This window comes from Pseudophryne corroboree, chromosome 9, assembly GCF_028390025.1.
Source record: "Pseudophryne corroboree isolate aPseCor3 chromosome 9, aPseCor3.hap2, whole genome shotgun sequence".
Taxonomy (NCBI): Eukaryota; Metazoa; Chordata; class Amphibia; order Anura; family Myobatrachidae; genus Pseudophryne; species Pseudophryne corroboree.
This window is the reverse complement of record NC_086452.1, coordinates 23,933,198-24,047,968: the sequence shown is the minus strand read 5'-3', so window position 1 is coordinate 24,047,968 and position 114,771 is coordinate 23,933,198. Positions and strand designations below refer to the sequence as shown.

The 114,771-nt window shown below is 47.4% G+C and overlaps 2 protein-coding genes across 3 annotated transcripts; one reads left to right on the top strand and one right to left on the bottom strand.

Moving 5' to 3' along the window:
- Positions 1-15,573: 15,573 nt before the first annotated feature.
- On the bottom strand, positions 15,574-55,614 carry LOC134957295 (quinone oxidoreductase-like). The gene is made up of 9 exons (XM_063939075.1): positions 55,524-55,614; positions 51,163-51,283; positions 50,034-50,186; positions 36,070-36,233; positions 34,795-34,846; positions 32,853-33,002; positions 29,045-29,146; positions 28,763-28,858; positions 15,574-15,916 (listed from the first exon to the last, which is right to left on the bottom strand). The coding sequence occupies exons 2-9, from the start codon at positions 51,271-51,273 to the stop codon at positions 15,755-15,757; spliced, it is 990 nt and encodes a 329-aa protein (XP_063795145.1). The 5' UTR covers positions 51,274-51,283; positions 55,524-55,614; the 3' UTR covers positions 15,574-15,754.
- A 21-nt stretch (positions 55,615-55,635) lies between these two features.
- TYW3 (tRNA-yW synthesizing protein 3 homolog) lies at positions 55,636-65,766 on the top strand. Of its 2 annotated transcripts, none has more exons than XM_063939077.1 (7): positions 55,636-55,813; positions 57,103-57,456; positions 60,969-61,049; positions 61,711-61,809; positions 62,147-62,218; positions 63,531-63,664; positions 64,309-64,438. In XM_063939077.1, exons 2-7 carry the CDS (start codon positions 57,160-57,162, stop codon positions 64,343-64,345), a joined length of 720 nt encoding a protein of 239 aa, XP_063795147.1. In that variant the 5' UTR covers positions 55,636-55,813; positions 57,103-57,159; the 3' UTR covers positions 64,346-64,438. The 2 variants fall into 2 exon arrangements, with proteins under 2 accessions (XP_063795147.1, XP_063795146.1); XM_063939076.1 differs by having other exon boundaries at positions 55,639-55,813; positions 64,290-65,766.
- The last annotated feature ends 49,005 nt before the right edge of the window (positions 65,767-114,771 follow it).

Genomic DNA, 114,771 nt, shown 5'->3' with positions numbered 1-114,771 from the left:
CTGTGTGCTCAGGGGGACATCGCCGGAACGGGGAGTTTTAACGCATCTTGTTGATGTCCCTTCCTGCTTCGCTTCGTTAATGAAGCAAAGCAGGAAGTGTTATAGAGGCACGAGGCATTCTGCTATAATACATTTACTTAAATAAGTCATCAGACGGCCTGGTGCCCATTCCAGAGACCCCTCAGGCCCGTGCACCCTCAGATCCAGGACACCCCACTACAGATACTCAGAAATCCAGTGTACCAGTATCGGCATCATTCAGGGAGAATCCACTCTAAACCGGGTGTACCCACAGACCCAGGGAACCCTCCCTCAGCCGGGTATAACCAGGGAGCCCTCCCTCAGCCGGGTGTAACCACAGACCCAGGGAACCCTCCCTCAGCCGGGTGCAACCACAGACCCAGGGAACCCTCCCACAGCCGGGTGCAACCACAGACCCAGGGAACCCTCCCTCAGCCGGGTGCAACCACAGACCCAGGGAACCCTCCCACAGCCGGGTGCAACCACAGACCCAGGGAACCCTCCTCAGCCGGGTATAACCAGGGAACCCTCCCTCAGCCGGGTATAACCAGGGAACCCTCCCTCCGCCGGGTGCAACCACAGACCCAGGGAACCCTCCCACAGCCGGGTGCAACCACAGACCCAGGGAACCCTCCCACAGCCGGGTGCAACCACAGACCCAGGGAACCCTCCCTCAGCCGGGTGCAACCACAGACCCAGGGAACCCTCCCTCAGCCGGGTGCAACCACAGACCCAGGGAACCCTCCCTCAGCCGGGTGCAACCACAGACCCAGGGAACCCTCCCTCAGCCGGGTGCAACCACAGACCCAGGGAACCCTCCCTCAGCCGGGTGCAACCACAGACCCAGGGAACCCTCCCTCAGCCGGGTGCAACCACAGACCCAGGGAACCCTCCCTCAGCCGGGTGCAACCACAGACCCAGGGAACCCTCCCTCAGCCGGGTGCAACCACAGACCCAGGGAACCCTCCCTCAGCCGGGTGCAACCACAGACCCAGGGAACCCTCCCTCAGCCGGGTGCAACCACAGACCCAGGGAACCCTCCCTCAGCCGGGTGCAACCACAGACCCAGGGAACCCTCCCTCAGCCGGGTGCAACCACAGACCCAGGGAACCTTCCCTCAGCCGGGTGCAACCACAGACCCAGGGAACCCTCCCTCAGCCGGGTGCAACCACAGACCCAGGGAACCCTCCCTCAGCCGGGTGCAACCACAGACCCAGGGAACCCTCCCTCAGCCGGGTGCAACCACAGACCCAGGGAACCCTCCCTCAGCCAGGTGCAACCACAGACCCAGAGAACCCTCCCTCAGCCAGGTGTACCCACAGACGGTAGGGGCTCCAGTGCATTGCTTTATCCAGGGCCTACAATGCTGTTAAAGACAGAAGTACTTGACCTGTGCTTTAACATGGACTGTAATGGCAGAGTTTAGGAAACAGCATACAGTTATATACAATCTTTTATGTCATACAGCGCCAAACCCCTGTATGACACTTTTACCTTACAGCAGAGTATTATCATTTTCTTGATGTCTCAACTTACAGTATTTATCCCCGGAGTGCCCCTTTTCCATCCGTGGCCCTGCTGAATATAGTGTAACTATAACCCACAGGCGGAAAGTAACATTGCTCGAGTTACTATACTTAGTGTCACATGATTTTGCCTTATTTCTATGGTGTAATCCTTATAAAACAATGCACAATTTACAGTATGCCTGCATTACAATGAAAGATGATGTATCTTGAACTGTATATAAAGAATTGTTATAAATAAATGTGAAACAATAAATTGTAAGAGAGGGAGCCTAACTCGTAGCCAATGGGATGTCCAGGAGGTGTAACTAGACTTCATGAAATTTAGGACAGGCTAATACCCCTTTTAAATTGGAATGCCGAATTGCACCTGGGATTTTTCATGTTGGTACAACCTGGGTGCGACACGGCTGAGACACCTTTCAGAGTGGCGGCAGGACACGGCTTATTGGCAGCTCAGTAACATCACGCACACGGGACCAGTGCCGGCACTTGAATAGACTATCTCCTAGTGCTGGCTCTCTGTACTGGTAATAGGTGCTGGGTCACATCGACCCGGATTACTCGTTTACACTGCAACGTAACCCAGGTCCTTCCCGGACCAACCCTGCAAGCTAGCCGGGTTGGATTCCCAGGGCACTGGACCCAGGTTAACCCTTTTCCACTGTGAGCTGGGTATAAGCTCAATCAGTGGAGACTCAGAGCCACACAGACAGTGGGCAGGCCCTGATGCTCTGGGTGGGGTGAAAGGAGAGGGGGGGCAGCTGTGGTACTCCAGGGGAGCCTTGATCACAGCAATGCATGGTTACACCTCCCCTGCACTCCTGGGCCCCTATACAGGCCCGGGCCATCTGTATCCGTTCCCCACCCTCTCAACACTTATGGGGAGGATTCAAGTTGCAGGAGCTGGTGCAGGTATGACAACAAAGAGTGAGCAACCCACAGGTGGAAGGATAGCAGTAACAATATAATACCCTACAAGGGCCGAGTCAGCGTTCTGAGTAAAGTCTGTCCATTGAGGGTTATTCAAATTTGTTAGCAAACCAAAAAAAAAAAGTACACAAATGGCCAAAGCCATGTGCACTGCAGGTGGGGCAGATGTAACATGTGCAGAGAGTTAGATTTGGGTGGGTTATATTTTTCTGTGCATGGTAAATATATACGTTATGGTAAGAACTTACCGTTGATAACGGTATTTCTCCTAAATCCACAGGATAACAATGGGATATGATGAAGCGACAGCGGATTTGCACCAATCGGCCAAAGCTTTTCCGGCCTCCCAGGATGCAACGGGCCTGTCCATATATCCCCGCCTCCTTGCTCAGGCAAATCAGTTGTATTCCAAAGCTCAAGGCATGAGCATCATAGATAGCCCCAATCACGCGATAAGAACAGACATGCACACCCTTCCATACAAAAAGGAAGAGGTTAATGAGTAAAAGGATCCTCAAATCAGGTGCGTCAGGGTGGGATCCCTGTGGACTTAGGAGAAATACCGTTATCAACGGTAAGTTCTTACCATAACGTATATTTCTCTGGCATGGTCCACAGGTTATCCACAGGATAACAATGGGATTTCCCAAAGCAATTTAGTGGTGGGAACGTTCCTGATTGGACAGGAGAATCCTTTGCCCGGATACAGCTTCATGAGAGGCAAAGGTATCCAAGGCATACTGTCTAAGGAATGGGTTAATGGAAGACCATGTGGCTGCCTTACATATCTGTTCTGCTGAAGCACGATGTTGTGCTGCCCATGAAGGACCTACCTTACGAGTAGAGTGAGCAGACATTAGCCGGAACAGGGAGATCAGCCTGAAAAATGCGCTTCTGAAATAGTCATCCGAAGCCATCTTGCCAGTGTCTGCTTATCAGCAGGCCATCCTCTTGTGAAATCCATAGAGAATGAAGAGAGAATCTGTCTTTCTGATGGCACTGGTACGATCCACGTTGATCCTTAATGCACGGACCACGTCCAGCGATACATCTCCCGCAGAAAGGTCCGGTACCTGGAAAGCCGGGACTACAATTTCTTCTTTAAGGTGGAATTTAGACATCACCTTCGGAAGATACCCAGACCTAGTTCTGAGAACCGCTCTATCTGGATAAAAAAAAAATCAGAAATGGAAAACGACACGATAATGCCCCTAAATCCGATACTCTTCTAGCCGACGCCATAGCCAGTAGAAAGAACTTTAGCTGTCAACCATTTAAGATCCACTTTATTAAGTAGTTCAAACGGAGCAACTTGAAGGGCTTTCAGGAATAGACTTAAGTCCCAAGGCACTGTAGGAGGAACAAAAGGAGGTTAAATGCGCAGCATTCCCTGGAAAAAAAGTACACATCCTGTAAATTGCCAATTTTCTTTTGGAACCATACAGTCAATGCCGACACTTGCACTCTCAAGGAAGCCACCTTCAAACCTTTATTCATTCCTGCCTGAAGGAATGCTAAGACCCTGGAAACTCTGAAAGCCTTAGGGTCCATTTTCCATTCACTGCACCAATGAATATAGGTTTGCCATATTCGGTGATAAATGCGAGCTGAGGAAGGTTTCCTTGCTCTGAGCATAGTTTGAATTACATGTTGAGAATCCTCTTGACTTCAGGATAGAGGTTTCAAGAGCCACGCCGTCAAAGACGGTCGATCCAGATGTCTGTGATAACAAGGACCCTGCATCAGTAGATCTGGATGTTGAGGGAGCAGAAGTGGAACATCCATCGACATCCTCTGCAGATCTGTGTACCAATGTCTTCTGGGCCAAGCCAGAGCTATTAGTATCAAGGCACCTTTCCCTTGCTTTATCTTTCTCACCACCCTGGGTAATAGGGTGATTGGAGGAATCACATAAGCCAGATGAAAGTCCCATCTCACCGACAGGGCATCCACAAAGATCACTCTGGGATCCTTTGTTCTTGCCCCATATATGAGAACTTTGTTGTTCAGACGGGACACCATGAGCTCTCTCTCTGGCAAACCCCACTAGTCTACTACAGTCTGGAAGACCTCCGGGTGTAGAGACCATTCGCTTGCCTGAATGGCGTGTCGACTGAGAAAGTCCGCTTCCCAGTTTAGAACTCCCGGAACGAACACTCCGGACAAGGCTGGATGATGAAGTTCTGCCCGCTTTAGTATGTGACTTACCTCCTTCATCGCTTTTTGGCTGCGAGTTCCTCCCTGATGGTTGAGGTATGCTACTGCCGTCGCATTGTCCGAGCGGATCTGGACTTGTTTTCCCCGAAGAATGTCCTTTGCCTGAATCAGTGCCATGTATATGGCCCGAAGTTCTAATATGTTTATTGGCAGGCAACTTTCTTCCCTGGTCCATTGCCCCTGAAAACACAACCTTCCCGACTCTGATCCCCAGCCCTGCAGACTGGCATCTGTCATCAGAATTTCCCAATCTGATATCCAAAGGGGTCTCCCCTTGTCCAGATGGGATGTCTGTAGCCACCAAACTAATGACCTTCTTACTTCTATCATAAGAGACATGGTCTGTGTTTTTATCGTCTGATGCAACCCATTCCATTTGGCAAGAACTAGACGCTGTAGAGGCCTCGAGTGGAATTGTGCATACTCCACCATGTCGAACGTTGATACCATCAAACCCATAACCCGTATTGCAGCGTGAATGGATACCTTTTGACTGTGTAGCAAGTCCCGAATCCTTGACTGGACCTAGGATCTCTTGTTCAGAGGTAAACTTACTCTCTGAAGACCTGAATCCAGCACAGCCCCCAAGTGAGTCATCCGTTGTGACGGAACCAGAGACTATTTTGCCCAGTTTATGAGCCACCCGTGGTTCTGCAGACACGTGATTGTCTGTTGCAGATGACATAAGAGCAAATCCTGCATCTGTGCCAGGATTAAAAGATCGTTGAGGTATGGAAAAATTCTTATCCTCTGCTGGTGGAGATAAGCTGCCATTACCACCATAATCTTGGTAAATACTCTGGGAGCTGTGGCTAACCCAAAAAGGTAGGGCCTGGAACTGAAAATGCTGTTGGAGGATAGCGAACCTGAGATAGCACTGATGGGACAGTGCTATAGGAACATGTAGGTAAGCATCCTGTATATCCAGGGATACCATATAATCCCCTGGTTCCATGGCCAAAATGATGGAACGTAACGTCTCCATGTGAAACAGAGGTACCCAAATGTATTTGTTCAGTACTTTGAGATTAAGAATGGGCGGAAAAGACCCATTTGGCTTCTGAACTAAAAACAGGTTGGAGTAAAAACCCTGTCCCTGTTGTACAGGAGGAACTGGAATGACTACTCCTGAGTGAAGCAACTTCTGAACTGCCTCTAACAAAGCCCTGGCCTTAGTCTCTACCCAAGATGGGCTGGTACAAAAAAACCTTTGAGGAGTGTACTGTACTTCTTGAAGGCAAAAGCATAACCTAGAGATACCGCTTCCTGCACCCAGACATCTGTTGTAGACTGCTGCCAGATCTGTGCAAACTGAAGAAGTCAGCCCCCCACCCTGGGGTCCCCCAGGTGGAGGCCTGCACCATCAGGCTGATTGTTTATTATCTGTCTTCCCAACCGGTCCTCTGGTAGCCCAATGCATTTTAGTCTTACCAGACTTGTTGTATTGGGCCTGCTTACCATCACTTTTTCCTTTAGCTTTTCCTTGAGACCGAAAAGCCGGAACTTTAGGTTTGAAATTGTATGTGGAAGGGAACTTGACCTTCTTGGAGTCTGCTTCTGACTCCAGAATATCTGTCAATTCTTTACCAAAAAGAATATCTCCAGAAAAAGGTAACGATTCCAAAACCTTCTTAGATTCTGAATCAGCTTTCCACGTACGTAGCCAAACTGCTCTGCGAGCAGCTATTGTTGAAGCTCATGCCCTGGATGCAATAGTACCCATATACAATGCTGCTTTTTCCAGGAACACGGCAGCCTGTTTTATGAGCTATATGGGATTTTTGCTCTCTAGAAGCTATAGAAAAATCCCACTCCAATGCATCAGCCCAGGCAGCCACTGCCTTTGCCATCCAAGCTGAAGCCATGGCTGGTCTTATGACTGCTCCAGACAGGGAAAAAAATAAGAATTTACTTACCGATAATTCTATTTCTCATATTCCGTAGTGGATGCTGGGAACTCCGTAAGGACCATGGGGAATAGCGGCTCCGCAGGAGACTGGGCACAAAAGTAAAAGCTTTATGACTAGCTGGTGTGCACTGGCTCCTCCCCCTATGACCCTCCTCCAAGCCTCAGTTAGGATACTGTGCCCGGACGAGCGTACATAATAAGGAAGGATCTTGAATCCCGGGTAAGACTCATACCAGCCACACCAATCACACCGTACAACTTGTGATCTGAACCCAGTTAACAGTATGATAAACGTAGGAGCCTCTGAAAAGATGGCTCACAACAATAAACAACCCGATTTTTGTAACAATAACTATATACAAGTATTGCAGACAATCCGCACTTGGGATGGGCGCCCAGCATCCACTACAGACTATGAGAAATAGAATTATCGGTAAGTAAATTCTTATTTTCTCTGACGTCCTAGTGGATGCTGGGAACTCCGTAAGGACCATGGGGATTATACCAAAGCTCCCAAACGGGCGGGAGAGTGCGGATGACTCTGCAGCACCGAATGAGAGAACTCCAGGTCCTCCTCAGCCAGGGTATCGAATTTGTAAAATTTAGCAAACGTGTTTGCCCCTGACCAAGTAGCTGCTCGACAAAGTTGTAAAGCCGAGACCCCTCGGGCAGCCGCCCAAGATGAGCCCACCTTCCTTGTGGAATGGGCTTTTACAGATTTTGGCTGTGGCAGGCCTGCCACAGAATGTGCAAGCTGAATCGTACTACAAATCCAACGAGCAATCGTCTGCTTAGAAGCAGGAGCACCCAGCTTGTTGGGTGCATACAGGATAAACAGCAAGTCAGATTTTCTGACTCCAGCCGTCCTGGAAACATATTTTCAGGGCCCTGACTACGTCCAGCAACTTGGAGTCCTCCAAGTCCCTAGTAGCCGCAGGCACCACAATAGGCTGGTTCATGTGAAACGCTGAAACCACCTTAGGGAGAAATTGAGGGCGAGTCCTCAGTTCTGCCCTGTCTGAATGAAAAATTAGGTAAGGGCTTTTATATGATAAAGCCGCCAATTCTGAGACACGCCTGGCTGAAGCCAGAGCTAACAGCATGACCACTTTCCATGTGAGATATTTCAATTCCACAGTGGTGAGTGGTTCAAACCAATGTGACTTCAGGAGACTCAACACTACATTGAGATCCCAAGGTGCCACTGGAGGCACAAAAGGAGGCTGTATATGCAGTACCCCTTTGACAAACGTCTGAACTTCAGGCACTGAAGCCAGTTCTTTTTGGAAGAATATTGACAGGGCCGAAATTTGAACCTTAATGGACCCTAATTTTAGGCCCATAGATAGTCCTGTTTGCAGGAAATGCAGGAAACGACCCAGTTGAAATTCCTCTGTAGGGGCCTTCTTGGCCTCACACCACGCAACATATTTTCGCCAAATGCGGTGATAATGTTTCGCGGTTACATCCTTCCTGGCCTTGATCAGGGTAGGGATGACTTCATCTGGAATGCCTTTTTCCTTCAGGATCCGGCGTTCAACCTCCATGCCGTCAAACGCAGCCGCGGTAAGTCTTGGAACAGACAAGGTCCCTGCTGGAGCAGGTCCTTTCTTAGAGGTAGAGGCCACGGGTCCTCCGTGAGCATCTCTTGAAGTTCCGGGTACCAAGTCCTCCTTGGCCAATCAGGAGCCACGAGTATAGTTCTTACTCCTCTCCTTCTTATGATTCTCAATACTTTTGGTATGAGAGGCAGAGGAGGGAACACATACACTGACTGGTACACCCACGGTGTTACCAGAGCGTCCACCGCTATCGCCTGAGGGTCCCTTGACCTGGCGCAATATCTGTCTAGTTTCTTGTTGAGACGAGACGCCATCATGTCCACCTTTGGTTTTTCCCAATGGTTTACAATCACGTGGAAGACTTCTGGGTGAAGTCCCCACTCCCCCAGGTGGAGGTCGTGTCTGCTGAGGAAGTCTGCTTCCCAGTTGTCCACTCCCGGAATGAACACCGCTGACAGTGCTGTCACATAATTTTCCGCCCAGCGAAGAATTCTTGCAGCTTCTGCCATTGCCCTCCTGCTTCTTGTGCCGCCCTGTCTGTTTACGTGGGCGACTGCCGTGATGTTGTCCGATTGGATCAATACCGACTGACCCTGAAGCAGAGGCCTTGCTTGACTTAGGGCATTGTAAATTGCCCTTAGTTCCAGGATATTTATGTGAAGAGACGTTTCCATGCTTGACCACAAGCCCTGGAAATTTCTTCCCTGTGTGACTGCTCCCCAGCCTCTCAGGCTGGCATCCGTGGTCACCAGAATCCAGTCCTGAATGCCGAATCTGCAGCCCTCTAGAAGATGAGCACTCTGCAACCACCACAGGAGAGACACCCTTGTCCTTTGAGATAGGGTTATCCGCTGATGCATCTGAAGATGCGATCCGGACCATTTGTCCAGCAGATCCCACTGAAAAGTTCTTGCATGGAATCTTCCGAATGGAATCGCTTCGTAAGAAGCCACCATCTTTCCCAGGACCCTTGTGCATTGATGCACTGACACTTGTCCTGGTTTCAGGAGGTTCCTGACTAGCTCGGATAACTCCCTGGCCTTCTCCTCCGGGAGAAACACCTTTTTCTGGACTGTGTCCAGAATCATCCCTAGGAACAGTAGACGTGTTGTTGGAATCAGCTGCGATTTTGGAATATTTAGAATCCACCCGTGCTGACGTAGCACTACCTGAGATAGTGCTACTCCGACCTCTAACTGTTCCCTGGACCTTGCCCTTATCAGGAGATCGTCCAAGTAAGGGATAATTAAGACGCCTTTTCTTCGAAGAAGAATCATCATTTCGGCCATTACCTTGGTAAAGACCCGTGGTGCCGTGGACAATCCAAACGGCAGCGTCTGAAACTGATAATGACAGTTTTGTACCACAAACCTGAGGTACCTTTGGTGAGAAGGGTAGATTGGGACATGGAGATAAGCATCTTTGATGTCCAGAGACACCATATAGTCCCCTTCTTCCAGGTTCGCTATCACTGCTCTGAGTGACTCCATCTTGAATTTGAACCTTTTTATGTAAGTGTTCAAGGATTTTAGATTTAAAATTGGTCTCACCGAGCCGTCCGGCTTCGGTACCACAAACAGCGTGGAGTAATACCCCTTTCCCTGTTGTAGGAGGGGTACCTTGATTATCACCTGCTGGGAATACAGCTTGTGAATAGCTTCCAATACTGCCTCCCTGTCGGAGGGAGACGTTGGTAGAGCAGACTTCAGGAACCGGCGAGGGGGAGAAGTCTCGAATTCCAATTTGTACCCCTGTGATACTACCTGCAGGATCCAGGGGTCCACTTGCGAGTGAGCCCACTGCGCATTTAAATTTTTGAGACGGGCCCCCACCGTGCCTGAGTCCGCTTGTAAAGCCCCAGCGTCATGCTGAAGACTTGGCAGAAGCGGGGGAGGGCTTCTGATCCTGGGAAGAGGCTGCCTGCTGCAGTCTTTTTCCCCTTCCTCTGCCCCGGGGCAGAAATGAGTGGCCTTTTGCCCGCTTGCCCTTATGGGGACAAAAGGACTGAGTTTGAAAAGACGGTGTCTTTTTCTGCTGAGAGGTGACCTGGGGTAAAAAGGTGGATTTCCCAGCCGTCGCCGTGGCCACCAGGTCCGATAGACCGACCCCAAATAACTCCTCCCCTTTATACGGCAAAACTTCCATATGCCGTTTGGAATCCGCATCACCTGACCACTGTCGTGTCCATAAACTTCTTCTGGCAGAAATGGACAGCGCACTTACTCTTGATGCCAGGGTGCAAATATCCCTCTGTGCATCTCGCATATATAGTAATGCATCCTTTAAATGCTCTATAGTCAATAATATACTGTCCCTATCCAGGGTATCAATATTTTCAGTCAGGGAATCCGACCAAGCCACTCCAGCGCTGCACATCCAGGCTGAGGCGATTGCTGGTCGTAGTATAACACCAGTATGTGTGTATATACCCTTTAGGATATTTTCCAGCTTTCTATCAGCTGGTTCCTTGAGGGCGGCCGTATCAGGAGACGGCAACGCCACTTGTTTTGATAAGCGTGTGAGCGCCTTATCTACCCTAGGGGGTGTTTCCCAACGCGCCCTAACCTCTGGCGGGAAAGGGTATAATGCCAATAATTTATTAGAAATCAGCAGTTTTTTATCGGGGGAAACCCACGCTTTGTCACACACCTCATTTAATTCATCTGATTCAGGAAAAACTATGGGTAGTTTTTTCACACCCCACATACTACAAGTACCACAAAAAGGGGTATTATCAGAAATGTTCAAAGCCTCCTTCATTGCCGTGATCATGTAACGTGTGGCCCTACTGGACATTACATTTGTCTCGTCACCGTCGACGCTGGAGTCAGTATCCGTGTCTGGGTCTGTGTCGACCATCTGAGGTAACGGGCGCTTTAGAGCCCCTGACGGTGTTTGAGACGCCTGGACAGGCACTAACTGATTTGCCGGCTGTCTCATGTCGTCAACAGTTTTTTGCAAAGTGCTGACACTGTCACGTAATTCCTTCCATACGACCATCCAGTCAGGTGTCGACTCCCTAGGGGGTGACATCACTATTACAGGCAATTGCTCCGCCTCCACATCATTTTCCTCCTCATACATGTCGACACACTCATACCGACACACAGCACACACACAGGGACAGGACAGGACCCCACGAGCCCTTTGGGGAGACAGAGGGAGAGTTTGCCAGCACACACCAGAGCGCGCTAGCGCTATATTATTATATATATATACACACACACACACATACACACACATACATACATACACACATATATATATATATATACACACACACACACACACACACGGATAACCTTATATAAGTGTTTCTCCCTTCTATAGCTGCTGTATTTGTATTATCTGCCAATTAGTGCCCCCCCTCTCTTGTTTTACCCTGATTCTGTAGCAGGACTGCAGGGGAGAGTCAGGGAGCCGTCCTTCCAGCGGAGCTTGAGGGAAAATGGCGCTTGTGTGCTGAGGAGATAGGCTCCGCCCCCTTTTCGGCAGCCTTTTCTCCCGCTTTTTTTAGGAAAACTGGCAGGGGTTAAATGCATCCATATAGCCCAGGAGCTATATGTGATGCATTTCTTTAGCCATATAAGGTTTAAAACGTGTTTTATTGCGTCTCAGGGCGCTCCCCCCCAGCGCCCTGCACCCTCAGTGACCGGAGTGTGAAGTGTGCTGAGAGCAATGGCGCACAGCTGCAGTGCTGTGCGCTACCTTATTGAAGACAGGAACGTCTTCTGCCGCCGATTTTTCCAGACCTCTTCGCTCTTCTGGCTCTGTAAGGGGGCCGGCGGCGCGGCTCCGGGACCCATCCAAGCTGAGCCTGTGATCGTCCCTCTGGAGCTAATGTCCAGTAGCCAAGAAGCCCAATCCACTCTGCATGCAGGTGAGTTCGCTTCTTCTCTCCTTAGTCCCACGATGCAGTGAGCCTGTTGCCAGCAGGTCTCACTGAAAATAAAAAAACCTATTTAAACTTTTACTCTAAGCAGCTCAGGAGAGCTACCTAGCATGCACCCTTCTCGGCCGGGCACAAAAATCTAACTGAGGCTTGGAGGAGGGTCATAGGGGGAGGAGCCAGTGCACACCAGCTAGTCAAAGCTTTTACTTTTGTGCCCAGTCTCCTGCGGAGCCGCTATTCCCCATGGTCCTTACGGAGTTCCCAGCATCCACTAGGACGTCAGAGAAAATGGTTTTTAGAAAACCATCCATTCTCCTATCCGTGACATCATTTAATGATGTTGAAGGCAAAGGTAATGTATATTTTCGCACTAATCGAATTACATGCTTATCTACTTTAGGAGCCACCTCCCTTTTTAAACAATCCCCAGCTGGAAGAGGATAATTGGAATTCCATTTCTTAGAAATTCTAAACTTCTTATTGGGCGTAGCCCAAGCCTCTTCCATAATTTCCATCAGCTGATCTGACCCTGGAAACTCAGTTTTAACTGTTTTGGGACGTTTAAACACAGGTGCCTTGGTTTTTAACACAGGCTCTGCTGAATCCTCTAAGGATAGAATGGCTATCATTGCTTTAATTAACTCCGCTATATCCACTGAGCTGAGACGTTTCTCCTCCTCTTTGTATGCCGAAGTAGAATTAATTGAGCTTTCATCTTCCGATGAATCCTCATCTGAATCATGTGTGGCCTGTGAAGGTGAAAATTTACTTACCACCCATTTATCAGCTTGTTACTTTTGAGAAGCTGTTGCTGGAAGTAATACACCATAGGTGGGGAGCTGCATGTAAAGGTTAATAGTGTAACCTATTCCTGGTACAGGAGTTGGAGGAATTATCCGTTCAGCTATACTGGATAAAGTTTGCGCAAACATAGCCCAAGGTGGATCCATCTGTACCTGAATCTGCCTTGTATTTTTCATCAACCCCTCATGAAAGCTAAAACAATTTGCACACAAACCATCCTGAACCAGATCCTGAGAGGAGAACACATTTTTGCAAGACAAACACGATATGAGTGTTGGTGTTGCTGTGAGTGTACCTTCCTCACCTTTGCCGCTCTTAGACATGATAAATAATCAACAATTCCACAGTGTACTACACAATTTGTGACTGTAATCACTTTAAATTTCTTAAAGTGACATACAATCCAACCCTATCCATGCACCGGCATTGAGGATCGGAACAAACAAGCTGACAGAAACATAGTAAAGTCAGCAATCACACTAGCAGTCAATTGTTATACATTAGTATATTAAGCAATATGAGCACATCATCAACTACGACATTTTAAGTATGTAGGAGAACATATTACTGCATCATGTTTAAACAGATCTAATGTATTCAGAAGCAAATGCGAAAGAAACAGTAAATGTATACAGACTCATATGCAATGGGCACTTATCTAACTATTCGTACTCAAAAGGTAGATACTTAGTGCTGTAGAACCCGTACTCAGAGTGGGATACAGGGAGACTCCCCTCGCTTCCAGGACCGATCAATACGTTAGCGAATGCCGAGTGGATCCAGACACTACTAGTGGACACTGCCGCTCCATGAACCTATAGTTAACACAGGCGCTCAGTGAACATGGACGCACCACTAACACAGCCACCTATGCTGCGACTGGGTCACCTACGTATACAGCGTCTGAGACGGAAGCTGGGAAAACAGTTCATGGCGGGAGACTCGGAGGAAACTGGTCATGAACTGGGGAGAGGGGCGACTAGGAGAGTGTCTGACTCCCCACTGCCGATATCAACCCTAGGGATCGCGGCCTCATACTAATCCTGGAGCCTATGATCCCCAAAGCCTAGCGCTGGTGCACCCAAGGTGGCAGCCGTGTCAGCGACTGTTTGGTGGATTCCTTCCCAAAACCGTGCGGCTGTGTCCGTATTTCCCTACTAAGCGGAACAGATGCCTTACCTTCTCACCGTGCTCCGGCAATAGCCTGGTAACATCTGCTGGACCTGCTAGTATATCCGACACAGACGCCCGCCGAAACAGTACTGTACTCGTGGGTAAGCATTGTCGCGACCCGGTGGAGAGAGTTGTTGGAGCGACTCTTTCTAAGGTACGTATAAGACGCTGTTTAGAAAGATCACTCAAAAAAATAGTAAGACTATAAAAATAAAAGAAGAAAGCTTAGGGCTGCTAAAAAACCAGCAGCTCTGTGACCATGGTCGGCTCCTGCCGCACCAAACAAAAAACGATTTGCCTGAGCAAGGAGGCGGGGATATATGGACGAGCCCATTGCATGCTGGTAGTCCAGAAAAGCTTTGACCGATTAGTGCAAATCCGCTGTCGCTTCATCATATCCCATTGTTATCCTGTGGATAACCTGTGGACCCTGCCGGAGAAAGTGGCGGCTTTATTTTTACACTGCAATTTAGATTTCAGTTTGAACACACCCCACCCAAATCTAACTCTCTCTGCACGTTACATCTGACCCACCTGCAGTGCACATGGTTTTGACCATTAATGTGCTTCTTTGGTTTGCTAACAAACCTGAATAAGGCCCATAGTTCCGATACACCAACAGGCAGCACATTAGGTCATAGCAGCGATTGGTACACTGACCAGCAGGAGGAGCAGGTAGTCTACCACAAGTACTGGGCACCCTTACCAGCGCCTGGATGGGCTACATCAGTGGTTCCCACACTGGGTGCCTTGGGGAACTTACAGGGGTGCCCTGGGTTGGTGGTCCGGGACAAATTCTAATTATTTACGGTCAATGTAATAGGAAAAACCAGTGCTGGTGGCCGCCAATCAGTACATATGTGGACAAACAGATTGCAAATCTTATCCCTCATCACATACCTGACCCTAAAGATGACATATAGACACAATTTACTTAATGTGATGTTTTTCTGAATTTGCCCAATAAAAAAAAAAAAAAAAAAAAAAATTGTTCAAGGAGGTGCTGTGAAAAAAAAAAAAAAAAAAATTCTGATACTTTAGGGCGCCACGATTCAGAAAGAGCTTGGGAACTGCTGGCTACATAGCAGAATGCGGAGGGTACATGGAATGTAGATTGGGTCTGTCTGGAGCTGTGACAGGACTATTTGGTGACATGACGTAGTCACAGTATGGCATTACACTATACATCATAGGTCTGCAAACTCTGTCCTCATTACCCCACACAGGGCGTGTTTTGCAGGTCTCCTCACAGAATCACAAGTGAAAGAATTAACTCCACCTGCAGACTTTTTAAAATGTGTCTGAGTAATTCATACACCTGTGCACCTGCTGGGTTACCTGCAAAACATGCACTGTGTGGGGTAATGAGGACAGAGTTTGCAGACCTATGCTACACACCGTCACGGCAGAGCAACACAGAGGCATTATGGCACCATCGCAGGAGGCGGAGCACAGCCATGACCTCACAACGCAGCAGCCAGTGATGTATACCAGTTACATTGTCGCTATGGAGAATTCATTAACAAAAATACAAAATTAGAAATGGATTCAAGTTTATTTTTCACATTTAAGGGATTACAGAATTTTGAGGTTATCAAACATTTTAAGAGATACAAGCACCAGGTTCTTTCCTACAGGTCCAGTGTCAATGGATCATAAGTGCTCGGTTTTGTTTCATATTAAACGCCCCCATTGCAGCCCTCAGCCTGTGATCCGCTTAGAGCACAAAGACCATCTTGCCGGTGGCTCCGCTATTCTCTATGATGTCCTCATGGGCCTGAGGAGCTTTCTCCAGGGGATACTCAGGGCCAATCAGTGGATTCAGCCAGCCAGCCTCCATGCCCACAAACAGCGCTGCCCCAGCCTCCTTCCAGTCCTCCTAAAGACAGAAAAAATATATATACATATACACAAGAAACCATACAAATTAAATGTAAAAACAGGAGGAGAGAGAGAGATATATATATCTATATCTATATCTATATCTATATCTATATACATACATACACACACATACACACACACACACACACACACACTATGAATTCATAAGAACAATCACTAAATTCTCTACACATCGGCAGATGGTCATGCAGACCTACATTGCTGTTCTCAAATGGTCTCATAGCCCCGCTCCCGTGGCCACCCGTCTACCCTCCAGGAAATGAAGGTACAGGAGCCAGCTGACTGATCTACACTCATACTGCAGACTGCAATGCGTCATTATACCCACATTAGCGACAGAAAAATGCAGAATATTTTTTGGTAGGAGGAGTTGCCTGCGTCTATGACGTTTCCTTAAATAAATAAATACTACAATTAAATTTGGGGTGCAGAAGCAACAAAAATGTTTATTTTAGGGCAATCTGAGGCCATTTCTTAAACCCAATAAATTACATCATTATTGGATTAAATAAGCCAAGTGGAAACTTCCAATTATCTAATTAGTCATTAAGGGGGGAGGGGGTGTCCAGGTAGTTCGGCACAGTGTCCCTACATTTTTACCTTTTATGGTAAGAACTTACCTTTGTTAAAACTTTCTGCGAGGTACACTTGGCTCCACAAGGAATGGACAATGGGGTGTAGAGTAGGATCTTGATCCGAGGCACCAACAGGCTCAAAGCTTTGACTGTTCCCAGAATGCATAGCGCCACCTCCTATATCACCCCGCCTCCCTGCATAGGATCTCAGTTTTTAGTTAACCAGTCCAATGCGGTAGCAGGAAAAGAGACAACGGTTAGTAGCCACAACACCGCATTCTCACGACAGGAGATGTGTCAGCGGCTAATGCCATACCAACCCAAAGAAACTAAGTGCGTCAGGGTGGGTGCCTTGCGGAGCCCAGTGTGCCTCACACAAAGTTTTAACAAAGGTAAGTTTTTACCATAAAACTCGTTTCCTGCTGCGGGGTACACTGGGTACCACAAGGAATGGACAATGGGGATGTCCTAAAGCAGTTCCTTATGGGAGGGGACGCACTGTAGCGGGCACAAGAACCCGGCGTCCAAAGGAAGCATCCTGGGAAGCGGCAGTATCGAAGGCATAGAACCTTATGAACGTGTTCACAGAGGACCACGTAGCCACCTTGCACAATTGTTCAAGGGTCGCACCACGTTGGGCCGCCCAAGAAGGTCCAACAGACCGAGTAGAATGGGCCTTAATGTGATCAGGAGCAGAGAGACCAGCCTTCACATAAGCATGTGCAATCACCATTCTAATCCATCTGGCCAGAGTTTGCTTGTGAGCAGGCCAGCCACGTTTGTGAAACCCAAACACAACAAAAAGAGAATCAGATTTCCTAATAGGAGCAGTTCTCCTCACATAGATACGGAGAGCCCGTACCACATCCAAAGACCGCTCTTTGGGAGACCGATCAGGAGAAACAAGTGCCGGAACTACAATCTCCTGGTTAAGGTGGAACGAAGAAACCTTAGGTAGATAGCCAGGACGAGTTCTAAGACCCGCCCGGTCACGGTGAAAAATCAGATATGGGGAGCTACAGGACAAAGCACCCAAATCAGACACACGTCTAGCTGAAGCAATAGCCAGCATAAACACCACCTTAAGGGAAAGCCACTTAAGGTCAGCTGAACCAAGAGGTTCAAACGGGGAGACTTGCAACGCCTCCAAAACCACCGACAAGTCCCAAGGAGCCACAGGCGGGACATAGGGAAGTTGGATACGCAACACACCCTGAGTAAAGGTATGCACATCAGGTAAGGTCGCAATTTCTCTGAAACCACACCGACAAGGCAGATATTTGAACCTTGAGGGAGGCCAGACGCAGGCCTAATTCCAGGCCCTGTTGAAGAAAGGCCAACAATTTACACGGAGGGAACACGTACGGCAGCCGAAACCTCCACGGTACCGCCAGCGCATCCACGAATGCTGCTTGAGGATCCCTTGTCCTTGCTCCGAAGATCGGAACCTTGTGATTGTGTCGAGACGCCATCAGATCTACGTCTGGAAGGCCCCACCTTTCCACTAGGAGTCGAAACACTTCTGGATGGAGGCCCCACTCGCCAGCATGTACGTCCTGACGACTGAGAAATCCGCCTCCCAATTCAGGACTCCCGGAATGAATATTGCCGATAGATGGCGTTCTGCCCACTGTAGAATCTGTGAGACTTCCTTCATTGCTAGGCGGCTTCGAGTGCCGCCTTGATGATTTATGTAAGCCACTGTGGTGGCGTTGTCCAACTGTACTTGAACAGGATGGTTCTGAATTAAATGCTGGGCTAGGTTCAATGCATTGAAGACCGCCTGCAACTCCAGAATATTGATCGCCCCAACCTCTTAGACTGGCATCTGTCGTCAACAGGACCCAGTTGGATATCCAGAACGGACGGCCCCTGCACAGTTGTTGGTCCCGGAGCCACCAGAGCAGCGACAGACGGACCTCCGGAGTCAATGAGATCATTTCAGACCTGATCCGGTGAGGCAGGCCGTCCCATTTGGCTAGAATCAGCCTCTGGAGAGGGCGAGCGTGAAATTGAGCGTACTCCACCATGTTGAATGCCGACACCATGAGGCCCAGCACCTGCATCGCCGAACGTATCGACACTTGCGGACGAGATAGGAAGCAACGAATCCTGTCCTGAAGTTTCAGGACTTTCTCCTGAGAAAGTAACAACCACTGGTTGAGAGTGTCCAATAGTGCTCCCAGATACACCATGCTCTGAGCAGGGATGACTTCTTCCAGTTGATGAGCCACCCGTGGGCTTGCAGAAACCGGACCGTCACATCTAGATGACGCAGGAGAAGTTCTGGGGAATTTGCCAGGATTAACAAGTCGTCCAAATACGGCAGTATCCTGACCCCTTGACGGCGGAGTACCACCGTCATCACCGCCATGACTTTTGTAAAGACTCGCGGAGCAGTTGTTAAACCAAAAGGTAACACCCGAAACTGGTAATGGCAGTTGGCAATCGCAAATCTCAGGTATTGCTGATGAGACACTGCTATAGGAATATGCAGGTAAGCATCCTGTATATCCAGGGAGACCATGAAGTCCCCAGGTTCCAAGGCCAGAACTATAGAGCGAAGGGTTTCCATCCGGAACTTGGAAACCTTCACAAACCTGTTCAATGCCTTGAGGTTGAGAATGGGCCGGGAGGACCCATTCGGTTTTGGGACAAGAAACAGCGGAGAATAGTACCCCCGGCCCCTCTGAGCAAGGGGCACCTGTACTACGACTCCTGTATCCAGGAGGGTCTGTACCACCGAATGTAGAGTGTTTGCCTTTGTCTTGTCCAACGGGACATCTGTCTGGCAAAATCGATAAGGGGGTCGGTTTTTGAAGGCTATGGCGTAACCTCGAGTGACTGCTTCCCGTACCCAGGCATCTGAAGTGGTCTTCAACCATTCTTGGGTATACCCTAGAAGCCGGCCCCCCACCCTGGGATCCCGCCCAGTCATGCGGCCGGCTTATCTGTCTTGGAAGCTGGCTGACGGGCCGCCCAGGCTCTTTTGGGCTTAGGCTTACCAGGTTTGGAAGTGCGGGCCTGCTTGTTGTACGCCTGACCTTTTGCTTTGCCTGAAAGACGAAAGGGGCGAAAGAAAGTACCTTTAGCCTTCGACACAGAAGGAGCAGTACTTGGCAGACAGGCAGTTTTGGCAGTAGCCAAGTCAGCCACAATCTTATTTAAATCCTCCCCAAACAGAATATCTCCCTTAAAAGGGAGTACCTCCAGGGTTTTTCTAGAGTCCAGATCCACAGACCAGGATCTCAGCCACAATATCCGACGAGCCAGGACTGACGTAGTAGAGGCCTTGGCTGCCAGGATACCGGCATCAGAAGCAGCCTCTTTAATATAGCGAGAAGCTGTGACAATATAAGACAAGCATTGTCTAGTATGGTCAGAGGAGATTTCAGCATCCAACTCCAAGGCCCATGCGTCAATGGCCTCTGCAGCCAAAGTAGCTGCAATAGTGGGCCTTTGTACAGCACCCGTGAGGGTGTAAATCGCTTTAAGACAACCCTCACACTTTATCCGTAGGCTCTTTTAGAGACGCGACGGTAGTGACCGGTAGAGCTGAGGAAACCACCATCCTAGCCACATGTGAGTCCACTGGAGGAGGCGTTTCCCAATTCTTAGACAGCTCCGGCGCGAGGGGATAGCGAGCCAGCATCTTCTTTTGAGGCACAAACTTCGTACCCGGGTTTTCCCAGGGTTCCTGACTTATATCAATTAGGTGGTCAGAGTGAGGTAAAACTTGTTTAATCACCTTCTGATGCTTGAACCTATCTGGTTTCTTAGGAGGAACGGATGGCTCGGGATCATCCGTAATCTGTAAAAATAAGATTTTACTCACCGGTAAATCTATTTCTCGTAGTCCGTAGTGGATGCTGGGGACTCCGTAAGGACCATGGGGAATAGACGGGCTCCGCAGGAGACAGGGCACTCTAAGAAAGAATTAGGACTACTGGTGTGCACTGGCTCCTCCCTCTATGTCCCTCCTCCAGACCTCAGTTAAGGAAACTGCCCGGAAGAGCTGACAGTACAAGGAAAGGATTTTGGAATCCAGGGTAAGACTCATACCAGCCACACCAATCACACCGTATAACTTGTGATAACATACCCAGTTAACAGTATGAACAACAGAGCATCAGACAACCTGATGCAAATATAACATAACCCTTATTTAAGCAATAACTATACAAGTATTGCAGAAGAAGTCCGCACTTGGGACGGGCGCCCAGCATCCACTACGGACTACGAGAAATAGATTTACCGGTGAGTAAAATCTTATTTTCTCTAACGTCCTAGTGGATGCTGGGGACTCCGTAAGGACCATGGGGATTATACCAAAGCTCCCAAACGGGCGGGAGAGTGCGGATGACTCTGCAGCACCGAATGAGCAAACACAAGGTCCTCCTCAGCCAGGGTATCAAACTTGTAGAATTTTGCAAACGTGTTTGAACCAGACCAAGTAGCTGCTCGGCAAAGCTGTAATGCCGAGACCCCTCGGGCAGCCGCCCAAGAAGAGCCCACCTTCCTTGTGGAATCGGCTTTTACAGATTTTGGATGCAGCAATCCAGCCGCAGAATGAGCCTGCTGAATCGTGTTACAGATCCAGCGAGCAATAGTTTGCTTTGAAGCAGGAGCACCCAGCTTGTTGGATGCATACAGGATAAACAGCGAGTCAGTTTTCCTGACTCCAGCCGTTCTGGCTACATAAATCTTCAAAGCCCTGACTACATCTAGTAACTTGGAATCCTCCAAGTCATGAGTAGCCGCAGGCACCACAATAGGTTGGTTCAAATGAAAAGATGACACCACCTTTGGCAGAAATTGCGGACGAGTCCGTAATTCTGCCCTGTCCATATGGAAAACCAGATAGGGGCTTTTACATGACAAAGCCGCCAATTCTGACACACGCCTAGCCGAAGCTAAGGCCAATAGCATGACCACTTTCCACGTGAGATATTTTAACTCCATGGTCTTAAGTGGCTCAAACCAGTGAAATTTCAGGAAACTCAACACCACGTTAAGATCCCAAGGTGCCACTGGTGGCACAAAAGGGGGCTGAATATGCAGCACTCCCTTTACAAACGTCTGAACCTCAGGAAGAGAAGCCAGTTCCTTTTGAAAGAAAATGGATAGGGCTGAAATCTGGACCTTCATGGACCCTAATTTTAAGCCCATAGTCACTCCCGACTGTAGTAAGTGAAGGAAACGGCCCAGCTGGAATTCCTCTGTAGGGGCCTTCCTGGCCTCACACCAAGCAACATATTTTCGCCATATACGGCGATAATGTTTTGCCGTCACGTCCTTCCTAGCCTTTATCAGCGTAGGAATAACTTCATCCGGAATGCCTTTCTCCGCTAGGATCTGGCGTTCAACCACCAAACGCAGCCGCGGTAAGTCTTGGAACAGACAGGGCCCCTGTTGCAACAGATCCTGTCTGAGAGGCAGAGCCCATGGGTCCTCTGTGAGCCTTTCTTGCAGTTCCGGATACCAAGTCCTTCTTGGCCAATCCGGAACAATGAGTATTGTTCTCACTCTTTCTTACGATTCTCAGCACCTTGGGTATGAGAGGAAGAGGAGGAAACGCATAGACCGACTGGAACACCCACGGTGTCACTAGTGCGTCCACAGCTATCGCCTGAGGGTCTCTTGACCTGGCGCAATACCTTTGTAGCTTTTTGTTGAGGCGGGATGCCATCATGTCCGCCTGTGGCAGTTCCCATCGATTTGTAATCTGTGTGAAGACTTCTTGATGAAGTCCCCACTCTCCCGGGTGGAGGTCGTGCCTGCTGAGGAAGTCTGCTTCCCAGTTGTCCACTCCCGGAATGAACACTGCTGACAGTGCTTGCACGTGATTCTCCGCCCAGCGAAGAATTCTGGTGGCTTCTGCCATCGCCACCCTGCTTCTTGTGCCGCCCTGGCGGTTTACATGAGCCACTGCGGTGATGTTGTCTGACTGAATCAGCATCGGTTGGTTGCGAAGCAGAGGCTCCGCTTGACTCAGGGCGTTGTATATGGCCCTTAGTTCCAGGATATTGATGTGCAGACAAGTCTCCTGACTTGACCACAGCCCCTGGAAGTTTCTTCCCTGAGTGACTGCCCCCCACCCTCGGAGGCTTGCATCCGTGGTCACCAGGACCCAGTCCTGTATGCCGAACCTGCGGCCCTCGAGAAGGTGAGCACTCTGCAGCCACCACAGAAGAGACACCCTGGCCCTGGGGGATAGGGTGATCAGCCGATGCGATCCGGACCACTTCAACAGATCCCACTGAAAGGTTCTCACATGGAACCTGCCGAAGGGAATGGCTTCGTATGACGCCACCATCTTTCCCAGGACTCGCATGCATTGATGCACCGACACCCGTTTTGGTTTTAAGAGGTCTCTGACCAGAGTCCCGAGTTCCTGGGCCTTCTCCTCCGGGAGAAACACCTTCTTCTGGTCTGTGTCCAGAATCATGCCCAGGAAGGGCAGTCTCGTCGTAGGAATCAGCTGCGACTTTCGAATATTCAGAATCCAGCCGAGCTGTTGTAACACCTCCCGAGTGTGCGCTACGCTGATCAGCAACTGCTCTCTGGACCTCGCCTTTATGAGGAGATCGTCCAAGTATGTGATAATTGTGACTCCTTGCTTTCGCAGAAGCACCATCATTTCCGCCATTACCTTGGTAAATATTCTCGGTGCCGTGGACAGACCAAACGGCAACGTCTGGAATTGGTAATGACAGTCTTGTACCACAAATCTGAGGTACTCCTGATGAGGTGAATAATGGGGACATGCAGGTAAGCATCCTTTATGTCCAGAGACACCATAAAATCCCCCTCTTCCAGGCTCGCAATAACTGCCCTGAGCGATTCCATCTTGAACTTGAACCTTTTCAGGTAAATGTTCAGGGATTTTAAATTCAATATGGGTCTGACCGAACCGTCCGGTTTCGGAACCACAAACATTGTGTAATAGTAACCCCTTCCCTGTTGAGGGAGGGGAACCTGTACCACCACCTGCTGGAGATATAATTTGTGAATTGCCGCTAACACTACTTCCCTTTCTATGGGGGAAGCTGGCAGGGCCGATTTGAGGTAACGGTGAGGGGGCATCACTTCGAATTCCAGCTTGTATCCCTGAGACACAATCTGTATAGCCCAGGGATCCACCTGTGAGCGAACCCACTGGTGGCTGAAATTTCGGAGACGCGCCTCCACCGCTCCTGGCTCCACCTGTGGAGCCCCAGCGTCATACGGTGGATTTAGTGGAAGCCGGGGAGGACTTCTGTTCCTGGGAACTAGCTGTATTGTGCAGCTTCTTTCCTCTACCCCTGCCTCTGGCAAGAAAAGACGCACCTCGGACTTTCTTGCCTCTTTGCGATCGAAAGGACTGCATTTGGTAATACGGTGCTTTCTTAGGTTGTGAGGGAATATATGGCAAAAAATTTGACTTCCCAGCCGTAGCTGTGGAAACTAGGTCCGAGAGACCGTCCCCAAACAATTCCTCACCCTTATAAGGTAAAACCTCCATGTGCTTTTGAGTCGGCATCACCTGTCCATTGCAGAGTCCACAGGACCCTTCTGGCAGAAATCAACATTGCGTTTATTCTAGAGCCCAGTAGGCAAATGTCTCTCTGGGCATCTCTCATATATAGGACACCGTCTTTTATATGCCCCAGGGTCAGTAAAATGGTATCCTTGTCTAAGGTATCCAGTTCCTCAGACAGATTATCTGTCCATGCTGCTACAGCACTACACATCCAGGCCAACGCAATAGCCGGCCTCAGTAGAGTACCAGAATGTGTATAAACGGACTTCAGGATACCTTCCTGCTTCCTATCTGCAGGATCTTTTAGGGTGGCCGTATCCTGTGACGGCAGGGCCACCTTTTTAGATAAGCGTGTCAAAGCTTTGTCTACCCTAGGGGAGGATTCCCAGCGTAACCTGTCTGTTGGCGGGAAAGGATACGCCATAAGCATCCATTTGGAAATCTGCAGTTTTCTATCTGGAGATTCCCTATCTTTTTCACATAACTCATTTAACTCATGTGAAGGGGGAAAAGTCACTTCTTGCCTTTTTCCCCCAAACATATAAACCCTCGTCAGGGACAGGGTTTACCTCTGAGATGTGCAATACATCCTTCATTGCTATAATCCTGTAGCGGATGGCTTTAGCCATTTTAGGCTGCAACTTTGCATCATCGCCATCGACACTGGAGTCAGAATCCGTGTCAACAATCTGGGATAGTGGGCGCTTCCGAGACCCTGACGGCCTCTGCGCTGTAGGATCAGGCATGGGTTGAGAGACCCTGACTGTCCCAAGGCTTCAGCTTTATCCAACCTTTTATGCAAGGAGTTTACATCATCATTTAACACCTTCCACATATCCATCCAATCAGGTGTCGGCGCCGTCGGCGGAGACACCACATTCATCTGCACCTGCTCTGCTTCCACATAGCCTTCCTCGTCAAACATGTCGACACAATCGTACCGACACCACACACACACACAGGGGATGCTCTATTTGAGGACAGAACCCCCACAAGGCCTTTTGGCGAGACAGACAGAGAATGCCAGCACACCCCAGCGCTATATAACCCAGGAATTACACAGTAACTTAGTGTTTACCCAGTAGCTGCTGTATATACTGATATTGCGCTAAATTTATGTGCCCCCCCTCTCTTTTCACCCTCTTTCTACCGTGATTCTGCAGGGGAGAGCCTGGGGAGCTTCCTCTCAGCGGAGCTGTGGAGAGAAAATGGCGCTGGTGAGTGCTGAGGAAGAAGCCCCGCCCCCTCAGCGGCGGGCTTCTGTCCCACGATTTTGTGTAAAATAATGGCGGGGGCTCATGTATATATATATATATATATATATATATATATATATATATATATATATATATACATACATACATACATACATACATACATACATACATACATACATACATACATACATACATACATACACAGTGCCCAACTGTATATATGCTCCTTTATGCCAATAGGTACTCAATTGCTGCCCAGGGCACCCCCCCCCTGCGCCCTGCAGTGACCGGAGTGTGCGGGTTTAATGTGGGAGCAATGGCGCACAGCTGCAGTGCTGTGCGCTACCTCATATGAAGACAGGAGTCTTCTGCCGCCGATTTTGAAGTCTTCTTGCTTCTCTCGCCGGCTTCTGTCTTCTGGCTCTGCGAGGGGGACGGCGGCGCGGCTCCAGGATCGGACGACCAAGGGCGAGTTCCTGTGTTCGATCCCTCTGGAGCTAATGGTGTCCAGTAGCCTAAGAAGCATGACCTATCCACAGTTAGTAGGTCTGCTTCTCTTCCCTCAGTCCCACGTAGCAGAGAGTCCGTTGCCAGCAGCTCTCTAAAAATAAAAAAACCTAACAAAATACTTTATTAGCAAGCTCAGGAGAGCTCACTAAAGTGCACCCAGCTCTGTCCGGGCACAGATTCTAACTGAGGTCTGGAGGAGGGACATAGAGGGAGGAGCCAGTGCACACCAGTAGTCCTAATTCTTTCTTAGAGTGCCCTGTCTCCTGCGGAGCCCGTCTATTCCCCATGGTCCTTACGGAGTCCTCAGCATCCACTAGGACGTTAGAGAAATTAAATTAATAGCCTCCAAAAGATCAGAAACATCCACACGTGAACCACCCTCCCCATCAGCCGTATTAGAGTCAGATCCTGTGGGGTCAGTGTAAGTGCCGTCTTCATCCGACGAGGTGTCAGTGACAGCAGTGGATTGTGAGGAGACAAGCGCTCGCTTAGAGGACCCCTTGGACGTAGGCGAGCGACGGTCAGACTTTTTAGTAGTCAGGGAGTGGTTCAACTTCTTTAATTGAGCAGATAAATAGTCCGCCCACTGCAGGTTAGCTGCAGGGACCACAAATGGTTGTACCGGCATTGGGGATCCCATAGGGGGTGTCAGTTTATGAACTAGCGTATGCAGAAGCGTGGAAAAAGCGGCCCACGGCGGGTCATTAGTTGCCCCCGTTGCCACCGTCCCACTGGGGGGCGAGGAGCCCCCAGAACCAGAGCTGCTATATTCACCTCATAAGTATCTGCGGCTTCAGCAACACCAACAGTGTGTTCAGCCCCAGAACCGTTCCCCTCAGAAGCAGACATGATCTAACTTGCAGTATCAGGTAACAGTACAATTTGGCAGCAGCACAATACCTCTAGCCCAAACCCCTGCGCAGTGTAGTCAGCACCAAGCACCAGCAGAGATAAAGGAGAGATATGGTGACTAAATCAGAGAAAAATACGTAATATACAGTATATCTTTGTGAAAATCCTATATCAGATAAAACCTGACGCACCAAGCCCCCTCAGGTTATAGAATATAGGGATAGCAGGTTGAGTGAAAGACACGAAAAGGACACCACTCAGCTATCAAATGCACACACAAATAGTCACAGTTTGTACAATGCAGAGGTTATTACTAACAATAATACTGCACTGGACTAGCTTACACAGCTATATAACAATAGATATAACAGTACACAGTAAGAACTGGATGTATATCACAGGGTAATTGTACTAGAAAACCCTGACTAAATGCACTCTCTGACTAAAAAGGCAGGTAGAATACTTAAGTGTCATGTAAAGTCACAGCACTGACAACCAGGCGGCTTTACATAGGAGGATTTGCCCAAGCATTCCCAGGAACAGGGAGCTGAGGGATAATGGCGCCGCAGACACTGCCAGGGAGTGAGGGAGAGACAGATATGCAGCTCCAGGGCGGGAACATTTGCAGAAAATGGCGCCTTAGGGCTGGGGGAGGGGCTTCAGGTCCAAGCTCTATCCCCCTGCTGGCAAAACCACCGGGTACTGCGGGCTCTAATAAAACGGTTTATAGAGAAAACCTGACCTGTCCCATGCCCTGGTGATCTAGTGGGATCGCCTGTACTGCCACAGTGTCCACCGCCAGTGCGAGCGGCCCGCATCCCACTGACCGTGCCGGATCGCGATAAAGACCGGGTCCCGCAAGCGGGACTTACTTACCACCTCCCGCAGCTCGGCCACGCGATCCCGGAGAGCCCCTGTCGTGTGTGCCTGACAAGAAGAAAACCGGAGCCTCCTGCTGTAGTTACCCGGCAACCAGGGCTCGGGAGTGTACAGCGCCGCTGGGGAGAGCCGGAGCTGCAGCTGTGAATGTCCACTGACATGTAACACTGCTGCTGCCCTTGAAGTCTTCACTTTTTTTTTCCTTAGAAAAAAGTTCTTCTTAGGGCTGCCTGGAGCAGCCCCTCTGTTAAGTGCCTGCTACTGCAGCACCAACTACAAAACTGAGATCCTGTGCAGGGAGGCGGGGTGATATAGGAGGTGGCACAATGCATTCTGGGAACAGTCAAAGCTTTGAGCCTGTTGGTGCCTCAGATCAAGATCCTACTCTACACCCCATTGTCCATTCCTTGTGGAGCCCAGTGTACCCCGCAGCAGAAATAAGGATTTTCCCTACCATCTCTCACCCTGTTTACTCCGCCAGGTTCAGTGCAAGTTTGCTAATTGGATTACAAAATGCGAATCTGCACAGAACACGGAAACGGTGCAGTAGACTAATGGGCCCTGTCGCCAAAGATTTGAGGGGAGTGGAGGGAAATCTGTTCCTCTTGTGAACAGTACAAATGCACCATTGGGGTGAGTATATATATATATATATATATATATAAAAAAAAGCGAAGACGATATTTTAGGGAAAGTATCGGGAGACTCCAGTGTAAAGGTCCATCCTCTCCGCCCCACTCCTCTCCTCACAGTGAAGGGGAGTTTGAAGGATCCTTATCCCATGAAAGGATGTCACAGAAGCTGGTGACCTTAACTGCTAGTTTGTGTCAAAGCCTGGCGACATATACGCCGACACTCACCCCAAGTGGTAAATATATACTACAGACCCGGTGTACAATTGTACATTCAAAGTCTGTATATTCAGTACATGATGAGATATAATATATTATATCTCATCTACTGTATATATTCAGCAAGTCCTGCTGTGTTTCGCTATTTTGTATGGAAGGTGATGATATCCCTTTTTCTCATTCACAGCTATGTGCAGTTGTTATTTGGGCATTTAGTCTACGGTCTGTTTGCCACAGGACGTTGGGAAGCGCCCCCTACTGCCTGTTACTATTTGGCTCTCTTTCCTGCAATGTCAGCTTGTGTTTAATGAAACAAAATATAAGGAAATAAATAAACAAAGACCAGAAAAAAGAAGCATTGGGCCAGACTATGACGTAATCCTACATTCCATATTCCTCGTTACACATCATTACCTTAGTGGAGCTGAACAGGGCAACTCCGATTATACTGGATTCTTTGGCCATTGTGTCTCTTGGGTTTATTTCAATGGAACCTCTGCAGCCAATAATCTGGGGTAAAGGAGATAGCGCAGTCAGTGTGAGCATTATGGGTAAAATCAGCGTCTAGGATGGGTGCTGTCATCAGATGGGGGAAGTCAGGAGGAATGAGTGTAAGCGGGAAGGGGTGCAGGATGACATCAGAGTACCTGTGAGCTCAGGGGGGGGGGGGGGGTGTACATCAGTGCTGCTACTTACTATCACTCTGCCGCCAGTTGACAGAAGTTTCAGGTCATTACTGAGGTTGACGTTGGACAACATCTCTAATACAATATTAATTCCCTCTCCTCCGGCAGCCTCCTACATATAATAGAGCACGATTAGCTGTATTAGCAATTTTTATTACAGAACATCAGTTTATTTTGTTTGTCTAGACTCATTGGCCAACAATTATCAGTTGTTTATATGGCGACACAAGGGGTCCGCAGCGTCTTGCTTCGTGCATAAGCAGAGTAATGAGAACAAGAAAAGAGCACAAGACTTACAGTATAAAGCATTGAAAAACATGGGCTACAAGCTATATGCATATAGTACCTCCCAACTGTCGTGCTTTTGGTGGTACAATCCCATATTTTTGGGGCATTGCCAAGTCATCCCACACAGGTCACAGTCTCCCGCAATGGGGGTGGAGGTTGGGAGGCCCCCTGTCACGGCATCTATTCACAGGAGTGAGGGACTGGGAGTATGGCCAGCTACTCCCAGAGCACTCAGCCTGCCTCCACAAATGCTGAAAGTCAGGGGTGCCCAGCAGTTTGGCGACACTGTTGGCAACGGGGATAAGAGGACGATATAAGTGAGGGAAGGCAAAGCACATGAGGTGTCAAAGTCAGAAAAATGTCTCAATGCACGTTGCCATATTTGCACCGCACACTGGTCCGCGCTGCGCGTGCATGCGCTCTCCCGTGGATTCGCATACCCGCAATAACGTGCACTCGCAGGCGCGGTATGCGTATTTACGGTAGAGTTTATGTAGTCGTAGCGTGCGACTCATTCGTTACAAATGTTCACAATTAATGTAGTTTATAGATCATGGTCCCTTTGATAGATTCTGAAAGTTTGGTTAAAATACAATGTCCCAGAGCTGAGGAATCCCTCTTTATATCGTACAAAGGGTCTAACAGGAATCATACAGCAGTGTTTGGTACCCATCGGAAGAGTATTTAATTAGCAATATTCCGGTGTTGGTTTGGAGCGTATTAATCGCTCGTGCGAATAGTTATGGACATAAGAAGTTTATGTCCATTTCTATTATTTACACATACTCAGGTATGCGGCGGGAAACCCAGTTTCCCACCCACCTGAGCTGTTGGAAATCGTCACAGCCCACCTGTATGAATCACCCTATGACCTTTTGTTATGATACAGGGCCGAATTCCTTCGGCCAATGGACAATGGGATTGTAGGACCAGGAGATTGCATTGTGTGTGGGGCATAAATAGGCAGGCCGACCACATCCAGCTCTCACTCTCTCATCAACGGTTATCTGCTGATAGCCGGGAGCTGGATATCGAGGCGCAGGCGATCATACCCTTTGTGCGTAAGTTTCTCTCCGTTATCATTGTCTTTCTGTGAGCCAATTTCTCTCTCTCTCTCTCTGTTCTGTTCTCTCATATCTCCCCTAGACTAGGCTAAGTATTGTATTGTATTAGATAGTATTGTATTGTATTGCATTTAGGTCAGTGTAGTATTGTCTTTTTGTATTTATTGTTTAGTTCTGTGGTTAGGAAGTCTCTGTTATATTGTAGTGTATCATTTGTACTGTTATCCCCTTTTACAAGTATATTAGAGATAATACAGTTAATAGGCTTTGGAACCTAAACCAGCATCTGTGTATTTCCTATAGTGTTAAGTGTTCACTTGAGCGTCGGTGACGCTCAAGCAGCTTTGTAGTTAGTCAGGTTACACAAGGTTGCACTTACACCCTGTACTCACATTAAGGTATTCAGTGTATTTCATTGGTATAAGGTTTTAACATAAAGGTATAGTGTTGTGAGCGTCTGCATCGCTGGTGACCTCCTCGTGGTCTCGAGCGTAAGCTACGCCATAGCGAATCATTACCCTAGACATAACCAATAACGTGTCCTATGATCGCTGGGCCGTGAGCGAACGTGACGCTTGAGCGTCTCGCCTACGGCTGAGCGATCGTTACGCAACTAGCGTACCATTACGGTACTTCTTAAGTAAACAGCGTACAGTGTTCTTAGCTTCATAAAGGGTTGTTATACGACAAAGGAATTTAGTATTGTCAGAGGATAGAGGGCCCTGCTCGTGAGAGCTTACAGCCTATCATTTAAAGACAGGGTTTTTCCAAGACAGCTGTTACATGGAATATTCTACAAGTATGTGACTTATGGAAATACACTGCTCAAAATAAAGGGAACACTAAAATAACACATCCTAGATCTGAATGAATGAAATATTCTTATTAAATACTTTGTTCTTTACATAGTTGAATGTGCAGACAACAAAATCACACAAAAATTATCAATGGAAATCAAATTTATTAACCCAAGGAGGTCTGGATTTGGAGTCACACTCAAAATTAAAGTGGAAAAACACACTACGGGCTGATCCAACTTTGATGTAATGTCCTTAAAACAAGTCAAAATGAGGCTCAGTAGTGTGTGGCCTCCACGTGCCTGTATGACCTCCCTACAACGCCTGGGCATGCTCCTGATGAGGTGGCGGATGGTCTCCTGAGGGATCTCTCAGACCTGGACTAAAGCATCCGCCATCTCCTGGACAGTCTGTGGTGCAACGTGGCGTTGGTGGATGGAGAGAGACATGTCCTAGATGTGCTCAATTGGATTCAGGTCTGGGGAACGGGCGGGCCAGTCCATAGCATCAATGCCTTCGTCTTGCAAGAACTGCGGACACTCCAGCCACATGAGGTCTAGCATGGTCTTGCATTAAGAGGAACCCAGGGCCAACCGCACCAGCATATGGTCTCACAAGGGGTCTGAGGATCTCATCTCAGTACCTAATGGCAGTCAGGCTACCTCTGGTGAGCACATGGAGGGCTGTGCGGCCCCCCAAAGAAATGCCACCCCACACCATTACTGACCCACAACCGGTTATGCTGGAGGATGTTGCAGGCAGCAGAACGTTCTCCTTGGCGTCTCCAGACTGTCACATGTGCTCAGTGAGAACCTGCTTTCATCTGTGAAGAGCACAGGGCGCCAGTGGCGAATTTGCCAATCTTGGTGTGCTCTGGAAAATGCCAAACGTCCTGCACGGTGTTGGGCTGTAAGCACAACCCCCACCTGTGGACGTCAGGCCCTCATACCACCCTCATGGAGTCCGTTTCTGATCGTTTGAGTAGACATGCACATTTGTGGCTTGCTGGAGGTCATTTTGCAGGGCTCTGGCAGTGCTCCTCCTGTTCCTCCTTGCACAAAGGCGGAGGTAGCAGTCCTGCTGCTGGGTTGTTGCCCTCCTATGGTCTCCTCCACATCTCCTGATGTACTAGCCTGTCTCCTGGTAGCGCCTCCATGCTCTGGACACTACGCTGACAGACACCGCAAACCTTCTTGCCACAGCTCGCATTGATGTGCCATCCTGGATGAGCTGCACTACCTGAGCCACTTGTGTGGGTTGTAGACTCAGTCTCATGCTACCACTAGAGTGAAAGCACCGCCAGCTTTCAAAAGGGACCAAAACATCAGCCAGAAAGCATAGGAGCTGAGAAGTGGTCTGTGGTCACCACCTGCAGAACTCCTCCTTTATTGGGGGTGTCTTGCTAATTGCCACCTGTTGTCTATTCCATTTGCACAACAGCATGTGAAATTGATTGTCAATCAGTGTTGCTTCCTAAGTGGACAGTTTGATTTCACAGAAGTGTGATTGACTTGGAGTTACATTGTGTTAAGTGTAACCTTTATTTTTTTGAGCAGTGTATATACATGACCTAATTATCATAATGCGCCATTATCCAGCATTACAGGACATGAGGGTTTGGGAGGAATTACATGAAGCATAAGACACTAGTAGACGGGAAGGACATTACCTGGATTTTCTCAATGTAATCTTTCTCTCTGTGGTTGAACACTTTGTGGGCCCCATTTTGCAAGACGATATTTAGTCCCTCAGCGCTCCCTGCTGTCCCAAACACTGTGAGGCCATAGGCTCTGGCAATCTGACAAGCCGCGATCCCCACCTATAAGGGAGATAGGACAGGGGGTAAACGTACAAGCTGCCATACTGCAGCCCATTACCTACATTCCATAGATGCCCACAACATGGCTGCCTGAATTAAATAATCACATGAGGGCGCTACTTCTTGGAGAATGAATTCACAGCTATCTCATGCATGCTGGGTGAGCCCCCAAAATGGCTGCCTCCATGCTCAACATTCCCAATTACTAATATTTAGTAGACATTAAAGTCTTTGTGTCAAAGAGACTGAAACTAATTTTTTTCAGAATTATATGTAACCCCTTTGCTGTGTAAAGTAGTGGACAACTAACGCAAGGCGACTAGGATCCTGGAGTCCAGATTCAAGGAGTAATCCAAGTATATAAGGGGTTCTGGGGCACAAAGTCAAAAAGCATGTCAAAAATAGGAGAGGGCTCTAAGTGCACTAACCCCCAATAATGATGCCTGTACATGTAGGGGAACCCAAAAATTTAGAAGAGGAGAGTCCAGATCTCCTAGCAACTTGTGTCAAATAAAAAAAATGGGTCCCAGATAGTGTTTCTGGGTAGTATAGAATTGGAGGACTTGGTGGGCTTCCCTTTTCGGCTAAATTTTATTGGACGTGTTATATGCAGCAAAAAGACTGATGGTGTTATCGGGAAAATTCAATGTGTTCAGAAAAAAAGAAAAGAAAAACAAGGTGTAATTTGTGGATACTGCATCCAGGGCCTTCTTTTCGTATGGGCTCAATGGGCACTTGCCCAAAGGCCCCAGGAGTCTAAGGGCCCTAGGCTGATAACTGAGGGTCCCCTCTTTCCAGTGGCACCAGATTTTTGAAAATCGGCTCTGGGGAACCGGAGATATCCAACTTCTAAGCAGTGGTCTCCATCCGAGCCTGTTAATTGCTCTTCCCAGACGAATATCCCGGGTTCTGTCTGACTTAGAGGTTTTCTGAGTGTATACTCAGAAAGCTGGGACTCTCCCTTTTCGGTGGGCACTGGCAGCTTGTCTCTGCTATGCTCAGAACCAGAGATATCAGCCTTCAAGCAGCTGGACCCTGCGCCAACTTCACACACCTGGTATGCAGTGTTATATTTTCGTTGGTGATTGCTCTGGCTTCTGAACTCTGATCCCCGTGTCCCCAGTACCTCCTGAAAGGTGTGAATCTCTAGTGTTTTATCCCATTGAAAGCCAAGAAATCCATTGCCAGGAACCGGAGATATCTACAGTAAAGCAAGCCGACCTCCCACCGGAAAAATGATGAATATTAAGCCCACTTCACTATCCACCCCTGCCCTGTGTATCAAACCATGCCTTACCACCCTGTAAATAATGTACCGGGGCCCCTTCATTCAGCCCAATGCCCCTCCTACAGTTTAGTGTTCTCCCTTCCATCATCTGTGCAGTAAAGTAGTAATTATCAAAAATTACTGTTCCAGGTCCTACATGCTGAGCAGAAGATAGAACAACCCCTACTGCCAGCGGGACATCAAAGCTGCCGCTGATAGCGCCCCCCACCCCTACCGCTGGAGGATGGGTAGGGGCCCCAGTACACTGCTTTGCCCAGGGGCCTACACTGCTGTTAAGACGGCTCTGACTGCATCCTAAAACTAAGTAAATGCATAACAGTTAGTGAAGGGGTTACAATATAAAGCCTGAGGGTAATTCTGTAAGGCGTGGGAAAGTTTTACTTAACAGTATCCAGTATAATATGGTTATAAAGCAATGACATCCTATGAAAGCGAATAGGATCCATACTATGCTCCAATACCAGGTATCATTACCAATGGCAAAACTGCGGCTGCGTTACTTACTCCCCCGCTGGCACCGTGTACGAGAACCACCTCCCCGGATCTGCCACGCGCTCTGTATAACAGAAGGAGACATAACAGTCAGCAGCATCATGTAGCTCTGTATGGAAGGAAGCTAGAGATTTATTTATAGAATAATTTCCTATTCTACTATATACGCTCTCATCTCTGCAGTTGTTTTTCCCCCATTTAAGGTGGACACTGACATATTGCAGACAGTCAGTTTGAAACTTAATTGGCAATAACTCATGTAGTCTACAGGCCTGATCACAGAAATCTGTCAGATGTTGGCCAAAACAGATCATAAACGCAGTCAGATGGCGCCCACAACTGGCAGCGTATGGATTGCACTACTGGTGCCGTGTCAGACCCGGTAATTGGTGCTGAATTGACAGACATGTCAGATTTGGGGACACATGACCAGATCTAACTGATGATTAGTCAGCTAGGGGCGTTTTACATTTATTATTACAATGAATGCAGTTTTAAATCCCATCGCCAGAGCCGCCAACAAGTAGAGTTTGAGAAAGCGACACTTAGGGGTATATTTACTATCCATTGGTTCGTGAAGGCCACAGATCGGAGTCTTTGACCAATGAATTTTAAGTGGCAGCAAAGAATAAATGCTAAACTGGGTTGGAAAACAGACAGGGGTAGAGTTGCTAAGGGGGGCCATTTATCATAGATTGCATATTCAATGCAATCTGGGCAGGATCTTACAGCCCAGGATCGCATTGCAATATGCGATCTCATTGGGCTGATATATCAATCAGCACCAGAAGGGATAAGGGCTCCGAAAGGAGACCATCCCTGCAATGGCTGCTAGGGAGATGGGGGGGGGGGTTCTATGCATGCCTGATCAGCTAAAACCGCACAAGCACAGAACCCACTTCCGGGGAGGGTTCCGTGTGATTTAAGTAGATGGGACAGGATAAATGTGCATCTCTGCCCCTGTATGCTGTGACTGAGTTGCCCGAGGAAGAATATTCCCTGTGGTTATGTAGGAACCCATAGTTCAGTCACAGATCTGGTGGCTCAGAGATTGGGCCACATTTCTGCCATCAGGCTGAAGGTCTAGATAACATAATGGTCAGATTCCAGCTCACACGCTATGCAGCTATTCACACAAACTGCAGTTATTTCTTCTGCGCATGCGCAGAGTTGCAGATCAAATGTAGGCGCATAGTAGCGGAAATATTAGGCGTCACCCTGGACGGTGGCTGGGAGATAACGGGGGGGGCATGGAAACGACGCAATCAGACATTCCTATAAACTGACTTGGTAAGTAGCGCCCGGTAGGCGGTGAAGTATGGAACAGATATGGCGGCTCCTTGTTTGAAGTTCAGCTTCACGGGCAGAGGGAAAACCGTATCTACAGATGCCAGTGTATACTCCGCGTACCCGCCTGTAATGGTCGTAGAGGTGAACACTCGATCGCCTTTCTGTACAACATAAAATGAATACAAAATATTAACACCGGTTGGCAACTTACAGTAATCGTTCCTCGTTATTCAAAGGTTATTGTTGAAGACACACAGGGATTTGGTTTGGGATTAGGGATAACAGTAAGGGGCTTGGTGGGCTTTTGGCAGATTTGGGTGCTAGGGAATTCTAAGAATTTAGCCAAACACATTCGGATTTCTCGGCCTTAAGCCAAGTACACACTATCAGATATTTTTGGTCGGCCTTACAATCGGACTGTTTTTAGGGAAAATGTAGGCATCAATATCTGAGTGCGACGGGGATGTAACATTTACATGCAGACAGCAATATCAGTACCTAGATCAAACAATATGACTGCTAGCCGGTGTCCTGTAGGTGACCCTATCTATACAGAGACCTGGGAGGAGGAAAATTAATGCCTTTGGAGTCAGGGATTTAGATAACTCTTATCCAGAACCCCGCAATAAAGCCTGGAGGATAAGAAACATTAATTCTCCGGTCAGGAAGGTATAACAAGGTTATGAAAATGTCACCTCCACAGAGAAGTGGAACGTATTGTCCATCTGGGCAAACTCCATCTATTGCAAGACAGCTACGTGGAGGGAGTGTATGATCCCGTAAATGTCCATTGTCCAGCATTTGAGCAGTTAAAAAACAAAAAGGAGGGAGGAGTGCAGCTGTGAAGGTATAATTGCACTTGTCCCTCAATGTTGTGTAAGCATTTCTTGGGATTCAGCCATGAGCTGGGGATGCAACGTTTCAGCTCAATTGTAAAGTCCCCCCACATCCGAATCGCCTAGGCTCTTTGAGTTAGTGCTAGGTTTCGGAAATATTATTTCCCATTTTCTGAGATTTATGTACTGTATTTCCTGTCCATATTTGTAATCTTATTTTCTAAATCATACCTTGGATTATTTTGTTTGGATTAAAAGATAGTTCATTCTAGCGTATTCTGAGTGTGTGTTGGTGAATCTGCAAGCATGCGAGGCCACAGCTATGTACCCAAGTGTAAGCGAGTGTGCAATTAATAATTCTGTATGCAGATAGATAGCGGCAAAGGACTGTCCGGTGCCCATACATTGATATTTTGTGTTCCTTTGCTGGTGACAGTTACCAGATTTTCATTAACCACACATGTCACTGGTGGCGATTTTTAGATTGAGGAATCTGGAGAATTTGCCAGCCAGTTGTGACATTGAGCTACACACCACATCATACTGCATTTGCATATGTCCACCCACAAGGAGGATAACAGTGACAGGAAAAATAAGAATTTACTTACCGATAATTCTATTTCTCATAGTCCGTAGTGGATGCTGGGAACTCCCAAAGGACCATGGGGAATAGCAGCTCCGCAGGAGACTGGGCACAAAAGTAAAAGCTTTAGGACTAGCTGGTGTGCACTGGCTCCTCCCCCTATGACCCTCCTCCAAGCCTCAGTTAGGATACTGTGCCCGGACGAGCGTACACAATAAGGAAGGATTTTGAATCCCGGGTAAGACTCATACCAGCCACACCAATCACACCGTACAACCTGTGATCTGAACCCAGTTAACAGCATGATAACAGAGGAGCCTCTGAAAAGATGGCTCACAACAATAACCCGATTTTTGTAACTATGTACAAGTATTGCAGACAATCCGCACTTGGGATGGGCGCCCAGCATCCACTACGGACTATGAGAAATAGAATTATCGGTAAGTAAATTCTTATTTTCTCTGACATCCTAGTGGATGCTGGGAACTCCGAAAGGACCATGGGGATTATACCAAAGCTCCCAAACGGGCGGGAGAGTGCGGATGACTCTGCAGCACCAAATGAGAGAACTCCAGGTCCTCAGCCAGGGTATCAATTTTGTAGAATTTTACAAACGTATTTGCTCCTGACCAAGTAGCTGCTCGGCAAAGTTGTAAAGCCGAGACCCCCTCGGGCAGCCGCCCAAGATAACCCATCTTCCTTGTGGAGTGGGCATTTACAGATTTTTGGCTGTGGCAGGCCTGCCACAGAATGTGCAAGCTGAATTGTACTACAAATCCAACGAGCAATAGTCTGCTTAGAAGCAGGAGCACCCAGCTTGTTGGGTGCATACAGGATAAACAGCGAGTCAGATTTTCTGACTCCAGCCGTCCTGGAAACATATTTTCAGGGCCCTGACAACGTCTAGCAACTTGGAGTCCTATAAGTCCCTAGTAGCCGCAGGCACCACAATAGGTTGGTTCAGGTGAAACGCTGAAACCACCTTAGGGAGAAACTGAGGACGAGTCCTCAATTCCGCCCTGTCCGAATGGAAAATCAGATAAAGGCTTTTACAGGATAAAGCCGCCAATTCTGACACGCGCCTGGCCCAGGCCAGGGCCAACAGCATGACCACTTTCCATGTGATATATTTTAACTCCACAGATTTAAGTGGTTCAAACCAATGTGACTTTTTGGAACCCAAAAACTACATTGAGATCCCAAGGTGCCACTGGAGGCACAAAAGGAGGCTGTATATGCAGTACCCCTTTTACAACGTCTGAACTTCAGGGACTGAAGCTAGTTCTTTTTGGAAGAAAATTGACAGGGCCGAAATTTGAACCTTAATGGACCCCAATTTCAGGCCCATAGACACTCCTGTTTGCAGGAAATGTAGGAATCGACCCAGTTGAATTTCCTCCGTCGGGCCTTACTGGCCTCGCACCACGCAACATATTTTCGCCAAATGCGGTGATAATGTTTTGCGGTTACATCCTTCCTTGCTTTGATCAGGATAGGGATGACTTCATCCGGAATGCCTTTTTTCCTTCAGGATCCGGCGTTCAACCGCCATGCCGTCAAACGCAGTCGCGGTAAGTCTTGGAACAGACAGGGTCCTTGCTGAAGCAGGTCCCTTCTTAGAGGTAGAGGCCACGGATCCTCCGTGAGCATCTTTTGAAGTTCCGGTTACCAAGTCCTTCTTGGCCAATCCGGAGCCACGAATATAGTGCTTACTCCTCTCCATCTTATCAATCTCAGTACCTTGGGTATGAGAGGCAGATGAGGGAACACATACACTGACTGGTACACCCACAGTGTCTTACCAGAGCGTCTACAGCTATTGCCTGAGGGTCCCTTGACCTGGCGCAATACCTGTCGAGTTTTTCCCAACGGTTTATAATCATGTGGAAGACTTCTGGGTGAAGTCCCCACTCTCCCGGGTGGAGGTCGTGTCTGCTGAGGAAGTCTGCTTCCTAGTTGTCCACTCCCGGAATTGCTGACAGTGCTATCACATGATTTTCCGCCCAGCGAAGAATCCTTGCAGCTTCTGCCATTGCCCTCCTGCTTCTTGTGCCACCCTGTTTGTTTACGTGGGCGACTGCCGTGATGTTGTCCGACTGGATCAACACCGGCTGACCTTGAAGCAGAGGTCTTGCCAAGCTTAGAGCATTGTAAATGGCCCTTAGCTTCAGGATATTTATGTGAAGTGATGTCTCCAGGCTTGACCATAAGCCCTGGAAATTCCTTCCCTGTGTGACTGCTCCCCAGCCTCGCAGGCTGGCATCCGTGGTCACCAGGACCCAGTCCTGAATGCCGAATCTGCGGCCCTCTAGAAGATGAGCACTCTGCAACCACCACAGGAGGGACACCCTTGTTCTTGGTGACAGGGTTATCCGCTGATGCATCTGAAGATGCGACCCGGACCATTTGTCCAGCAGGTCCCACTGGAAAGTTCTTGCGTGGAATCTGCCGAATGGGATTGCTTCGTAGGAAGCCACCATTTTACCCAGAACCCTTGTGCATTGATGCACTGAGACTTGGCTCGGTTTTAGGAGGTTCCTGACTAGCTCGGATAACTCCCTGGCTTTCTCCTCCGGGAGAAACACCTTTTTCTGGACTGTGTCCAGGATCATCCCTAGGAACAGAAGACGAGTCGTCGGAACCAGCTGCGATTTTGGAATATTGAGAATCCAATCGTGCTGCCGCAACACTACCTGAGATAGTGCTACACCGACCTCCAACTGTTCCCTGGATCTTACCCTTATCAGGGAATCGTCCAAGTAAGGGATAACTAAAATTCCCTTCCTTCGAAGGAATATCATCATTTCGGCCATTACCTTGGTAAAGACCCGGGGTGCCGTGGACCATCCATACGGCAGCGTCTGAACTGATAGTGACAGTTCTGTACCATAAACCTGAGGTACCCTTGGTGAGAAGGGTAAATTTGGACATGAAGGTAAGCATCCTTGATGTCCCGAGACATCATGTAGTCCCCTTCTTCCAGGTTCGCAATCACTGCTCTGAGTGACTCAATCTTGAATTTGAACCTCTGTATGTAAGTGTTCAAAGATTTTAGATTTAGAATCGGTCTCACCGAGCCGTCCGGCTTCGGTACCACAAAAGTGTGGAATAATACCCCGTTCCCTGTTGCAGGAGGGGTACCTTGATTATCACTTGCTGGGAATACAGCTTGTGAATGGCTTCCAAAACTGTCTCCCTGTCAGGAGACATCGGTAAAGCCGACTTTAGGAAACGGCGAGGGGGAGACGTCTCGAATTCCAATTTGTACCCCTGAGATATCACCTGAAGGATCCAGGGGTCTACTTGCGAGTGAGCCCACTGCGCGCTGAAATTCATTGAGACGGGCCCCCCACCGTGCCCGATTCTGCTTGTAAAGCCCCAGCGTCATACTGAGGGCTTGGCAGAGGCGGGAGAGGGTTTCTGTTCCTGGGAACTGGCTGATTTCTGCAGCCTTTTTCCTCTCCCTCTGTCACGGGGCAGAAATGAGGAACCTTTTGCCCGCTTGTCCACGAAAAGACTGCGCCTGATAATACGGCGTCTTCTCATGTTGAGAGGCGACCTGGGGTACAAACGTGGATTTCCCAGCTGTTGCCGTGGCCACCAGGTCTGAAAGACCGACCCCAAATAACTCCTCCCCTTAAGGCAATAATTCCAAATGCCGTTTGAAATCCGCATCACCTGACCACTGTCGTGTCCATAACCCTCTACTGGTAGAAATGGACAACGCACTTAGACTTGATGCCAGTCGGCAAATATTCCGCTGTGCATCACACATATATAGAAATGCATCTTTTAAATGCTCTATAGGCAAAAATATACTGTCCCTATCTAGGGTATCAATATTTTCAGTCAGGGAATCCGACCACGCCAACCCAGCACTGCACATCCAGGCTGAGGCGATTGCTGGTCGCAGTATAACACCAGTATGTGTGTAAATACATTTTAGGATACCCTCCTGCTTTCTATCAGCAGGATCCTTAAGGGCGGCCATCTCAGGAGAGGGTAGAGCCCTTACAAGCGTGTGAGCGCTTTATCCACCCTAGGGGGTGTTTCCCAACGCACCCTAACCTCTGGCGGGAAAGGATATAATGCCAATAACATTTTAGAAATTATCAGTTGTTATCGGGGGAAACCCACGCATCATCACACACCTCATTTAATTTCTCAGATTCAGGAAAATTACAGGTAGTTTTTCCTCACCGAACATAATACCCCTTTTTGGTGGTACTCGTATTATCAGAAAATAAGAATTTACTTACCGATAATTCTATTTCTCGGAGTCCGTAGTGGATGCTGGGGTTCCTGAAAGGACCATGGGGAATAGCGGCTCCGCAGGAGACAGGGCACAAAAGTAAAGCTTTTACAGGTCAGGTGGTGTGTACTGGCTCCTCCCCCTATGACCCTCCTCCAGACTCCAGTTAGGTACTGTGCCCGGACGAGCGTACACAATAAGGGAGGATTTTGAATCCCGGGTAAGACTCATACCAGCCACACCAATCACACCGTACAACTTGTGATCTAAACCCAGTTAACAGTATGATAACAGAGGAGCCTCTGAAAGATGGCTTCCTAAACAATAACCCGAATTAGTTAACAATAACTATGTACAAGTATTGCAGATAATCCGCACTTGGGATGGGCGCCCAGCATCCACTACGGACTCCGAGAAATAGAATTATCGGTAAGTAAATTCTTATTTTCTCTATCGTCCTAAGTGGATGCTGGGGTTCCTGAAAGGACCATGGGGATTATACCAAAGCTCCCAAACGGGCGGGAGAGTGCGGATGACTCTGCAGCACCGAATGAGAGAACTCCAGGTCCTCCTTTGCCAGGGTATCAAATTTGTAAAAATTTACAAACGTGTTCTCCCCTGACCACGTAGCTGCTCGGCAGAGTTGTAATGCCGAGACCCCTCGGGCAGCCGCCCAAGATGAGCCCACCTTCCTTGCGGAATGGGCCTTAACAGATTTAGGCTGTGGCAGGCCTGCCACAGAATGTACAAGTTGAATTTTGTTACAAATCCAACGAGCAATCGACTGCTTAGAAGCAGGTGCACCCAACTTGTTGGGTGCATACAGTATAAACAGCGAGTCAGATTTTCTGACTCCAGCCGTCCTTTAAATGTATATTTTTAAGGCTCTGACAACGTCCAACAACTTGGAGTCCTTCAAGTCGTCTGTAGCCGCAGGCACTACAATAGGCTGGTTCAGGTGAAACGCTGATACCACCTTAGGGAGAAAATGCGGACGCGTCCGCAGCTCTGCCCTATGTCGAATGGAAAATTAAATGAGGGCTTTTATAAAACAAAGCCGTCAGTTCAGATACTCTCCCGGCCGAAGCCAGGGCCAGTAACATAGTCACTTTCCATGTGAGATATTTCAAATCCACCTTCTTTAGTGGTTCAAACCAATTGGATTTGAGGAAATCTAAAACTACATTTAGATCCCACGGTGCCACCTTAGGCACCACAGGAGGCTGTATATGCAGTACTCCTCTGATAAAAATCTGGACCTCAGGGACTGAGGCCAATTCTTTTTGGAAGAATATTGATAGGGCCGAAATTTGAACCTTAATAGATCCCAATTTGAGACCCATAGACAATCCTGATTGCAGGAAATGTAGGAAAACGACCCAGTTGAAATTCCTCCATCGGAGCACTCCTCTGCTCGCACCACGCAACATATTTTCGCCAAATACGGCGATAATGCTTCGCGGTGACTTCCTTCCTTGCCTTTATCAAGGTAGGAATGACTTCTTCTGGAATGCCTTTTCCTTTTAGGATCTGGCATTCAAACGCCATGCCGTCAAACGCAGCCGCGGTAAGTCTTGAAAAAGACAAGTACCCTGCTGAAGCAGGTCCCTTCTCAGAAGTAGAGGCCACGGATCGTCCGTGACCATCTCTTGAAGTTCCGGGTACCAAGTCCTTCTTGGCCAATCCGGAGCCACTAGTCTTACTCCTCTTTGCCGTATAATCCTCAATACCTTTGGTATGAGAGGCAGAGGAGGAAACACATATACCGACTGGTACACCTAAGGTGTTACCAGCGCGTCCACAGCTATTGCCTGCGGATCTCTTGACCTGGCGCAATACCTGTCCAGTGTTTTGTTGAGGCGAGACGCCATCATGTCCACCATTGGTTTTACCCAACGGTTTAATAGCATGTGGAAAACTTCTGGATGAAGTCTCCACTCTCCCGGGTGAAGGTCGTGTCTGCTGAGGAAGTCTGCTTCCCAGTTGTCCACGCCCGGGATGAATACTGCTGACAGTGCTATCACGTGATTCTCCGCCCAGCGAAGGATCCTGGCAGCTTCTGCCATTGCCCTCCTGCTTCTTGTGCCGCCCTGTCTGTTTACATGGGCGACTGCCGTGATGTTGTCCGACTGGATCAACACCGGTCTTCCTTGAAGCAGAGGTTCCGCCTGGCTTAGAGCATTGTAGATTGCTCTTAGTTCCAGAATGCTTATGTGAAGAGACTTTTTCAGGCTCGACCACACTCCCTGGAAATTTCTTCCCTGTGTGACTGCTCCCCAGCCTCTCAGGCTGGCATCCGTGGTCACCAGGATCCAATCCTGCATGCCGAATCTGCGGCCCTCCAATAGATGAGCCTCCTGCAACCACCACAGAAGGGATACCCTTGTCCTCGGCGACAGGGTTATCCGCAGGTGCATCTGAAGATGCGACCCTGACCATTTGTCCAACAGATCCCTTTGCATGGAATCTGCCGAAAGGGATTGCTTCGTAAGAAGCTACCATTTTTTCCCAGGACTCTTGTGCATTGATGTACAGACACCTTTCCTGGTTTTAGGAGGTTCCTGACCAGGTCAGATAACTCCTTGGCTTTTTCTTCGGGAAGAAAAACCTTTTTCTGAACTGTGTCCAGAATCATCCCCAGGAACAGCAGACGAGTTGTCGGCATTAATTGGGATTTTGGAATATTCAGAATCCATCCGTGCTGCTTTAGCACCTCTTGAGATAGTGCTAAACCCATCTCTAGCTGTTCTCTGGACCTTGCCCTTATTAGGAGATCGTCCAAGTATGGGATAATTAATACGCCTTTTCTTCGAAGAAGAAATATTATCTCGGCCATTACCTTTGTAAAGACCCGAGGTGCCGTGGACAAACCAAACGGCAGCGTCTGAAACTGATAGTGACAGTTTTGTACAACGAACCTGAGGTACCCCTGGTGTGAGGGGTAATTGGAACGTGGAGATACGCATCCTTGATGTCCAAGGATACCATAAAGTCCCCTTCTTCCAGGTTCGCTATCACTGCTCTGAGTGACTCCATCTTGAACTTGAACTTCTTTATGTACAGGTTCAAGGACTTCAGATTTAGAATAGGCCTTACCGAGCCATCCGGCTTCGGTACCACAAAAAGAGTGGAATAATACCCCTTTCCTTGTTGTAGAAGAGGTACCTTGACTATCACCTGCTGAGAATACAGCTTGTGAATGGCTTCCAAAACCGTCTCCCTTTCTGAGGGGGACGTTGGTAAAGCAGACTTCAGGAAACGGCGAGGTGGCTCTGTCTCTAATTTCAACCTGTACCCCTGAGATATTATCTGCAGGATCCAGGGATTTACCTGCGAGTGAGCCCACTGCGCGCTGTAATTCTTGAGACGACCGCCTACCGCCCCCGAGTCCGCTTGCGAAGCCCCAGCGTCATGCTGAGGCTTTTGTAGAAGCCGGGGAGGGCTTCTGTTCCTGGGAAGGAGCTGCCTGTTGCTGTCTCTTCCCTCGTCCTCTGCCTCGTGGCAGATATGAATCGCCCTTTGCTCTCTTATTTTTAAAGGAACGAAAAGGCTGCGGTTGAAAGGTCGGTGCCTTTTTCTGTTGGGGAGTGACTTGAGGTCGAAAGGTGGATTTCCCGGCCGTAGCCGTGGCCACCAAATCCGATAGACCGACCCCAAATAACTCCTCTACGCATCGCCTGTCCACTGTCGTGTCCATAAAGCTCTTCTGGCCGAAATGGACATAGCACTTACCCGTGATGCCAGTGTGCAGATATCTCTCTGTGCATCACGCATATAAAGAAATGCATCCTTTATTTGTTCTAACGACAGTAAAATATTGTCCCTGTCCAGGGTATCAATATTTTCGATCAGGGACTCTGACCAAACTACCCCAGCACTGCACATCCAGGCAGTCGCAATAGCTGGTCGTAGTATAACACCTGCATGTGTGTCTATACCGTTTTGGATATTTTCCATCCTCCTATCTGATGGATCTTTAAGTGCGGCCATCTCAGGAGAGGGTAACGCCACTTGTTTTGATAAGCGTGTTAGCGCTTTGTCCACCCTAGGAGGTGTTTCCCAGCGCTCCCTAACCTCTGGCGGGAAAGGGTATAAAGCCAATAACTTCTTTGAAATTAGCAGTTTTTTATCGGGGCACCCCACGCTTCATCACACACGTCATTTAATTCTTCTGATTCGGTAAAAACTACTGGTAGTTTTTTCACACCCCACATAATACCCTGTTTAGTGGTACCTGTAGTATCAGCTAAATGTAACATCTCCTTTATTGCCAAAATCATATAACGTGTGGCCCTACTGGAAAATACGGTTGATTCGTCACCTTCACTACCGGAATCAGTGCCTGTGTCTGGGTCTGTGTCGACCGACTGAGGCAAGGGGCGTTTTACAGCCCCTGACGGTGTTTGAGGCGCCTGGACAGGCACTAAGTGAGTGTCCGGCCGCCTCATGTCGGCAAACGACTGCTTAAGCGAGTTGACGCTATCCCGTAATTCCACAAATAAAGGCATCCATTCTGGTGTCGACCCCCTAGAAGGTGACATCCTCATATTTGGCAATTGCTCCGCCTCCACACCAATAACGTCCTCATACATGTCGACACACACGTACCGACACACAGCAGACACACAGGGAATGCTCTATACGAAGACAGGACCCACTAGCCCTTTGGGGAGACAGAGGGAGAGTCTGCCAGCACACACCAAAAAGCGCTATATATGACAGGGATAGCCTTATGATTAAGTGCTCCCTTATAGCTGCTTTTATATTAATATATTGCCATTTATTTTGCCCCCCCTCTCTGTTATACCCTGTTTCTGTAGTGCAGTGCAGGGGAGAGACCTGGGAGCCTTCCTGACCAGCGGAGCTGTGACAGAAAATGGCGCCGTGTGCTGAGGAGATAGGCCCCGCCCCTTTTCCGGCGGGCTCGTCTCCCGCTATTTAGTACATTTAGGCAGGGGTAAATATCTCCATATAGCCTCTGGGGCTATATGTGAGGTATTTTTAGCCTTTTTAAAGGTTTTCATTTGCCTCCCAGGGCGCCCCCCCCCCAGCGCCCTGCACCCTCAGTGACTGCCGTGTGAAGTGTGCTGAGAGGAAAATGGCGCACAGCTGCAGTGCTGTGCGCTACCTTAAGAAGACTGCAGGAGTCTTCAGCCGCCGATTCTGGACCTCTTCTTGCTTCAGCATCTGTGAGGGGGCCGGCGGCGTGGCTCCGGTGACCATCCAGGCTGTACCTGTGATCGTCCCTCTGGAGCTTCATGTCCAGTAGCCAAGAAGCCAATCCATCCTGCACGCAGGTGAGTTCACTTCTTCTCCCCTCTGTCCCTCGTTGCAGTGATCCTGTTGCCAGCAGGAATCACTGTAAAATAAAAAACCTAAGCTAAACTCTCTAAGCAGCTCTTTATGAGAGCCACCTAGAATTGCACCCTTCTCGGCCGGGCACAAAAATCTAACTGGAGTCTGGAGGAGGGTCATAGGGGGAGGAGCCAGTACACACCACCTGACCTGTAAAAGCTTTACTTTTGTGCCCTGTCTCCTGCGGAGCCGCTATTCCCCATGGTCCTTTCAGGAACCCCAGCATCCACTTAGGACGATAGAGAAATGTGTAAAACATTTTTAATTGCCTCAATCATGTAACGTGTGGCCCTACTGGAAGTCACATTTGTCTCTTCACCGTCGACACTGGAGTCAGTATCCGTGTCGGCGTCTATATCTGCCATCTGAGGTAACGGGCGCTTTAGAGCCCCTGACGGCCTATGAGACGTCTGGACAGGCACAAGCTGAGTAGCCGGCTGTCTCATGTCAACCACTGTCTTTTATACAGAGCTGACACTGTCACGTAATTCCTTCCAACAGTTCATCCACTCAGGTGTCGACCCCCTAGGGGGTGACATCACTATTACAGGCAATCTGCTCCGTCTCCACATCATTTTTCTCCTCATACATGTCGACACAAACGTACCGACATACAGCACACACACAGGGAATGCTCTGATAGAGGACAGGACCCCACTAGCCCTTTGGGGAGACAGAGGGAGAGTTTGCCAGCACACACCAGAGCGCTATCTATCTATCTATATATATATATATATATATATATATATATATATATATATATATATATATATATATATATATATATATATATATATATATACACACACATACATACATACATATATATATACATATACATATACAGGGATAACCTTATATAAGTGTTTTTCCCCTTATAGCTGCTGTATCTTTAATACTGCGCGTAATTAGTGCCCCCCCTCTCTTTTTTAACCCTTTCTGTAGTGTAGTGACTGCAGGGGAGAGCCAGGGAGCTTCCCTCCAGCGGAGCTGTGAGGGAAAATGGCACCAGTGTGCTGAGGAGATAAGGCCGCCGATAAGGGGGCGGAGCCTATCTCCCGGTTTTCTATGTATTCTGGCAGGGGTTAAATGCATCCATATAGCCCAGGAGCTATATGTGATGTCTTTTTTGCCATCTAAGGTATTTTTATTGCGTCTCAGGGCGCCCCCCCCCCCCCCAGCGCCCTGCACCCTCAGTGACTGGAGTGTGAAGTGTGCTGAGAGCAATGGCGCACAGCTGCGGTGCTGTGCGCTACCTTATTGAAGACAGGACGTCTTCTGCCGCCGATTTTCCGGACCTCTTCTGCTCTTCTGGCTCTGTAAGGGGGACGGCGGCGCGGCTCTGGGACCCATCCATGGCTGGGCCTGTGATCGTCCCTCTGGAGCTAATGTCCAGTAGCCTAAGAAGCCCAATCCACTCTGCACGCAGGTGAGTTCGCTTCTTCTCCCCTTAGTCCCTCGATGCAGTGAGCCTGTTGCCAGCAGGACTCACTGAAAATAAACCTAATTTAAACTTTTACCCTAAGCAGCTCAGGAGAGCCACCTAGATTGCACCCTTCTCGTTCGGGCACAAAAATCTAACTGAGGCTTGGAGGAGGGTCATAGGGGGAGGAGCCAGTGCACACCAGCTAGTCCTAAAGCTTTTACTTTTGTGCCCAGTCTCCTGCGGAGCCGCTATTCCCCATGGTCCTTTCGGAGTTCCCAGCATCCACTAGGACGTCAGAGAAACATAGGCAATATGGGCAGATTATTGAGAATGCACAAACACTGCTCCATATAGGGAGATTGTGGCAGACTTTTGCTTCGGAACTACAGATCAGAAAATCGATTGTCAGTATTAACCAATTTATCGGTGTAACACAAACAATAATTTGTACATGCTATGTGTACTTATCTTACATGTATTTATTTTTTATTATCAGTTATTTATATAGCGCAGACATATTTCCGCAGCGCTTTACAAAGAGTATTTGGCCATTCACATCAGTCCCTGCCCCTGTGGAGTTTACAATCTATATTCCCTACCACATGTACACGCACACATTCATGCTATGGTTAATTGTTGTTTGCAGCCAATTAACCTACCTGTATATTTTTGGATTTTGGGAGGAAAAGCAGAGTACTTGGAGGAAACCCACGCAAGCACGGGGATAATATACAGACTCCACACAGTTAGGGACATGGTGGGAATTGAACCCATGACCTCAGTGCAGTGCTGCAATAATGCTAACCGCTACACCATCCGTGCTGCCCCTTACATGATAAAATCTTAAGGGAAAATTTATCAACGAGAGATATTCTTGTTATCACTCGTTACAAAGGATATATGGTGCTCCAGCCAATCAGCTCCCAACTGTCAGGTGTTTGAAAAATGACAAGAGGCGATTGGCTGGAGCACCATCTATAATTTGTAACTAGTGATAACAAGAATATCTCTCGTTGATAAATCTGCCCCTGTATATGTTAATATGTATTTGGGTCAGCATTTGGCGGTAATATTTCATGAAGTGCAGCATGCAACCAAGTCTTATTATAGTCTGTACTTACCCAATGAGCCCCAATGCAACAGAAAAATGCCATCTTTGTTGTCACAGTCCCTTATACCCTGACCTATAAATACTGCTTATAAAGAAACCATATACAGCTATTCCGTGCAATACAGAGGTATCTTGTGTAAGACAAAGCCCGGATTATTACATACTGTAACTTGGAGGCCAAATTTGCCACAATCATTTCTGATTTTTGGAATCTTAAAAAGTAGGTGAAAGTTTGCAGTTCAGTCAGTGAAAAGTAATAGAAACTGCTGCATGCCCCTTTCAAAAGCGCCAGCTCAAACGTGTGCCAGCAGTGACAGATACCCAGTATTACTGTCCACTTATTGTATACGCTTCAAACAAAAAATAAAAAATGTACAGCATAGAAATGTATCACCTACCTTAAACGAGGTTACGTTTTTCCCAACATCATCCACAACTCCGGCTACGTCAGAGCCAGGGGTGTACGGCAGGTTCGGCTTCCGGGCATAGACACCAGCTCTGATATAAGTGTCCACTGGGTTCACCCCACACGCGTGAACTCTGATTAAAACCTTTAAATAAAGCAGGGAGGGAGGGGGAGGAAACACTTAATAAAAACATCCACCCTGGGGGTAAATTTACTAAAGCTTCTAAAAACAGAATTGGTGATGTTGCCCATAGCAACCAATAACATGTTGTCTATTTTCTAAAAGGCAATAGAGAAATGATACAGCGTCTGATTGGTTGCCATCACCAATTCTCTGTTTTAGAAGCTTTAGTAAATTTACCTCCTGGTCCCCAAGAGAGGAATCATTGCTCCCTGTACATGTGGGGCCTGATTGAGACACAAGTGGCAATGCGGACAGATCTCAGCACACTGCGCCAAAAAATAAGAGCGCCAATTGCACATGCATCAGATCAGACTTAAGCACAGGAATGGAGTTCTAAAATAAAAATCAATTGCTAGCTGTCCAAAGCTCTATAACAGATAAGCGGCCCTGGCACCCGGAGCCCTCCCACCATCTGGTCGCAGGAGCAGCTGCAGTGAAGGTTAGAGGCACAATACCATCAGCGTTTGTACATTTCAAACAGCGAGTTGCTGCATTTGTTGGATTGGACACGTATTCCCTCCCCCTGTCTGGTGCATTAACAGGGTCAGATAGCATTCTCCCATCATTCACCAAGCATAGCTAATGGGAGAGAAGGGCGATCACACACATTGGGATCAATCCAATTAGCTGTGATTATATCACAGGAGCAAATCATCGCAGCAGCCGCCGCACTTTACTGCGGCCCGTACTTGCTCAGAAGTGCTCGCTGCCCCATAGCGTAGCGAGCAATTTTGAGCCAATTCAGTATTTCATTTGCCGCAGTACGATCTCGGGAGCAGCGATGGATGGGAGAGGAGGCTGCACTGTAGAAACAGCAGGGTCCCAAATGAGGGAGTGACTGCTGGTCATGGTGTAAACGTGGCTCCTTTTGTTTAATGAGGACATACCACTTTATACACCATCTCAGCTTCAGTAACGGATAAGCAGAGGCCTGTACCTGGTTGTCTCCTGGGGAAGGCAGCGGGACATCGGTGAAGAGCTTAAGAACATCAGGTTTCCCGAATTCCAGCACCCGGATCGCACGCATGACTCTCCCCACTGCCGCCATGTTCCTTTATCTGCAACACACATGATATGTATTTCTGTATGATCAAGAGCTTATACTTATTGTAAACAAGTCTGACCACACAGGGCAGGAACCTTCTGACGGGGTCACGCCTCAAACTGGATGCCAGTGCCAAAATGTATAATTCCAGACCCTCCCCACCCTCACTGGGAGTGATTATCTTACATCGGATTGTACATTGCTGAAGAGTATATAGGCACCTGACAGGTGTGTGACTTGAATTTGAGTTATGGACGTGTCTCCAGGTTAGTAATCATCCCTCCCAACATGACCCCCTCCAGGAGGGACACAGAATGCTCTGCTTCTGGACTTTTGGTAGGTATGTAGCAATTGCTGCACGTGACCAGCTACTTCCAACACACACTGGGGGTAATTCAGACCTGATAGTAGCAGCAAATTTGTTAGAAGCTGGGCAAAACCATGTGCACTGCAAAGGCTATAACATGTGCAGAGAGTTATACCACTTTCACATCACAAACCCGTTAAGGTCTAAACAAGCGATACCCCTTTCAAATCGCATTTTGGAGCTGGGTTATTCCCAGGTTGGTGCCTTTCACACTGAACCCGGTTCATCCAATTAAAACGGTTTACCAAGTGCTGCCTGTTTCCTGGTTCAGGCTGGTGACATCATGCAGGGAGACAGCCTATCACCTCCTTTTTAAGATTCCAGGGTTGAATATACCGGGTCTGAGGCTTTCACACTGCTAAATGAACCGGGTCCGAGCCGTGAAGGATCCTTCTTCTAACACGGGTTGAAATACCGGGTTGTTGGACTCGGTAAACTCAATATGGCGCTTTCACACTGCAGCTCGACTCGGGTTGACACGGCTAAAACTCGGCAATATACCGGGTTTTTGATGCAATGTGAAAGGGGTATTAGATTTGGGTGGGGTGTGTTGAAAGTGAAATCTAAATTGCAGTGTATAAATAAAGCAGCCAGTATTTACCCTGCACAGAAACAATATGACCCACCCAAATCTAACTCTGCACATGTTACATCTGCCCCACCTGCAGTGCACATGGTTTTGATCAACTGCTAACAACTTTGCTGCTGCAATCAGGTCTGAATGTCCCCAGTGTGTGTTGGAAGTAGCCGGTCAAGTGCAACAATTACAACATCCCTCCCAACAGGACCTCTCCAGGAGGACACAATGCTCTGCTCCTGCTCTTCCCTCTTACTGTATGATTACCATCACCTGTGCTGTATCCTAATACTGACCCAGTGCTCATACCTATGTCATACCCCCCAACATGTCCTCTCCAGGAGGACACAATGCTCTGCTCCTGCTCTTCCCTCTTACTGTATGATTACCATCACCTGTGCTGTACCCTAATACTGACCCAGTGCTCATACCTATGTCATACCTCCCAACATGACCTCTCCAGGAGGACACAATGCTCTGCTCCTGCTCTTCCCTCTTACTGTATGATTACCATCACCTGTGCTGTACCCTAATACTGACCCAGTGCTCATACCTATGTCATACCTCCCAACATGACCCTCTCCAGGAGGACACAATGCTCTGCTCCTGCTCTTCCCTCTTACTGTATGATTACCATCACCTGTGCTGTACCCCAATACTGACCCAGTGCTCATACCTATGTCATACCTCCCAACAGGACCTCTCCAGGAGGACACAATGCTCTGCTCCTGCTCTTCCCTCTTACTGTATGATTACCATCACCTGTGCTGTATCCTAATACTGACCCAGTGCTCATACCTATGTCATACCTCCCAACATGACCTCTCCAGGAGGACACAATGCTCTGCTCCTGCTCTTCCCTCTTACTGTATGATTACCATCACCTGTGCTGTACCCTAATACTGACCCAGTACTCATACCTCCCAACAGGACACAATGCTCTGCTCCTGCTCTTCCCTCTTACTGTATGATTACCATCACCTGTGCTGTACCCTAATACTGACCCAGTGCTCATACCTATGTCATACCTCCCAACATGACCCTCTCCAGGAGGACACAATGCTCTGCTCCTGCTCTTCCCTCTTACTGTATGATTACCATCACCTGTGCTGAAACCCTAATACTGACCCAGTGCTCATACCTATGTCATACCTCCTAACACAACCCTTTCCAGGAGGATACAATGCTCTGCTCCTCCCTCTTACTGTATGATTACCATCACCTGTGCTGTACCCTAATACTGACCCAGTGCTCAAACCTATGTCATACCCCCCAACATGATCCTCTCCAGGAGGACAGAATGCTCTGCTCCTGCTCTTCCCTCTTACTGTATTATTACCATCACCTGTGCTGTACCCCAATACTGACCCAGTGCTCTTACCTATGTCATACCTCCCAACATGACCCTCTCCAGGACGACACAATGCTCTGCTCCTGCCCTTCCCTCTTACTGTATGATTACCATCACCTGTGCTGTACCCTAATACTGACCCAGTGCTCAAACCTATGTCATACCCCCCAACATGATCCTCTCCAGGAGGACAGAATGCTCTACTCCTGCACTTCCCTCTTACTGTATGATTACCATCACCTGTGCTGTACCCTAATACTGACCCAGTACTCATACCTATGTCATACCTCCCAACATGACCTCTCCAGGACACAAGGCTCTACTCCTGCTCTTCCCTCTTCCTGTATGATTACCATCACCTGTACTGTACCCCAATACTGACCCGGTGCTCATACCTATGTAATACCTCCCAACATGACCTCTCCAGGAGGACACAATGCTCTGCTCCTGCTCTTCCCTCTTACTGTATGATTACCATCACCTGTGCTGTACCCTAATACTGACCCAGTGCTCATACCTATGTCATACCTCCCAACAGAACCTCTCCAGGAGGACACAATGCTCTGCTCCTGCACTTCCCACTTAAGGCATGATTACCATCACCTGTGCTGAAACACCTTTCTTATCTATTAACCTGTTCAGCACAAGTGACGGCAATCATACATTAAGAGAAGAGTCCAAAAGCAGAGCATTGTGTCCCTCCTGGAGGGGGTTATGTTGGGAGGGATGATTACTAACCTGGGGACACATCCGTAACCTAAATTCAACGCACACACCTGTCAGTCCCACCCGTGGCTCAGTGGTTTTATTCACGGTTCCCAGCACTCCCCAGTGTTTATTTTGGTTGAAAAGAGCCACATTCCAGTTCAAAGTTCTAGATAGGAAGCTGCTCAGAGATAGTTGTAGATAGGAAGCTGCACAGATAGGTAACTGTTCTGTAGACATGACGCAGCAAAGCCAGAGAAATACAGTTTTCACTAACAGAAGTGTAACATTAATGATTAGGGAGATGTTACTTACACACTGAGTAACTACTTCCCCCTATACTGCATATGGCGGCATTCTGTAGCAATGACCCTCACTCTGCCCCAGTGACGCCCCTTATATGAGCCTCATGCCCACCCTCGGAACAGTAATATCCGAGTTTATCCAATACAGTATATTAATTTAGGTTTACCATACTGTCCCTTTAAATTGGGACACTCATGAATTACACAGGTTTTGTGGCTGGCCTAATTCAAGCCTGCATTTCTCCTGGTTTTAGCCAGCCACAGAACCTGTGTAATGTATGTGTCCCGGTGTATAGGGACAGTATGGTGATCCTCTATTAAATTACAGTGCTAAAGATGAAAGCACAGTATGGCGGAGTGCAATGACATACAGTATTATTACTGACTATAGAGATGCAGCCACTTGTCTTGCAGGGACCAGGATGTAGTCAGTGCTGGGCAGTTATAGGATGCCTGCAGACCTGTACACAGCCACAGGGGTCAGGGCAAATGTAGGGTCGGGGCAAATGTAGGGGTCATGATGCTCCTAGGCACAACATTATCAGTCACTCCCCACCCCCATCACTGCCCTCGACATTAGGTACTGCCAAAGCAACACTAACCTCACTCACCCCTCCACAATCTACTGACCAATGTGCCCTCCCCCAATTACATAATAATAATAATAAACAATAACAATAAAAACAGAAGCACCTGGCCTCCTCTGGCCATCAGCCTAGCAGGGATTTCATGCAAGTGTCACCCCTATCTACCTACCTCACATGCCTAATGGGAAATGCACCACTGACAGAGGGATCTCCAGATGGTGTGGAACTACAAGTCTCAGCATGCACTGACAGTCTGACACATACTGCTGCTATGTAACCACTCAGAGACACAGAAGACAGAGACAGAGAGACATATATAATAAGCAGTGTCACATTATGCCCAGCATCGCTGTACTCTCACCCTGCAGTTGCCGGCGCCAGGACCCTGGGGAAACACGCACACAGCACACATATATACCGGCTCAGCAGGGGGCGTGTCCTGCCCTGACGTATGATTGGTCGCCTTGTTTGTTTCGGGAAACTCCCACACAGCCCATGTGCCGGCTATTGGTTGCCCTGTGTTTCCGTACACAATATGGCGGCCCCCATGGTGTGCAGCGGGGATGGGATGTGAGTGCTGTGCCCGGTCCCTGCAGCTTCCCCCGGGGAGACACAGGCTGCTGTGAGCAACAAGGACCGGAGCTCTGTGATGTATGTACCCCCAGCGCAGTGCACTCTCACACTCCCAGTAACCCCCCCCCATTCCAGTGCACACTCCCAGTAACCCCCCCCAGCCCAGTGCACACTCACACTCCCAGTAACCCCCCCTCATCCCAGTGCACACTCACACTCCCAGTATACCCCCTCATCCCAGTGCACACTCACACTCCCAGTACCCCCCCCCCCCAGCCCAGTGCACACTCACACTCCCAGTAACCCTCCCTCACCCCGGTGCACACTCACACTCCCAGTAACCCCCCTCATCCCAGTGCACACTCACACTCCCAGTAACCCCCCTCATCCCAGTGCACACTCACACTCCCAGTAACCCTCCCTCATCCCGGTGCACACTCCCAGTAACCCCCCCCCCCAGTGCACACTCCCAGTAACCCCCCCCCCCAGCCCAGTGCACACTCCCAGTAACCCCCCCCAGCCCAGTGCACACTTCCAGTAACCCCCCCCCAGCCCAGTGCACACTCCCAGTAACCCCCCCCAGCCCAGTGCACACTCCCAGTAACCCCCCCCCAGCCCAGTGCACACTCCCAGTAACCCCCCCCAGTGCACACTCCCAGTAAACCCCCCCCCCAGTGCACACTCCCAGTAACCCCCCCCCAGCCCAGTGCACACTCCCAGTAATCCCCCCAGCCTAGTGCACACTCCCAGTAACCCCCCCCAGCCCAGTGCACACTCCCAGTAATTCCCCCCCCCCCAACCCAGTGCACACTCACACTCCCTGTAACCCTCCCTCTCATCCCGGTGCACACTCCCAGACCCAGGGAACCCTCCCTCATCCGGGTGTACCCACAGACCCAGGGAACCCTCCCTCAGCCGGGTATACCCACAGACCCAGGTAACTCTCACTCAGCCGGCTGTACCTACAGACCCAGGGAACCCTCCCTCAGCCGTGTGTACCCACAGACCCAGGGAACCCTCCCTCAGCCGTGTGTACCCACAGACCCAGGAAACCCTCCCTCAGCTGGGTGTAGCCACAGACCCAGGTAACCCTCCATCAGCCGACTGTACCTACAGACCCAGGGAACCCTCCCTCAGTCGGGTGTACCCACAGACCCAGTTAACCCTCCCTCAGCCGGATGTACCCATAGACCCAGGAAACCCTCCCTGAGCATTATGTACCCACGGAACCAGGGAACCTTCCCTCAGCCAGGTGTACCCACAGACCCAGGAAACCCTCCCTCAGCATTTTGTACCCACAGAATCAGGGAACCTACCCTCAGCCAGGTGTACCCACAGATTCCTCTTTTTATTGTGTAACCCCACAGAGCCACGACCGCTTCTTCAGATTGGGGATCCCCTAGAACTACAGAGCCTGCTGCAGCATGGAGGCCTCGCCCTGTAATCTCCAGGGATCCCAGAACCAGAGTGTCCCCTGCAGTCTGGAGAACCAGAAGAACAACATCAGTCCTTGCAGCCTGGTGAAGCCGCAATCTGTATCCTCCAGCTCAGAGTCCTCTGGGCCCTTTTCCCACTGGAAGCTCCAGTCATCTCTCAGGACCGACCTTAGTAAGAAGGGAAGTGTGGACAAGGACATAGAGGAGACTGTGCGGGACATCAATCTCCAGGACTGTTACTTCACCACCAGCTCCTGCTCTGGGAGAATCATCCTCATCGATGAGGTAATCCTTAGGATAATACTTGTAAGGATGGTTGTAAGGGAACGGATGATGTATCTTCCTGGAGACCACACGGATGTTCTTTTCTCTTTACAAAGCTGGTAGTACTTATTGACATGGGGCCTAATTCAGAGTTGATCGCAGCAACAAATTTGTTAGCAGTTGGGCAAAACCATGGCCCTCATTCCGAGTTGTTCGCTCGCAAGCTGCTTTTAGCAGCTTTGCACACGCTAAGCCGCCGCCTACTGGGAGTGAATCTTAGCTTATCAAAATAGCGAACGAAAGATTCGCAATATTGCGAAAAGACTTCTCTGTGCAGTTTCTGAGTAGCTCGAGACTTACTCTTCCAGTGCGATCAGTTCAGTGCTTGTCGTTCCTGGTTTGACGTCACAAACACACCCAGCGTTCGCCCAGACACTCCTCCGTTTCTCCAGCCACTCCCGCGTTTTTCCCAGAAACTGCAGCGTTTTTTCACACACTCCCATAAAACGGCCAGTTTCCGCCCAGAAACACCCACTTCCTGTCAATCACATTACGATCACCAGAACGAAGAAAAAACCTTGTAATGCCGTGAGTAAAATACCTAACTGCATAGCAAATTTACTTGGTGCAGTCGCACTGCGGACATTGCGCATGCGCATTAGCGACTAATTGCTCCGTTGCGGAAAAAAAATGACGAGCGAACAACTCGGAATGACCCCCTATGTGCACTGCAGGGCTGGCAGATGTAACATGTGCAGAGAGAGTTAGATTTGGGTGGGTTGTGTTCAAACTGAAATCTAAATTACAGTGTAAAAATAAAGCAGCCAGTATTTACCCTACACAGAAACAATATAACCCACCCAAATGTCCGTATGTTAAATGGGGTTCACTACGATATGCCGGTGGTCGGGCTCCCGGCGACCAGCATACCGGCGCCGGGAGCCCGACTGCCGGCTTACCGACAGTGTGGCGAGCGCAAATGAGCCCCTTGCGGGCTCCCGGCGCTCGCCACGCTACGGGCACGGTGTTTATTCTCCCTCCAGGGGGGTCGTGGACCCCCACGAGGGAGAATAAGTGTCGGTATGCCGGCTGTCGGGCTCCCGGCGCCGGTATGCTGGTCGCCGGGAGCCCGACCGCCGGCATACTGAAGACCACCCTGTTAAATGGTATAGCCCTCGATACTTTTTCCAGTTAGAAATGTGTCCAGTCCGTTTTTAAATGCATTTACAGAGTCCGCCATTATTACCTTCTCCGGCAGGAAGTTCCAAATCTTTATTGCCCTTACCGTGAAGAACCCTCTCCTACGTTGTGTAGGGAATTTTCTCTCCTCTAGCCTCAGCGAGTGCCCACGTGTCCTATACAGAGTTCTTTTAATAAACAAATCCCCTGCTAGCTCCTTGTAATGACCCTTTACATATTTGAAGATAATAATAATGTCTCCTCTTAGTCGCCTCTTTTCTAGTGTATACATATTTAACCTAGTAAGCCTTTCCTCGTACTCCAGTGTCTCTAACCCTTTAATCAATTTAGTAGCTCGCCTTTGAACTCTTTCTAGTTCCCCGATATCTTTTTTTATGGTGCCCAAAGCTGAACACAATCAACTTGGAATTACCCCCAGTATTCCAGGTGCTGACGTACCAATGATTTGTACAGCGGTAGGATTACATCCTCGTCCCTTGTCTCAATGCCCCGTTTTATGCGCGCAAGCACTTTACTTGCCTTCTTTGCTGCATTTTGAAATTGTGTACTGTTATTAAGCCTATTATCTATGAGCACCCCCAAATCTTTTTCCACCACAGTTACCCCTATATTTTCCCCATTTAGAGTGTACGATGCATGTGTTTTTTCCCCCAAAATGCATAACTTTGCATTTTTCTATATTAAACTTCATTCTCCATTTAGACGCCCAGGTTTCAAGTTTAAATAAATCATTCTGTAGAGACTCCACATCGCTTTCTGAATTAATTACCTTACACAGTTTAGTATCATCTGCAAAGATTGACGCTGTGCTTTCCAGGCCTATTCCTAGATCATTGATAAATATATTGAACAGTAGCGGCCCAAGTACGGACCCTTGCGGTATTTCGCTGTCTACTGGTGCCAGCTAGAGGACATCCCATTGACCACTACTCGTTGTACTCTGTTATCCAGCCAGTTACTTATCCATGCACAAATAGTATATCCTAGGCCAAGTTCCCTTAATTTGATGATCAGTCTCCTGTGAGGCACTGTATCGAAGGCTTTTGTAAAATCTAAATAGACCACATCCACTGCTTTTCCCTGGTCAAGATTCTCGCTCACTTCCTCGTAGAAGTGAATTAAGTTAGTTTGACATGTTCTGTCCCTTACAAACCCATGCTGACTTTTGCTAATAATCTTAGTAGCCTGCAGATAAGCCTCTATGCTATCCCTCAAAATTCCTTCCAGTATTTTACCCACTGTAGAGGTTAAACTAACTGGTCTATAGTTACCAGGATTATTTTTAATTCCCTTTTTAAATAAAGGCACTACCTCAGCTATGCGCCAATCCTGTTGTACCATGCCTGATCTAATTGAACTATAGAAAATCAAGTTTAGGGGTTTTGCTAGCTGTGACCTAAGCTCCATAATAACCCTCGGATGAAAGGCATCTGGGCCTGGTGATTTACTAATCTTTATCTTGCTTAGTCTCTCCACGACTACTTCCTCACTTTGTTCATTCCAAAGAAACTAAAAGTCACAGTACACATTGCACACTGTACACCCTGTCCTGCCTCTTGCTTTTGAATGGGGATTTCCATTCTCTATTCATATGGACTCTTAAACTTTGGTAATATGTTGGTGCTCCCACTCTATGAAAACTCATTAGGATGTGGGGCCCCCTTGCAACTCCTTCCCAGGTCCACGGCTATGATGTCTTCTTCTCACTGATAGAAATCAAATACAACTCTGTGGAGCTTATGTAATATGCAAGTTGCAGACAAAGGCGCAATTATGGCCAGTTATCCCGTATTAATAACCTGGCTTAGCCATTTAAATTACTTCCGCTTTAAAAATGCAGGCTAACGTGACGATGTCTATGCCTGCAACGGCTTTTAGAATAGTCCCTGAATCACTCCACCCGTCTTTTTCTGATAGGACAAATCACAGCGAGCAAAGTGACTCCGCCCCCCTGCTCACTGACCAATCACACACACAATGCTATATCACTCTGCCTGTTGTCATAACAGTCAAATAACACTGGAGAGGGCATTACATGTAGCATTTCAGTTTGCTATTTTTCAACCCCAGTAATAAGATAAAATGTAACACTGCATTATCAGCCCTACTAGACCAACCTAAACAAGGGCAATGTATTCTTGTCATATAGAACAATTTAGGTATATATACATGTATATAGGGCAATATATAGCCCCCAAATATCACTTGTCTGTGATACACTTTGTCTTCTACCTGCACCGTGGTGAATATGCATTGTATTAAGGCAGGAATAACATATCCTCATATCACTGTTTTCTAATAATCCGTTCATTTTGCATGTGACTTTCTCCCAGAGTCCTGACCTGTCCGTAGTGCAGAAGCAGAACTGCTCATGGCTTTTTGTAACTCACGAGTTGTGCAGCAACGATGATGTGGTGAGTACGCTCCAGGTACCGCTAATGATTCTCTCCATCGTGCTTCCAATCCCCGACACAGCGCCTTTGGTGGGGAGGAGAGAAGACACTACTTACCTATGCACGTGTAGCCTTCGCAAATGGCTTCTCTAAGGCTGCGCGCGACCGTTAATGAATGTGACCACCGGCTCCTGGCACCCCAATGTATGCGCTGTGGTGCACAGTTTAGGAACCCCACCTGCTGCTGTGACACCGCTGGTAGGAAGCCACCAGCCCACACAGCAGGACGGTGAGCCTCTCAGTTACTATCTGCTGGATTGTGATGGGAAGGTCTTTCTCCATAATGGGGTCATATGCTGAAGAGGTGTGGAAGAAGAGTGTTATGGAAATATTTAGCTATTTATAAACACTTCAGGATTATTATCACACCAAGTTATACACAACTTTTGATATAGGCTGTGACGTAGTATCTTCAGTTGCTCCTTAAATACTTCTCCTCGTTTTCTGTGACTGACCAGTAACCCGTCATCCTCATTCATTACCGCATACCCATCTTGTGCACACCACCTACCAATCTGACTCTCGTCAAACACTCTAGGGTTCCCCGTCCCCTGCCTCCTAAATACAGCTGTAACTGTGATTAGCTCATTGGGTCAGCATTTTAATTGACGTCTTCCTTCAGTTTGCAGCCCTTCAGAAAGCCACAGGGAACGCGGTGTTGAAATTTGAACCCTTCGTCCTGCATGTCCAGTGTCGCACGCTGAAGGATGCGCAGCTCCTAGTAAGATGATGTTCTGCCAGCAGTTGTTGAAAGGAACAGTACATATTTACTATAATTGCCTGCAGTTTTGTTATGTGACTTATCTACAGTCCTCTTATGCGTTTCATTTAAAGTGGAGATTACAGCCGGTCCTTAGAAATGTATTATCAGATACTAGCTATTATCTTCTAGAAGGTGCTAGATGAATGATAAGTACAATCTCATTGGTTGCTATGGACAACATCTCCACTTGTGATAATTAAGGAGGACGAAGATCTGTTCGTCGACACAGTCTATAGGTTTTTTGCAAATCTGACTCCTTTAAACAATTATAATCTCTGTCTGCTCTTCCGTTCAGCACAGCGTCGCCATCAATTCAGGGTTCCGGAACTCTGGAATTACCGTTGGCAAGAAGGGGAAGATTATTATGGTAATTATCTGTTAGTCGTTGATGCTTATACTGCAAGAAACACTCTCTATACTTGATGCAATATATTGGGTGCCATGGTCTAGCGGCAAAGGGTAACCTAGACGTCATTGCGGATGGGGTATGACCGCACTGAGAGCATGTAATATTAGTGGCACAGAGAAGGCCGCTGCGCAGGTCAGCAAGTTAAAAACCGTCTTGTGGAAACCATAAAATTATTAAATTTTAAGTTGAAAGACCGGAAATGATTTGTTGCAGCGTGTAACCTAATGAGATTGGGATTGTTATCTGTAAACAATCAAATGAAAGAGGAATAATTACTATATTAGCCATTCTGTTGATGAAAGGGGGCGTAACCTGAAAATATAACAGAGCAGGCAGACCGGTAACAGATACAATTCCATGGGTCTAGATTAGAACCTATAAACAAAGTTATTCAATGATTTCCCTTCTATATTTATTATTGTTTTTTCTTACCAATGTAATGTTTTATAAGATTCAATTATATACACACTATTGCCAATTGGGGTAAGAGCCCCCATCATCTCCAAATCTGGCCGCTTGATGTAATTTAGCCCGGGTGTATGACGGTTTTGTCAAGGTGTAAAAGTAATAGGCCCTACACACTGGCTGACATGACTGCACGATATGAACGATCTCGTTCATTAATGAATGAGATAACGCTCATATCTTTGAGTGTGGAGGCACCAGCGATGAACGATGTGCGGCCCCGCGCTCGTTCATCGCTGGTCCCCTGTCGGCTGTGCATGCAGGCCAATATGGACGATCTCGTCCATATTTGCCTGCAGTTCTATGAAGCCGTGTGACGGGGGGAGGGAAGTAACTTTACCCCCTCCCCCCCCCCCCCCCCCCGTCACTGCCCCCCCACCGCCGGGTTGGCCGTATCCGCCGTCGGGCAGCTCGGCGGCTCAGCCAATGTATAGGGCCCATAACACCGTCTATCTGGATTTATTCCTGTGTCTAAATGAGGAAGGAATTATGGCGAAGAGAAGTCAAACAGCGGCTAGTGTAGTGATTTGGTTACCTCTACAAACAAACAGACTCTCATAGAGAAACTATGAATTACGTACATCTCCAATGTTTTATGTACATCGCATACGCAGAATGGTTCATGCTTTGTTGGGCGCAGTGCCCCTTAAGCCGTAGCCTAATTGACAGCCTGCGGCCGCTTGTGCGAGGTACAGTGAGGGGGAAGTGTTTCCAAAAATGGAGGCGAGAAGAATAGGGAAAAAAAAAATTATTTTGTAATTGTTGTCATTATAATGGAGCAGATGGTTTGTATTTCTCATTGCAGGCGGTGCGTAGTACTCATTGCCTGGAAGTGCCTTTGTGCCACCAGGGAAAATGTTTGGTGAGCAATGAATATATTGCATTTTTAGTACAAACAGCGAATCAGAAGATGGGAGAGAACAAGAAGAGAATTACCAGGTGTGTAAAATAATATGAACAATATTTTTATTCTCGGTTTCCTCTGAGAGATCTCGGTATTATTACATAATTAGGACTATTAAAGCGTTCATATGACCACATTGTGTGAAGGCAGTCCTCTATACACTAAACCTCTATATACAGCCACTAGTTCATGAGGCACTGTTGTGCAGTACACAAAATGGCTCCCTATTATGTATTAATTTATACAACACAGACATATTCTGCAGCACTTTACAGAGCGATTTTCTGACACTCAGATCAGTTTCTGCCCCAGTGGAGCTTACAATCTATAGTCCCTCCAACATGTTAAGTTTTTGTTGGGAGCCAGTTAGCCTACGAGTATATATTTGTGGTTTGGGAGGAGACTGAGCACCCAGAAGAAACTCACACAAGCATGGGGAGAACATACAAACTCAACACAATTAGGAATCTGACCCAAGACATCAGCACTGTGCAGCAGTAATGCTAACCATAGCACCAACTGTGCCGTCCATATATTTGGTGTTTGGGAACAGTATTAGCAAGAGATGAGGTGCTGCCTTATCTATAAACATTATCTGCAGCAAAGTGCACCTCATCTTGGACACAAAGGGCATGTATATTTCCTTTTAAATCTCTGCAGGTTCTATTGTTGCCTTCAGGCGGCTTTACACAAGAGGAACAGTGTCGGTGACATAGATTGCGAGGCAGAGGCTCCCAGTTCCGTCTATACCCGACGCAGGAGAAGGCATTGTGTGGACAAGAGATCAGACTGTGGTTCAAGTGAAGATGTAATTGATGATCCAGTGACCAGTATCTTATTCGATCATGATGATATTCCCTTATAGTCGTAGTCAATATTAAAGCAGCAATCCCACATAGGTTTAAATATTTATTTTCTTTATAAAGCAAGCTAAATACCGTTCAAACATGAATCATGAAACATTAGCTGTCCTACAAATCAGTATGTCCTTTTCAAAATCTCTCCGGAGATTGCAAAATAAAAATTACTTTCTGTTATGTACAAACTTAGAAGCTCATGGGGGTCATTCCGAGTTGATCGCTCGCTAGCAGTTTTTAGCAGCCGTGCAAACGCTATGCCGCCTCCCACTGGGAGTGTATTTTAGCTTAGCAGAAGTGCGAACGAAAGGATCGCAGAACGGCTACAAAATAATTTTGTGTAGTTTCAGAGTAGCTCCAGACCTACTCAGCGCTTGCGATCACTTCAGACCATTCAGTTCCTGTTTTGACGTCATGAACACGCCCTGCATTCGGCCAGCCACGCCTGCGTTTTTCCTGGCACGCTTGCGTTTTTCCAAACACTCCCTGAAAACGGTCAGTTGACACCCAGAAAGGCCGACTTCATGTCAATCACTCTGCGGCCAGCAGTGCGACTGAAAAGCTTCGCTAGACCTTGTGTGAAACTACATCGGCCGTTGTGAAAGTACGTTGCGCGTGCGCATTGCGCCGCATGCGTAGAAGTGGCGTTTTTTGCATCATCGCTGCGCAGCGAACATTTTCAGCTAGCGATCAACTCGGAATGACCCCCCATGTCAGGTGAATGCACAGGGGGTAGGATGTCACATTGCACATAGCGGACAGAGCTCAAAGCCGCTCTGCTCACTCCACGTGCTGTGTGACTGTTGCCATGGTTATCCATGACACTGCTGAATTATAAATCCTTAATGGCAGACTGAAGATACAAACAAAGGAAACATATTCTTCTAGCTTGACACATTGATAACCAAAACACAACTTTCTTTGTTGTGGGATAGCTGCTTTAATGGAGCAATCCCAGTTAAGCAATAAAGTTGAACCGAACTACTCTATCCACTTAGCAGAGCCGGAGCAACGTTGCGCTGATGCAGTTTTCCGCCTGGCTAAAAGTTTTAAGCGGCCAGTATGTCTGGGTGCGACCTGCAGACCAATATCATCCCGCACGGTCTTGCCTATGTACTACAGCAAACTGTTTTGGTGCGACGTTCGGAAACAATCCGCTCCATTACTTTTTAATTTTTTTGACAAGAGTGTGCGCTAATTTCATTAACCCCAGTCTGAGATGTACCAAAAACCACCAGAAGAGTTTTGCAATAAATGTACTTTTTTATTTTCTATCAATAAAAAGAAGTTTTCTCGAAAACTAGTAACATATTTCTTCTAAAAATATCATGCGCATATACGTACGAGTATCAGACAGCCCCCGGGGGAAAAAAATAATAAGATTAAACCTACCGGTAAATCTTTTTCTCGTAGTCCGTAGAGGATGCTGGGACTCCGTAAGGACCATGGGGATAGACGGGCTCCGCAGGAGACATGGGCACTTCAAGAAAGAACTGAACTCTGGGTGTAATAAAGAAATAGGAAAGTGTCTCAAGTGGCGCAATGCAGCTATGGTACCCGATGGTTCAAAATAAATGTCACCACATTTACAAACAAGAATAAATACAGAAAATGGTAAACCGTCTTAGTACACACAGCGCAAAAATGAAAAGAAGGAAAAGATTACGTTCCTGATTGGTTATGTCGACTCAGATGTCTCTGTCTGGCTTTCCGAGTGTGTAGAATCCAACTCGTGAGTATAAAACAGAAAAAAAATAAGAGGACAACCAATGTGTAGTATTTCACAATAAAAGAAAATGTCTCTTAAATATATAGAATTTAGATATCCAGATCCAGCGTACCCCACTCACTCAGTGATAAGTGGATACAAGCATATAATGGTATCTTTATGCCAGCAAATGTTGTGTCAATTCACCCTTGGAGTGCGTTGAGAAGACCGATAGGGAAGGTAGAAAGTATCAATTCTATAGAGCGTACCCAGGAACTCACAGGGCAAAGAAGGATATGACACATATAAAGGTTTCTTTCAAAAATGCGTTATTTCAGTAACACACCGCGTACCCAAACTCACTCTTGAGGATGTAAGGCAATTCCCATAAAGGTATCTTTTATCTTGAAGGGTTTTTCTTCATATGTTAAACCATATATCCTCAAAGTTTCACCATAAAAAGATATAAAACAAGAGGAGGAAAACCCAATGTGTAGTATGTAGCGATTGATAATTGATAACACAATTATACTACAAGGAGTGTGAGTAGCCATTTTTTAATTGAATCCATGTGGACTTGATTTTTTATACTTCAGTTTTTTTCTGCATTTCAGTTTAATTTTTTAAAATTTTTTATTTTTTATTTTTCTGGGACTTCCTTTCTGTGTTTTATTTATTGCATATTTTGCACACTCCTCTGTGGAGTTTGGGGATCCAATAAATTTTTACTTTTTTGGAAAAAAAACACGACTTGGAATGAAATTGTCTGACAAACTACATAAAGATACCTTGATAGGAGCGACGCATGATCTTTACGTGTGAGTGCCGGTACGCTATCTATGAAAATCTTCTATACCTTTGAAAAAAAGATACCTTGATGTGTTTGCTACCAGTGTTGTTTTCGTGAGTGTTGGGGTACGCTACCCTGTTTCACACTACTTCACTACTAGATTGTACACATTTGTTAATTTGCTGCCTTATATAGTGTAAGTCTAGCACGAATTGTGTCTCCTATATTAACATCCAAAAAAAGGAGATTTTTCATTAGATTGTGTTATCAATCGCTACATACTACACATTGGGTTTTCCTCCTCTTGTTTTATATCTTTTTATGGTGAAACTTTGAGGATATATGGTTTAACATATGAAGAAAAACCCTTCAAGATAAAAGATACCTTTATGGGAATTGCCTTACATCCTCAAGAGTGAGTTGGGGTACGCGGTTTGTTACTGAAATAACGCATTTTTGAAAGAAACCTTTATATGTGTCATATCCTTCTTTGCCCTGTGAGTTCCTGGGTACGCTCTATAGAATTGATACTTTCTACCTTCCCTATCGGTCTTCTCAACGCACTCCAAGGGTGAATTGACACAACATTTGCTGGCATAAAGATACCATTATATGCTTGTATCCACTTATCACTGAGTGAGTGGGGTACGCTGGATCTGGATATCTAAATTCTATATATTTAAGAGACATTTTCTTTTATTGTGAAATACTACACATTGGTTGTCCTCTTATTTTTTTTCTGTTTTATACTCACGAGTTGGATTCTACACACTCGGAAAGCCAGACAGAGACATCTGAGTCGACATAACCAATCAGGAACGTAATCTTTTCCTTCTTTTCATTTTTGCGCTGTGTGTACTAAGACGGTTTACCATTTTCTGTATGAACTCTGGGTGTGCACTGGCTCCTCCCTCTATGCCCTTCCTCCAGACCTCAGTTAGAGCACTGTGCCCAGAGGAGATGGACACTACGAGGAAAGGATTTTGATAATCCAAGGGCAAGATTCATACCAGCCACACCAATCACACCGTATAACTTGTGATATACTACCCAGTTAACAGTATGAGAAACAACATAGCATCAGTCCAAGACCGATGAAACTATAACATAACCCTTATTTAAGCAATAACTATATACAAGTCTTGCAGAAGTAGTCCGCACTTGGGACGGGCGCCCAGCATCCTCTACGGACTACGAGAAAAAGATTTACCGGTAGGTTTAAAATCTTATTTCTCTAACGTCCTAGTGGATGCTGGGGACTCCGTAAGGACCATGGGGAATAGACGGGCTCCGCAGGAGACTGGGCACTCTAAAGAAAGATTTAGTACTACCTGGTGTGCACTGGCTCCTCCCTCTATGCCCCTCCTCCAGACCTCAGTTAGAATCTGTGCCCGGCCAGAGCTGGGTGCTTTTAGTGGGCTCTCCTGAGCCTGCTAATAAGAAAGTATTTTAGTTAGGTTTTTTTATTTTCAGAGAGCTTCTGCTGGCAACAGACTCTCTGCTACGTGGGACTGAGGGGAGAGAAGCAAACCTACTAACTGCGGCTAGGTTGCGCTTCTTAGGCTACTGGACACCATTAGCTCCAGAGGGATCGAACACAGGACCTGACCTTGTCGTCCGTTCCCGGAGCCGCGCCGCCGCCCCCCTCGCAGAGCCAGAAGTCAGAAGCCGGCAGAAGCAAGAAGATATCGAAATCGGCGGCAGAAGACTCCTGTCTTCACATGAGGTAGTGCACAGCACTGCAGCTGTGCGTCATTGCGCCCACACTACCCACACACTCCGGTCACTGTAGGGTGCAGGGCGCAGGGGGGGGCGCTCTGGGCAGCAATTAGGATATCTCTTGGCAAAAAGACACATATATACAGCTGGGCACTGTATATATGTTCGAGCCCCCGCCATTTTATTACACAGACCCGGGACAGAAGCCCGCCGCTGAGGGGGCGGGGCCTTCTTCCTCAGCACTAACCAGTGCCATTTTTTCTTCACAGCTCCGCTGAGAGGAAGCTCCCCAGGCTCTCCCCTGCAGTATCAAGGTAGAAAAAGGGTAAAAAGAGAGGGGGGGCACATAAATTTAGGCGCAAATTTTCATAAACAGCAGCTACTGGGTAAACACTAAATTACTGTGTAATCCCTGGGTCATATAGCGCTGGGGTGTGTGCTGGCATACTCTCTCTCTGTCTCCCCAAAAGGCCTTGTGGGGTCCTGTCCTCAATTAGAGCATTCCCTGTGTGTGTGCGGTGTGTCGGTACGTTTGTGTCGACATGTTTGACGAGGACGGTTACGTGGAGGCAGAACAAGTGCAAGTGACTGTGGTGTCGGCGCCGACACCTGATTGGATGGATATGTGGAAGGTGTTAAATGATAACGTAAGCTCCTTGCATAAAAGGTTGGATAATCAGTCAGGGTCTCAACCCGTGTCTGATTCTGCAGCTCAGAGGCCGTCAGGGTCTCAAAAGCGCCCACTATCCCAGTTGGTTGACACAGATGTCGACACGGATTCTGACTCCAGTGTCGATGACGATGAGGCAAAGTTGCAACCTAAAATAACTAAAGCCATCCGATACATGATTATAGCAATGAAGGATGTATTGCACATATCGGAGGAAAACCCTGTCCCTGACAAAAGGGTGTATATGTATGGGGTGAAAAAGCAAGAGGTGACTTTTCCCCCTTCACATGAGTTAAATGAATTATGTGAAAAAGCGTGGGATTCCCCCGATAAGAAAGTGCTGATTTTTAGAAGGTTACTTATGGCATACCCTTTCCCGCCAACGGACAGGATGCGCTGGGAATCCTCCCCTAGGGTAGATAAAGCTCTGACACGCTTATCTAAAAAGGTGGCCCTGCCGTCACAGGATACGGCCGCCCTAAAGGATCCTGCAGATAGGAAGCAGGAAAGTATCCTGAAGTCTGTTTATGCACACTCAGGTACTATACTGAGGCCGGCTATTGCGTCGGCCTGGATGTGTAGTGCTGTAGCAGCATGGACAGATAATCTGTCTGAGGAAATGGATACCTTAGACAAGGATACCATTTTACTGACCCTGGGGCATATAAAAGACGCTGTCCTATATATGAGGGATGCCCAGAGGGACATTTGCCTACTGGGCTCTAGAATAAATGCAATGTCAATTTCTGCCAGAAGGGTCCTGTGGACTCGGCAATGGACAGGTGATGCCGACTCCAAACAGCACATGGAGGTGTTACCTTACAAGGGTGAGGAATTGTTTGGGGACGGTCTCTCGGACCTAGTTTCCACAGCTACGGCTGGGAAGTCAAACTTTTTGCCATATATTCCCTCACAGCCTAAGAAAGCACCGTATTACCAAATGCAGTCCTTTCGATCACAGAGAAGCAAGAAGGTCAGAGGTGCGTCCTTTCTGGCCAGAGGCAGGGGTAGAGGAAAGAAGCTGCACCATTCAGCTAGTTCCCAGGAACAGAAGTCCTCCCCGGCTTCCACTAAATCCACCGCATGACGCTGGGGCTCCACAGGAGCCAGGAGCGGTGGGGGCGCGTCTCCGAAATTTCAGCCACCAGTGGGTTCGCTCACAGGTGGATCCCTGGGCTATACAGATTGTGTCTCAGGGATACAAGTTGGAATTCGAAGTGATGCCACCTCACCGTTACCTCAAATCGGCCCTGCCAGCTTCCCCCATAGAAAGGGAAGTAGTGTTAGCGGCAATTCACAAGTTATATCTCCAGCAGGTGGTGGTAAAGGTTCCCCTCCTTCAACAAGGAAGAGGATACTATTCCACAATGTTTGTGGTACCGAAACCGGACGGTTCGGTCAGACCCATATTGAATTTAAAATCCCTGAACATTTATCTGAAAAGATTCAAGTTCAAAATGGAATCGCTCAGAGCGGTCATTGCAAGCCTGGAAGAGGGGGATTTTATGGTGTCTCTGGACATCAAGGATGCGTACTTGCATGTCCCCATTTATCCACCTCATCAGGAGTACCTCAGGTTTGTGGTACAGGACTGTCATTACCAATTCCAGACGTTGTCGTTTGGCCTGTCCACGGCACCGAGAATATTTACCAAGGTGATGGCGGAAATGATGGTGCTCCTTCGGAAGCAAGGGGTTACGATTATCCCATACTTGGACGATCTCCTCATAAAGGCGAGGTCCAGGGAGCGGTTGCTGATCAGCGTAGCACTCTCTCAGGAAGTGTTGCAACAGCACGGCTGGATTCTGAATATTCCAAAGTCTGCCCTTCCTGGGCATGATTCTGGACACAAACCAGAAAAAGGTGTTTCTCCCGGAGGAGAAGGCTCAGGAGCTCGTGACTGATCAGAGGCCTCCTAAAACCAAAACAGGTATCGGTGCATCATTGCACGCGAGTCCTGGAAAAGATGGTGGCGTCATACGAAGCCATTCCCTTCGGCAGGTTCCATGCGAGGATCTTTCAGTGGGATCTGTTGGACAAGTGGTCCGGATCGCATCTTCAGATGCATAGGCTAATCACCCTGTCCCCCAGGGCCAGGGTGTCTCTTCTGTGGTGGCTGCAAAGTGCTCACCTCCTCGAGGGCCGCAGGTTCGGCATACAGGACTGGGTCCTGGTGACCACGGATGCAAGCCTCCGAGGATGGGGGGCAGTCACTCAAGGAAGAAACTTCCAGGGGCTGTGGTCAAGTCAGGAGACTTGTCTGCACATCAATATCCTGGAACTAAGGGCCATATACAACGCCCTGAGTCAAACGGAGCCTCTGCTTCGAAACCAACCAGTGCTGATTCAGTCAGACAACATCACGGCAGTGGCCCATGTGAACCGCCAGGGCGGTACAAGAAGCAGGGTGGCAATGGCAGAAGCCACCAGGATTCTTCGTTGGGCGGAGAATCACGTACTAGCACTGTCAGCAGTGTTCATTCCGGGAGTGGACAACTGGGAAGCAGACTTCCTCAGCAGGCACGACCTCCACCCGGGAGAGTGGGGACTTCATCAAGAAGTCTTCACGCAGATTGCAAATCGATGGGAACTGCCACAGGTGGACATGATGGCGTCCCGTCTCAACAAAAAGCTAAAAAGATATTGCGCAAGGTCAAGGGACCCTCAGGCGATAGCTGTGGACGCACTAGTAACACCGTGGGTGTTCCAGTCGGTCTATGTGTTTCCTCCTCTTCCTCTCATACCAAAGGTGCTGAGAATTGTAAGAAAAAGAGGAGTGAGAACAATACTCATTGTTCCGGATTGGCCAAGAAGGACTTGGTACCCGGAATTGCAAGAAATGCTCACAGAGGACCCGTGGCCTCTGCCTCTCAGACAGGACCTGTTACAACAAGGGTCCTGTCTGTTCCAAGACTTACCGCGGCTGCGTTTAACGGCATGGCGGTTGAACGCCGGATCGTAGCGGAGAAAGGCATTCCGGATGAAGTTATTCCTATGCTGATAAAGGCTAGGAAGGATGTGACAGCAAAGCATTATCACGGTATATGGCGAAAATATGTTGCTTGGTGTGAGGCCAGGAAGGCCCCTACAGAGGAATTCCAGCTGGGTCGATTCCTGCACTTCCTACAGTCAGGAGTGACTATGGGCCTGAAATTAGGGTCCATAAAGGTCCAGATTTCGGCCCTATCCATTTTCTTCCAAATAGAACTGGCTTCACTGCCTGAGGTTCAGACGTTTGTTAAGGGAGTGCTGCATATTCAGCCCCCTTTTGTGCCACCAGTGGTACCTTGGGATCTTAACGTGGTGTTGAGTTTCCTGAAATCCCACTGGTGTGAGCCACTTAAGACCGTGGAGCTAAAGTATCTCACGTGGAAAGTGGTCATTCTGTTGGCCTTAGCTTCGGCTAGGCGTGTGTCAGAATTGGCGGCTTTGTCATGTAAAAGCCCCTATCTGGTTTTCCATATGGATAGGGCAGAATTGCGGACTCGTCCGCAATTTCTGCCAAAGGTGGTGTCATCCTTTCATTTGAACCAACCTATTGTGGTGCCTGCGGCTACTGGTGACTTGGAGGATTCCAAGTTGCTTGACGTAGTCCGGGCTTTGAAGATTTATGTGACCAGAACGGCTGGAGTCAGGAAGACTGACTCGCTGTTTGTCCTGTATGCATCCAACAAGCTGGGTGCTCCTGCTTCAAAGCAAACTATTGCTCGCTGGATCTGTGGCACGATTCAGCAGGCTCATTCTGCGGCTGGATTGCCGCATCCAAAATCAGTGAAAGCCCATTCCACAAGAAAGGTGGGCTCTTCTTGGGCGGCTGCCCGAGGGGTCTCGGCATTACAGCTTTGCCGAGCTGCTACTTGGTCGGGTTCAAACACATTTGCAAAGTTCTACAAGTTTGATACCCTGGCTGAGGAGGACCTTGAGTTTGCCCATTCGGTGCTGCAGAGTCATCCGCACTCTCCCGCCCGTTTGGGAGCTTTGGTATAATCCCCATGGTCCTTACGGAGTCCCCAGCATCCACTAGGACGTTAGAGAAAATAAGATTTTACTCACCGGTAAATCTATTTCTCGTAGTCCGTAGTGGATGCTGGGGACTCCGTAAGGACCATGGGGAATAGACGGGCTCCGCAGGAGACTGGGCACTCTAGAGAAAGATTTAGTACTACCTGGTGTGCACTGGCTCCTCCCTCTATGCCCCTCCTCCAGACCTCCTCAGCCAGGGTATCAAACGTATAGAACTTTGCAAAGGTGTTTGACCCCGACCAAGTAGCAGCTCGGCACAGCTGTAATGCCGAGACCCCTCGGGCAGCCGCCCAAAAAGAGCCCACCTTCCTAGTGGAATGGGCCTTAACCGATTTCGGTAACGGCAATCCTGCCGTAGAATGTGTCTGCTGAATCGTGTTACAGATCCAGCGAGCAATAGTCTGCTTTGAAGCAGGGCCGCCAACTTTGTTGGCTGCATATAGGACAAACAGTGCTTCTGTTTTTCTGACTCTAGCCGTTCTGGCCATTTAAATTTTCAAAGCCCTGACCACATCAAGGGACTCGGAATCCTCCAAGTCACGTGTAGCCACAGGCACGACAATAGGTTGGTTCATATGAAAGGATGAGACCACCTTAGGCAGGAATTGAGGACGGGTCCGCAATTCCGCTCTATCCATATGGAAAACCAGATAGGGGCTTTTATGTGATAAAGCCGCCAATTCCGAAACTCGCCTAGCCGAAGCCAAGGCTAACAACATGACCACCTTCCAAGTGAGGTACTTCAATTCCACCGTTTTGAGTGGTTCCAACCAATGTGACTTAAGGAAACTCAACACCACGTTAAGGTCCCAAGGCGCCAGCGGAGGTACAAAAGGAGGCTGAATATGCAGTACTCCCTTCACAAAAGTCTGTACTTCAGGTAATGCGGCCTATTCCTTTTGAAAGAAAATGGATAAGGCCGAAATCTGAACTGTTAATGGAGCCTAATTTTAGGCCCAAATTCACTCCAGTTTGTAGGAAGTGAAGAAAAACGGCCCAGGTGGAATTCTTCCGTAGGAGCATTCCTGGCCTGACACCAAGAAACATATTTTCGCCATATTCGGTGATAACGTTTAGAAGTCACGTCCTTCCTAGCCTTTATTAGCGTAGGAATGACCTCATCCGGAATACCCTTTTCCGCTAGGATCCGGTGTTCAACCGCCATGCCGTCAAACGCAGCCGCGGTAAGTCTTGGAACAGACAGGGACCTTGTTGTAACAGGTCCTGCCTTAGAGGAAGAGGCCACGGATCTTCTGTGAGCATTTCTTGCAGATCCGGATACCAGGTCCTTCGTGGCCAATCTGGAACAATGAGAATTGTTCTCACTCTTTTTCTCATTATCCTCAACCCTTGGGTATGAAAGGAAGAGGAGGAAACACATATACTGACTGGAACACCCACGGTGTCACTAGGGCGTCCACAGCTACCGCCTGAGGGTCTCTTGACCTGGCGCAATACCTTTGTAGCTTTTTATTGAGACAGGATGCCATCATGTCTATTTGGGGTAGTCCCCACCGACTTGCAATCTGCGCAAAGACTTCCTGATGAAGTCCCCACTCTCCCGGATGCAGATCGTGTCTGCTGAGGAAGTCTGCTTTCCAGTTGTCCACTCCCGGAATGAACACTGCTGACAGAGCGCTTACATGATTCTCCGCCCAGCGAAGAACTCTGGTTGCTTCCGCCATTGCCACTCTGCTCCTTGTGCCGCCTTGGCGGTTTACATGAGCTACTGCGGTGATGTTGTCTGACTGGATCAGAACTGGTCGATTGCGAAGTAAGATCTCCGCTTGACGTAGGGCGTTGTATATGGCCCTTAGTTCCAGGATGTTGATGTGAAGACAAGTCTCTTGACTTGACCAAAGTCCTTGGAAACTTCTTCCCTGTGTAACCGCTCCCCAACCTCAGAGGCTCGCGTCCGTGGTCACTAGGGTCCAGTCCTGAATGCCGAACCTGCGGCCCTCTAGAAGGTGAGCACTGTTTTGCCACCACAGGAGAGAATCTCTGGCCCTGGGGAACAGGGTGATCCGCTGATGTAATTGCAGATACGACCCGGACCATTTGTCCAATAGGTCCCATTGGAAGGCCCTTTCATGGAATCTGCCTTATGAACTGGCTTCGTATGTTGCCAAAATCTTTCCCAGAACTTGAGTGCAATGATGTACTGACACTTGTTTTGGTTTCAACAAGTTCATGACTAGAGTCATGAGTTCCTGCGCTTTTTCCTTCGGAAGAAAACCCCTTTCTGGTCTGTGTCCAGAATCATGCCCAAGAAGGGCAGACGAATTGTAGGATTCATCCGCGACTTTGGAATATTGAGAATCCAGCCGTGTCGCTGTAACACATTCCGTGAAAGTGATACGCTGCTCAGCAACTTCTCCCGTGATCTCGCTTTTATGAGGAGATCGTCCAGGTACTGGATCATTTCCGCTATTACCTTGGTGAAAATTCTCGGGGCCGTGGAAAGCCCAAACACAACATCTGAAATTGGTAATGACAATCCTGTACCGCAAATCTCAGGTACGCCTGATGAGGAGGATATATGGGGACATGCAGGTATGCATCCTTTATGTCCAGAGATACCAAAAAATCTCCCCCTTCTAGGCTGGCGATGACCGCCCTGAGTGATTCCATCTTAAACTTGAACCGTTTAAAGTAAAGGTTCAGGGATTTTAAATTTAAAAAGGGTCTGACCGAACCGTCCGGTTTCGGAACCACAAATAGAGTTGAGTAGTACCCCTGCCCTCTTTGAAGCAGGGGAACCTCTACCACCACTTGTTGCAGACACAATTTGTGAATCGCATGTAACCCTATCTCCCTTTCCAGGGGTTGTTTCGGTAGGGCCGATTTGAAAAACCGGCGAGGAGGCACTTCTTCGAATTCCAGCCTGTAACCCTGGGAAACAATTTCTATTGCCCATGGATCCACCTGTGAGTGGACCCAGACATGGCTGAACAATCGAAGACGTGCCCCCACAGGAGCTGACTCCCTCAGGGGGGCCCCAGCGTCATGCGGTGGATTTAGCAGAGGCCGGGGAGGACTTCTGTTCCTGGGAACTAGCTGTGTTGTGCAGCTTTTTCCCTCTGCCCTTACCTCTGGCAAGAAAGGACGATCCACGTGCTCTCTTGCTTTTATTGGAACGAAAGGACTGCATTTGATAATGAGGCGCTTTCTTAGATTGTGAGGGAATATATGGCAAAAAAAATTATTTACCTGCCGTAGCGACGAGATCCGAGAGGCCCACTCCGAACAATTCCTCACCCTTGTAAGGCCACAACTCCATATGCCTCTTTTAGTCGGCATCACCTGTCCATTGCATGTTCCACAGGACACGTCTAGCAGAAATCGACATAGCGTTGACTCTAGAACCCAGTAAACTAACGTCTCTTTGGGCATGTCTTTTATATAAGACAACATCTTTTACATATAAATATATATATATATATATATATATATATATATACATACACATACTTGGGACATCAACATGGTATCCTTATCTAGGGTTTCAATCTCCGCTGATAAGGTATCTGTCTACGCTGCTACAGCGCTATAAACCCATGCCGACACAATCGCCGGTCTGAGTAGTGTACCAGAATATGGGGGTAATTCCAAGTTGATCGCAGCAGGAATTCTGTTAGCAATTGGGCAAAACCATGTGCACTGCAGGGGGGACAGATATAACATGTGCAGAGAGAGTTAGATTTGGGTGGGGTGTGTTCAATCTGCAATCTAATTTGCAGTGTAAAAATAAAGCAGCCAGTATTTACCCTGCATAGAAACAAAATAACCCACCCAAATCTAACTCTCTCTGCACATGTTATATCTGCCTCCCCTGCAGTGCACATGGTTTTGCCCAATTGCTATCAAAAATCCTGCTGCGATCAACTTGGAATTACCCCCTATGTGTAAATGGACTTCAAAGTACTTTTACTGCATGCTATCTGCAGGATCCCTGAGGATAGCTGTAAAGTCAGCGCTACCTTTTTGGGTAAACTTGTCAATGCCTTGTACACCCTAGGGGAAGATTCCCATCGTATCCTGGCCCCATTAGGGAAAGGATATTCCCTGAGAATTCTTTTTTGGGAATCTGCAGCTTCTTGTCTGGAGATTCCCGCTCTTTTTCTTCATGAGAGGAGGGAAATTTACCTCAGCTTTCGTCCCCTTAAACATGTTTACCCTTGTGTCAGGGACAGAGGAGTCATCAGTGATATGCAAATCATCTTTTATTACAATAATCATATATTGAATACTTTCCTGCCAGTTTTGGCTGTACTTTGCATTATCGTAGTCGACACTGGAGTCAGACTCCGTGTCGATATCAGTGTCTATTATTTTGGATAGTGAGCGTTGTGAGACTCTGAAGGTCTCTGTGACATAGGGACAGACATGGGTAGATTCCCTGTCTGTTCTCTAATCTTTTGTGCAATAATGGGTTCACTACGGCTGGCCGGCGGTCGGGCTCCCGGCGACCAGCATCCCGGCGCCGGGAGCCCGACCGCCGGCTTACCGACAGCTTGGCGAGCGCAAATGAGCCCCTTGCGGGCTCGCTGCGCTCGCCACGCTACGGGCACGGTGGCGCGCTACTCGCGCCACACTATTTTATTCTCCCTCTATGGGGGTCGTGGACCCCCACGAGGGAAAATAAGTGTCGGTATGCCGGCTGTCGTGCTCCCGGCGCCGGTATACTGAGCGCCGGGAGCCCGACCGCCGGCAAACAGAAGACCACCCTGCAATAATTTTACCTTAGCACTTAATTTCACATATCCAATCCGGCGTCGGCATTGTCGATGGAGACACCACACACACACACACACACATTTGCTCCATCTCTTCCCTAGGAGAGCCTTTTACCTCAGACATGTCGACACACATGTACCGACACACCACACACTCAGGGAATGCTCTTCTGAAGACAGTTCCCCCACAAGGCCCTTTGGAGAGACAGAGAGAGAGTATGCCAGCACACACCCCAGCGCAATATGACCCAGGACAAACACAGCAATTTAATGTTTACCCCGTAGCGCTGTTATTATTATCTGCGCCGAATTATGTGCCCCCCTCTTCTTTAAAACCCTCTCTTCTACCGTGGTATAAGCAGGGGAGAGTCCGGGGAGCTTCCTCTCAGCGGTGCTGTGGAGAAAAACATGGCGCTGGTGAGTGCTGAGGGAGAAGCCCCGCCCCCTCGGCGGCGGGCTTCAGTCCTGCTAAAAGTGTAAAATTGGCGGGGGCTCATGCATATATACAGTGACCAGCTGTATATATACTCTCTTTTGCCAAATAAGAGGTTTATATTGCTGCCCAGGGCGCCCCCCCTGCGCCCTGCACCCTTACAGTGACCGGAGTGTGTGAGGTGTATGGAAGCAATGACGCACAGCTGCAGTGCTGTGCGTTACCTCAGTGAAGCACCCGAAGGCTTCTGCCGCCTCAGTAGTCTTCTTTCTTCGTTTATTCCGGCTCTGTGAGGAGAACGGCGGCGCGGCTCTGGGATGAACGCCCAGGACGAACCTGTGTTCCACTCCCTCTGGAGCTAATGGTGTCCAGTAGCCGAGAAGCAGAGCCTATCATTTAAGTAGGTCTGCTCCTCTCTCCCTCGATGCAGGGAGTCTGTTGCCAGCAGTGCTCCCTGAAAATAAGAAAAAAACCTAACAAAATGCTTTCTTAGCAGGAAACTCAGGAGAGCTCCCTGCAGTGCACCCATCTTCCTCTGGGCACAGTCTAAAACTGAGGTCTGGAGGAGGGGCATAGAGGGAGGAGCCAGTGCACACCCAGAGTTCAGTTCTTTCTTGAAGTGCCCATGTCTCCTGCGGAGCCCGTCTATTCCCCATGGTCCTTACGGAGTCCCAGCATCCTCTAGGACGTTAGAGAAATACAATTCTGCAGCACCGCTCCTCCCCTATGCGGTATTACATATAGGTGGACCTACAGGAGCGGTTCAGAAAGATGATGCACAGGGAAGGCTTGTTTTAAGGAGTGCATCAGCTCACTCTTGTCTCACAGCATGGTGCAGCTCTCCAGGTATTGGCGGTAGGAGCCACGGTTGGCAGGCTTCTCTCTCTCTAAGGGCCAAGGACCCCAGTACCCACAGTCCCCCCCGATGTGGCTGCCCTGTTCCCAGGTAGTGTAAACTTTATTGATTCACACACTTGCACTAGCAAAGGGGTAGTAGACATAAAGTCTATTTCTCTTACGTCCTAGAGGATGCTGGGGACTCCGTAAGGACCATGGGGGGTATAGACGTTCTCCGCAGGAGACATGGGCACTCTAAGACTTTAGATGGGTGTGAACTGGCTCCTCCCTCTATGCCCCTCCTCCAGACCTCAGTTAGATCCTGTGCCCAGAGGAGATTGGGTGCATTACAGGGAGCTCTCCTGAGTTTCTCTGAAAAATACTTTTTGTTAGGTTTTTTATTTTCAGGGAGCACTGCTGGCAACAGGCTCCCTGCATCGTGGGACTGAGGGGAGAGAAGCAGACCTACTTAAATGATAGGCTCTGCTTCTTAGGCTACTGGACACCATTAGCTCCAGAGGGTCGGAACACAGGTGTCGTCCTCGCTGTTCGTCCCGGAGCCGCGCCGCCGTCCTCCTCACAGAGCCGGAAGATAGAAGCCGGGTGAGTATAAGAAGAAAGAAGACTTCACAGGCGACAGAAGACTTCAGATCTTCACTGAGGTACTGTGCAGCGGTCACGCTGCGTGCCATTGCTCACACACACACACACACACACACACACGGCACAGCATGGGTGCTGGGCGCAGGGGGGGCGCTCTGGGCAGCAATAATTACTTCACTAACACTGGCACAGGTATCAGATACTGCAGAAGCAGTATATTATAAAACCCCCGCCAGTATAAAAATTTGAGCGGGACCGAAGCCCGCCATCGAGGGGGCGGGGCTTGATCCTCCAGCACTAACCAGCGCCATTTTCTCCACAGCAAGCTGCAGAGAAGCTGCTGCCGGACTCTCCCCTGCTGAACCAAGTAACAGAGGGCAAAAATGGGGGGGGGGGGGGGCACATTTATTTGGCGCAAAAAGGTGTATTCATATATATATATATATATATATATATATATAAAAAGCGCTGTACAGACTGGGACTTTGTTCCAGTTGCGCTGGGTGTGTGCTGGCATACTCTCTCTCTGTCTCTCCAAAGGGCCTCATTGGGGGGCTGTCCCCATATTTGTATATCCCAGTGTGTGTGGGGGTGTCACTACGTGTGTGTCGGCATGTCTGAAGCGGAAGGCTCGTCTAGGGAGGAGGCAGAGCAGATGATTTTGGTGTCTCCGTCGGCACCGCCGACACCTGATTGGTTGGATATGTGGAATGTTTTAAATGCAAATGTGACTTTATTACATAAAAGATTGGACAAAGCAGAGTCCAGGGAAACAGCAGGGAGTCAATCCATGGCTTTGACTGTGTCACAAGACTCTTCGGGGTCTCATAAACGTCCCCTTTCCCAGATAGCAGACACTGATACCGACACGGATTCCGACTCCAGTGTCGACTATGATGATGCACGGTTACACCCAAGGGTGGCCAAGAGTATTCATTATATGATTATTGCGATAAAAGATGTTTTGCATATCACTGAGGACCCCTCTGTCCCTGACACGAGGGTACACATATTTAAGGAAAAGAAACCTGAGGTAACGTTTCCCCCATCTCATGAGCTGAACGCTTTATTTGAAAAAGCTTGGGAAACTCCGGACAAGAAACTGCAGATTCCCAAGAGAATTATTATGGCGTATCCCTTCCCCTCACAGGACAGGGTACGGTGGGAATCCTCGCCCAGGGTGGACAAGGCTTTAACGCGCTTGTCCAAAAAGGTGGCGCTACCGTCTCCAGACACGGCAGCCCTTAAGGATCCTGCTGATCGCAGACAGGAACCTACCTTAAAATCAATTTATACACATATGGGTGCCCTGCTCTGACCAGCAGTAGCGTCGACATGGGTGGGTAGCGCAATTGCAGCGTGGGCAGATAACTTGTCATCTGACATTGACACCCTAGATAAAGATAGCATTTTGTTGACCTTGGGTCACATTAAGGACGCAGCGTTATATGTGAGAGAGGCTGCGAGAGATACTGGGCTGTTGGGTTCAAGAGCCAATACCATGGCAATTTCGGCTAGAAGGTCCCTGTGGACCCGCCAATGGACGGGTGATGCCGATTCAAAGAGACATATGGAGATTTTAGCTTACAAGGGTGAGGTTTTATTTGGGGAGGGCCTCGCGGACCTGGTTTCCACAGCTACCGCGGGTAAGTCTTCTTTTTTGCCTTACGTTCCCCCACAGCAAAAGAAAACACCTCAATATCAGATGAAGTCCTTTCGGTCGCATAAGTTCAGAAAGGGTCGGGGCTCTTCCTTCCTCGCCAGAGGTAGAGGGAAAAGAGCGCCTGCTACGGCTAGTTCCCAGGAACAAAAGTCCTCCCCGGCCTCTACAAAATCCACCGCATGACGCTGGGGCTCCGCTGAGGGAGTCCGCACCGGTGGGGGCACGTCTTCGACTCTTCAGCCAGGTCTGGGTTCAGTCGGATTTGGATCCTTGGGCGGTCGAAATTGTATCCCAAGGCTACAAACTGGAGTTCGAAGAAGTGCCTCCTCGCCGATTTTTCAAATCGGCCTTGCCAGCGTCTCCCCCAGAGAGGGAAATAGTTTCAGCTGCCATACAAAAGCTGTGTCATCAGCAAGTGATCATCAAGGTTCCCCTAATGCAACAGAGGAAGGGGTATTATTCAACCCTATTTGTGGTCCCGAAGCTGGATGGCTCGGTCAGACCCATTCTGAATCTAAAATCCCTGAACCTGTATTTGAAAAGGTTAAAATTCAAGATGGAATCTCTCCGGGCAATGATCTCCAGCCTGGAAGGGGGGGATTTTATGGTGTCGCTAGACATAAAGGATGCATACCTTCATGTCCCCATTTATCCCCCTCATCAGGTGTACCTGAGATTCGCTGTACAGGATTGTCATTACCAGTTTCAGACGTTGCCGTTTGGGCTTTCCACGGCCCGAGGATTTTCACCAAGGTAATGGCGGAAATGATGGTACTCCTGCGCAAGCAAGGAGTCACAATTATCCCATACTTGGACGATCTCCTGATAAAGGCAAGATCAAGAGATCAGTTGCTGAGAGTGCTGCAGCAGCACGGCTGGATTCTAAATCTACCAAAGTCGCAGTTGGTTCCGACAACTCGGCTGTCATTTTTGGGCATGGTTCTGGACACTGAAAGAAAGAGGGTTTTTCTCCCAACGGAAAAAGCCCAGGAACTCCAGAACATGGTCAGGGACGTGCTAAAGCCAAAAAGAGTGTCAGTTCATCACTGCACTCGAGTATTGGGAAAGATGGTGGCGATCTACGAGGCCATTCCGTTCGGCAGGTTCCACGCGAGAACTTTTCAATGGGACCTTCTGGACAAGTGGTCAGGGTCCCATCTACAAATACATCAGAGGATAAGCCTGTCCCCCAGGGCCAGGGTATCTCTCCTGTGGTGGCTTCAGAGTGCTCACCTTCTAGAGGGTCGCAGGTTCGGCATTCAAGACTGGGTTCTTGTGACCACGGACGCAAGCCTCCAAGGATGGGGAGCAGTCACACAAGGAAGACATTTTCAGGGAATATGGTCAAGCCAGGAGGCTTGTCTACACATCAATGTGCTGGAATTAAGGGCCATATACAACGGCCTACAACAAGCAGAGAGTCTTCTTCGCAACCTACCCGTTCTGATTCAGTCAGACAACGTCACAGCCGTGGTGCATGTAAACCGCCAAGGCGGGACAAGGAGCAGAGCAGCAATGGCAGAAGCCACCAGGATTCTTCGCTGGGCAGAAAATCATGTAAGCGCTCTGTCAGCAGTCTTCATTCCGGGAGTAGACAACTGGGAAGCAGACTTCCTCAGTAGACACGATCTCCATCCAGGAGAGTGGGGACTTCATCAAGAAGTCTTTGCAGAGATAACAAGTCGTTGGGGACTTCCTCAAATAGACATGATGGCGTCACGCCTCAACAAAAAGCTTTGGACGTATTGTTCCAGGTCGAGGGACCCTCAGGCAGTGGACGCCCTGGTGACACCGTGGGTGTTTCAGTCGGTCTATGTGTTCCCTCCCTTCCACTCATTTCAAAAATATTGAGAATCATAAGACGAACAAGAGTGCAGACAATACTCATTGTTCCAGATTGGCCTCGAAGGGCCTGGTATTCAGATCTTCAGGAGATTCTCACAGAAGATCTGTGGCCTCTTCCTCCCAGGGAGGACCTGTTGCAACAGGGGCCCTGTGTGTTCCAAGACTTACCGCGGTTACGTTTGACGGCATGGCGGTTGAACACCAAATCCTAGCTGTCACGATCCGGGTATCTGGACGCCATTTCTTACCCATCAGATGCCTCCTAAGGCTGGCTCAGCGCTCCAGGACCGGATCCCATCTGTTATCCTGATGTGTACATTCCTGTATCCTCTCCTGTCACTCTGGGACGCTGTTACAGTAAACGCCATATTACACCTGGCATGGCGTCTCCCGCGGCCTCCGCCGCCGTCCCTGAACTTCTGCATGCAGAGTGTCTGAGTGGCGATTACGTCAGCCGCGGCCTCCGCTGTGTCCGCGTGGTTGGATGTGCATCTGTCAGCCTGGCGCCTCCTGTCTCCGGTGGCCGGCGCCGCCATTACTGTTTTCATTACCACATGGATTACAAACCAAACTTCCCTCCAAGTGTCTGCATGGGCGCAGCCATCTTGGATTCTGTCAGCTGATCATTTCCACCAATCTGTTCTTAGTATTGATAATCTGCATAATTGCCTAGCCAATCCCTTCCTTGCTGCAGGTATAAATACACTGTGCCTGAGCAAGGAAGGCGTCAGTGCTTTGGTTGTCAAACCTAGTTCCTGTTTGTCTCTCTCCTGTGATTGTCTTCCAGGTTCCAGCTCCTGTCTCAAGACTTCCACCATAGAGACCCGCACCAGCATTCCACCTGCGGTGTAGCCTGACTCTCCAATCCATTGTGGATTCATCTGTTTCCAGCTACAACATTACCTGCTTCCAGCTCAGCTTCCAGCAGAGTACAGCTTCCCTTAAAGGGCCGGTGTCCTTTCTACACTTTACCACTCTCCACCGGTATTATTATTTCTCCGCTCTCAAATTCTACATTTCAGTTCATATTTCATCGCTCCCAAGTTCATTTATTATTTAACTGGTTCCAGCCAGTATCCACTCCGTGCTAACAACAGTCTGGTTCCAGCCAGTATCCACAGCAGCTGTTTTATCTTCAGCAACCCAGCTTTTCCTGGAACACCAGCTGGCACAATCCTGGGTTATCTCCATTGCTACAGTCGGGCCTGGTAAGGACTTTCCATCTAGAAGATCATAAGAACTATCTCACACTACCAGTGCCCTGTGGCTCCTGCCATCCTGTAGTACCCAGGAACTGTATTTATTCTTTGCTGACTTTTACGTTTTCTTTTACTGCTGCTGTGTTGCGGAGTTGTCATAATAAACATCATTGACTTTTATCCAAGTTGTCGTGGTCACGCCTTCGGGCAGTTATTATTCATGTTACTTACATGTCCAGGGGTCTGATACAACCTCCCAGGTTCCGGTACATCTCAGCCCCTACAACTGAGGCTGCCTCCCGTCAGCTCAGGCCCTCAGTTGTGACAGTAAGCACTGACCTAATGAATCCAGCCGGAGACCAGGATCAAGCGGCCAGGCCGATGCAAGAACTGGCAGCCCGACTAGAACATCAGGAGGCTGCACAGGGCCACATCATCCGCTGTCTCCAGGATCTCTCTACTCGGCTGGATGGGATTCAGACAACTCTCCGTGGATCAGGCGCGTCTGGTGCGTCAACCACAGTGACTCCAGCTATAACCCCACCCACCTTACCCATTTCTGCTCCACGTCTTCATCTTCCAACGCCAGCAAAATTTGACGGATCTCCAAGATTCTGCAGGGGATTTCTCAACCAGTGTGAGATTCAGTTTGAGCTACAACCTGGCAATTTTCCCAGTGACCGTACAAAAATTGCCTACATTATTTCTCTTCTCAGTGGCTCAGCCCTTGATTGGGCATCACCGTTATGGGAGAGGTCCGACACCCTGCTATCTTCCTACACTGCCTTCGTGTCAACATTCAGGCGCATCTTCGACGAGCCAGGCCGGGTAACCTCAGCTTCATCCGAGATTCTCCGTTTACGCCAGGGGTCACGTACTGTAGGACAATATCTGATACAGTTCCAGATCCTGGCATCCGAACTGGCATGGAACGACGAGGCCCTGTATGCTGCATTCTGGCATGGCTTATCTGAGCGTATTAAAGATGAGTTAGCTACCAGAGACTTACCTTCTAAGTTAGATGAGCTAATCTCACTCTGCACGAAAGTTGATTTACGTTTCAGAGAGAGAGCAACTGAGCGTGGAAGATCATCTGCTCCAAAATCTTCTGCTCCTCCTCCTCGTCAACTGTCACCATCTAAAGATGAGCCCATGCAACTTGGCCGTTCCCGTTTAACTCCTGATGAGCGCCGAAGACGTCTCTCCGAGTTTCTCTGTCTCTATTGTGCAGCTCCGTCTCACACCATTAATGCCTGTCCCAAACGTCCGGGAAACTCCAAATCCTAGCTCGCCAAGGAGAGGGCCGGCTAGGAGTAATGATCTCCTCTCCATCTCCTCAAGATTGTAATCTCCCAGTCTCGCTTCAAGTTGCTCAACGTTATCGGAACGTCATTGCCCTCCTTGATTCCGGAGCAGCTGGGAACTTTATTACCGAAGCCTATGTTAAACGGTGGTCCCTACCCACCGAGAGACTTCCTTCGTCCATTTCTTTAACTGCCGTGGATGGCAGCAAAATTTTTGATGCAGTTATTTCTTTAAGGACTCTACCAGTTCGTCTGAGAGTGGGAGTTCTTCATTCCGAACTTATTTCTTTTTTAGTGATTCCAAGAGCCACACATCCTGTGGTCCTGGGCCTTCCATGGCTCCGTCTTCACAATCCTACAATTGATTGGACGACTACGCAAATCCTGGCATGGGTTTCCTCCTGTGCTGAGACATGTTTGTTTAAAGTATTGCCTGTCTGTTCTTCCTCCCCCAGGTCGTCTGATGTTCCACCTCCTCCATATCAAGATTTCACGGATGTGTTCAGTAAAGCTTCTGCAGATATCCTTCCTCCTCATAGAGAATGGGACTGTCCGATTGATCTCGTTCCAGGGAAGGTTCCACCTCGAGGCCGAACTTATCCGTTGTCTCTGCCTGAGACGCATTCTATGGAGGAATATATTAAAGAGAACCTAGCAAAGGGGTTCATTCGACCTTCTTCTTCTCCAGCCGGCGCAGGCTTCTTTTTTGTAAAAAAGAAAGATGGTGGTCTGCGGCCGTGCATCGACTACAGAGGTTTGAACGACATTACCATCAAGAACCGTTATCCTTTACCCCTGATTACTGAGCTCTTTGACAGAGTTAGCGGAGCTACCATCTTTACAAAGCTGGACTTGCGAGGTGCATACAATCTCATCCGGATCCGTGAGGGTGACGAGTGGAAGACCGCCTTTAACACCCGTGACGGACATTATGAGTACCTCGTCATGCCCTTCGGATTGAGCAATGCTCCAGCTGTCTTCCAGCATTTTGTCAATGAGATCTTCAGAGACATTCTATACCGTCATGTCGTGGTCTATCTAGACGATATCCTCATTTTTGCCAACGATTTAGAGGAACATCGTTTTTGGGTTAAAGAGGTTCTGTCCCGTCTCCGTGTCAATCATCTCTATTGCAAATTAGAAAAATGCGTCTTTGAAGTCAAGTCCATTCCGTTTCTAGGGTACATTGTGTCCGGTTCCGGACTAGAGATGGATCCTGAGAAACTACAAGCAATCCAAAATTGGCCGGTACCCTTAACCCTCAAAGGGGTCCAGAGGTTCTTAGGGTTCGCCAACTATTACCGAAAGTTTATACGAGACTTTTCCACCATTGTGGCGCCTATTACTGCTTTCACTAAGAAGGGTGCTAACCCGTCCAAGTGGTCTGAAGAAGCCATGCAAGCATTTCATCTTTTAAAACAAAGGTTCATCTCTGCCTCTGTTCTGAAACAGCCTGACATCGACTCTCCTTTCATCTTAGAGGTGGATGCCTCCTCCGTTGGAGTAGGAGCGGTGTTATCTCAGAGGGCTAAAGATGGCCATTTACACCCTTGCAGTTTCTTCTCCCGGAAGTTCTCCCCAGCTGAGCGCAACTATGCCATTGGCGACCAGGAGTTGCTAGCCATCAAGCTCGCTCTAGAAGAGTGGAGGTATCTGTTGGAGGGAGCTTCTCATTCAATCACCATACTTACAGACCACAAGAACCTTTTATACCTGAAGGGCGCACAATGTCTCAACCCTCGTCAGGCCAGATGGGCACTTTTCTTTTCCAGGTTCGACTTTAAACTCCAGTTCTGTCCGGGCTCTCAGAATCGCAAGGCCGATGCCCTTTCCCGCTCATGGGAGCAAGAAAATGAGTCAGAGTCTTCAGACAAGCATCCTATTATAAATCCGTTGGCATTCTCCACGGTAGGGATGGACTCTACGCCCCCATCAGGGAAAAGTTTTGTGAAGCCGATGCTAAGGAAGAAGCTCATGCATTGGGCCCATGCTTCCCGTTTTGCCGGACATACAGGTATCCAAAAAACCCTGGAGTTTATCTCTAGGTCCTATTGGTGGCCAACTCTGAAAAAGGACGTCTTGGAGTTTATTGCATCTTGCCCAAAGTGTGCCCAACATAAAGTATCCCGCCAGTCGCCTGCGGGGCAACTGGTTCCACTATCCGTTCCCCGTCGACCATGGACCCACTTGTCGATGGATTTCATTACAGACTTACCCATGTGCAACAAGTTCAATACCATCTGGGTGGTAGTTGACCGGTTCACCAAGATGGCACACTTCATTCCTCTCACCGGTCTTCCGTCAGCTTCCAAGTTGGCTCAAGTATTCATACAAGAGATCTTCCGACTCCACGGTCTTCCTGAAGAAATTATCTCAGATCGAGGAGTTCAATTCACAGCCAAATTCTGGCGAAGTTTATGTCAAGTCCTCCAAGTCAAGCTAAAGTTTTCCACGGCTTACCATCCTCAGACCAATGGTCAAACCGAGAGGGTGAATCAGGACTTGGAGGCCTTCCTCCGCATCTATGTGTCCTCCTCTCAAGATGACTGGGTTCAATTACTTCCCTGGGCCGAGTTCTGTCATAACAACCAGTATCATTCTTCATCTGCTTCAACACCATTCTTCACTAACTTTGGATTCCACCCTAAAGTCCCTGAGTTCCAACCGCTTCCAGCAACTTCTGTTCCCGCAGTGGATATCACCTTGCATCAGTTTGCCAATATCTGGAAGAGCGTACGATCAGCTCTGCTCAAGGCATCGTTCAGGTACAAGAAGTTTGCGGATAAGAAGCGTCGAGCAGTTCCTGCTCTCAAGGTGGGTGATCGGGTATGGTTATCCACGAAGAATTTGAGGTTAAGAGTTCCCAGTATGAAGTTTGCACCTCGCTATATCGGTCCTTTCAAGATTGAACAAGTCATCAATCCTGTTGCTTACAGACTCCAGTTGCCTCCCTTCTTAAAAATACCCAGGACATTCCATGTTTCCCTGTTGAAACCGCTGATCTTGAATCGGTTTCATTCCTCACTTCCTCCAACTCCGAAAGTCCAAACTCAACGAGGCGTTGAGTATGAAGTGGCCAAAATCCTGGACTCACGTCACCGTTACGGTCAACTACAATATCTTATTGACTGGAAGGGTTATGGTCCTGAGGAACGTTCATGGACCAATGCTTCTGATGTCCATGCTCCTGCCTTGGTCCGGAGATTCCATTCCAAGTTTCCTCAAAAGCCAAAGAAGTGTCCTGGGGCCACTCCTAAAGGGGGGGGTGCTGTCACGATCCGGGTATCTGGACGCCATTTCTTACCCATCAGATGCCTCCTAAGGCTGGCTCAGCGCTCCAGGACCGGATCCCATCTGTTATCCTGATGTGTACATTCCTGTATCCTCTCCTGTCACTCTGGGACGCTGTTACAGTAAACGCCATATTACACCTGGCATGGCGTCTCCCGCGGCCTCCGCCGCCGTCCCTGAACTTCTGCATGCAGAGTGTCTGAGTGGCGATTACGTCAGCCGCGGCCTCCGCTGTGTCCGCGTGGTTGGATGTGCATCTGTCAGCCTGGCGCCTCCTGTCTCCGGTGGCCGGCGCCGCCATTACTGTTTTCATTACCACATGGATTACAAACCAAACTTCCCTCCAAGTGTCTGCATGGGCGCAGCCATCTTGGATTCTGTCAGCTGATCATTTCCACCAATCTGTTCTTAGTATTGATAATCTGCATAATTGCCTAGCCAATCCCTTCCTTGCTGCAGGTATAAATACACTGTGCCTGAGCAAGGAAGGCGTCAGTGCTTTGGTTGTCAAACCTAGTTCCTGTTTGTCTCTCTCCTGTGATTGTCTTCCAGGTTCCAGCTCCTGTCTCAAGACTTCCACCATAGAGACCCGCACCAGCATTCCACCTGCGGTGTAGCCTGACTCTCCAATCCATTGTGGATTCATCTGTTTCCAGCTACAACATTACCTGCTTCCAGCTCAGCTTCCAGCAGAGTACAGCTTCCCTTAAAGGGCCGGTGTCCTTTCTACACTTTACCACTCTCCACCGGTATTATTATTTCTCCGCTCTCAAATTCTACATTTCAGTTCATATTTCATCGCTCCCAAGTTCATTTATTATTTAACTGGTTCCAGCCAGTATCCACTCCGTGCTAACAACAGTCTGGTTCCAGCCAGTATCCACAGCAGCTGTTTTATCTTCAGCAACCCAGCTTTTCCTGGAACACCAGCTGGCACAATCCTGGGTTATCTCCATTGCTACAGTCGGGCCTGGTAAGGACTTTCCATCTAGAAGATCATAAGAACTATCTCACACTACCAGTGCCCTGTGGCTCCTGCCATCCTGTAGTACCCAGGAACTGTATTTATTCTTTGCTGACTTTTACGTTTTCTTTTACTGCTGCTGTGTTGCGGAGTTGTCATAATAAACATCATTGACTTTTATCCAAGTTGTCGTGGTCACGCCTTCGGGCAGTTATTATTCATGTTACTTACATGTCCAGGGGTCTGATACAACCTCCCAGGTTCCGGTACATCTCAGCCCCTACAACTGAGGCTGCCTCCCGTCAGCTCAGGCCCTCAGTTGTGACACTAGCTAGGAAAGGGATTCCGGGGGAAGTTATCCCTACTCTGATCAAAGCTAGGGAGGAGGTAACGGCGAAGCACTATCACCGTATCTGGAGGAAATATGTTTCTTGGTGTGAAGCCAAGAATGCTCCTACGGAAGATTTTCAACTGGGTCGTTTTCTCCATTTTCTACAGACAGGAGTGGATATGGGCCTTAAGTTAGGCTCCATTAAGGTGCAGATTTCGGCCTTATCTATATTCTTTCAGAAGGAATTGGCTTCTCTCCCAGAAGTCCAGACTTTTGTAAAGGGAGTGCTGCACATCCAGCCTCCTTTTGTGCCCCTAGTGGCACCGTGGGACCTTAACGTGGTGTTACAGTTCCTTAAATCACACTGGTTTTAACCTCTTCAAACGGTTTAATTCAAATTTCTCACTTGGAAAGTGGTCATGTTGTTGGACTTGGCATCTGCGAGGCGGGTGTATGAATTGGCGGCTTTGTCTCACAAGAGCCCCTATCTGATTTTCCATGTGGATCGAGCAGAATTGAGAACTCGTCCTCAATTTCTACCTAAGGTGGTTTCGTCGTTTCACATGAACCAACCTGTTGTGGTGCCTGTGGCTATGGATGACTTGGAGGATTCCAAATCCCTGGATGTAGTCAGGGCCTTAAAAATTTATGTAGCCAGGACGGCTCGAGTTCGGAAAACAGAGGCACTGTTTGTCCTGTATGCGGCCAACATGGTTGGCGCTCCTGCTTCGAAGCAGACTATTGCTCGCTGGATCTGTAACACGATTCAGCAGGCTCATTCTATGGCTGGATTGCCGTTACCTAATTCGGTAAAGGCCCATTCCACTAGGAAGGTGGGCTCTTCTTGGGCGGTTGCCCGAGGCGTCTCGGCATTACAGCTTTGCCGGGCAGCTACTTGGTCGGGTTCAAACACTTTAGCCAGGGTATCAAACTTGTAGAACTTTGCAAATGAGGACCTCATGTTTGCTCAATCGGTGCTGCAGAGTCATCCGCACTCTCCCGCCCGGTCTGGAGCTTTGGTATAAGCCCCATGGTCCTTACGGAGTACCCAGCATCCTCTAGGACGTAAGAGAAAATAAGATTTTAAACCTACTGGTAAATCTTTTTCTCCTAGTCCGTAGAGGATGCTGGGCGCCCGTCCCTGTGCGGACATGTTTCTGCAAGGCTTGTATATAGTTGTTGCTTACATAAGGGTTATGTTACAGTTGAGATCAGTCTCTGGCTGATGCTGTTTTGTTCATGCTGTTGACTGGTTGTGTATATTCCAGGTTATACGGTGTGGATGGTGTGGGCTGGTATGAATCTTGCCCTTAGATTAACAAAAATCCTTTCTTCGTACTGTCCGTCTCCTCTGGGCACAGTTCTTTAACTGAGGTCTGGAGGAGGGGCATAGAGGGAGGAGCCAGTTCACACCCATCTAAAGTCTTAGAGTGCCCATGTCTCCTGCGGATCCCGTCTATACCCCCATGGTCCTTACGGAGTCCCCAGCATCCTGTACGGACTAGGAGAAAAAGATTTACCGGTAGGTTTAAAGTCTTATTTTTCCTGTTGTAAGATAATCTGTATGTGTCATTTTGTATAGATCTACATTTTTAAGCCTTGCATCATATATTCTGAATAAATGTATGGAGAGCGGTAATTCAGTTTCATCAAATAAAGCTTGGGAAATCCTCCACTGAACCACGTGCACTGATGTGAAGGACTAATCCAAACTGTTATCCGTTACATTTGCCAATCGCGTCTGTAGCTGGTGATCTTTACGGATTATTTACAAATGTGTAAACCATACAAGATCATTGTCTTTGGATAGTAGCACCCATGAGTGGGAGTAGAACTTGCGCCGCTGCTGGCATTCTCGGCAGTCGGGATCCCGGCGTCTGTATTCTGACCGCAGGTATATTGGCTACATCCCCTAGACACAGACGAGGCCTTTAAATGTACTTTACACTTTATCTGTGCACTTGGTGCAGTTATTATAGGCCTCTTCTTGTACCGAGCATTTCTGTTATCAAAAATCTTGGAAAGTAGTTACGCGGGCCTGATTCTCAGCCGCACAGATCCGCAGGCATTTCTCCATCTGCCCGCGGATGTTTGCTTGCTACATTATGGTAATGTGAGAATCCGGCATCGTAGGTTAGAAATCCACGCGGCTGCACGTGGAAGCCTATCCTGCCCACTGATGATACGTCCTCTGCCGCAACTGTCATTATCAGTATCCGGACACACCTGCCTCATGGTGGGAGCTAAAGATCTGCCCGCACACTATGATCCAGCAAGGTCAGCCCATGGCACTCCCAGCAGGCAGAAGAGCTCCGTGCGATCGCATGGCTGCCGCGAAGAAATGCGTATTACACGGAAAAGCCAATTTTTTCCTTTGGAAAAGGCATATTGTGCTGAAGTCCACGAGTTCCGTCTGCATTGCGACTTATGAGCGACTCAAAGCAAGCCCCAAAGGTAGAGGGGGCTACAATGGCGGCTACAACCCGAGTTCACATCATTACTGTCTAGTGTTCTGTAAAACCATAAATATACCCAGATACAACATATCCAGGCCGCACAGGAGAAAAGTCTGTACGTGAAATACAATACTTACAGTAGCGGCTGATCACAGATGCAAGCGTGAGCATCTCAGAAGTATAGCGACAGCAGTGATACAACAAAAGGGGCGGGGAACCCCAATGACACGGACAAGGTGGGTAGAAATAACGCCGCCTTAGGGAGTGCAGAAGTTTACCACAACCTATGGGCATTGACCTTTCCTAGCAGATTAGGCACAAGCTTTATGCAGAGTCTGGAAATTCGGTATTTAGCGTTGTCTATTTTACACTGTCCATTTACCCATTGGCTGCCGCGGATAGGTTTTATACTATTAACCATTTGATATGGTTTGTGTTACATCATATTCTGTTTTACTTTATCATTGTTTGTTCAGAGCTTTATGGCATTCCCTTTATAGAGAACTGCATTTTTTTTTGTGTTACGGTTATTTGGTGCAGTCTCCTTCCCTGCTGGTTGTATTGTTATTACACTTTATTTATAAGGCGCCTCAAGGGGGCCACAGCGCCGTACATATGGCAACAGTAGGATAGTACAGGGTACACAGAACATTGCATAACATTACGGTAACCAGGACATAAACAGAGCACAGGTAACAATTATCACCACAATTCTCAGCACACACTACAGCTGGGAAGCAAGGTGAGCGAGGGAGTAATCAGCGAAGGGTGGAATCTGTCTCCAATGGTGACGGCACGACTGGCCGGAGTAGAGCCAACGGAAGAGACGAACGGCTGTGAGCGAGAGGAATTCCGGGCTAACGGCCACTGAGTAGGTGAAGGATGTCATTGAAGGGGTGTAGTATGGTATGTCGGAGGCCGGGCTCCCGGCGACCAGCATACCGGCGCCGGGAGCCCGACCGCCGGCATACCGACAGCGTGGTGAGCGCAAATGAGCCCCTTGCAGGCTTGCTGTGCTCGCCACGCTGCAGGCACAGTGGCGCGCTCTTTATTCTCCCTCTAGGGGGGTCGTGGACCCCCACGAGGGAGAAAATCTGTCGGTATGCCGGCTGTCGGGATTCCGGCGCCGGGATCTTGACAGTCGGCAACCTGAAGACCACCCTGGCTGTGATAACATGAGGGAGGAGGACCCTGCTCCTAGGAGCTTACAATCTAGAGGGGACTGACCGGTGGCATGAGGCATGAGCATGTGGGTGGAGACCTGAGGGCAGGAGGTAGGTTAGGTGAGATGACTGAGGTAGGAGGGTGGGGTGAGTAACCTGGTGACAAGGTTAAGTGGTGGAAGGATAGGCTTTGATGAACAGGTGAGTTTTCAGTGCAAGTTTGAAGCTATGCAGGGTTGGGGAGAGCCTGATGGAGCTCACTCCAGTGAAGGGGGCAGCACAAGCAAAATCTGGGATTCACGTATGGGATGAGGTGACCAGAGTAGAGGAGAGCCTGGAGTGTGAAAAGGATTCTGTAGGGGAATGGGAGCAAGTTTAGGTTTTGTCAAAGGGGAGTGGCATATGTGGAGCGGTGGGAGAGGAAGATAAGTCTAGCTGCGGAGTTGAGAACAAATCTGAGTGAAAGTGTGCGGGGCAAAGGAGAGGGAGGGGTCAAGAGTGACGCCCAAGCAGTGGAGTTGGCAAACGAGGGAGAAGATGGTGTTGTCAACAATGACAGAGATATTAGTGGGGGGTGTTGCTCTGGATGGGGGAAAGATGATGAGTTCGGTTTTGACCATGTTGAGCTTCAGGGAGTACTCAGAGATCCAGGAGGAGATGGCAGAGAGGCAAGCTGGAAACCCGAGAGAGGACAGAGAGGTAGAGGTCAGGAGAGGAGAGGTATAGTTGTGTATCGTCGGCATAGAGGTGGTATTGAAGGCTGAAGGAGCTTATGAGCGCACCCAGGGAAGGGGTGTACAAGGAGAAGAGAAGGGGGCCAAGGACAGAACACTAGAAGACACCAACAGGGAGGAGGTGGAGCCGGAGACAGACACAGAGAAAGGAGTGGTTAGTGAGCTAAGAGGTGAACCAAGCAAGGACAGTGCTAATAAAAGGCCAATGGTGTGGAGAGTGGGGAGGAGATGATGATCACAGTATCGAAGGCAGCAGAGAGCCCCAGGAGGATGAGCAGAGAGGTGTCCCCTGGATTTGTATGAAAGCAGGTCATTGGTGACTTTGCAGAGGGCAGTTTCAGTGGAGTGAAGCGGGCATATTATGGTTTAATTATTGCCTTCCTGCCCATTGTCATCTGTCACATGGCAGCTTGCCAACCGGTGTGATAGTAACTTTCCCAAATACTGGAAGGCTTCCCCATGAAACAAGACCTAGCAAGGCAGAGCAACAAAATATTATTGTCAAAGCAGAGGCTGTTTTTACATACAGACGTGGACAGCTCATTGAAACAATACTTCATTCCTCCTGAAATGTGATGAAATTAAAAGCTATTGGGGGTAATTCCAAGTTGATCGCAGCAGGATTTTTTTTAGCAGTTGGGCAAAACCATGTGCACTGCAGGGGAGGCAGGTATAACATGTGCAGATAGAGTTAGATTTGAGTGGGTTATTTTATCTCTGTGCAGGGTAAATACTGGCTGCTTTATTTTCTCTGACGTCCTAGTGGATGCTGGGACTCCGTAAGGACCATGGGGATATAGCGGCTCCGCAGGAGACAGGGCACAAAATAAAAGCTTAAGGATCAGGTGGTGTGCACTGGCTCCTCCCCCTATGACCCTCCTCCAAGCCTCAGTTAGATTTTTGTGCCCGGCCGAGAAGGGTGCAATCTAGGTGGCTCTCCTGAGCTGCTTAGAATAAAAGTTTAGTTAGGTTTTTTTTATTTTCAGTGAGTCCTGCTGGCAACAGGCTCACTGCATCGTGGGACTAAGGGGAGAAGAAACGGACTCACCTGAGTGCAGAGTGGATCGGGTTTCTTAGGCTACTGGACACTAGCTCCAGAGGGACGATCACAGGTTCAGCCTGGATGGGTCACCGGAGCCGCGCCGCCGTCCCCCTTACAGAGCCAGAAGAGACGAAGAGGTCCGGTGAAATCGGCGGCAGAAGACATCCTGTCTTCAGACTAAGGTAGCGCACAGCACCGCAGCTGTGCGCCATTGCTCTCAGCACACTTCACACTCCGGTCACTGAGGGTGCAGGGCGCTGGGGGGGGAGCGCCCTGAGACGCAATATAACAGAATACCTTAGGTGGCAAAACAGAATACATCACATATAGCTCCTGGGCTATATGGATGTATTTTAATCCCCTGCCATTTTACACAAAAAAGCGGGAGATAAGGACGTCGTGAAGGGGCGGAGCCTATCTCCTCAGCACACAAGCGCCATTTTCCCTCACAGCTCCGCTGGAAGGACGGCTCCCTGACTCTCCCCTGCAGTCCTGCTTCAGAATCAGGGTAAAAAAGAGAAGGGGGGGCATTGTTGGCAGCAAATAACAATAATTAACAGCAGCTATAAGGGAATAACACTTATATAAGGTTATCCCTGTATATATATATAGCGCTGGGTGTGTGCTGGCAGACTCTCCCTCTGTCTCTCCAAAGGGCTAAGTGGGGTCCTGTCCTCTATCAGAGCATTCCCGGTGTGTGTGTGCTGTGTGTCGGTACGCGTGTGTCGACATGTATGAGGAGGAAAATTATGTGGAGGCGGAGCAGTTGCCTGCGTTGGTGATGTCACCCCCTAGGGAGTCGACACCTGACTGGATGATTGTATTTAAACAATTAAGTGATAATGTCAGCAATTTGCAAAAAACTGTTGACGACATGAGACAGCCGGCAAATCAGTTAGTGCCTGTCCAGGCGTCTCAGACACCGTCAGGGGCGCTAAAACGCCCGTTACCTCAGTGGGTCGACACAGACCCTGACACAGATACTGAGTCTAGTGTCGACGGTGACGAGACAAACGTAATGTCCAGTAGGGCCACACGTTACATGATCACGGCAATGAAAGAGGCATTGAACCTTTCTGACACTACAAGTACCACAAAGAAGGGTATTATGTGGGGTGAGAAAAAACTACCAATATTTTTTCCTGAGTCAGAGGAAATAAATGAGGTGTGTGAAAAAGCGTGGGTTTCTCCCGATAAAAAACAGCTAATTTCTAAAAAATTATTAGCATTATATCCTTTCCCGCCAGAGGTTAGGGCGCGTTGGGAAACACCCCCTAGGGTAGATAAGGCGCTCACACGTTTATCTAAACAAGTAGCGTTACCGTCTCCTGATACGGCTACCCTCAAAGAACCAGCTGATAGAAGGCTGGAAAATATCCTAAAAAGTATATACACACATACTGGTGTTATACTGCGACCAGCAATCGCCTCAGCCTGGATGTGCAGTGCTGGAGTCGCATGGTCGGATTCCCTGACTGAGAATATTGATACCCTGGATAGGGACAATATTTTGTTAACTATAGAACATTTAAAGGATGCATTATTATATATGCGTGATGCACAGAGGGATATTTGCACCCTGGCATCAAGAGTAAGTGCTATGTCCATCTCTGCCAGAAGAGCGTTGTGGACGCGACAGTGGTCAGGGGATGCGGATTCCAAACGGCACATGGAAGTATTGCCGTATAAAGGGGAGGAGTTATTTGGGGCTGGTCTATCGGACCTGGTGGCCACGGCAACGGCTGGAAAATCCACCTTTTTACCCCAGGTCACTCCACATCAGCAGAAAAAGACACCGTCTTTTCAATCTCAGTCCTTTCGTTCCCATAAGTACAAGCGAGCAAAAGGCCACTCCTTTCTGCCCCGGGGCAGAGGAAGAGGAAAAAGACTGCACCATGCAGCCGCTTCCCAAGAGCAGAAGCCCTCCCCTGCTTCTGCCAAGTCTTCAGCATGACGCTGGGGCTTTACAAGCAGACTCAGATATGGTGGGGGCCCGTCTCAAAAATTTCAACGCGCAGTGGGCTCACTCGCAAGTGGATCCCTGGATTCTACAGGTAGTATCGCAGGGGTACAAACTGGAATTCGAGGCGTTTCCCCCTCATCGTTTCCTGAAGTCTGCTTTACCAAAGTCTCCCTCCGACAGGGAGGCAGTTCTAGAAGCCATTCACAAGCTGTATTCCCAGCAGGTGATAATCAAGGTACCCCTCCTGCAACAAGGAAAGGGGTATTTTTCCACGCTGTTTGTGGTACCGAAGCCGGACGGCTCGGTGAGACCAATTTTAAATCTGAAATCCTTGAACACTTACATAAAAAGGTTCAAATTCAAGATGGAGTCACTCAGAGCAGTGATAGCGAACCTGGAAGAAGGGGACTATATGGTGTCTCTGGACATCAAAGATGCTTATCTCCACGTCCCGATATACCCTTCTCACCAAGGGTACCTCAGGTTTGTAGTACTAAACTGTCATTATCAGTTTCAGACGCTGCCGTTTGGATTGTCCACGGCACCTCGGGTCTTTACCAAGGTAATGGCCGAAATGATGATTCTTCTACGAAGAAAAGGCATTTCAATTATCCCTTACTTGGACGATCTCCTGATAAGGGCAAGATCCAGGGAACAGTTAGAAGTCGGAGTAGCACTATCTCAGGTAGTGTTACGTCAGCACGGGTGGATTCTAAATATTCCAAAATCGCAGCTGATTCCAACGACACGTCTACTGTTCCTAGGAATGATTCTGGACACAGTCCAGAAGAAGGTGTTTCTCCCGGAGGAGAAGGCCAGGGAGTTATCCGAGCTAGTCAGGAACCTCCTAAAACCAGGACAGGTCTCAGTGCATCAGTGCACGAGGGTCCTGGGGAAAATGGTGGCTTCTTACGAAGCGATTCCATTCGGAAGATTCCATGCAAGAACATTTCAGTGGGATCTACTGGACAAATGGTCCGGATCGCATCTGCAGATGCATCAGCGGATAACCCTGTCGCCAAGGACAAGGGTGTCTCTCCTGTGGTGGCTGCAGAGTGCTCATCTACTAGAGGGCCGCAGATTTGGCATTCAGGATTGGATCCTGGTAACCACGGATGCCAGCCTGAGAGGCTGGGGAGCAGTCACACAGGGAAGGAATTTCCAGGGCCTGTGGTCAAGCTTGGAAACGTCTCTTCATATAAACATTCTGGAACTAAGGGCCATTTACAATGCCCTAAGTCAAGCAAAACCTCTGCTTCAGGGTCAGGCGGTGTTGATCCAATCGGACAACATCACGTCAGTCGCCCACGTAAACAGACAGGGCGGCACGAGAAGCAGGAGGGCAATGGCAGAAGCTGCAAGGATTCTTCGCTGGGCGGAAAATCATGTGATAGCACTGTCAGCAGTATTCATTCCGGGAGTGGACAACTGGGAAGCAGACTTCCTCAGCAGACACGACCTTCACCCGGGAGAGTGGGGACTTCACCCAGAAGTCTTCCACCTGATTGTAAACCGTTGGGAAAAACCAAAGGTGGACATGATGGCGTCACGTCTAAACAAAAAACTGGACAGATATTGCGCCAGGTCAAGGGACCCTCAGGCAATAGCAGTGGACGCTCTGGTAACGCCGTGGGTGTACCAGTCAGTGTATGTGTTCCCTCCTCTGCCTCTCATACCAAAAGTACTGAGAATCATAAGAAGGAGAGGAGTAAGAACTATACTCGTGGTTCCGGATTGGCCAAGACGGACTTGGTACCCGGAACTTCAAGAGATGCTCACGGACGAACCGTGGCCTCTACCTCTAAGAAAGGACCTGCTACTGCAGGGGCCTTGTCTGTTCCAAGACTTACCGCGGCTGCGTTTGACGGCATGGCGGTTGAACGCCGGATCCTGAGGGAAAAAGGCATTCCAGAAGAAGTCATCCCTACTCTGGTCAAAGCCAGGAAGGACGTAACCGCAAAACATTATCACCGCATTTGGCGTAAATATGTTGCGTGGTGTGAGGCCAAGAAGGCCCCTACAGAGGAATTTCAACTGGGTCGTTTCCTTCATTTCCTGCAAACAGGACTGTCTATGGGCCTAAAATTAGGGTCCATTAAGGTTCAAATTTCGGCCCTGTCGATTTTCTTCCAGAAAGAACTGGCTTCAGTACCTGAAGTTCAGACATTTGTAAAAGGGGTGCTGCACATACAGCCTCCTTTTGTGCCTCCAGTGGCACCTTGGGATCTCAATGTGGTGTTGAGTTTTCTAAAGTCACATTGGTTTGAACCACTTTCCACGGTGGACTTAAAATATCTCACATGGAAGGTGTCGATGCTGTTAGCCTTGGCTTCAGCCAGGCGTGTGTCAGAATTGGCGGCTTTATCATATAAAAGCCCTTACTTGATATTTCATTCTGACAGGGCGGAATTGAGGACTCGTCCTCAATTTCTACCTAAGGTGGTTTCTGCATTTCACATGAACCAACCTATTGTGGTACCTGCGGCTACCAGGGACTTAGAGGACTCTAAGTTGCTTGACGTTGTCAGGGCCTTGAAAATATATGTTTCCAGGACGGCTGGAGTCAGAAAATCTGACTCGCTGTTTATCCTGTATGCACCCAACAAGCTGGGTGCTCCTGCTTCTAAGCAGACGATTGCTCGTTGGATTTGTAGTACAATTCAGCTTGCACATTCTGTGGCAGGATTGCCACAGCCAAAATCAGTAAAAGCCCATTCCACAAGGAAGGTGGGCTCATCTTGGGCGGCTGCCCGAGGGGTCTCGGCTTTACAACTTTGCCGAGCAGCTACTTGGTCAGGGGCAAACACGTTTGCTAAATTCTACAAATTTGATACCCTGGCTGAGGAGGACCTGGAGTTCTCTCATTCGGTGCTGCAGAGTCATCCGCACTCTCCCGCCCGTTTGGGAGCTTTGGTATAATCCCCATGGTCCTTACGGAGTCCCAGCATCCACTAGGACGTCAGAGAAAATAAGATTTTACTTACCGATAAATCTATTTCTCGTAGTCCGTAGTGGATGCTGGGCGCCCATCCCTAGTGCGGATTGTCTGCAATACTTGTATATAGTTATTGTTACAAAAATTCGGGTTATTATTGTTGTGAGCCATCTTTTCAGAGGCTCCTTTGCGTTTATCATACTGTTAACTGGGTTCAGATCACAAGTTGTACGGTGTGATTGGTGTGGCTGGTATGAGTCTTACCCGGGATTCAATATCCTTCCTTATTATGTACGCTCGTCCGGGCACAGTATCCTAACTGAGGCTTGGAGGAGGGTCATAGGGGGAGGAGCCAGTGCACACCACCTGATCCTTAAGCTTTTATTTTGTGCCCTGTCTCCTGCGGAGCCGCTATATCCCCATGGTCCTTACGGAGTCCCAGCATCCACTACGGACTACGAGAAATAGATTTATCGGTAAGTAAAATCTTATTTTTACACTGCAAATTAGATTGCAGATTGAACACACCACACCCAAATCTAACTCTCTCTGCACATGTTATATCTGCCTCCCCTGCAGTGCACATGGTTTTGCCCAACTGCTAAAAAAAATCCTGCTGCGATCAACTTGGAATTACCCCCCATGTGCATTGCAGGTGTGGCAGATATAACGTGTAGAGAGAGTAAGATTTGGGTGGGTTATTTTGTTTCTGTGCAGGGTAAATACTGTCTGCTTTATTTTTACACTGCAATTTAGATTGCAGATTGAACTCACCACACCCAAATCTATCTATCTCTGCACGTTATATCTGCCTCCCCTGCAGTGCACATGGTTTTGCCCAACTGCTAACAAAATTCCTGCTGCGATCAACTTGAAATTACCTCCATTGTCTCATGTATACCTGTATGCCTTTGCTATGTCATAGAATAAAGCAAAGAAACTGTGAAAACAGATAAATTATTGCTTATTCTGCAAAGATATTTTGAAATGTTGGGACACATTTGGTGATACTCCTTAGAAGAGATAAATAATTGTATTATACTGATATTTCAAATTAATTGCTTTCTAGAATTTGCATCATATAGCTTCAATCCTTCAATAAGTCATAAAGCCTATTTAAATGGTGAAAAGGAGTCACTGTGCTGTTTGGTATCACCGTGTGCACCACACTGAACATGGACCAGAGAAAGTAAAGGGGAGAGTTTCTGAGGAGATCAGAAACTAAATTATAGACAAGCACGTTAAAGGTGAAGGCTGTAAGACCATGTCCAGTGACTACAGTTGCAAATATTATTAAAAGAAGTTTAAAGTACATAGGACTGTAGCCAATCTCTCTGGATGTGGCCGCAAGAGGAAAATTGAACCCAGATTAAACAGAAAGATAGTGCGAATGGTAGAAAAGAGCCAGGGAAAACTTCCAAAGAGATATAAGCTGAACTCGAAGGTAAGGGTATGATCGCACCATCTGACACTTTATGAGTGACTGGGCTCCATGGAACCAGGACTCCACTTTAAAAAAAAAAAAAAAGACAGACTGGACTTTGCTGAAATGCCTATTGACATGCCACAATGCTTCTGGGAAAATGTCCTTTGGACAGATGAGTTGAAACTGGAACTTTTTGCAAGTCATATTAGCTCTATGTTCACATACAGTATGAAAAAAATGAAGCTTTCAAAGAAAAAAAACACAGTACCTACTGTGACACATGAACGGAGCTTGGTTATGTTTTGGGTCTGCTTTGCTGCATCTGGCACAGGGTGCCTTGAATTTGTGCAGGGCATAATGAAATGTCATGACTATCAAGGCATTCTGGGGTGAAACGTACTGCCCCATGTCAGAAAGCTCAGTCGCAGTCATGTGTCCTCCAACAGAATAATCATGATCCAAAAAACACAGGTAAAAGCAACCAAGAATGAATAAGATCAAAACATTGGACTTCTGAAGTGGCCTCTATGATCCCTGATCTGAATCCTGTCACACATCTATGGTAAGAGCTGAAACACGCAGTCTGAAGAAGGCACCATCACACCTGAGACAGGAAGAGCCAGACTACCTAATGACAGGTACAGAAGTCTCCATAAGACCTACACATATCACTTGATTGCAGTGTTTACCTCTGAAGATTGTGTAACAAAATATTAGGCTATGGGTCCCATCATTTTTATCCATGTTATCATTTGTTTTATTAATTGCATTTTTTACTTGCATTTAATTACATTCTGTTGAATCAAAAATCAAATGCAAAGTCTGAATTCTATTAAAGATGGCTTGCCAATAATTTTTGCTCAGTATTCACTACTGAAAGAAAGGGGAAAGGAACACAGTTAAGTTACAGGGATATTCAGAAAAATGAAACAAGTACATTTACAGTGCTGACGGTCCTTACAGAACTTTCAAAGCAGAAAGTGGATAAATCAATGGGGCTAGATGGGATACATTCAAGGATACTAAAAGAGCTTAAAGGGGCACTGTCAACAGAATTATTCAACCAGTCACCAGCTACAGGAGTAATTCCAAAGGACTGGAAAAGAGTGAGTGTAGTCCCACTGCACAAAAGTGGATGCAAGGAAGAGGAAAGCAAGTACTGGCCAGTGTGCCTTACATAAGTAGTAGGGAAATTGATGGAAACACTCTTAAAACAGCAATTTACAGGATCCCAAACAAGATAGATTCATTTCAGGAAGATCATTTCAATCATACCTTATTGACTTTGTCGACTGTTACTAAAGAATTAGATAAAAGGTGGGGCCATAGATATAGCTTATCTAGACTTTATTAAGGCTTTTGACACTCCCACATCGCAGACTGCTAAATAAACTCGAAAGTTTGGGATTGGATACTAAGATGGTTGAATGTATAACATATTGGTTGCAGGATAGACAACAGAGAGTTAGAGTAAATGGTGTGCATTCACAGGAGGGAAAAGTTACCAGTGGAGTACCCCAGGGGTCTGTACTTGGACCATTGCTTTTTAATATCTTTATTGGTGACATTGCAATTGGCATTAAAGGGAAAGTATGCCTTTTTGCAGATGACACAAAGGTATGCAACAGGGTAGACACACCAGGAGGGGTGAAACAAATTATTGATGATCTAGGTTGATTAGAGGAATGGTCAAGAGTGTGGCAAATACAGTGTAATGCCAAAAAATGTAAAAACATGCACTTGGGTCTCAAAAGCTAAAGGCTAAATATAGTATTAATGGCACTATACTGGAAACTACTGAAGAGGACAGGGATCCAGAAGTCTCCATTCTAGAGGACTTAAAAGCAGGAAAGTAATGTAACCAGGCAATGAGGAAGGCTAGTCAGATGCTTGGCTGCATTGGTAGAGGAATCAGCAGCAGAAAGAAAGAAGTAATAATGCCACTGTACAGTATAGGTCATTGATACGGACTCATCTACAATACTGTATCCAGTTCTGGAGGCCATATCTTCAGAAGGATATTAATACATTAGACACTGTACAAAAAAGGGCAAAGAAAGTGGTGCATGGCCTACATCACACAACTTACCCAGAAAGACTAAGAAATCCCAATATGTATAGTGTGGGTCAGAGAAGGGAAAGGGGGGACATTATAGAGACTGTCACATAGATCAAGGGTTTTGACAAAGTACAGGAGGGAAACATTCTTCAAAGGAAGACATGTTTTGGAACACGAGGACATGCACTGAGACTGGAGGGGGGGGGGGGGGGTAGCTTCAGGGCAAATTTGAGGAAAAATGACTTCGCAGAAAGGATAGTGGACAAGAGGAATAGCCTCCATCAAAGGTGGTAGAGGCTAAGACAGTAGAGCAATATAAACATGCATGGGATAGACATAAGGATCAAATAAGGTTTGAGGTAATAATATGGTAAAAAAGGGGAAGACTAGATGGTCCAAGTGGGTCTTATTTGCCGCCAAATTCTATTTTTCTAATTTCTTTAGTCAGTTTTAAGTTATTTCAGGGAAAAATATGGGTTCTTATGTTTTTGCAGGGTAGGGTACCAACAAATTTGTCCCTTAAAAAGTTTTAGGTCATAATTTTATGTAGTTCATTAGCCATCACCTCTGGTATTTTATGGCCTGCTGATTGGATACTAGGCTTCAATATGTGACCAAATCTCACCTTTCAGCCTTAGTAACAAATCTAATTTTAATGACGAAATACAGAACATTTTATCACTGATATTTTACTTGGTGCTGCAATATAAATATATAAAAGAAAGGGTTCCATATCATGGCCACTAGGTGGCACTGTCCTACATGTTATCTACGGATAATATTTTGTTGCGTTTAGTATATTTAATTGCATGTAATGTTAAGAAAGGTCTATGGGATTTTCCTCAGTATAAGTGCCATTTATTTTTTAAACACTAAGTAAAAAAACAATACAAGCAAAATAGGTGTCTTGAAAGATCTGTGTAATAAGAGAAAGTAAGAACATTAGCAAAACTAGTTTATTTCTATTCATTATGTAAACAGTGCCTTCTACTCTACAGTGCGGGCTAAACAGGGAATGTTATACTGACACTTCAACTCCTACCACTCTGGAGACCCCTATCACTGACGTAGTAATACACCTGTAGCTCATTATCCTACCAGTATGCTTTTGGACTAGAAATTAGAACACCCAAAGGAATCCAGGCAGACATGAGAAGAACATACAAACTCCACACAGACAGCACACTGAGCTCCTAGAGTTGCAAAGCAGTGATCATATCCACCAGGCCACAGTTTGATCTGCATCAGTGAGATCTAATCTAATGAATAACACAAAGATCCTCCTTCAGCCATTTTTCGCCAAATCTGAGATATGTTACAGTGATCTGGATCATTGTTCTACTGACGGGCCAGATTTTTCATCAGGATTTTGACAAATTACCTCTTATTCTCCTCAAGTATGCTTTGGCACATTGTGGAAACCATGGTTGATCAATAACAGTGAACTGTCCTGCGTTGTTGAGACAGCAGCGCAACTGTAGGCCTAATAACTCTACCCTTTACGCATTGCTGCAGAGTTCGTTTTTCCAAATTGCTTGATCTACACTCGGTTAACTTCCAGCAAAATAATTCCATTTGAGAGGCTTCTCCATTCCCGACTTCCTTTGTAGACAAAGTTTGCACAATTCCTTTTTGATGGTTGGCTCATGCATGGTGAGTGACAGGAGCAATGCTTCTGGATCCTTTCATGTTAGCCTGAGATTCTTGGATCCTTGGTTGAACATCTTATGGCCAGCGTGTGGTAGGACATCACATTCTTGGTGGACTGCCAGGAACCTTGGGTCTTCTCTATTTGTACATAATCCATCATACTTCAGAGTGACTGTCTCGAAAATCCTCAGAAACACTTGGTAACCTCACCCAAGGGCATGGGCATCAGGAAGCCTTCTGGGGCACCCTCAGGTCTGCTGATCTTGGCATGACGTGTTTCCACTACTTTATGTGGCTGAGACTAAGGTAGAAAGACGTTTTTGTCCTTGCTGTACTTATGGGCCCTTCAAGCTACTCTATGATGATTTCTTAATCCGTTCCACCTGTTTTGGTGCACCTGACATAGATGGTAATTCAGGCAAGGAGTGTCCAAGTGTTTTTTTCCACCCTAGCTAATTGGATTTCTGTTGATTTTCGTTGAATAAATAACCGCAAAGCACATTCTGTGTTTTTAGGATTAGGTAAACTTTATCCATTGATTATACAGAAATGAGGATCAAATATCCATCTGTTTAAACTTTGTCATCACTGTATCTGGAACAAGTTGGAAAAAAACTTGACATTCTGGTGGGACAGGAGGCCTGGCTGATGTTACTGCAGTCACCTATGCGCAGTGACGGCAGCTGTTTGCGGACTAAAGTAGTATATATGAGACTCCTGCCTGTCAGTCCACTATGTACTAGTGACATCATGCACTGCCCCGTGCCTCGGTGATGTCACTCTTTTACCAAAGCTAATTGTTCAGAATCAAAGAAACAGGTCTAGTTCATAATAGTTCATAGTTCACAGTGGATTTAAATTCCAAGCGGATTTAAAAATATGCCCATCTGGCTTATTTTCCTATTCATTAAAACATTACCTGATACAGGGTCCTAATTCACGATTAGGTCGACCACTGAAGGTCGACATGGTCATTGGGTCGACGTACTAGGTCGACAGGTCAAAAGGTCGACATGAGGTTTTAAAAAAAAATTTTGGATTTTTTGTTACTTAACGATCCACGTGGACTACGATTGGAACAGTAACCTTGCCCGAAGCATGGCAAGCGTAGCGAGCCATTGCGAGGGGACACGGTGCACTAATTGGGGTTCCCCATCACTTTACGAAGAAAATAAACGCCAAAAACAGTCAAAAAACCCACGTTGACCTTTCGACCTGTCGACCGAATGCATGTCGACCTTCCATGGTCGACCTAATGACTGTTGACCTAAGTTGAGTCGACCCAACGACCCATACCCCCTAATTCAGACCTGATAGCTGTTGGGCGAAATTGCACAGCGGCCGATTATCGAATGACTGCGCATGTGTATGTACCGCAATGCGCAGGCGCGAGCCCAAACAACGACAGAATGGTGCAAAAATTTTGATCGCTAGGCGTACGCAAGGTGATTGACAGGAAGCGGACGTTTGTGGGTGGTAACTATCTGTTTTCTGTGAGTGTCAGGAAAAACGCAAGCGTTCCCAAGCGTTTTCAGGGCGGGTGTGTGATGTCAGCTCCGGCCCGATCAGCCTGTTTGTATCGCACTGTAGGCATAAGTCCTGGGCTATGCGCAGGCTGCACAGACTGGAAAAACCATAAGATCGTCAGTGAGGTGCGAACGGATTTGCAGCTGTCTGCTGGGGGGGGGTCACTCTCTAAGGGCGGCGACTATCTGATCGCAGACCTCTGCATATTTGCAGAGGAGCGATCAGGTCTGAATTATGCCCAGAGTTTACTCTTTTTTTTCTTCATTATTTTATTTTTAACTTTGTTGAAACAAGGTGGCAGCACCCACTGCAAAACAGGTCATCTTCAGTTCTGTATAGAAACTAGCAGGTTTACATTTTGTTTTTCATCCCGCAAGGGAGCAAACCTGACAAAAAGAATGCACCACTCGTTTAACTTGTTATATATTTAATCTAAGTAATAGAATTTATTGTTAACCCCATAAGATAACCTCTCTGCGCTGTCATACATTCTTGTTACAATTTATATGAAATTATATGAATCTGTATTGTTTTTACTATTACTTGATTTTAGTGCTAGCTTCTACCCGCCGCTCAGCCCGCGTGTGTTTCATATTTAATGCAGCTCACAATGTTACTGTAGAGCCTCCCTGTATACAATGTTTGTTGTGTCAGCTGTATTGCTTCGAGTGCAAATATAGAGATATCTGCTTGTACTGACTCTGCAACAGGCTAAATAAAGCTGACCGCACAGAAAGCATCCAGTTCCCAAGTCCACCCCTACTTTACGTGGAGTCTGACCTTGTGGCTTTATTAATTGTCACCGCAAAACAGACGTTTACTGGGAATTGAAGTCTCTTGAACTGGAAGGAAAAGTTATTGGGAATTAGAGAAATTTCGGGAATAAATATAGTTTCACCTTTACCGCATCCTGACAATATAGTTGCCTCTATAACGTTTTTTTTTAAAGATATTTTACCCTTAAAGTGGCATGCCTGGAAAATCTCCGTGACCAGTTCCATTGGAGAGACTGAAGATTTCCAGGGTATGCCCAGTGCTGCTCCCCCTCCTCCCTCGTACTTCACTCTAGGGGCAGAGTTTCGCATTGTGACGCCCCACTGTGCACCCGCCAGCAAATATACACCCCAATGAAAATGAGTATTTCCTTTTGACAACAAGCATGGATCCCAGAGCATGAAACCCCTGGCAACGAACATGACACCCAGTGCATGAAACCCCTGGCAACGAACATGACACCCAGTGCATGAAACCCCTGGCAACGAACATGACACCCAGTGCATGAAACCCCTGGCAACGAACATGACACCCAGCGCATGAAACCCATGGCAACGAGCAGGTAATTAATTTAAAAGCTCACCCTGGGAGGTGTGACATGGTAAAAATAAAGTCACCACTGCAGGTGTTAACTTTCAGTTGTGTTCCATGACGCGGTTTTGGCGGATTCAAATTTCTCATCTGTATTATTGGCAGCAATGATACAGGTTATAAAATGTGCTGGTAATCCTGACGCTGATAGATTATTTAGGATTTCAGGAGAATAGTGCACTTCATCTTCTACACTCATGATAGTGTTTATAGAACTGTAACCCGCAAGGATCACACATTCACATAATCAGGAGTCACTGGTGGTCATTCCGAGTTGATCGCTCGCTAGCAGTTTTTAGCAGCCGTGCAAACGCTATGCCGCCGCCCACTGGGAGTGTATTTTAGCTCAGCAGAAGTGCGAACGAATGGTTCGCAGAGCTGGGACAAATTTTTTTTGTGCAGTTTTGGAGTAGCTCCAAACCTACTCCTAGCTTGCGATCACTTCATACTGTTCAGTTCCTGTTTTGGCGTCACACACCCGCACTGCGTTCGTCCAGCCACGCCTGCGTTTTTCCTGGCACGCCTGTGTTTTTTCGAACACTCCCTGAAAATGGTCAGTTGACACCCAGAAACACCCACTTCCTGTCAATCACTCTGCGGCCAGCAGTGCGACTGAAAAGCTTTGCTAGACCTTGTGTGAAACTACATTGTTTGTTGTATAGTACTTCGCGCGTGCGCATTGCGCTGCATATGCATGTGCAGAAGTGCCTTTTTTTGCCTAATCGCTGCACAGTGAGCAAAAGCAGCTAGCGATCAACTCGGAATGACCCCCACTATCTCTTGCATTGATGATGCCAATAGATTTAGTTTTTGTTATTGCTCAGCTTTAACTTGATGGATTGAGGTGAAACAAAATGCAGGTAATTCTTATAAATTTCCGCTACAAAATGAGACAGTTTTCATGAAAATCGTTTCAGTAGTTTTTGCACCAACTTGGAACAAACACAACGTTCATGACCACAGCTTGAAGTTCCCCTAGAGGCCCCTAGGTGGCACAATCTTACACTCTTTCCTGCCCTGCCGCACTTTTGCCACTGCAGTAATGTGTTCATTTGCTGACCAGAGTAAATGTTTAATGGCAGCCTTGTTTGTATTATGGCATACAGTGATGGAATTAAAGATTCGGAATGCATATACAAGGCCGCAGTGTCGTGTTACCAAGGGAAAGTGTTTAATTTAAATATAGCCGGCATGTTCTTTAGGATCTATACGATAGCATTGGAATGCGAGAGCCACATGTTTGCATGGACCTAATCATGTAATCACGTGTGTTCCTTTGCGTGGCCGTGCATACGGCCCGTTGTGACCTTCTGAAGTACAACTTATGAAATCTAATAGCCGAACATTTGATTAACATGTTCAATTAGCGCTGGGCATAGCCCACTGTCAGCGTACAAGAGAATATGGTTACTTTAAGACGTGACTATGTAATAAGTTACATGTGTATTTAGATCTTTGTTAAGCTAACGGTCCAAGATATGCACTCTGAACATTTCCTCCTGAGCAGGGTCTGGAACCACTAAAGCGCGAATATATAGTATATGTATATATATATTTTTTCGTTTAACTGTAGTTTTGTACAATAAATTCCCAGAACACTAACATTTATTTAGTGTTTGCAGATTAGTTTCGTGGTCTGTTCAACATGTTTATTTTGTTTCATCTCTCTCAGTTTAGTTAAGGGGCTCCCTGGTTAACGTAGACGCTTTTCCTTTTTTTAGCTGGTTGTAACCGCCTCCTGTTTTGGGGGGCGAGACGCTGCCAGGTTTGGAAAGCTTAGATAGGGGCCATTAAGAAAAAATAATACATAAAAATGTAACGAAGCAAGAAATACATTGGGGCGAGATGGGGGTTGGTAGGGGGGCTTAGGTGTCCATGTTTGTTTTTGTTAATTTTCAAGAGGAAACGGCTGCTGACAATATTGTCTGGACGGTAATTTGTCAAATTTCCTCCTGTTGCAAAATAATTTGAGATTTAAAGTTTGGAAGCAGCCAGCGTCGGGAGGACAGTAATCTGAAGCCACCGTGCTTTTGTAAAGTTTATTATGCACATTAAAGGTTATATGCTTGCACTGGTTTATAAGGACACGTTCATCGGCGAAAGTGCGTGTCGTATTTAAGGAATACTAAAATTACCTTTTATATGTTATTGTTGTATATTATTATTGTGTGTTTTTAAACACTGCACAAGGCATATTGTCATCTGGTGTAGCAGTGTTTTGACTTTTAATAGTCACTCTGAGCAGTGACGGCCATTGGTTTTTTTTCCGAAGGGTAACTGACATTTGCTCCAGGAATCTCTACTGCTGGTTATATATTTGAATGTTACTGTTATACTATGTTTCCCCTTTACATATTCATTTTTATTTCCTGGTACGTTTGGCTTTAAAGAACTTGCGTCATTTAATTCAACTTACCTTACCTGTATAATATCGTATTGTATACTGTACATTACCTCTGCTAGACAGGGTGATTAATTTAAGACTGGTATTCAATTTTTGTATAAAAAATATGAATATACTATATAACTCAATCATATTTTAAACATACCCACAAACTCACACCTAAGTGGTTTATACATGCAGTTATCATAAACTGTATACTTTAGAGGGTTTTCTAGAGAAGTTAAGGATTGTGAAAAAAAATCCCTTTAAAAAGTCTGATTGACTATATCATTTTAACATCTATTCTGTTTAATTATATTTTTTATTTATTTACATATATATATATATATATATATATATATATGGGTATGAAAATAGAAAGTTTCCTATTTAAATAAACAAACTAATTCTGTGAAAATAATAAAATTAAAAGAATCAAGAATTGTTTATACTGAGCATATGCTATATAATGTTTTATTGCCGCATTAACTAAATGCACCCGTTTTTTATTTCATTCGCATGACTAGAAGCAAACAAAAATAGCCATATTACATTATAGAATGTGGAATACAGCAAACCTGAAAACTAGATACGGCGTCTAATGAGCAATTATCTGATTTTCACTTTGATGCGTGAAACAATTGTGTAGATATTGGGGTTTATTTGTTAGCAGACAAATCTTATATTTGCTATTCCTTTGTTTCTTTGCACGTTTTGTTAGTCTATTGTGTATATTACGTGCAATCGGCTCCTGTAAGAAAAATGAGAGAGAATATTATAAAGTGACCTATAAAAAAAAAAAGATTAATAAAGAATGTCTAGCATTCACACCAGCTGCAGAAAACATTCTCATATTGCTGTAACACAGATACTTCCATGAAGAATATGATATGTATATATATATATATATATATATATATATATATATATATTCTATTTATGTATTGTTAAAGAAAAAAAAACATTTTGGATACCCATTCATGTTCATAAACATTTTCCCAGACACATGAAATATAGTTTTGCCATTTTTCTGAAAATGCAATAAAAAAGAATCTGCTATAATCTGGATCAATAACTATTTAAACACTGATTTGAAGGGTTACTATGACGAACCCCTTCCTGTATATCTTCTCGAAAAAACGAAAGTAAAGAAAAGAAATTTAAATAATGATTCCAAGATATGAAAAATGAAATTTAGTTATCCATGAGTTGGTATCCAGCTGTGCTTCAGTATATTAAACAGGTCCTTCACGATTTTGAGAGAAGTATTTGAGATATATATATATATATATATATATATATATATATATATAAAATAAAAAGTGGAAATATCTTTTTTTTTCACAGATGTCTCGGCAATGTGCTAATCTTTCAGTGCATCTCGAGGGAGCTGCTCTTTTCTATAACTAAGGAAAAGGAAACATTTTTTTAACATTAACTGCCAAGATGCCCTATAACTTTCATTGAGATCAGTTGCCGGCTCATTGCTTCAGGAGAAATATTTGGGATTTTGTACGACAGACATATACATCCTTGGAGTTGTCTTTGTATTCACTAGAACATCAGGTAGGAAGATCATTTTTTTTCTGGTAATAATGTTAAATATTATTTCCCTGCATAAAAATGTCCACGCGTAAATTCCATCTATAAACACATGGCACATTTTAGTTTGAGACTCCAGTGTGGTGCAAATGAATACAGGTAATTCCGAGTGATTGCATTAAATGTGCAAAACAACTGTATCAACTGTATTAACCGCTGTACGTACTAGTATTGCTACGTATAGTGTATATTACAGCAAATTACAATTTATGTCATCAACTTTACTTAACGACCGTAGAAAAAAAAGAGTTTTTTTTGTGCTGTGATTCAAGTTCTTTGGAAAAAAAATTCAGTCAATCAAATGAACCTTTTTTTTTTAAATTGAAATTGCTTCTCGTTACATTACTATCAAATTGGCTACACAGATTGTCAAGGGAGATTTAGTTTATCCTTTTTTTTCTGTGCATATTTTTTTTTTATAAAATAGTAAAAAAAAAAACAGTTTTTTTTAAACATCACTACGAAAATTAATTATATACTCATTATACTCAAGGGTAGCCAATCTGTGGCTTTCAGCATGTGTGTACCTACCAGTCCCAGCATGAAATGCGCCAGGGCATGCTGACATTTATAGTTGATGGAGAGCTAAAGGTTGCCTAATCCTGTTATCATTTTCTGAGACAGAACCAGTAACTGCAGGGAATAGAGCACGTGGAACCTTCACCGTTTCACCATATAGAACTTAGAATGTACAGATGTAAAAATGAATTTCTACATGCTCGTTTCACTTGCACTATAATTTCAATTGCCATGTTTGGGCAGTTGTATTAAGGGGATGGCATATTATTAATGATCACAAGTCAATTACCCTAGTTGTGCATTAAACGCTCAGCATCTGTCTGTAGTGCAAGATCTTCTGTACGTTCGATAGTCGCAGCCTGCAGGCCTCCGGCTGAAATTAGCAACATCCCAGCTCCTTCCTCATCTCAAATCCCCAGCATATTGCAGGCACATTGAGTTATTACAGACAATTCGAAGCATTTAGGATAACTACTAGGAGTCTTTATGTTCCTGTGCGAGCAGATGAACTGTCACCGTTTACACAATTTATTTGTCACTGCCGTTTAAATGCTGCACTTAATTTCAGTCTGGTTTGATTAGTGATGGGCTGCGTTCGTGGCTGTTGCGCTCAGTGCTCTGGCAGGTCTTGTTGTGGTTATTTTCTCTGCTTTCTGGCTGCTATTTTGTCTCCTCCAATTTGCAGCTTAGATTATAAAACACGGGATGACAACACATCTTCCTTAGAGGTGGTGCAATAAAATAAAGATTAATAAAAAAGGCAAGCATTTTGCTAATGCATTCACTGCAGCTGCAGCTGGCATCCCCATCTTGTCTTCTCGTGTTTTTATTGGCTTCCTGTCTGGCGTTAGAAATCTTTGTTTAGTTCCACACATTACATAAATTTGTATTTTCCAATTAGTTCCGTCCTATATTTTTCACAGGGTGGTCTGGGCGTCTGCTGTAACTGGATAATCACAGGCTAGATCCTTTTGCAATCCTATTATCAACCTATAATGATACAGTTTTCCCAGGGATCAACTCACTAAATGTCCAGACTTGTCTCCTGTTTGACCGTACAACTGGAAGGCCAATTTGGGTAGATCTGATCGTTTGAAGGTCAGGATGATTTCAGGAATATGATACTGTTCTGGGCCAAAGCAGACCAAAAATCACAAAAAAAAAGTATAGGAGAATCCAGTACTAATATGCCTATGTAATGATCATAACACGGAAAAAGTAGCTACGTTCGAAATATTATTTTACCTAGTAACCATTATCCTGCTGTGCTCTACAACTTAAAAAACTAATGCTTAAAATAGAATTTATGCATGAAATCAACTGTTGAAGCCATAGCAAAACACTG

Excerpts from the sequence above, each read along its gene's own strand:
- LOC134957295 (XM_063939075.1), bottom strand. The coding sequence starts at position 51,273 with ATGGCGGCAGTGGGGAGAGTCATGCGTGCGATCCGGGTGCTGGAATTC. Across the intron at positions 36,234-50,033 it reads AAAACGTAACCTCGTTTAAG|AAAGGCGATCGAGTGTTCAC; the intron begins GTAGGTGATACA and ends TATGTTGTACAG. Across the intron at positions 33,003-34,794 it reads TACACGGTGCCAGCGGGGGA|GTGGGGATCGCGGCTTGTCA; the intron begins GTAAGTAACGCA and ends TCTCCCTTATAG.
- TYW3 (XM_063939076.1), top strand. The coding sequence starts at position 57,160 with ATGGAGGCCTCGCCCTGTAATCTCCAGGGATCCCAGAACCAGAGTGTC. Across the intron at positions 57,457-60,968 it reads GAATCATCCTCATCGATGAG|AGTCCTGACCTGTCCGTAGT; the intron begins GTAATCCTTAGG and ends ACTTTCTCCCAG. Across the intron at positions 63,665-64,289 it reads AACAAGAAGAGAATTACCAG|GTTCTATTGTTGCCTTCAGG; the intron begins GTGTGTAAAATA and ends AAATCTCTGCAG.